General features: G+C 41.8%; 4 protein-coding genes and 2 pseudogenes across 4 annotated transcripts; 3 read left to right on the top strand and 3 right to left on the bottom strand.

The window, feature by feature from the left end:
* Positions 1-12,348: 12,348 nt before the first annotated feature.
* On the top strand, positions 12,349-81,183 carry DEFB128 (defensin beta 128). Its single transcript, XM_053200124.1, has 3 exons — positions 12,349-12,971; positions 42,310-42,484; positions 80,809-81,183. The coding sequence occupies exons 1-3, from the start codon at positions 12,804-12,806 to the stop codon at positions 81,042-81,044; spliced, it is 579 nt and encodes a 192-aa protein (XP_053056099.1). The 5' UTR covers positions 12,349-12,803; the 3' UTR covers positions 81,045-81,183.
* Positions 29,699-31,826, bottom strand: LOC106985997 (60 kDa heat shock protein, mitochondrial-like; annotated as a pseudogene).
* On the top strand, positions 32,697-33,733 carry LOC113602413 (cytochrome c oxidase subunit 7C, mitochondrial-like). Its single transcript, XM_053200125.1, has one exon. It carries the CDS (start codon positions 33,275-33,277, stop codon positions 33,479-33,481), a length of 207 nt encoding a protein of 68 aa, XP_053056100.1. The 5' UTR covers positions 32,697-33,274; the 3' UTR covers positions 33,482-33,733.
* Positions 48,054-50,896, bottom strand: DEFB129 (defensin beta 129). Its single transcript, XM_015084181.3, is given in 2 exon segments — positions 48,054-48,517; positions 50,661-50,896. Coding segments are annotated over 2 exon segments (522 nt in total). The 5' UTR covers positions 50,719-50,896.
* Positions 81,184-82,658: 1,475 nt separating the features above from the next.
* LOC106985973 (lupus La protein homolog) lies at positions 82,659-97,088 on the top strand (annotated as a pseudogene).
* A 1,487-nt stretch (positions 97,089-98,575) lies between these two features.
* Positions 98,576-100,565, bottom strand: DEFB127 (defensin beta 127). The gene is made up of 2 exons (XM_015084184.3): positions 100,403-100,565; positions 98,576-98,890 (listed from the first exon to the last, which is right to left on the bottom strand). Exons 1-2 carry the CDS (start codon positions 100,563-100,565, stop codon positions 98,637-98,639), a joined length of 417 nt encoding a protein of 138 aa, XP_014939670.2. The 3' UTR covers positions 98,576-98,636.
* Between the last annotated feature and the right edge of the window lie 10,633 nt (positions 100,566-111,198).

Raw genomic sequence — 111,198 nt, 5'->3', positions numbered from 1 at the left:
GTGTGACTGAGTACTTTGAACTTCTGATCTTCCTGAGGAATTTATTAGCAAAAGTTTGTACAACCATTGTACAGCCCCAAACCGTCTTTTTTTTTTTTTAAGTTTATTTATTTTGAAAGAAAGAGAGACTGCATGAGTGGGGGAGAAGCAGAGAGAGGGGGAGACAAAGAATCCCAAGCAGGCTCTGCATTGTCAGCACAGGGACCCGAGGCGGGGCTAGAACTCACGAACCTCAAGATCATGACCTGAGCCGAAATCGAGTCGGACGCTTAACTGAGCCACCCAGGCGCCCCTACAGACAAAAACGCTTAGCGTTTTCCCTAGAACATGTTTTCCTTACGGTGAATCTCTTAATGTATCCTTCGTCATTGCCCGGTGTATTTCCCAAACCAAGCAAGTCCTGTTGCTTTTGGGTTGACAGCTTTTTCCCTCGATTTATCTCTCTTCTCTCCCTTTTACTATCAACAGCAAGAAGAAACCAGGCTTCACCTTCAACAGGTTCTAGTTTAGGTGACCGGCAGGAATTAGGAGGGATTTGGTAAGGCCCTGAAGGGTAGGGACCTACCCCGAGGACCGCTTGTTCCCAGTAAGCCGGTGAGGATCGACCGTGGCGTGGGCATACCGGATATCGCCAGCAGATGGCGGTAAAAGGCCAATAAAAATTAACCTTCAGGGCCGGCTCCCTCGGAGTGGACGGCCGGTTTGTAACTCGCCAGTGGCGCGTTTTAGCGTAGAGTTCGCAATTGCAGACGATCATTTGGACCGTGAGAGTGGCGAGGGGGAGACCTCGGTTATGTGCCTGTTGCCATTGCCTGCTCCATGCATCCAGCCTCACCCCTTCCTATTCTTCTCCGGTCCCGATTTCTAGTCCCACTTTCCTTGCCTCCGTCAAACAGGCTGATTGCCCGCTCAGCCTTTGCGCTGGCAGGGCCCCTGGTCTGAATGCTCTTCTCTCCGTCTTACGCGGTGGTAGTTCAAATTTCCTTTCTCAGAGAGGTCTTGCCTGACCGCAATTTCTAAGGTGGTTCTCCTTGCCCATCACATCGTTCTATTTTATTCTAATTAATTTATCTATCATTTTATTTTATTTATAGCACCGACTACTGCCGGACATTAACACATTCATTTACTTTTTGTATCTGTGGTCTGAGTCCCCCAGCTATAAGGTAAGCAGCCAGAGGATAAGCAATTTGTCATTCTGGTTTATGGCTACCCCTGGCGTGGGGCGCAGCGCCTGGCACAGAGTTGATGCTCAACAAATACTTATCAAATTACTGAACGAGTGAACTGGCCCTGCTATTCGTAAAGCTAGGTTTCAGCAGTGACACTTGCATCGTCATGGAAACAGAGCCCCAACCCAGGGAAAAGGCTCCAATGAAGAGGCAAAAAGGAGTATAGGGCAAACTGCATTATAAGACTATCGCTGCTCTGTGAGCTTCCGATGGCAGGACCTGGGTGCTTGGCCACACCCTCCCATTGCGCTGAGGCGACAAACAGGACGTCTGTAACCTCCACGTCAGCTTTTATCTTCACGCAGGCGTGTACCTGGGTTAAACATTGCACAATCTTTTTGTGCAGCTTTTTTTTTACTGGTTGGCTTGAACCTGCAAATCGTCTCTTAAGAATGCAGCCGCGTTGGGGCGCCTGCGTGGTTTAGACGGTTGAGCGGCCGACTTCAGCTCGGTCATGATCTCACGGTTGTCGAGTTCGAGCCCGGCTTCGGGCTCTGTGCTGACAGCTGGGAACCTGGAGCCTGCTTCGGATTCTGTGTCTCCCTCTCTCTCTGCCCCTAATCCACTCGCATTCTGTCTCTCTCTCAAAAATAAATAAACATTAAAAAAAAAAAAAAAGAATGCAGCCGCATAGGGGCACCTGGGTGGCAGTCGGGTAAGCTCACAACTCTTGGTTTCGGCTCAGGTCATGATCTTGTGGTTTCATAAGTTAGAGCCCTGCGACGGGCTCTGCACTGACAGTGCTGTGGAGCCTGCTTGGGCTTCTCTCTCTGACCCTCCCCCACTCGCGCTGTCTCTGTTTCTCTCAAAATAAATAAGTAAACTTAAAAAAATTAACAAACAAAAGAATTCAGTAGCATTCACAAAAAAAAAAAAAAAAAAAGAAAAGAAAAGAAAAGAAAGAAAAATGCAGCAGCAACTAGGGACACCTGGCTGGCTCAGTGGTTGGTGCATGCAACTCTTGATCTCGGGGTCATGAGTTCAAACCCCGTGTTGGGTGTAGAGAGGACTTAAAAGTAAAATCTTAAAAAAAAATGCAACGGCAACTCGTGCCCACCCCACCTGAGCAGGGTTCAATTACCTCCATTTCCCATGAAAGTGCATCATTGTGACTAGCTCTGAATGGGCCCTTGTACTCATGGAATTTCCGCAAAGTTCTGTCTTAGGCAAATTAGAATTTGCGTAGAGGGTTAAGTAGGGGAGATGATGCAAGATGCAAAGGCAACAAGTACAAGCTCTCACGGCTTAAGACAGTGGTTTGGTTATTACTAGGTGATATCTTAGGGCTGCGTAGATTCTTTTTAGTAGAAGCACATGAAAAATATAGATTCAGTGTCTAAGTAGCTATTTACATCAGTTTAATGTAGATGTGCATAGTTATGGGCAGGGTCCTTTCGAACAACTGAGAGAATACTGGTATAACATTGACTGAACAATCTTCTCTTTTTAAATGTTGACAATAGGGGCGCCTGGGTGACTCAGTCGGTTAAGCATCAGCTCAGAGCCTGGAGCCTGCTTCAGATTCTGTGTCTCCCTCGCTCTCTGCCCTTCCCCTGTTTGCACTCTGTCTCTCTCTCTCAAAAATAAATAAACATTAAAAAAAACCTTTAAAAAATGTTTAAAACAGTAAAAACAATTCTAAATTAAAAAAAAAAATCTGAATACACTCACTGTCCTGAGCCAGTTTTGAGAACTGCAAGGGTGTATTTCATCATGGAGCATCTCAGTTTGACTCTAGGTACATGTACCTAATGCTGGCTCTCAGCTTTAATTTCAGTTGTTTAATGGAGAAAAAAAAAAAGATGCTTTCAGAGACTCAAATGGACCTGTGGCCCAGAACACTGAAACACAGCCAGTGGGGCGCCTGGGTGGCTCGGTCAGTTAAAAGTCTGACTCTTTATTTTGGCTCAGATCATGATCTTGTGATTCATGAGATCGAGACCCACACATGGGGCTCCATGCTGACAGTGCAGAGCATTCTTGGGATTTCTCTCCTTCTCTCTCTGCCCCTCCCCTGCTTACACTCTCTCTTTTTCTTTCCCCCTCTTTCAAAATAAATAAATAAACTTAAAAAAAAAAACCCCACAGGGGTGCCTGGGTGGCTCAGTCGGTTGAGCGTCCGACTTCGGCTCAGGTCATGATCTCATGGTTTGTGGGTTCGAGCCCCATATTGGGCTCTGTGCTGACAGCTCGGAGCCTGGAGCCCGCTTCAGATTCTGTGTCCTCCTCTCTCTCTGCCCCTCCCCTGCTTGCGCTCTGTCTCTCCCAAAATAAATACATATTTAAAAAAAACCCACAGCCAGAAATTTCAGGATGTTTCGTGACTTCATATCTCTTCTCTAAGTTTCCGGGGACACAGTATCTTCGTGGTCGGGATAGCTTGCTTTCTGCTTGTGATGGACAAGCAGGAAGCTACTCTACTTTCTGTAATAACAACTCCAAAACTTCCTTTTGGGGAATCCACCCCAATCCCTGCAGAGGCTGGCTCTATTTCTGGATTTGGGGGTGAGATTTGTGACCAAGACAATCAGAGGGTCCCATCCCCCAGCCACTGATTGATTTAGAGATGGGCACAAGATCTAAGTAGGGTCAATCGGGTCTACTGAGGCTCGGGTCTTGGACTTCTATTTGTGCTGCTGGGGTAGTGAAATCTCTTTCCTCCTGGATTTCTTATTGGAGTTGATGTGTAATTGCAGTTGCTTGAGAGCAGTATGCATATACAGCTATCAATGAATCCACGGCAGCAGGAGGTAGCATATTACCACTGGAGGTGAAAGAAGACAGGTTCTAATGACATCATGTGACCCCTCACAAACAGCTTTGATGATTGTCCCTGGTCTTTCGGTTGGGTGAGCCAATAAATTGCCTGAAGAGTGTTGACTGATATGTAACTAAATGGCTCCTTTTTGTATGGAAGCCTGGAATTGACTTTGACATACATCAAGAAAGGAAGATGTCTCATTAACAGCACTTTGTAATGTTCGCCCTCTTAGGAAAAGGAAGATGCAGAAGCTTAAAATAGAATTCTTACTTATCAAAATACATGCATGAATTCTGGAAATGTGGCTTCAGGGCTGTTAAAATCTGTGATTAAGTCAATCAGTATTGCACACCTCGGGACCCCTGGCTGGCTCAGTCTCAATGGAGTGTGGGACTCTTGATCCGGGGTCTGGAGTTTGAGCGTGGAGCCTACTTAAAGAAATATTGTATGCCTACTCTGTCTGTGCCAGGTGCCCACTCCAGCAAGGTTGGGGCAGCTCGGTACTGGGAAATAATGCAGACCCTAAATGTTTTTATTTGCTCAGTTGGCACGCCTCACTCAATGGGAATATCAGCACTGCCTTGAAGAAATGAACAATTCTCATCCTCCATCAGCTTCGAGTTCAAATTATTCTGATGTTCTGTTGCATCAGTAAAAATAATCACCTGATTTACCATGGGAGGCAGGGGTGGCTTGATGGGTGTGTGATTTGTGCAGTCACACAGGTCCCTATACTCAGAAGGACTCTCTGCTTGGTTTAATATTCTATGGTAGCTGTCTTGAAATTCTTAATAATTTTGGAACAAGTGACCTCATATTTTTATTTTGCACTGGGCCCCGCGAAGTATGTATCTTGTACTGACTGCGGTCCATTAAGTTGAATCTCAGATTCCTTAAATCCCACCACCAACCCCCCCACCCCGCCATTTTTTGATTTGCAGAAGCAGCTGAATGCATTCTTCATCAGATTTATGCCACCAGCCTGCATTTCTGCCATCTGATTCCATGAAAACGAATGCATTTCTGTACTATGTTTCATAGCCTCAGGACACACAGCGTGATGATTAAAGGCACGAACATGGAGAAATGTCACATCTTCTACTTCTTTCATCCTGTTATCTGACTGAGAAATGATGCTGTGGGAGAGGCGCATGAATAACTACTGGAACATTCTCTTCTGGTCTGCATTGCTCTAGTGAACCCAGCTTTTTCACATTCATGACAAATTTAAAAAATGATTTACTAGCGAAAGAGCCCAAATACAGGTGCTAAAATTAGGCCCAACGTTTTCTGCTAAAAATATCAAGACGGATGCACTTTGTTCACAGTTCATGAGTTGGATCCTTCTTAGAGGGGCCCTTTGTCTAAGTAAAAATGGCTCCAAGGATGGGACCAGGGAGAGGTTGAATGCCAGGAGGGGGAAATTTCTTACTATCTGTAAGATACATGGGAGGGACTTAGCAGACATCTTTTCCTCCTTCCCGGCAGCCATGACATCTTCAAATTAAAGAAGGTTTGGCGGGGCAGGGGGCGCCTGGGTGGCTCAGTTGGTCCGACTGGCGTCCCACTTCACCTCAGGTCATGATCTCGCGGTTTGTGAGTTCGAGCCCTGAGTTGGGCTCTGTGCCGACAGCTCAGAGCCTGGAGCCTGCTTCGGATTCTGTGTCTCCCTCTCTCTCTGCCCCTCCCATGCTCCTGCTCTGTCTCTCCCTGTCTCTCAATAATAAATAAACATTAAAAAAATTTTTTTTAAAGAAGGTTTAGGGGATAGTGATCAAAGGCAGCTACCCAGGAGGCAGAGGGAAAGCATGCTAAGTGCCTCGGGAGAGCTTCAAACTCCCTCTGACTTGAAAGGAAGAGATACTCTTGGACGAGAAAAAACGTAAGTGGTTAGTCCATTCCCAGTCTCCATTTCATAGCAGACTCATTTGCCCAAAGTTTTCTTATGAAACATTTCAAACCCATAGCAAAGTGGAAAGAATACCCTTTCCCCACCACCTAGATTCTACTTTTAACAATGTGCCATACTTGCCTCATCACATGTCTGTCCATCTGTCCATCTTCCCATCCAGCCATCCACCCATCCACCCATCTTATTTTCATGATATATTTCTCTCTTTTTTTTTTATTAGGAATTTGGTGTTTTTAAATTGTGGTAAAAAAAAAACCCATAAAATTTACCATCTTAACCATTTCTTTCTTTTAAATGCTTATTTATTTATTAATTTAATTTTGAGAGAGAGAGAGAGAGAGAGAGAGAGAGAGAGAGAGAGAGAGAACTATTGGGGGAGGGGCAGAGAGAGAGGGAGACACAGAATCCAAAGCAGGCTCCAGGATCTGAGCTGTCAGCACAGAACCTGATGCGGGGCTTGAACCCATGAATGGTGAGATCATGACCTGAGCCCAAGCCGGATGCTCAACCGACTGAGCCACCTAGGCAGCAACCCCCCTCCACTGCCCCCGGTCTTAACCATTTCCAAATGTAGAATTTAGTGGTTTTAAGAATGCATACATTGTGGTGCAACTAATCTTCAGAACCTTTTCAATTTATACAACTAAAATTATACCCATTAAATCTCAGCTCTCCATTTTCCTGTTCCCCCAGTCCCTGGCAAATGCCACTCTTATTGTTTTCCTGAATTGGGGTATTCTTGGTAGTTCAGTTCAGTGGAATCACACAGTATTTGTCTTTTCTGCAACTGACTTTTTTTTCACTTAGCACAGCATCCTCCAGGTTCATCCATGTTGTAGCATCATTCAGAATTTCCTTCCTTTTTAGGGCTGAGTAATATTCCATCGGACAATTATGCCACATTTTGTCTTCCCATTCGTCCGTTAGTGGACGTATGGGTTGGTTCCACCTTTTGGCTATCGTGAATAGTGCTGCTGTGAAAATTGGTGTGCAATGTCTCTTCAAGATCTTGCTTTCAATTTTTTCCAATTTTATTGAGGAATAATTGGCAAATATAACTGTATATATTTAAAGTGTATTAAGGTACTATTTCTATTTCACCTATCCACATTCTTTCTAGAAGTTTCTTTTTTACTAACAGAACCCCAAATTTTAAAGACTCATTGCCTCTGGGAATAAAGATAACATTTTCTAGCTTCCCTTAAAGATGGTGTGGCCATGAGACTAAGTTCTGGCCACTGGTATGTAAGCAGAAGTGTTGTGTGGGACTTTTGGGAAAGTTGCCTAAGGACGAGGATCCTTTTGTCCTCACCCATTCCTTCTGTTCTCTGAAACAAAAGCATGTTGGCTGGAGGCTCAGCACCCACTTTGTGCCATGAGGTGACCTTGAGTATGGAGGCTATTCACTAGGGATGGTGAAGCAGCAAATTAGCAATCTGGGTTGATGATGACATAGTGGGCCTGTCAAACCAACTCCTGAACTACTTCAAAAAAAATTTTTTTTTTATTTTTTAATGTTTATTTATTTTTGAGAGAGAGATAGACAGGCAGACCGTGAGTGCGGGAGGGGCAGAGACAGAAGTAGACACAGAATCCGAAGCAGGCTCCGGGCCCCTAGCTGTCAGCACAGAGCCCGACGCGGGGCTTGAACTCACAAACCCTGAGATCATGACCTGAGCCGAAGTCGGCCGCTTAACCGACTGAGCCACCCAGGCACCCCACCATGGGACTAATTCTGACCAATGAACTGTAAGAAGTGGCTGCTGTCACTTGAGAACTGGAGCATATAACTGCCAGTGTGAGGGCCTGCAGGGTTCCTTTTCCTTCCGGAACGGTGGCTGGGAATATTAGCAGCCAGCCTGGGTCCTGGGGACAACGAGGAGCAGAGCACCCCATTGACATGTGATGGTCAGGTAGCATGATCAAGAAAGAAGCTTTTTTTCTTTAAGACCATTGAGATTTCCTGCTTGCTCTTACCGCAGCAGTAAGCACCCTAGCCCAGCTGTCCTCAGATGTGGTCAGTGGACTCCCAGGGGCCTCCAGAACCGCTTAAGGTGGTCCTCAGGGGGTGGTCAAACTATTTTCCTATCGACACAAAGGCAATTGGTTTTTTAATTTTTTATTCTATTATTTTTATTTTTATTTTATTTTATTTTATTTTTATTTTTATTTTATTTTTATTTTTATTTTATTTTTATTTATTTTTATTTTTATTTTATTTATTTGCGGTGTTGGCATTTGTACGCCTGGTTCACAAGCAGTCGTGGGTAAAACTGTTGGCCCCGTAGCATGAACCAAGGTGGTGGCCCCCGAGCTGTTCTTCCTCACCTTTGATTCACCGTAAAATAAAAGGAGCAAGCAATACACCCAAAGGAACAGCAACCACCACCACCACAAAAACCTAGCTGTACTTAAGAATGTCCTTAATGACAATCAGAATTTTGATCAAATTTCATCCCATGAGGCCTAGAGGCACCAAGGGCAGGCTGCTCCCACACGTGCCATTTTGGCACCCTGATTGTTTGAAATTAAAGTTACATGATAATGGGGCCCCTGGGTGGCTCAGTCGGTTGAGCGTCCGACTTCGGCTCAGGTCATGATCTCGCCGCTTGTGAGTTCGAGCCCCGCGTAGGGCTCTGTGCTGACGGCTCAGAGCCTGGAGCCTCTTCAGATTCTGGGTCTTTCTCTTTCTCTCTGCCCCTCCCCCGCTCACATTCTGTCTCTCAAAAATAAATAAACATTTAAATAAAAAAAAGTTACGTGATAATAAAAGTTACGTAGCCAGGGACGCTCAGGCTGTTCTCTGTCCCCTTGAAAGCAGGAAACCAGTCTTTCCCTGTGAAAGATACCATCCCTGTACTAGAAAGTTAAAAGACATTTTCATCCTCAGAGGCAGGGACTTCAAAGGAGAGAAAGCTTAGAAGCACATTTTATTTTTTCAAATTTACTACCCCAGCCTACACTCTGCTTAGAATTCTCTACGAATTAAAGCTCCCAAACACCTGTTTTCTATATCCTGTCAATTCATCACAGATTTATTGCCCAAAATGTATAAAAAGTGCCTGCCTTGGTCATTTCTTTAGGGCTCACTCTTGGGCTTCTGTGCACATCTGACAGAATCTCGGTTTTTTTTCCCTCCTGTTCACTTGTCTTCTGTAAACTTAATTCTGGGTTGGCTGGAAGACCTTGGAGGATAGAGGAAGAATTTTTTTCTTCCGTACAGAACACATTCTTTTTCATCTTCTGTATGATGAAGCGGGAAGTACATCTAAAGCAGTTTGGAAGTATACTGGCGTCTCAAGGAAAAAAAACACTTGTGCCGCTGAATTGTGAGCCACTCTTCGTGAAACACCATTTTAATTTGGATGAATGACTTATAGACAAATTATGGTTATCCAGACTTTGGTATGGTATTAACAAGAATGTGCGTCATTGTGATTTATAAGAACTACAGGGGCGCCTGGGTGGCTCAGTCGGTTAAACGTCCGACTTCAGCTCAGGTCGCGATCTCGCGGTCCGTGAGTTCGAGCCCCGCGTCGGGCTCTAGGCTGATGGCTCAGAGCCTGGTGCGTGCTTCCGATTCTGTCTCCCTCTCTCTCTGCCCCTCCCCTGTTCATGTTCTGTCTCTCTCTGTCTCAAAAATAAATAAAACGTTGGGGTGCCTGGGTGGCTCAGTCGGTTGAGCGTCCGACTTCGGCTCAGGTCATGATCTCAGGGTCCGTGGGTTCGAGCCCCGCGTCGGGCTCTGGGCTGATGGCTCAGAGCCTGGAGCCTATTTCAGATTCTGTGTCTCCCTCTCTCTCTGACCCTCCCTCATTCATGCTCTGTCTCTCTCTGTCTCAAAAATAAACATTAAAAAAAAAAGAAAAAAAAATAAAACGTTAAAAAAAATTAAAAAAAAAAAAACAACAAAAACTACATATTTGGTCTTTGCCTGTAGATCCTGGCTCACAGCTTCCCAAACCCTTGGAATTTCCTAAGGGTGGAGAGTGATAAAGGTGTCTTTTCTTATGTTAATGAGGCGACTTTTGGATTCTACCTAAGGGTTGCCAAGGGAACCCACCCAGCAATTAAAGGGTTGGGATTTCCAAATCCCCCCACCTCCCATCCTGGGGTTAGGGGGAGGGGCTGGAGGTTAAATCAGCCATTGGTCAATGACTTAGTCAATCAGGACTATGTAATAAAGCCTCCATAAGATCCAAGGGGACAGCTTTTTGGTCTTTTTTGGGGAAAGCTTCCACATGCCATTGAGTTGGACCCCATACCCCAGGAGGACAGAAGCTCCCTTGTTTGGAACCTCGGCCTATGTATCCCTTCATGTGGCAGTTTCCACATTAAGTGAGTGTTCCCCTGAGTTCTGTGAGAGACTCTTGCAAACTAATCAGACCTAAGGAGGAGGTTGTTGGAACCTCCAACCTGTACCTTGTCAGTCAGAAGCAAGGGCAATAGCCTGGGGTTGGCGCCAGGCATTGAGGCGGGGGTAGGGGACAGGCTTGTAGGACGGAACCCTTAGCCTGTGGAATCTGCTATCTCCGGAGAGACAGTGTCAGAATGAAGTTGAATTTTTCGATTCTAGGCTGGTGTCTGAGAGTTGTTTGACATTGTGTGTATGGGAAACACCCCTACCCCCCATATTGGAATTGGGTCCAGGAACCCTAAGAGAAAATGATGTTTTGCTATTGTATAATGAAATATGTAAAAATGTGAAAGATTTGGTAACTCAGTGAACCAGTATTTTCCAAATGACCGATGCATGAAGTGACCAAATCATGCATGGGTAACAGATCCATTTGAAGAAAACAATAGACCCGGGCGCCTGGGTGGCTCAGTCGGTTGAGCGTCCGACTTCAACTCAGGTCACGATCTCGCAGTCCGTGAGTTCGAGCCCCGCGTCGGGCTCTGTGCTGACAGCTTGGAGCCTGGAGCCTGTTTCCGATTCTGTGTCTCCCTCTCTCTCTGCCCCTCCCCTGTTCATGCTCTGTCTCTCTCTGTCTCAAAAATAAATAAACATTAAAAAAAAAAAGTTAAAAATAGAACTACCCTATGATCCAGTAATTACACTACTGGGTATTTATCCAAAAAATACAAAAACGCGAATTCAATAGACAAATTATGGAAACAGCTTAAGTGTGTCTCAATAGATGAATAAACAAGATGTGATATATATGCACACACATATATGTATATCGGTATCCTCTTCAGAATGTGACCTATAATGTCTATCTCCTGCTGTCTAATTATTATTCATATTTATATACATACACACAATGGAATGCTATTCAGCTGCAAAAAAGAATGAAATCTTGCCATTTTCAATGACATGGATGGAACTAGAGAGTATAATTCTAAGTGAAAGAAGTCAGAGAGAGACAAATACCATATGATCTCACTCATATATGGAACTTTAGAAATAAAGCAAAACAAACGAACAAAGAAAAAAAAAAAGAGAGGGAGAAAGACAAACCAAGAAACAGACTCTAACTATAGAGAACGATGGGATGGTTACCAGAGGGGAGAGGCGGGTGGGGAGGGATGGGTAAAATAGTTGATGGGGATTAGGGGGGCACTTGTGATGAGCGCTGGGTGATGATATATGGAATTGATGACTCATTATATTGTACACCTGAAACTATTATTACACTGTATGTTGGTGTATCTACTCAATTTTAGTAAATTTTAGTCCACATAATTTTATAGTATAACCTGGGTGTACAGATATAGATATAGACATAGATATAACATAGATATACAGATATAGATATATAGATATAGATATAAATATAGATAAGACTTTTATTATATCTGCACAATCCCTTCATAGCTGGACTTTGATCGGTGTTTGATTGAATTAGCAGGGGACAGGAATCTGGGGGTGGGAGTAACGTTAGAATTTTGCCTATCACGAAACCCCGGTTTAATATGACATTGTAGGTAATGGAAAGAGAGCTGATGCTTTATAGAAAGGCAAAGGAAATTAAAATGTTATCGGCGGTTTTGCTTTCGTGTGAAAAGCAAATTAAAAAAAAACAAAACAAAACAACAGAATAAAACGTGCCATCCCTATTTTCAAAAGCTTTGACATTCTCTAACCAGTGCATCGTTATAAAAGAATCGAAGCACGTCTATATTCATTTTCTCAAAACAATGGTAACTGTTTGTCAATTGTGCTTTTTGCTAATTGGTAAAATTAAGTACTGAAATTCCAGGGGCACCTGGGTAGCTGAGTCGTTGAACCTCGACTTGGGCTCAGGTCACGATCTGGCGGCTGGTCAGTGCCAGCCCCACGTTGGGCTCAATGCTGTCAGCCTGTCGGCGCAGAGGCTGCTTCAGATCCTCTGTTCTCCTCTCTCTGCCTCTCCCCCACTTGCGCTCGCCCCCAAATAAATATTAAACAAAAAAATCCAAAACTGAGTGCTACAGACTGAATATTTGTGTCCCCCCAAGATTCACAGGTGTTAGTTCCCAAACTGGGGAATTTGAGGGGGGGGGGGCGCAGATCTGGAACCACCCGGAACCCAGAGGGCAGGGAGAGACCCAAGAAGGGGGCAGATCCGCCCCCAGATGGGTGGCTGGTTCAATGAGCGAGGGAACTTACCTACGAGAGGCTTGTCTCGAGAGCCTTAATGGGTTCCGCAAAGGCTCCATTTCTGACGGTCTCATCAACACAGCGCTCTCTCAAGGCTGTGTGCTTGAAAATAGCTCCGGCTGTGGAGGTGGTGGGCGGAACCAACATGCTAAGGACGGGGCAGGGGGTGAGGGACCTCCCAGCTCCCGGGTCGACCTGCTATCGCGTCCTCTGGATGACCTCCTCCAACCACAGGTCGCAGCCCCAGCCCCCCCTCCGTGACTGTACTTGAATGTGGGGCCTCTAAGGAAGTGCTTACGGATAAATGAGGCCATGAGGGTGGGGCTCGTATCCTTTCGGATTAGGTTCCTTGTAAGAAGAGACCCCAGAACCAAGCCCCCTGTCCGCCCTGTGAGGACACAGCCGGAAGATGGCCAGGAGGGCTCTTTCCAGAAACCCACCCTGCCAGCCCTGGATCGGTGTCTTCCAGCCTCCAAAACTGTGAGCAAATAGACCTCTGTCGTTTAAGCCACTCAGTCTATGGGATTTTGTTAGGGGAGCCTGAGCAGACTAATGCACTGAGAAATATCAACATTTCATACATTTTATTATTTGCCTTTACGTTTGGAAATAAGATAATAATTATTAAAATTTAAAAATCGGGGTGCCTGGCTGGCTCATTCAGTAAAGCTTGTGACTCTTGATCCCTGGATTGGAAGTTAAGAGCCCTACGTTGGGTGTAGAGATTACTTAAAAGTCTTTTTTATTTTTATTTTTAAAAATTTGAAATATTTATTTTTGAGAGAGAGAGAGAGAGAGACAGAATGTGAGCGGGGAAGGGGCAGAGAGAGACAGAGGCACAGAATCTGCAGCAGGCTCCAGGCTCTGAGCTGTCAGCACAGAGCCTGACATGGGGCTGGAACCCACGGACTGTGAGATCATGACCTGAGCCAGAGTCGGTCGCTTAACCCACTGAGCCACCCAGGCGCCCCTAACGTCTTGAAATAAATTTAAAAATCAACCCATATTAGAAGACTGGTGGCTTATTTTTTTTTCTCTGCAGCTTATAAACCAGGGCCATGGGATGTAGTTTTTTTTTTGTTTTTTTTTTTTTAAGGAAAATAAACATTTTATTTTCAAAAACCTCAGGACTTCAGCTTCAGAACGGAATGTCTTGAAAGTAGTTATTGTGCCATTTTTTTTCCTGGGTATAATGCCATGGTATGTACATTATTTTTATCGGTTTCATGACTTTCTCCCAATTTGTAGTTTGATAACTCACAAGTTCAATTTCTTCTATGAATACGACTGTTCTGAAAGATAGAATATTAAGGACTATTCAATTTCATAGCAGCATTTTGGTTTTGTTGGTTAACATTCATCTTGACGTGGGTTACTAGGACAACCTCTTAACGAAGTTTCCCTCCTCCTACTCTCCTCCCTCCCTCTGTCCTTTCCTTCGTGGCCAAGCATACAATTATCCTTGAAACAAGATTCAGAGTTATTTGTCTTCTTTTGCAAGGAAAAAAAAACTGGCAGAAATAGAGGAGCAAGCTAAATACACACCTATTAAAATAGTGATTGCGATCGAGCATATTTAGAGCTCTGTTCGTCTTTCAGAGCATACCTGTTCCCCATAATTCCGGTTTCAGTTCCCTGTAGCAAAATGACACAGGGGAAAAGGGAGGGAAAGAATCCTCATCTTCTCACAGGAGAATTGTTTACTTAAGGGGTCTGTAGACGTTTGAGTTATAGCTCTTGAGTTGTTACACTTTAATATTTTGTATTGATACTTTATTTGATAAGAGGGACGTGTTGACCTAAATGAAAAGTTCGCTGTCGTCTCAGTATATTGAAGACGTTTCTCCCCCCCCCATGACACTTTTGTGATTGTGTTTTTTACTCTTTGATTTCAAAAATTATCCTAGAGTAAAATGGACTCTTTTGGGTATACAGTTGTATGAGTGTTGACTACCACTAAAGTCAGGATGCAGAACAGTCCCCCGCCATCTCCCCAGATTCCCTTGGTATCCTTGACTACTGCAGAAGGCAATTCTTTCATCTTCTGCCCAGGAAGTCAAAGCCTGGCTGGCAGGCCAATTGAAGCAGAGAGGGGGAAGGAATCAGGTGTCTTACAGATCAATAGGTGATCTTTGAATTCTTTCTTTTTAGAGTGGTTTTCAGCTCCTCCGGTGCCCTTGAATCTAGCATTTCTTTGTTCATACTCTGCAGAGCAGACGCTTGCCTCTCTCTTTATTGCAACTTCTGATCATCTTTTGCTCTGAGTGAAGACTGTGAAGTGTATATATTCCTGCTTTTAATTTTATTTATTTATTATTTAATTTAATTTTAATTTTATTTATTTATTGCAATCTACAAAGACTTTGCTAATTTTTGTGAATCTTCCACAGGTTTTTGCGAGGAAATGTTGATTTTTTCTAGTCATGCAGAATGTTCTTTTTTTTTCAGTTATGCAGAATATTTTGTATTTTAATTATTCAAGTTTGTTAATTGTTTAGTACAAATTCTCCATGTCCTTATTTTTTTTCTTTTTGTACTTGATTTATTGATTTCTGTGAAAAAATTAAAAAAAAATTTTTTTAACGTTTATTTTTGAGAGAAAGAGAGAGAGACAGAGCGCGCGCAGGGGAGGGGTAGAGAGAGAGGGAGACACGGAATCCGAAGCAGGCTCCAGGCTCCGAGCTGGCAGCACAGAGCCTGATTAGGGCCTCGAACCCACAAATGGTGAGATCATGACCTGAGCTGAAGTCAGACGCTTAACTGACTGAGCCACCCAGGCATCCCATTGATTTATTGATTTCTAATAGAATTGGAGGTCATTTACCTGGAAGAAATTTTAGGAGAGACATTTTGGGTGGGAAAAACTTTATAAGTAGAAATGTGGTGCATCATTTTCTCTAGTATCCCCTCAATTCTGTCTCCTCCATGCACTGTGGGTGAAGGGGATAGAAATAAGGCATAGTATCCCATCTTTTTCAGAGGTTGTGTCTCGTCCTTTGATGGTTCATCATTGGTGGCACCACAAATAATTTTGGAATCCTGCCTCGGAATTGTTCCTTTTTATAAGTCTGTGTACATTTTTAAAGATTGGGGTATAAATGACATATGTTAATTTTAAGCATACTTTAAAGCAACTTTCAAATATATAATACAGTATTATTAATTATAGTCACCATGTTATACATATCATCCCAGGACTTTATTTATTTTATAATTGGAAGTTTGTACTTTTGATGTCCTTCTGGCCATTTCTAGCCATTGTGCCCCATGGATCCCTGTGAATCTTTTTATTTTTATTTTTTTTAACATTTATTTATTTTTGAGACAGAGAGAGACAGAGCATGAATGGGGGAGGGTCAGAGAGAGGGAGACACAGAATCCGAAACAGGCTCCAGGCTCTGAGCTGTCTGCACAGAGCCTGACGCGGGGCTCGAACTCACGGACTGCGAGATCATGACCTGGGCCGAAGTAGGCAGCTTAACCGACTGAGCCACCCAGGCGCCCCATCCCTGTGAATCTTTGATGGGGAGTGAGGAAATGAGTAGGAAACTAGAAAATGTTTTGCCAGAATCAAAACCACACTGAGATACCACCTCACGCCAGTCAGAGTGGCCAAAATGAACAAATCAGGAGACTACAGATGCTGGAGAGGATGTGGAGAAACGGGAACCCTCTTGCACTGTTGGTGGGAATGCAAATTGGTGCAGCCACTCTGGAAAACAGTGTGGAGGTTCCTCAAAAAATTAAAAATAGACCTACCCTATGACCCAGCAATAGCACTGCTAGGAATTTACCTAAGGGATACAGGAGTACTGATGCATAGGGGCACTTGTACCCCGATGTTTATAGCAGCACTCTCAACAATAGCCAAACTATGGAAAGAGCCTAAATGTCCATCAACTGATGAATGGATAAAGAAATTGTGGTTTTTATACACAATGGAGTACTATGTGGCAATGAGAAAGAACGAAATCTGGCCCTTTGTAGCAACGTGGATGGAACTGGAGAGTGTGATGCTAAGTGAAATAAGCCATACAGAGAAAGACAGATACCATATGGTTTCACTCTTATGTGGTTCCTGAGAAACTTAACAGAAACCCATGGGGGAGGGGAAGGAAAAAAAAAAAAGAGGTTAGAGTGGGAGAGAGCCAAAGCATAAGAGACTCTAAAAAACTGAGAACAAACTGAGGGTTGATGGGGGGTGGGAGGGAGGGGAGGGTGGGTGATGGGTATTGAGGAGGGCACCTTTTGGGATGAGCACTGGGTGTTGTATGGAAACCAATTTGACAATAAACTTCATATAATAATAAAAAAAAAGAAAATGTTTTGCCAGTTTGAGTTGTGATGTGCTTTATAATTATCGTGCTTTGGTTAGAGTATTACTTTTTCTCGGTAATGTGTTTACTATAGAAAAAATAGAAAGTAGATAAATAACAGAAAACATTATCCATAATCCCGTATCTTTGTCCATTTAGGGCCTCTGGTTATCAGAAATGTTTTTATGGGGGCGCCTGGGTGGCGCAGTCGGTTAAGCGTCTGACTTCAGCCAGGTCACGATCTCACGGTCCATGAGTTCAAGCCCCGCGTCGGGCTCTGGGCTGATGGCTCGGAGCCTGGAGCCTGTTTCCGATTCTGTGTCTCCCTCTCTCTCTGCCCCTCCCCCGTTCATGCTCTGTCTCTCTCTGTTCCAAAAATAAATAAATGTTGAAAAAAAAAATTAAAAAAAAAAGAAATGTTTTTATGATGATAAAGAAATAATTTACTTGCTATCCCATGCTATTTTCTGAAGAGATTAAGTGCTAAGGAAGGTTATTATCTGCTGACCTGGTTACGGAGGGAAGGGGGTGGATGGGAGAGAAGCAGCAAGAGGGCAAGAGGTATGTTGTAGAGAATGCGGGGGAATTATAGGGAGTGGGTTGGGAATTGGAGGCCTGGGAAAGAGCCTTGATGAATGGAGGAGTGCAGTGACTGCCAAGACCCAGGACCTGTGGGCTGAGGTGTCAGTGGCTGAAAAGGAACTTGGAGGAAACCAAGGATTTTGAAAGGGAATGGTTGTGAAGTTTTGCCGGATAGGGTGATGGAAAATGTCTTCCCTATTTCCCCATGACATCTTCAGGAAAGCATTTATTTCTCATGACTGCATTGTGGAGTTGAAGCTACTGTGGGATGCATTGCATTGTTTTCTTTGAGAAGGTCACGGAGAAAAAATAAAAGCTGTTGCTAGAACACCCCCCCCCCCCCAGCATTTTGGGTGCCTGTTTGTGCGTGTGCATGTATCTTTGGTATACAATGGGATCGATATGGATGTGATTTTTATAGTGCTCTTTGAGTTAATAAAACAGTTGGATTCTTTCTGTATGACTGAAGAAAGCTCTAAATTTATCCTTTTGAAAGGATGTATAGCATTATAGATCATGAATATATCTACTTAACACTTCTCTCATTCCTGGACATTTAGGTAGTTTGGAGTTTTTTGCTATTTTAATCTATGCTGTTATCTGTGTTTGTACAATACATTAAAAAAACACTTGGATTCTTAAAAACAACAACAACAACAACAACGAAAAACCACGGATTCTTGTTATCTCCTCAGAATGTGTTCATTCCTAACATCCGAGTCTCTGAGCCAAAAAGCATGAACATTTTTAGGGTTTTTGAGAAGGATAGCTAAATGTCTTCCAGATTTACCCGTTTAGTCCTAAATAGTCTGATGACAAGGCTTGTTTCTATCTATACCTTGACAAACGTGGGCTTGCAAATCTTTCGAATATCTGACAATCTGATAGATAAAAATGAGAGGTCACTGCAGCTTTAATTTGCATTTATTGGTTTTATAAATTTAAAAATTTTATTTTTATCTGAAGTATACTTGACGTATATTAGTTTCAGGTGTACCACACGGTGGCGCAACAATTATGTACGTTACTCAATGCTCATCATGAGCAGTGGAGTCACTATCTGTGACCCGTTACGAAAGTATTGTGATACTATTACAGTATTATTGACTGTATTCCCTATGCTATACTTTTCACCCTGGGTGTTTATATTATAACTGGAAGTTTGTGACTTTTAATCCCCTCCACCTGTTTCCCCGCCCTGCCCTCCCCACGACTCCGACTCCGTGTTCATTCTCTGTATTGATGGGTGTGTTTCTCTTTGTGGCTGTTCTTTGTTTCTGCATTTGTTTTATTTTGTAGATTTCACCTGTAAGTGAAATCACATGGTCCTTCTCTGTCTGACTTACTTCACTTAGCATCCTACTTTCTAGGTCCATCCATGTTGTTGCAAGTGGCAAAATTTCATTCTTTTTATGGCTGAGTGATGTTCCATTGCATATATACAATATTGGTTCAATTTGCATTTATTTGAGACCGAGTAAGACGTTTTCTCCCCCATGTTCTTTGGCCATTTTCACAGTTACGTTGCTAGTTCATGTCACACAGCCCTTTTTCTACTAGAGGTTTGAGGTTTTCCTCCTTTATGTTAACTTACTATATTTTTAGGGTATCAGCACTTTGTCATATATGTCTCAATTTGTCATTTGCCTTTTAACTATTTATGATACTTTAGTTTTTCTGTTTCACTTTGAGGTTTATTTTAATATATATATATTTTTGAGGTATCATTGACATACAACAAACTACCCACATTTAAAGGGTCCGAGTTGGGAAGTTTTTGCCTTATGTATACCCCTGCCAGGCCATCACCACAACTAAGATAATGAACACATTCACTGCCTCAAAGTGTCCTCATGCCTCATTGTAACTCCTCCTTCCACCCGCCCCTCATATTCCTAGGCAACCACTGGTCTGCTTTCTGTCATTAGGGATTACTTGGAGTTTTCTAGAATTTCATATAAATGGAATCAGACAGAATAAACTTTTTTGGGTAACTAGTTATTAAAGAGTTGTACATTTAAAAGCACAATGAGATACCACTACATGCTTACTAGAGTGGCTAAAATTTAAAAGACCGACCATATACCCAGTGCTGGTGGCAAGTAGAATGTGTACTTTCCCTTGATGGTGGGAATGTATAATGACGCAACCATCTTGGGAAACAATTTGGTATTTCTTCTGTTTTTTTTTTTTAATTTTTTTATTGTTTATTTATTTTTGAGAGAGAGACAGGGCATGAACAGGGGAGGGACAGGCAGAGAGGGAGACACAGAATCTGAAGCAGGCTCCAGGCTCTGAGCTGCCAGTGCAGAGCCCAATGCGGGGCTTGAACTCACGAACCGTGAGATCATGACCTGAGCCAAAGTCAGACACTCAACCTCCTTAGCCACTTAGGCACCCCTGTTTCTTCTGTTTTTTAATGTTTGTTTATTTATTTATTTATTTTTGGGGGGAGGGGCAGAGAGAGAGGGTGACAGAGAATCCCAAGCAGACTCCAGGCTGTCAGTGCAGAGCCCGACATGGGGCTCGATCCCACGAACCGTGAGATCATGACCTGAGCCAAAATCAAGAGTCAGGCACTTAACCAACTGAGCCACCCAGGTGCCCCCAGTTTGGTATTTCTTTTAAAAGTTAAACATTCACCTACCATGTGATCCAGCCATTCCACTCCTACGTATTTACAAAGGGAAATGAAAACATAGGTCCATACAGAGACTTGTACATGAATGTTCACAGAAGCTTTATTTGTAATAGCCCTAAACTGGGAATAACCCAAATGTCCATCAACAAATCTGGATAAATAAATTGTGGTATATTCATACTATGGAATAGTACTCATAAATCAAGATAAATGAACTATTGATATATGCAACAGTATGGATATATTTCAAAATGATATTTTTTGACGTGGAAGTTTAATATTTTATGCTATATAATTAGCTTAATTGTATATGAATTTTTCCTTTATTGCTGTACTTAGAACTTTCTTGCTCTCAAATATTTAACTATATAATCTTTTTTTTTAAGTTTTTAAAGATATTTTATTTATTTTTGAGAGAAAGTGAGAGAGACAGAACACAAGTGGGGGAGGGGCAGAGACAGAGAGGGAGACACAGAATCTGAAGCGGGCTCCAGGCTCGGAGCTGTCAGCCCAGAGCCCTACTCGGGGCTTGAACTCGCGCACCGTGAGATCGTGACCTGAGCCGAAGTCGGCCGCTTAACCAGGTGCCCCGCTATGTAATCTTTTAATACTTTGTTTTTCACACTGTCATTTTTAAACCATCTGGAATTCATTTTGGTTTGAGATGTGAGGTAGGGAATTGGCAGTTCCGTGTTTTTGTGTGGTTAGCTGGTTTCCAGGATTTCTTGGAATTATTTAGGCCTGAGTGTTCTGGTTTGTTTCTCTCCGGTGGAATTTGGCATCTGTCATGTAAATGTTATAGAAAATTCATGGGCATCAGGATGTGAGAGGAAACTTATCCTGCTTTCCAACCCCCTCCCCCCCGCAAAAAAAGTCATAATTTTCATGAGTTTCATTGTATCCTTTGAAGAGATAGTTTGATATAATGGCAACCATTGTATAAATGCTATTTTGGATCATGTTACTCGTATGTACCCTATTCTCTAAGTATTTCCATTGTTCGTAACTATATGTGTTATTAGTATATAGTGTTTCGCCGTTTAGAATTTTCCCGTTTTCTTGCCATTTTAAATAATGTTGCATTGAACAGCTCCGTGCCTTTTTCCTTCCTTTGAATAACGACAAATGGATAGATTCCTAGAAGTAACGTTAACTGGATTAAACACGCAGAAGTTCTGTTTCTTTGTTCTTATTTCCACTTGACTTTCCAACAGGGCTGTGCCAGTTCCTATATTGTGAGGGGGCACATTTGCGTCCCAAGCACCATTGCGGCCTTGCTTTCTGAGACCGTTACCCATGTTGGATGTCTGCATTTTGTCCGTTGTATTACACAAACGAGTAAATGAATACCTCATCAGTCAGTCAACATGGCTGGCCAAACCGTGCACCTTCAGCCCTCTTCTCTCTCACCTCCTGCTTTGTGGCAGCCGTGGAGGTGCACTGCTCAGACCTCCCTTCAAGAGAAGCGGCTGTGAGGATGTAGCTGGTGGACAGCCTCCGGTTGCCATACTTCCAGATCTGCAGTAGCATTTACCCAAGGCCATGTTCTCCAGGGGCTGCTCCCAGCCCTGGACTATACCCCATGGGATACTCGAGCCTGGAGCTCCTTGCCCTGGGTGGGGCTCCTCTGAGGGGCTCCGTGCCTTTCCATCAGCCCTAGACCTGTAATCTCAGGCTCCTCCTCTCCAGTCCTCCTGTCCCTCTCCTTTCACAGGTATCAGACCCGCATTGCAGTCTGAAGGCTCCCCTGCCTCCTGCTCCTCCCCTCCTCCTGCCACAGGTGTTTCCCCCTCAGTGAAATCGTTTCGTGCCTACCTCTGTCTTGGTATTAGGTCTTAGAGCCCCCAGACTGACAACATACCCCGTGGAGGAGTCCAACTGGGAGGCCTTCGTGTGGGCTAGATACAGACTCCAGGGTTTATTAAGTGGATGGCAGAGCGTTGTAGAAGACAGGAGCTTTGAGATGGGCCATAAACCGGAGCCGCGGAAGGAGGGAGCCTCCACCATTCGTGGGGGTGGGGCTAACAGTACTGGGACGACTTGGAGATGGTGTCGCGTTGTGCACCGCGGCTGTGGTATCGTGGATCGTGGTCGTGGCGTCATAGCCGTCGGTTGCTTCTCGGTTTGGCTTTTCGTAGCTGTTCTGCAGAGCTGCTTCGATCTGTGGACAGGCGGTGGCACGATGGGCCTCCCGTGGTCTTTGGTGCAGCGCTGTTTGCTCCTGTCGCACATGAAGGTGGATCTCTCCAGGGAGCTGCAGTGCAGCCTGCAGGGTCCTGGGAACTTGTGCCCACAGCTCGACCCACCCCCGCTGGCTGCAGAGGAGAGGACCAGAGAAGTTCAGGGTGGAGGCAGCCTCGGGGCCTGCCCAGGGATCGGGGCCGTAGGGGATTGTTTGGCTTTTTATTCTGAGATGGCCACTTGAGACAGCAGGCAAATGAGAGGGGGGAAGTCCGGCGAGAGGAGACAGGACTTGCCTGGACTGACGGCCTCTGGGAAACCCCGAGGAGCTCTTTCTCCGCCAGTCTCCGCGGCTTTGCCGCTAGTCAAGGCCTGTGACATCACTGTAGTTGGTGCCACAGGATGTGTGGGTGAAATCGGGGTGTGGGGAGCCGGGTCTTCATGGCAGGGAGGAACCTGAACCCTTGAAAGGGGGAGTTGGGGCTATTCTTACCCCCCGGCCTCCACTTTTCTGCCTCATTTGTTCTCAGGGAATAGGAAACCAAGTATCAGTCGACCCAGGGCAAGGAAAAAAAAGGTCAAATCGTTCCCCAATGCCTTAAAGGGAAATTAATGATTGCTACTTATGGGGTTTTTATGCATTCATACACTGCCGGATACCAGGGGCCACCTTCTGGTTAAATCTGATGGCTGTGTCTTAGCTCCGTCTGCCATCACCTCAGCACTGGCATCTTCTGAGCACCGTTCCCTTCTGGGTTTCTACGCACCCATTGCCTGGCTGTCTGATTTCTTTCTCTCTGGCTCTGCTTGCTCTCCTCACCCCAGGGTTCAGGTGGAGCACCTTGTTTGCCATCCTGTGTGAACTTGCCCTCTGGGAGGTGTCTTCGCCCTGCCTGCCAGCACTCTGTTAGGCATGGGGATGGGACCCTTGCTCCTAGGCCCAGCCTCTCCTCTGAGCACTAACTCTGGGGCTGATGAAAGTGGCAGAGAGAGTGGCCTTCTCAGCATCTTAGGAGCTTAGATATAGGGAGCTCACATAAAGTGAGAGAAAGGTATTTTGGACCAGGTTGAGGCTGACTTTTGTCTTAAAACAGGAAAAAAGTTTGAGGACTGGTTTTTGTAGAAGATCGTACACAGGGTAGTGGCTGGGTACGGGGTATTGAGGCCGGTGGTGAATATTGAGCGATCCCTACCTTAGGCCGGAACTCAGGGGGGTAAGTCTTGCCTCCAAGCCTCCACCTGGCTTGCCTGTCACCCGAGCAACCAGGTCTGCTAGCATTCGGGCCCTCCTCCTCCATCCAGTTTACCTGGAGTCACCAGGAATCCAAGGGATGCAAAGACCAGGAACAGGAGCTTCATGGTCGAAGGGATGGCTTGGGAAGCAAGGTGGTGGTTTAATGGAGTCTGGCCCCTCTGTGTGATGTGCTTGGAGCTACTGCCTTTATAGGAGCCACATGATGCCAGGATACTGGGCAGTGAACCAGAGGAAGAGTTCATTGCCACCCAGAACAGTCAGATTAGATCATAATGGCTACCAGCCTGTAGCTGTGATTGATTTATTGAGCTCTTGTATTCTAGGCTGTTGGGAGGGGAAGAGGCAGAACACAGCACCATCTTTCAAAATATGCTTCCTAGCCAGTGTCGGCAAGGGTGTGGGAGAAACGACTGCTCTTTTGCACTGCTGCTGGGCGTGTTGATTGGTACTGTTTTGCTTTCAGAGAGCAATTTGGCAATATGCACCAGGAGTCTTGAAAAATGCCTGCATTTTGCCTCGGTAACTCTATTCCTGGACTTCGGTCTAACGGAAATAATTGAACAAATACACAAAGAGGTCTATCTCAACATTGTTTACAATAGCAGAAAACCAAAAGCATTCTAAATGTTGGTGAAACATGGATGCAACTGACACCATGCAGTGATTAGACCTATTGCAGAGACTCATTTACTAGGCGGGCGGCTCACTAAAGACACGCCAACACTCTTCCTGTTTCAATTAGAAATATGTGGCGTCTCAAGAGATGGCCAATTCAACTAACAGCGGCTTAACTCATAGAAGTATCTATTATTTAATCAACAACAAGAAGGGGGTGATTTGGTGGTGGGATGAAGTTAGTCTTGGATCCTTCTGTTCTGCTATCCTCCGCGTGTAGATGCGCTGATTACCAGTTTATTCTCTTAGCCCCAAATCCACCCTTCTTTGTCCTGCTTCGCGATACTGGATTTGAACCCTGGAAAGATGCCTCTTTTGCCAGCTGGTCCTGTGTTAGGCTTTGACAGTGGAGGGTGTTGGAAGTGAAAGAGCGGACCTAGGCCGGCCGATGGAAGAACACCACAAACCGCTCATTTCATTCTGGGTTCCAGTTCTCCATTTTTAAATTCAGCCAAGGAGCCCCATGGCTCTCAGCCCAGCTCCAGCCCTGCTCAGGCCATGCTCCTTCCCCCTGGTGGCCACTCCAGTAGCACCACTGGCTGTGTCCTCAGGCAACTAACTGCCTCTCTGCCCCATGGCCACCTCTGCAGATCAGCTCTGGCCAGCTCCCTCTAGGGAATTTCTTCATCACTGCTCTGTGGCAGCCACATCCGCTTTGAAGAGAATGTGTGAGGTTAGTTCCTCCACTGGAACCCGGAAGTAGCGAAATGTGCTCTTTCCCTAACATTAATATGGCTGCTACTTCAGGTCCATAATCATTTACCTTTTATTTTGTTGATTAGGTCACTTAACAGTTTTTATTTATTTATCTTTTTTTTTTTTTTTTTTGGGCGGGGGTTGGGGGGGAGTAATGCAGTAGGCCCATGTTTATGCCCACCAATAGAAATAACAGCCATTAACTGATTGACCCTTATGACTGAATGGGACATTTCCTAGACTGGTCACCATATCCCTTCTGGGATGTTCTTCCAATTTGCAAAAATGACTTTCCTTGTTTGACCTATGGATACATGACCTGTACCCTAGAGGAGTGAGCAACCATTCCAAAATTTCTGGGACTCACCATGATGCTTCCACAGCTACCCTCTGGAGTGATGAGGGAGTGACTGTCTTGGGCAGAGTAAGAGATCCAGCCCTCTAAACCCTTAGATGTTGCCTTATTCATGGAGGGTTTACAATTAAGCTGAAAACAACAGTATGAAACCTGTTAGTCACGCTAGACAGAGATCACCAAGGAGATTACCTTAGATGTACGATTGACCAGCCTGGGTTCCTTGGCCGACGTATCTTAGAGCCAATAGTATTCTCTTGACTCAGTTGGCCAGCTAGGGGTGGCATTTTTATATTGGCTAATACGTCATGTTTTGTATTAGTTAATGCCAGCTGACTGACTGGGTTAGAATAATAAGTTTCTTGCAGTCAGGAATCGGTAGAATAGTTGACCTCGGCATGCCGTTTAGTACTGTAGAACCACTTCTCTCGGCTTGGTCTGGGGACCCTCAGTACCCGGTTTAGGAAAGAATTCTAATGCTGCTTATTATTCTGGTTATCTGTTGCTATATAACAAACTGGTTTAGTGGCGAGAACCACAGTAGTCGTTCACTTAGCTCGTGACTCTGCAGTTTGGGCAGGATTCAGTAGGAGAGGCTCATCTCTGTTCCGCATGGCGTCACCTGGGGCACGTTAGCTGGGGCTGGAGGATCTACTTCCAAGATGGCTCGTTCATATGGCTGCCAGGGTGGTGCTATCAGTTATAAACTCAGTGGGCGTGAGGGACCTCTTCATTTAGGCCTCCCCATGTGGCCTTCCTTACAGAAGGATGGCTGGATTTCATAGGTGAGCATCCCAAGAGATAGGGACTAACTTGCTGATTGCCTCATCTTTAATAGGTGTAACTCAAAGAACATCAATCAAGGCTGAAGAATCAAGTGATAAAGGTGTAGACATATTTGGCAATGTAGAGATAACATTGAGAACATTGAGATAACATTGTATTGACTCATACTGGATGTTTTGGAAAGGGAGGAGAGATAAAAAATATGCTAATTCTATCATTGTTCTAGAAGGAAACCAGTAGATGCTGTAAAAAGAAAAGGACATCTAAGGATACTGTATAACGTTATTGTTATAAAGATGACCACTCAAAAGTCTAAATTTAATTAAATATCTGAAACCTAAATATCAGAAGACCACACACACACACTACCTAGTGAATGACTTTTTGAAACATAAAAAATACATAAAGTATTTCAGAATTCAGACTGAATATTATCTGCCCTATCCATAAATATAGATGCTTAATTCATTCACCCTGAAAATTTCATATTAGATCATAAAGCATACCCAGCGCTGCACTGTATATAAGATACCTAAATTTCTGATTCAGAAAGAAGGGGGGTTCTGTCTCAAAGTGTTACAGACATACCAGTACACCTGTCTTGTCTGCCCCCTTGAGACCTGGAGCAAACTGGCTTCTCCTGGAGTGACACCACTGCCCTATAAGCTGGAGCATGTGTTGGGGTCACGGTAACCTCTGTCTTCTTGGCTTGCCCTTCTTGGAACCTCCGCCTATGAGGAGGGAGGGTGATCACAGTCCAAGTATTCTTGACTTGGTGCTCCTAGGGGAGAGCCTGCACCCTAGGAGTGGGAGTTAGGTGGGGGAAGGAGGTCTAGTCTTTTGGACTGTGCTTGCCTTGACTAGAGTTGGGGTGAAGGCAGGAATGAGAGATACTTCTCCTCTGGTGAAACTGGAACCCTATCTTTGGAGTCTGGAGGGAAATAGTCACTGTCTTCTGAGCTGCCCTTGCCAAGAGTTCATGGACATTGTGTGTGTGTGTGTGTGTGTGTGTGTGTGTGTGTGTATTGGGAGCAAATGCTGGCCCCAGTGTTGCTAAATTAAATTACTAAATTTAATTTTTATTTTATTATAAAATTATTTTATTTATTTATTTTTAAGTAGGCTCCACACCCAAGGTGGGGCTTGAACTCATGACCCTGAGATCACAGTCACATGCTCTATCAACTGAGCCAGCCAGGCATCCCTATAAGGGTTTTTTAAATTTGGTGTTTCAGAGACTCTTGAGTGACTAGTTCAGTGCAGAAATTCCCTGTCCACCCACCTCCACATATTCCCACGTGTAGGAACCCTCCAGATTTGACAGGTGGTTCTCAGACCTATTTGCCTGGTCCTGTGGTTTTCAAACTATAGCACGTATCTGAGTCATGCAGAAGATTGGTGAAAATACATGTTGTTGAGCCTCTACCCCCAGAGTTGCTGATTCAGTGGGTCTCAGGTAGGTCTAAGATTGGCATTTCCCATGGTGTTGCTGCTGCTGGTTCAGAGACCACACTTTTTTTTTTTTTAATTGAGGTATAATTGAATATGTTATATTAGTTTCAGGTATAGAATATAATGATTCTATATGTGTATAGAATTCCTATAGATTTAATTCTAATGCTAATTAGATTTAATGCTAATTCCATTGGCACACATAATTACAGAGTTTCTGTTCTCTTACAATGAGAACCTCAGATTTGCTCTTTTAGCAACTTTCAAATATGGAATACAGTATTATTTTTATTTTTATGAAAAAAAATTTTTAATGTTTATTTTTGACAGAGAGAGAGCCAGAGCATGAGCGGGGAGGGGCAGAGAGAGACACACACACACAGAATCCGAAGCAGGCACCAGGCTCTGAGCTGTCAGCACAGAGCCCGACACGGGGCTTGAACTCACGGACCGCGAGATCATGACCTGAGCTGAAGTCGGACGCTCAACCGACTGAGCCACTCAGGTGCCCCTGCAATACAGTATTATTAAATATAGTTTCCATGTTGTACAGTACATCTCCATGACTTATTTATTTTAGAGCTGGAAGTTTGTACCATTTGGTCCCCTTCATCCGTTTTGCCCACCTCTGGCAAACTGCCCACCTTTTCCCACTCCCACCTCTGGCAACCATCAGTCTGTTCTTTGTCTGTGAGCTTGGTTTTTGTTTGGTTTATTCCACATATAAGTAAGATCACACAACATTTGTCTTTCTCTTTCTGACTTAGCATAATGCCCTCAACCCATGCTGTTGCAAGTGGCAAGATTTCATTCTTTTTATGGCTGAATAAGATTCCATTGTATATGTAAACCACATCTATCCATCCATCAATGGACACTTAGGTTGGTTCCCCTATCTTGGCTATTGTAAATAACCCTGCAGTGAACTGGGAGGTGCAGATACCTTTTCCAGTTGGTGTTTTTGTTTCCTTCAAATAAATACCCAGAAGTGGGATTGCTGAATCAATGGTAGTTCTATCTGTAATTTTTTGAAACACCTCCATGTGGTTTTCCATAGTGGCTGCACCAGTTTACGTTCCCACCAACAATGCACAAGGGCTCCCTTTTCAGAGACCACATTTGAGAACAACTGGGTGAATCTTACATCCAAGGCGGGATTTTCTCCGTGTCGGGGCACATGTTAGTGCTTTTATTGTTGTGCGTGTAGCCCACTTTCATTTTTTTGTTTGTTTCTTCACTTCCATTTCTTTCTACTCTTTTTTTTTCACTTAGTTTTGCTGACGATGTCATCTCTGTGTGTGCGTGCGTGTGTGTGTGCATGCACATGTATGTATGTATTTGCTATTGTTGGGGGGAATGTAATTAAAAATAAAATCTCTTCTCAACCCATAAAACCTCCCCACAGACGTAGAAGAGAAAGAAAACCGTTTTGTCACTAAATAAGCGTTAAACTGGGACGTGATGCATACCGTAGACAATCTGCTAAGAGATTGCAAAGACCAAAATCTTACCCATTTCTATAGCCAAGAAGATACAACTCATTACAGACATGTTCTCAAGACAAACACTCCCTAGCCCTGAAGAGGACCAGAAAGTACCATTTGTCACACATTGCTGATCCTAGATTCACTTGATACGTAGAGTGGCTTCTCTGTGTTTGCTGATTGGTTTCACCCAAAGGAAAAACAAAATTCTCATAACCTTGTGGCAGGTGGTAGTTTTGAAACTTAGGAGCGAGGAGCCTGAGGAACCTGCTGAAGTTAGGCTCCTACCTACCCACAAAAACTGTGACTACATTTCAGAGAGGTGGCTCCCAAGTCTTTGAGAAAGACATTCCTGGGTTGTAAAGTGGTCAAGAAGTCTATTTACATTAAAAAAAAATAATAAATGTTTTAAAGAAAGAGAAGGAACTTACAAGTTTTCTAAAGTAAATGCTCTAAGAAAAGGGAGGGGAGGGGTAATAAGTCTCTAACAGGGAGAATTAAGGCTCTTTCTTTTTTTAACTTTAAACAAATTTTCATTACACAAAAGTTGCCACATAGTTGGCTGTTTCTCTACTTTGTACACAATTATTCTTGCTCTCCACAGAAAGACTGCTTCTTAACTTTTCATCTGGTGATGGCAAGTATGAAAATCCCGATTTTAACATCATAGTAGTAAAAATGCCTCTTTTTATTCAAAAGTACAAAATACATTCTTTGTGAGCATGGACAATGACAGCAGTAAATCAGAATTTGTTGTCAACCGAAACCAGTAACTGATGGTTATCATGATTTTCTTAAACACCAGCCAGACTTTTCTTCAGTCATTTCCTCCAGTGGAATTCTCTGAAGTTATTGTTGAAGGGCCCTGCCTTGAGTTTCCTCTCACAGTTCATTAATAATGGTAAGGCACTGTTCTAGGAATTAGAACATTCTACCTTCCATACCCCCTCCCAGTCTACCCATTCCACCCATTCCTGGGTCCTTTTCTTCTTTAGGAATTCCGGTGACGACGACTTCTGCTATAGTTAACAGAAAGGCAATTCTAGCAGTATCTAGTAAAGTAGTTCTTACACCCTTAGTTGGATCAGTGACTCCTTTTCCCACCATCATTCAAAAAATCTCCAAAGCATAGCGTCATAACCAACTTCTAAGGGACTTTGCATACGTTTCTCAACTATCAAGGATCCTTCAACACCTGCATTCTTAGCAATGGTCATCGCAGGAATTTTGAAGATCTTCGTTAGCTGGAGTTATTGGATCCAAGGCTGGAATGCACCAAAGCAGGGCACAGCCCCTTCCCAGAGAATCTTTAGTAGCAGCTCGTGGAGCATTGAGGGCATCTGTAACTCTGTCTTTCTTTTCACTCACTTCAACATCATTTGTCCCAGCCTTCGGCACAGCTACTCTGAGAGTTTTGCCAGATGTTCATTCAGCTTTTCTTTTTCATATTCACTAGTTGTGATATCTAACTGTTGATTTCAAGTGATTTTTTTGGATACGTTTTTCAATTTGAGCCTTGTCACCTTTTCCTTTTAAGAGCATGGAATCATCTTTGGTCATATTGACCTCTCCAACTTTTCCTAAGTCATGAAGCTGAACATCTTCAAGATTTAGAGTCAATCTTTCTTCCCCAAACACTGCACCACCAGTAGCAATAGCCATGTCTTTAAGCAATTTTTTTTCTGTTGTCACCAAAACCTAGAGCTTTGGCTGCTTACCACCTGAAGACCAACTTTTAACCTATTCAAAACAAGTGTACTCAAAGCTTCTCCGTGAACATCTTCAGCAGTTATGAACAGGGACTTGCAGTGAGCATTGGCATTTTAAGAGCAGGTACAACGGACTGGACACTAGAAATTTTCTTTTTTTTCTGTTTTAGACATTTTCTTTTCACTCAGTAGAACATAGTCATCTTGGAATTCACATTTCTTTTTTTTATATATATTTTTAATGTTCATTTTTATTTTTGAGACAGAGAGAGACAGAGCATGAGTGGGGGTGGAGCAGAGAGAGAGGGAGACACAGAATCCGAAGCAGGCTCTAGGCTCCGAGCTGTCAGCACAGAGCCTGACGCGGGGCTTGAACCCACAGACCGTGAGATCATGACCTGAGCCGAAGCCGGACGCCCAACCGACTGAGCCACCCAGGCGCCCCTCACATTTCTGATCTTTTGCTGTGTTAATGAAGTACAGAGAAATATAACCTCGATCAACCTTTATGCCTTCAATAATTTCTAATTCATCGTTTCGTGTTTTTCCAACCTTTACTGTGATGACGCCCTCTCTTCCAGCCTTTTTCATTGCATCGGAAATGATGTTGCCAACTTCTTGGTCTCCACTTGCAGAAATCTAGCCATGTGAGCAATTTCTTCTGGGGCTGTCACAGGTTTAGACTGCTTCTTAAGTTCAGCGCTTACAGCATCAACAGCTAGTATCACACTGCTCCTGACGTCCACTGGCTTAGCACCTTTGCTAACCTTCTCGAAGCCTTCCTTGGCAATAGAGTGTGCCAGGACACAGCAGTAGTGGTGCCATCGCCAGCCTCTTCGTCTGTGTTATTGGCAACATCTTGAACAAGTTTAGGGCCAATATTTTGATACTTATCTTTTAAGTGCATGGACTTTGCAATGGTCCTGCCATCTTTTGTTACTTTAGGACTTCCCCAACTCTGTTCAATAATCACTGTTCTTTCCTTTGGCCCCATAGTAACGGCTACAACATCCGCTAAAAGGTCTATACCTTGGAGCATTAAGGCTCACGTATCTGCACCAAATTTTGTATCTTTGGAGGCCCGAGTGAGACGAGGAGCCAGTGCCCTGGACCCTGGCCTACTTTGGCAAAAGACTGCAGGTAACTGAAACATTTTTGCAGGGCAGTGGCAGGGCGTGTGGGCAGCAAGGCAGGCCATCGGAGGCGAGTGAGGCAAGGCTCATCTTTTTCATTTGTGTTTACCCTTACACTATCCTGCTTGCTGTTGGCTTTAAGGGAGGATTTGGGTGTGTAGCAAACTATTTTCAGTATGTATATGCCTTTCTTTCAGTTCCAAAAAGTTAATTTTGATGTTTTTCTTATAGGTTCTTGTATTGGATGCTTATTTTTATCTTCCCTTTATGTATTTGTGTTTTGTGTCAATTACATAAATAATATATAATATCTTTTCTTTTAATCCTATGATTTTTTTATTTTGAAAGAGAGAGAGAGAGAGAAAGAGAGATCATGAGAGGCGGAGGGGCAGAGAATAATGAAGAGAGAGAGAAGCTGACAGTGTGGAGTCTGATGTGGGGCTTGAACGCATGAATGTGAGATCATGACTTGAGCTGAAGTTGGATGCTTAACTGACTGAGACATCCAGGCATCCCAAATCCTATGAATTAAAAAAAAAATTTTTCCGATGTTTATTTTTGAGAGAGAGAGTGAGACAGAGTGTGAGCAGTGATGGGGCAGGGAGAGAGAGAGACAGAAACACCGAATTTGAAGCAGGCTTCAGGCTCTGAGCTGTCAGCACAGAGCCCGACGTGGGGCTTGAACTCACAGATGGCGAGATCCTGACCTGAGCTGAAGTTGGATAGTTAACCGACTGAGCCATCCAGGCGCCCCAGCTGTGGATTTTTAAAACATTCCAAACATTTAAAACATTTTAAAACAACGTTAATAAGAATTGCTAAAATAAAAATCCCAACAACACCAATTGCTGGCGAGGATGTGGAAAAAATTGTATCTCTTGAATTGCTGGTGGGAATGCAAAATGGCCCAGTTACTCTGGGAAATAGTTTGTCAGTTTCTTTTAAAGTTACATCAACTTCCCATTGGACCTAGCAGTCCTACATGTGGGTATTTGCCCTAGTGAAATGAAAACCTAGGACCACCCAAAAACCTATAAATGAATGTTTATAGCAACTTTGTGACAGCCCTAAACTGGAAAAACCCAAATGATCTCAATGAGTGAAAGGAGGAAAAAAAAAATCTGCACTAGATCTCTAGAATATAATACTATTCGGCAGGAAAGAGGAATGAGTCATTGATGCACATGGAAAATTGGATAGACCTGAAAGACAAGCTGAGTGAGAGAAGCCAGTCACAGAACATTTCATTCAGCGGGTGTCCTAGGAAACAGCAAAACCACAGTGATGGAAAATAGATCAATGGTTGCTGGGGGTTGTGGTGGGATAAGAGTTTGAATAGAAAGAGGTATTTTTTAGGTGATGAAGCTATTACTGTATGTTCTGTTTGTGGCGGTGGTTACACGAATCTAAACGTGTCAAAATTCAACACCGGGGAATAAGGCGGGGACTTGGTGTGGCGCTACGGTATCTTTCGTCTTGGGTGTCTGTCGTGCCTTTTGCCCAGCTTCCAACTGCACTATGTTGGGACAGAGCATCTGGAGGTTCACAGCCTCTGTGGTCTGTAGGAGCCACTCTGAGGAGGGTCCAGGGGAGAATTTGCCACTTTCAGTGGAAAACAAGTGGTGGTTACTAAATATGATGACTGTGTACTTTGGATCTGGATTCACTGCACCTTTGTTTATAGTAAGACACCGACTGCTCGAGAAATTAGAATGTTTTAAGTAATCCATTAAGCAGATGTGAAAAGGAACGTTTTAAGAGGTGCGATCTCTTTTCAAACGCTTGAATTCAACATACCCGGTATGTTTGTTAATGAACTTGAGGCATGAAAAACAACCAGGTCAAAATTCAAAGAACTGTATGCCAAAAGAACAAAAAGCCAAATTTACTCAATGAAATTGAGGAAATTATACAAAATAATTGTATCATCCTATGCTTATGGGTCCTTAGCTTCCTTGCGACAATTTAATATGTCCAAGAGCTCTTTTCACATCTAAAAATGTGGATCCTCAGGATTCTTTCTAACTTTACATCACTCTACACGTATGGATATACAGTGGTTTAGCTCAAAACAGTACCCTTTTGATGAACTTGTATCTTATTTTTCCCATTTCTCCTTTTACAAACAAAACGGGAATGATTATTTCCCATCACATTTTTTTAAAAGATTTTATTTTAAAGTAACCTTTACCCCCCCAACATGGGACTCGAACTCACAACCCCGAGACCAAGAGTCGCATGCTCTACTGACTGAGCAGCCAGGCGCCCCTCCCAGCACTTTATTTTTTTATTTTATTAAAAAAATTTTTTTTTAAACGTTTATTTATTTTTGAGACAGGGAGAGACAGAACATGAACAGGGGAGGGTCAGAGAGAGTGAGACACAGAATCTGAAGCAGGCTCCAGGCTCTGAGCCATCAGCCCAGAGCCCGGCGCAGGGCTCGAACTCACGGACCGCGAGATCATGACCTGAGCTGAAGTCGGACGCTCAACCGACTGAGCCACCCAGGCGCCCCTCCCAGCACTTTAAATAGTTCTTCTATTTGTGGTCATGCTGCCAGTTCTACGCACGGTTTAATTTGATTTCTTTTGCTTTTAATTTTTAGGGATTGCTTTAAAAATTTTGATATTCTTATATTAGGTTAAATATTTAAATGATTCCAAAGTCAGATCTTCCAAATAGGGTATATTCAGAGAAGTCTAGCTTTTTTTTTTTTTTTTAAATCTGTCTTCTCTGATTCATTTCTTCCTGCTCCTCTAAATAGATGTGCACTTAAATTTTTTCTTTCCTTTTAAAAATAAATGTATCTAATGCTTTTGTTTTCATCTCCCTTCCCTTCCATCACTCTCTCCTCAATATGGAGAATTCCAGGTTACTTACGGTCATTGAAGCCAGGAACAAGGGAGCAGCAAAAGCCAGAGGCAAGAACTTCATGCCTGAAGGATAGGGACATGTTTGGGGACAGTGCAGTGGGGTGGATGGACAGAACTACCTATGTCACTTGCCTGGAGCTCTAATCTTTATACGACTTCAAATGAGATCAAAAGTTGAGCAATGAGCAAGTAATAAAGTAAAATAAAGCAGAAATCTCCGCCATTAGGGCCAAAGTATTTGGTCAGACTGTCTCATTGGCTACTGCATACATTTGCGGAGTTCTCACAGAATATCTGGAAGACTAGCATCCAGTCTTTGAAAATACACTTTCTAGCTACTGTTGGTAAGGGTGAGGCAACACAGGGACAACTGAGTACTGTTCCTGTGAGTTTAAATCAATGCAGTAAAGTTTGGAGAGCAATTTGCAATATATATTCAATGTCTAAAACAAAGTTAAACAGAACGAAACTATGCTACTCTTTGACCCAGAATTAACACGCATAGAATAAATGGATAAGTTCACAAAGATGTCTAAGTACTATATTTCCTTCTTAGCATTGCTCGTAATGAGGATGTGAAAATGTAAATGTCCATCAATAGAGAATTTGCTGATTTATGGTACATAACACATTAGAATTCCATGCAGCTTTAAACAGTGTTAATCGAGGGCCTACAAGATTAAAAGCTGGTGTGATCTCTTTGAAAAATGAGTGAAAATTAAGTGAGAAAGGAAAGTTATGGGATAGTATGAGCTAGTCTTTGTTATATGTATTTATACATATGCATATATATGCATAAAATATAATCTGGAAGGATATGTACCCCCAATTTTAAGGGTCTTTACCTTTGGGAAGGATTATTTGTGGTTTTATTTTTCATAATTTTATGTTTCTCTATATTTATGACTGTTTCTACTATTGTTGTTTGTTTCTCTTGCTTTTTACACTCCACATGTAAGTGAAATCATATGGTATTTGTCTTTCTCTGTCTGACTTATTTCACTTAGTATTATACCCTCTAAGTCCATCCACGTTGTTGCAAATGGCAAGATTCATTCTTTTTTTTATGGCTGAGTAATATTCCATTGTGTTTGTGTGTGTGTGTGTGTGTGTGTGTGTGTGTGTGTGTGTGTGTATCTCTATCTCTATCTATCTCTATCTCTAATCTATCACATCTCCTTTATCCATTCATCTGTTGATGAACACAGGTTGCTTCCATATTTTGGCTATTGTAAATATTGCTATAGTAAACATAGGGGTACATATGACTTTTTGAACTAGTGCTTATGTTTTCTCTGGGTAAATACCCAGAGGTGGAATTGCTGGAATGTATGTATTTCTATTTTTAGTTTTTTTTGAGGAACCTCCATACTGTTTTCCAGAGTGGGTTTTTTGAAAAATTTTGAGATGAATATACTTATACAGCAATATTTGCTTTCTTTCCTGATTAACACAAAAGATTCATTGGATTCAAATCAGGTTCACTGGAATCCAAGATCTTTCCTGTGTTAAGCTTTAGTAGCACTTTCAAGGATACAGGTAATTATGAAGCACAGGGAAAACATGCAAAAGTCTCAGGTGTTCATGTCACTTCCCAGCTCCCATGTGCCTCATTAGAATGAGCTGTGGATTGGGTTTAATGCAGGAGATTTCTGAGTGATGTCTAAGTGATGCATGTGAGCGTATCACACAAAGGGGGATGTTTCCTTAAGAAACATTTCCATTTTAGTCTCTGAAAATTACATAACGTTATACATGCATGACATCTTTTAAGGAGCCATGTCTTTATAAATTATAGATTCCAGGTTTGTTCACTAGAAACAATTCTAGATGTATTCAGAGCAGATTATTCTGTTAGCTAAAGACTGCTGCTAGTGAATGCTATTGGTGAGTTCTCTGGGTCTGCTTGCATGTTTAGAAGGGGATCTGATAGAGTCAACATTATTATTTTTCTTTCTTTCTTTCCAGGAGCATCCCCGATAAAGGGAGAAGATTGATTGTAGGACTGTTGTTAACCCCTTTCTTCCCATCTCTCTCTTCTTTTTAAAGTTTATTTATTTATTTTGAGAGAAAGGGAGACAGAGAGAGAGCACAAGGGAGGGGCAGAGAGAGGGAGAGAGAGAATCCCATTGCTAGTGTGGAGCCTGATGTGGGGCTTGAACTCACAAACTGTGAGATCATGACCAGAGCTGAAACTAAGAGTCAGATGCCTAACCAACCGAGCGACCTGGATACCCTATTGTTGTTTCTTCTTCTTCTTCTTCTTCTTCTTCTTCTTCTTCTTCTTCTTCTTCTTCTTCTTCAAATTTTTAATGTGTTTTTAATTTTTGAGAGAGACAGAGACGGAGTGTGAGTGGGGGAGGGGCAGAGAGAGACACACACACAGAATCCGAAGGAGGCTCCCGGCTCTGAGCTGTCAGCACAGAGCCTGACTTGGGGCTCGAACCTGCGAACCGCGAGATCATGATGTGAGTCGAAGTCGGATGCTCAACCGACTGAGCCACCCAGACGCCCCTTGTGTTTCTTTTTTTTTTTTTTTTTTAAAGTTTATTTATTTTTGAGACAGAGAGAGACAGAGCATGAACGGGGGAGGAGCAGAGAGAGAGGGAGACACAGAATCGGAAGCAGGCTCCAGGCTCTGAGCCATCAGCCCAGAGCCCGACGCGGGGCTCGAACTCACGAACCGTGAGATCGTGACCTGAGCTGAAGTCGGACATTCAACCGACTGAGCCACCCAGGCGCCCCATGTTTCTTAATAACAATTTTAAGTACTTTCATTGTCATGGTTCCTATTCTGTGCTCTAATGCCATTTCTCCTAAATTCCTTTTACAGTGTGTTAGCCAGAAAGAAAGGCAATAATCCAAGTGTGAACTCACCAGGTCTTAAATTTGGCAAATGTAGGAGTTGTCCAAGTTCTTTGGGTTTATTAAATCCTTTAGGATAGGCATATTTGCTCCTCTTCCTCTTTATAATGGGTGACTAGCAGATGTCACGATCAAGTCCTTTATAGCTTTTTCTAAGCTGTTGCTAAAAGTTCAAGGTGAGGTGGTCCATGTAGGTACTTTAGTATATAACAGGCACTGGGCTCATGCTCCAAAACTGTTGTCGCTGGGAGTTGGGGTTGTGTGGCAACTAAGTGCAGGGGCTCTGTTGTTAGACAGGCATGGATTCAAGTCCTGGTTCTACTACTTATCTGTGACCTTCAGCAGTTTTACTAAAACCTCAGTTGCATTATTTACAAAAATGTGTGTAAGATTCTCAAAGTTCTCAGTACTGTACTTGGCACTTTAAAAACGTCCGATAACTCTTAAATACTCTCATTATTAGTATTGCTTTTCTATAGATCTTCTTCCTGGTTGCTATCCTTCCCTTAGTTCCCTGCGGTATTATAATAGAGCACTTATTAATTCACTGGGTTGCCTTTGAATTGAGCTTCCATTTATTGATCTTGTTCACCAGATCCCTTTTTAATTCTCAGATTCTGCAAGAGTTAGAATGCATCAGCGATAAACCCTGGATATGTGGAATCCGGTGTTATAAGGGCTTCTTTGTCATATATGTGTAGAATCTGTAGACATTAGCATTCAGTGGTACTTTCACCATGGTCATGCCTTTGTTTCCGGGATTGTGCTCAAAGCTGAAATTCAAGATGGAGGACAGACGGTAGGAAACACGGTGAGTTCTGTTTTCTTTCTTGGCCCAGACTCACTCAAGAGGGGAAGCAACTGACAGTGTTAATGGTGATTTGTCATGTAATTCTTAAGCCAGCTTGTTTTCACCCAGCGGAGACCGTATAGTATGCTCTCTGCATCTTGTCTTACCTTTTTTTCCTTAGATCCTGAGGAAGCCTGGTAATTTTATCAGAATATCAGCGCAGGTCTGCAGTGTCCTCATCAGACCTGGCGAAGACAAAGTAGTTGGTAGCTTAGTTGCCTGCTACATACGGCCAGGAAGTGTAGGAAACCCTCCCTGAAAATAACGGGCCTCTGAATTTTCGCAGCATATTGAGAACGTTCTCTGGCTTGTGCCTTCCGGATTTTCCCCGGGGCCAGGAGTGGGCAAAATCTTCCCAGCTGGTCTAGGTTTCAGTGCGAGCTGCTCTATCACTTGTTGTCTACTCCTTTCATCCCCACCATTGTTTTCGATCTCAGCTATTGAATTCAACACCCCTCCGTGACACAGACTCATTGGTCTGGGCAAGGCTCATCTCTTACTTTACCCATTCATTTCTTGTTAACTGTATACCCTATTATCTTTCCCCTCCCTCCCCTTGGCTCTAATGAATTTAATGAATATGTTTTACATGTTCTTTTTCTTTCAGTTTTATTGAGGTACAATTGGCAAGTAAAAATTGTACATATCTAAGGTGGACAACACGAGGGTTTGATATACACGTATGTTGTGAAGTTACCACGATCAAGCCAATTAAAACATCCGTCACTTCCTATAGATACTGTTTTTTTGTTTGTGGTAAGAACACTTAAGATCTCCTCTCTGCACATTTCAAGTACACGGTACAGTATTACTAACTAAAATCACCATGCTATACATTAGCTTTCCCAAATTTATTTTTTATTTTTATTAAAAAAACTTTTTTTTAACATTTATTCATCTTTTGATAGAGACAGAGCGTGAGTGGGGGAGGGGCAGAGAGAGAGGGAGACACAGAATCTGAAACAGGCTCCAGGCTCTGAGCTGTCAGCACAGAGCCCGACGCGGGGCTCAAACTCACGGACCGCGAGATCATGACCTGAGCCGAAGTCGGATACCCCACCGACGGAGCCACCTAGGCGCCCCAGCTTTCCCAAATTTATTAATTGTACAAGGGAAAGTTTGACCATCCTCTCCCCATTTCCCCCATGCAGCAACTGGCAACCTCCATTGTACTTAGTGCTTCTCTGAGTTTGACTTTTTTAGATTCCATATATAAGTGAGATCATACAGTTATTAATCTTTTTTTTATTTTTTAAATTTAAATTCAAGTTAGTAACATATATCATAATATTGATTTCAGGAGTAGAATTTAGTGATTTATCACTTGCATATAACACCCAGTGCTCATCACAACAAGTGCCCTCCTTAGTGCCCGTCACCCATTTAGCCCTTCCCCTCACCTCCTCTCCAGCAACCGTCGGTTTGTTCTCTATATTTAAGAGTCTCTTTTGGTTTGCCTCCTCTGTTTTTATTTTATTTTCTTTTTCCTTCCCTTCCCCTATGTTCATCTGTTTTGTTTCTTAAATTTCACATATGAGTGAAATCGTATGGTATTTGTCTTTCTCTGATTGACTTATTTCACTTAGCATAATGTACTCTAGCTCCATCCACATTGTTGCAAATGGCAAGATTTCATTCTTTTTGATGGCTGAGTAATATTCCATTTGTGTGTGTGTGTGTGTGTGTGTGTGTGTGTGTGTGTGTGTTATGTGTATGTGTGCATGTATATGTGTTTGTACCATATCCATTCATGTGTTCTTTATCCATTCATCAGTTGATGGACATTTGGGCTCTTTCCATAATTTGGCTATTGTTGATAGTGCTGCTATAAACATCAGGGTGCATGTGCCCCTTTGAATCCGCCTTTTTGTATCCTTTGGATAAATACCTAGTAGTGCAATTGCTGGGTCGTAAAGTAGTTCTATTTTTAATTTTTTGAGAAATCTCCAGTCTGTTTTCCAGAGTGGCTGCACCAGTTTGTATTTCCCACCACAGTGCAAAAATGTACCCTTTCTCTGCATTCTCACCAACATTTGTTGTTTCCTGAGTTGTTCCTTTCAGCCATTCTGACAGGTGTACGTGTTCTTTTAATTGTGTTGTTTTCTGCATATATTTTAAGTTTACGTAAATGGTATTATATGTCTGTTCCTTTTTTTTTTCCCCCACTCAGGGCTATAATAGTTAATGTCTACGTACATAGCTATGTGTATACTGAATCTGCTGCTCCCATCTTACATGTTATATTCTGAAGTATGTATTCATATAATTTTATTGATCCATGACTCCAGAATTGCCTTAGATTGGTATTGGTATTGCTAATACCAATAATGCTGCAAGTAACTAATTACATAGTACATGACCTCTTAGGACTTGGGCAAGAATATTTTGGGGATATAATGAGGAGTAGAATTCTTGAGTCATAAGATAAGTGTATAACAAACTTAATGAAGTACTAGATTGTTCTCAGAAAGATGAACTGTCCATACTTCTTCAAGTAGTATTTGAGGGTTCCTATGTTTCTACATCTTCTCTAACATGTGCCATTATCCAGTTTTCTAATTTTACCAATGCCATTATTGGTTTGATTTGCTTTTCTCCAATTACCAGTGAATCTGAGCATTTCCTTATATGCTTTGGTGACTATAGAGTCAACATAATCCCTATCAAAACTTGAGCAGGATTTCTCTTTCTTCAGAAACAGACAAGCTGATCTTATCACTTACGTAACAAGACCAAAAAAAAAAAAAATTAACAATTTTGAAAAAAGAACAAAGTGGCAAGGCTTTCATTTGGTGAATTCAAAACATATAAAATGCAGTCATCAAGACACTCTTAGCACCGTAGGAATAGAATGCGACCCCCTTAATCTAATAAAGATCCCTTGGTCAACAAGCTAAAACCACACAGTGTACATGTCCCCCTTCCCTTCCCCTACAAAATCATTCCTAATGTAATTCTTCCCCTAAGATGTGTCTTGCCCTGTCCTTTCTTCTTCGGCCTTTCTCTGATCATTAAAAATCACCCATATGGGCATATATAAAGTTATCTAGAGAGGGAAAAGCTGATGGGTTATCACTCCAGGTTGAGAAATCCCAAAGTTGATGATGACACGGACCACTGATCTGTACAACAAACCTGTCTCTGCCACAGGCAGCCCTTTCGGAACTCAGAGGAGGTCCTTGAAGAACCACTCAACAGATTACTCTCCCTCTTCCCAAATTAAAACAAAATGAAGCTGAACAGAGTCAAAGCTGCTCCCCTTCCCAGAACAGGAGTTTACTGGGGCACCTGGGTGGCTTAGTCAGGTTAAGTGTCCGACTCTGTTTCTGTGCAGGTCATGATCTCACGTTTCTTGGGATAGGGCCCCGTGTTGGGCTCTGTGCTGTCAGTGCAGAACCTGCTTGGGATGCTTTCTCTCTGCCCCTCCTCTGCTGTCTCTGTCTCAAAATAAATAAATAACACATTAGAAAAAAAAAACCAGGAGTTTACTTAGAGGGCTCATCTGAAAAGAAGAAAACTACCATTTACTGCAAAAAGCTGTTATGTGTGAAATCAAGTGGAGCCTGGCTAGACTCGTGGGGACAGTGCAGGGTGCTACAGGTGGCTGCTAATTTTGGAGGACCATTGACACCTTTGGTGCCTTTCATCAGAGAAACAGTTTTGGCTTTAGGCCCATGGAGCTGCCCCAAAAAGAAGCATTTCTGATTATAACAAATTACTCTTGGGCCCTGTTCTTCTTTTCATGGATAGTTAGATCCTAAGGGACTCCATGGTTTGGGTCATCCTCTCTCTGCCATGCTTTGCCTTTTCTTACTCAGATGTTTTTCTTACCTTAACTGAGCTCTCTGGGGTCATGTCCAGATGGGCAACCTAGATTAGGAGAGGAAGTTTTGTGATGGAGCAGCGCTCGGAGAGGCTGGACTTATTTTTTAGATTCTCACTTCAGCATGCATTTTTCTTCACAGCTCAGGAGATTCATGGTTGATGGAGGTACTGATTTCTTTTGGAATCTGGAGGATGGCCAGTGGATGACCATTGCTGGAAGGTCAGACACTCCACTGGAGGACCAATCAACAAACCAGGAATTGAGAGTGGATAGAAGAGAACAGCTCTCCCAATGCAAAAGAAATTCATGCCCAAGTGAGCAAGGGTTCAGAGACCCAGGGATGGAAGGAAATGTTAAGCACTACCCTATGTGGTGTCATACATTATCTTGTAACAGCCATGTGAACTTGGGTCTTCACTAACCAAAGACATGGGACTAATGCAAAGACTTGCTTGTTTTACATCATAATATATTAATTTTTTTGAAGATTTTATTTCTCAGTAAATCTCTACACCTAATGTGGGGCTTGAAGTCACCACCCCAAGATCAAGGGTCACATGCTTACCAACTGAGCCAGCCAGGAACTCCCTATTTATTTTTATGTCTATTCTATTCCATTAGACTGTAATTCCCATCAGAACAAGACCCTATTTATCTTGTTCACTTTGGAGCCCCAAGGATTTAGTACTCAACCTGATACATAGTAGGTCCTCGTTAGGTAGTTCTCAGATGAGTGAAGGAAGGACTGGAAATGAAGATGAACACAGGGCTGCCTCGATTTATGACATGGAAGGAAAATAACCCATTTCTATTGAGTATAACTGAGCTACAGAGTGTTCCAGGGGTGGTATATAAGTGATATCCTTTAGTACTTAAAAATTTTTTTTAAGTTTATTTATTTTTGAGAGAGAGACAGAGTATAGGCAAGGGAGAGGTAGAGAGAGAAAGAGACACAGGATCTGAAGTAGGCTTCAGGCTCTAAGCTGTTGGCACAGAGCCCGATGTGGGGCTTGAACTCACGAACCGTGAGATCATGTCCCAAGCCAAAGTCGGACGCTTAACTGACTGAGCTACCCAGGTGCCCCTGGGTTCAACCTTTTTGACAGTAATATTTCACAGTATTGCTGTGTGTTTCGTATCGCACCCCATCAGGTGGCACACATTTTCAGAATGTGCCAGTATTAGTCATGGTGAGTCTGGACACTGGATTAAGGGGGTGCTGCCAGACCTCTGCCTTCTAACGTCACAGCTCCCCCTCTGTCACTGGCTAATAATCTGTGGCTCTCTGTAAAACTCTGACACCAAGCGAGTACCTAGTTCTCCATCAACATTTCACCTAATTTTTTAAGTATCCAGTTACGACTCTTCTAAAATTTTTTTTTCAACCTTTTTTATTTATTTTTGGGACAGAGAGAGACAGAGCATGAACGGGGGAGGGGCAGAGAGAGAGGGAGACACAGAATCGGAAACAGGCTCCAGGCTCCGAGCCATCAGCCCAGAGCCTGACGCGGGGCTCGAACTCCCGGACCGCGAGATCGTGACCTGGCTGAAGTCGGACGCTTAACCGACTGCGCCACCCAGGCGCCCCATAGTTACGACTCTTAATCTGAATCAATTGTTTCATTTGGGACTGCATATTGGTGCATATTGGTGACTTTCTCATTCTGTCATGTGAGGAATACATCTTTTTGAGGTCCACTACCATATGTGTGATGAAAGGGTGCAGGCATGCTATGTCTCGGGTGATAACGTCTCAGGCCTGGCTGAATTGAAGTAGCCATCCTTGTGCCTAGGTCACTTTCTCTAGGCACCCCACCAGCCGTCTGTCCACTCAGTTCTTTACTCTCTACTTGCCAATCGTGGGATCACTGAGCAGGTGTCTTACTGTGTTTGGGGCACTATCATAGAGTAACGTAGAACAGGAAGTTTATAAACAACAGACATTTATTTCTCATTTCTGGAGGCTGGGAAAGCCAAAATCAAGGCTCTGGCAAATTCACGGTCTCATGAGGGCCTGCTTTCTGGTTCATGGACAGCTGTCTTCTCACTGCATCTTCACATGTTAGAAGGGGTGACCGAGCTCTCTGGGGTCTCTTTTGTAAGGTTACTAATCCCATTCCCAAAGGCCCACCTCCAAATACAATCACATTGGGGGGTATGATTTCAACATACAAATTTTTTTTTTAAGATTTCATTTTTAAGCAATCTCTACACCCAACGTGGGGCTCAAACCCACAACCCTGAGATCAAGAGTTGCATGCTCCACTGACTGAGCCAGCCAGGCACCCCTCAACATGTGAATTTTTAAAAAAATGTTTATTTATTGTTGGGAGAGAGAGAGAGAGAGGCAGGGGGAAGGGAATAGAGAGAGGAAAACAGAGGATCTGAAGCAGGCTCCGCACTGACAGCAGAGAGCCTGATGTGGGGCTTGAACCCACAAACCGCAAGATTGTGACTTGAGCCAAAGTTGGCCACTTAACCAACTGAGTCACCCAGGCTCTCCTGACATGTGAATTTTGAGGGGACATAGACATCCAGACTCTTAGTCTTCTAGATTTGACCCTAGGTTGTTGGTTAGCCCAATTTGAACTCTATGTGCCATCACCAAGGCATTTCAGCCAATCACTGGCGGAAATGTCTGTCTCATGGAGTTTCTTAGTGATTGAATTGAAGGTTCCAACTTTATATTCCAAATCCTTGGGTTCATCATATGAAACAGGCATAGCCTTGTGGAATGTATTAGTTTGTGTGTTAAGCAGTGAACACCACAGATTAACCTCTCTGACTAAATATGGAGACAGGGATAATTTGTAATAGAAAACCAACTCAAACCAATTTAGGCACAAAAAGACATTTATCCACCCAAATTTCTGAGGTGTCTAGAAATGTGGCTGCTTCAAGCAAGCCTGATCCAGTGATTCCAATGTCATCAAGCTTCTCTATCCATATGCTTCTCTCTGGGTGTTCATCTTGTTCTATGGACAGAATTCTCTGTGTGATAGAGAATGTGGCCGAAAGCAGCCCCAGATTCATTCCTTTGCAGGATGAGGTCCTGCGACAAGATCCTTGTTCCGAATGGAAATATTCCGGGAGAGAATTCTGACTGGTCCAGCTGGAGCCACGTGCTACACCATTCACTTTGGCCAGGCCAATTTCAATAAAAAAAATAAGTGAGGCGTGAGTTTGTGTACCCAGCTGGTGGTCAGGGGGAGGAGGTTGTTTGATTGAAGGAGTCAGAAGATGATTTGGTCTGGGAGACAGAGGGAGAGCTAGACTCAGAAAACAGTGACTATTCAGTTCCTAATGGAACCAGCAGCCGATTTTCTTTACATATTCCTTTGCTGATTAGTCTACATTTAACAAGGATTGGTTAATAGTTAACTGGTTGTAGGCTTGCAGACTCCTAGATCGCCTGGATGAGAGAGCAGGGCAATGAGCAAGAGGAGATAATCTGCCCCGATAGGGGTGGGGGATGGGAGCTGAGATAGGGGATGTGGGTAGGGGTGAGGGGGATGGGGGCTGAGATAGCGGATGTGGGGGGGGTGATGGGGATGAGGAGGGGTGCTCTGGTAGCAAAGATTTCCTCTGACACTCATCGTCTATACACTCTGTCTCTGTCTCTCTCTCAAAAATAAATAAACATAAAAAAAATAAAAAAGTAATTAATGTAGCTTAATCATACCCAATTTACATTCTAGGTTAACTAATTAATATGAAAGGGTGATTATTTTTCTTTAAAACTCACAGATGTAATCTACATATACACGATTTTGAGAATAATTTATTTTTTATTTATTAAAACTTTTTTAAAGTTTATTTTGAGAGAGAGAGAGAGAGCAGGGGAAGGGCAGAGAGAGGGAAGAGAGAATCCCAAGCAGGCTTTGCGCTGTCAGCGTGGAGCCCGATGTGGGGCTTGAACCCACAGACCGTGAGATCATGACCTGAGCTGAAACCAAGAGTCGGACACAACGAGGTACCCCGATTTTGAGAACAATTTAATACGTGAACTTCAACAATACAACTCTATTCTAATGTCATTATTTGAAATATAAAGAAACAGATCCTTATAAGACCAAAATAACCCATAAGCCATGAGGTTGGGTTTTATATTTTTCCTTATCTTTAAAAAAATTTTTTTTAATGTTTTTTATTTGTTTTTGAGACAGAGAGACAGAGTACCAGCGGGAGAGGGGCAGATAGAGAGAGAGAGGGATACACAGAATCGGAAGCAGGATCCAGGCTCGGAGCTTTCAGCTTTCAATGTTTATTTATTTTCGAGAAAGAGAGAGCACAAGCTGGGGAGGGGCAGAGAGAAGGGGACAGAGGATCTGAAGCAGGCTCTGTGCTGACAGCCCCGATGCAGAGCTTGAACTCATAAACTGAGATCATGACCTGAACTAAAGCCAGATGCTTAACTGACTGAGCCGCGCAGGCACCCCAGGAAAAGTGGCCTTTAAATTGAAGGAGGTGCTAGGTAGCAGAGAGGAACATGCTGCAGACCTGGAGCAGGGGTCTGTGCCATTGTAATTGGGGCAATAAGAGGAAGGGAGTGTGACTGGGATCGAAGGAAGTAGATTCTGGGATGTAATGTGACGTTTACATCTGTATTTTGTGAATGGTTGAATAGATGCTTGTATAGGGATAAGTGATCTGTTCAAAGCCAAACAGCTAAAAAGTGCTGGAACTAGAATGCTAGCTCAAGAGCATCAGATCTGAATTTCTTACATGCTCTACCACAGCCCTCAGAAACATCACTGTCTTCTGAGTAGGACCATCCCCTTTCGCTTAACAGTTCTGTAGCTACTAGTCTGTGCCCTCGAAACTCTCTAACCTGATGCTGTCCAGTATGGTTGCCATGGGACTCTTGAGCACTTGGAATGTGGCCAGTATGGATTGAAATGTGCTGTAATGGTAATGTACATATGAGATGTCAAGGACTTAGTAAAAAAAAGAATACAAAATGTCTCAGATCATTTTTATATTGATTTTTATGTTGAAATGATAATGTTTTAGATTTACTGTGGTCGATAAAATGTATTATTAATATTATTTCATCTATTTCTTTTAACTTTTTCAAATGGAGCTATTAGAAAATTCTCGATTACCTACATGGTTTGCATCTGTGGTCTGCCATCTGTTGGAGGCACCACTCTGCTTATCGCCTGTTGTCCGTCCCATTGGGAATCTTGTTGAAATGTCTTGGCCCAGAGGTAGAAATCCTACACCTTCTCCCTTAGCCGTCCTCCCTTCCCCTGTTCCCCCAGATTTTTATCTTAAATGGCACCATGAGCTCTGTGCTGACAGCTCAGAGCCTGGAGACTGCTTCAGATTCTGTGTGTCCCTCTCTCTGACCTTCCCCCGTTCATGCTCTTTCTCTGTCTCAGAAATAAAAAAATAAAAAAAAACATTAAAAAAAATTTTAATGGCTCCATGAATTAGTTATGTTCTTCTGCGGGGAAGGTAGACTTAGTCTGCCCACACTCTGTCTTGCATATGGGCCTTTTCTAAAAAACCTATGAAAAAAGAAAATAATGATGATATTTTTTTTTTTTTGTCCTGTTACCTCAAGAAAGGCGCATTAGATGAGAACCATAAATCCTTGTTACAGAGGCCTAATCTGGGCTATCCGTGAGCCAAGTTCAGTGCTCACTTTCTCCCGGGCGTGCAAACTAAAATTCCATTCCTCTCTAGCTCTGTTTCCTCTGTGAGGTTTCCGTGAGAATGATAACATTATGTAAACTGTAGGTGATTGAACGGTATTTATTGAATGACTAATGACTGAGGAAACAGTCCTGTGTTTCATTTTACAGCCAGCAAAGATGGAGAGGAACCTGGTGTTTTAAGGGAAAGACTCCTCTGCTCATCTGCTTCCTCCGGCTCCAGTCATGGTGTTGAGAGTGTCTATGGCGGTGGTGCTGGTGGTGAGGAGTCAGTGGCCAAATCTCTGCTTTCTGTGGTGTCGTTCTTGGCAGAAATTGTAGTGTATGTGATCTTGCATGAGGTCGTAGGGTTGGTGATGGCTGAGTTTACAGTGGTGGCATTTGGGATGAGGAGGGGGTGGACGTTGGCAAAAGGGCTGATGCTTTTGGTTCTGGGGAGAAGAGATAAAATTTGGTATTTTGTTTGGATCGAAGCATCAGAATTCTTGGTAACTTGTAGGTGTTCTTGGGAGTTCCCTTCAAGTGTGTGGGACATTTCATTTTGCATGTAGTTTTTTATCATTTGAACCACTTTCTGTCCAATGCAACATTTCCTCTTCTTGCATTTCTGTATCTCCGTTTCACCCACGGCACAGTAGTCTTTGCATCTCCCAAAACCCATTAAACATCTTCTCAAGCCAAAGTACTCTGCACAAAGAAAAGAAGAAACCATTGAGCTAAGGTTAATAGCTAGATATGATATTAAGACTGATGGAGGGAGAGGAATAGAGTAAGAGGTTGTTTATTAATGCTAAGTTTTTTAAAAAAATGTTTTATTTTATTATTTTTGGGAGAGAGAGACAGACTGTGAGCAAGGGAGGGACAGAGGGAGAGGGAGACACAGAATCCAAAGCAGGCTTCAGACTCCGAGCTATCAGCACAGAACCCCAACGCAGGGCTTGGACTCATGCACCATAAGATCATGACCTGAGCCGAGGTCGGCCACTTAACCGACTGAGCCACCCCGGTGCCCCTATTAATGCTAAGTTTTAAATGCAGTCTTAGGGATGTTGATGAAAGTACCTGGCAAGCTAAGAAAGTCTCTGTACACCCCTGAAATCCAAAAATCTAGGGCACATAGAGGAAGGGAAAAAAGGGAAACACAACTTTTTGCTTTAGCATACTATTTTATTTATTTATTTATTTATTTATTTATTTATTTATTTATTTATAATTTATTTTTTAAAGTTTATGTATTTCAGAGAGAGAGCATGAGCAGGGGAGGGACAGAGAGGGAGGGAGAGAGAATCCCAAGCAGGCTCCTTGCTGTCAGCACAGAGTCCCCTATGGGGCTTGAACCCACCAACCATGAGATCATGACCTGAGCTGAAACCAAGAGTCAGACGTTTAACCGACTGAACCACCCAGGCACTGCCAGGATATGATGTTAGACCCCCCCACTTAGTATCTTAGACACTTACAGGGCGTCACTGTCTCTCCTCCTGATCCTAGGAAATACCTACAAGAGCAAAATCTGTCATAAAGCTAATCCAAGAAAGAATTTCAAAAGACAGCAATAGGACTTTCAGGAGAGCTGACCTCTTGCCAAACCCAGTGGTCCATGACTTCACTCTCCTTGACTCTTGCTTGACCTGTGGTTCCTCGGGCGTAGTGTTCATCATTTTCAGCCTCTCTGGACATTCTGTCCCTCAGATAATGTCCCTTATTCATAATCATAGCCATAGTCTCATCTCTACCAAGGTAACTCCCACATGGTTATCTATAGCCCTACCTTCTCTGCTTTGTTTAGAATCTCATCTTCACCTGATTTTTTTTTTTCTTCCCAATGTCTTCAACTTTTTTTCTGACTCAGGAAAGTTCTCCCTTGCTCTATAATCTTACCAATTCAACTGATTTTCCATAAATAGTAAGAGGCTTATGTAGTACCTAATGTTCACATACATTTCAACACCCTTTCTCTCCAGAGACAAAACAGTAAACTTCGTATATTTCAAGCAGCTGCATGGGTTAACCTGCTATACTCATGTGGAATCTGAGGCTCAAAGTGGCTAAATGACTTTACCCAAGACAACACGGCCATACCTGCTTATGTTACTTCTCTTAAGGTCCCAAGGTAAAAACATTAGAAATATCTTGACTCTTTCACTTTCCCTTCCCTGACCCATTGCCAGTTGTTCTAAATATCTGGGTGATTCTTGTATTCTGAAACAAGTCTTAACGCTTCTCTTTTCTTTCGAAAAAACAACACTCAGTCCTCTGGTTTAGCATTTTGCCACAATGCTTTCCTAGATGCCCTGATGAGTGATTTGGCAGTTTCTGAGAAGACAAAGCCTGAGAAAAGGGATGAAACTTTACAAATCTGAAAAAGTTGAGATGGAGAACAGAGACCTTTTTACTGGATCCTTAGAGGAGATGTTTTGAGCACAAGGGAAGGGACTTCGTATTACACCAGAGTATAAACTGATATGAACATTTGCTTCAAAAGATGGTTTAAATTAGAAATAGAGCAAAAATGAGGTGACTTGGCTGAGTCCCAGATGATAGCCATGTAGAGGGCAGGAAGGCAGCCTTTATATGTTGGATAGTTTCTGAGCACACACAGAAAACAGCCTGCTTTCCTGTAGCTCTGCGTATATCCCTATCAGCAGAGTCTAGGATTGGGGCCTATGGGGATGTATGGGGGGCCGTGCATGACTGAGGCAATAGGCAAACTCTTCAGCCATCTGTTTGGGCATCTCATCTGTCAGCATCACTTGGGTTCCCATTGTCATGGACAGCCAAATCCCTGCTTCCTCACACCGACCCTTTTAATCCCATGATTCCACATTACCTGTGTTCACCTGGTACTGTAGCATGAGGCTGGCAAAGATAGGAAAAAGGAGCTTCATGGCTGGGTGCCAGAGAGGAAGCCTTCGATCTGGGTTGGAGTTCTTGGGCTCCAGCCTTTATTGGCCTCTTCATGGCCTGAGGCTGTGAGCAGTGAAGTGCAGCCACGGCTCACAGCAGTTGTATTTTCACTGATTCTGTCTGAGAACAGCTTTCCTGAACGCTTCTGTGCAACATACTTCTGCTCTTGATCCTGCGGGAAACATAAGACATATAAGATATGAGTACTGGCATCTCCACCGGTTAGCATGAGCACTGGATTACCATGATAATTCAGTGTATGTATGTTGAATGAGTTTGTTGGAGGCAGCTCTTGGCATAACTTAAAAAGAAATTGTTTATTTATTTATCTATTTTGGGAGAGAATGAGAACGAGCTAGCAGGGGAGGGGCAGAGACAGAGAGGGAGAGAATCCCAAGCAGGCTTTGTGCTGTCAGCACAGATCCTGATGTGGGGCTCAATCTCACCAACCATGAGGCCATGACCTGAGCTGAGATCAAAGTCAGTTGCTTAACCAGCTGAGCCACCCAGGCGCCCCTTGGCATAACTTGAACTTTTTTATTGAGATATAATTGACATATAACATATTTATTTCAAGTGTTCAACGTAATGATTTGATATTTGTATATCTTGTGAAATGATTATGACAGTAAGTCTAGTTAACATCCATCACTGCACTTTTAAGATTTACTGTCTTGCAACTTTCAAATATACAATATAATATTATTAACTGTAGTCACCATGTGGTACATTATATCCCTGGGACTTACTCATTTTCTAACTGGACATTTGTATCATTTGATGATCTTTACCCATTTTGCCCCCCTTCACTCCCCCCACCCTAGGCAACCACCAATCTGTTCTTTGTATCTATGGGTTCATTTATTTTTAGATGCTGCGTATAAGTGAGATCATATGGTATTTGTCTTTCTCTGTCTTGACCTAATTCACTTAGCATAATGTCCTCAAGGTCCATCCGTGTTGTTGCAAATGGCAGTATTTTCTTTCTTATGGCCCATTTTATATATACTACATTTTCTTTATCCATTCATTCATCAGTGGGCACGAAAGGTTGCTTTGATGTTTTGCTATTGTAAATAATGGTATAATGAACATAGGGGCAGTGTAGATGTACGTCTTTGAGTTAATGTTGTTGTTTCTTTCAGAAAAATACCCAGAAATGGAATTGCTGGATCATAATGATAGATCTGTTTGTAATGTTTTGAGGACTCTCCATACTGTTTTCCATAGTGGTTGCATCTATTAACCACTAGTGCATTCCTACCAAAAGTGCATTAGGGGTCTTGTTTTCCCCACATTTTTGCCAACACTTGTTATTTCTTGTCTTTTTGATAATAGCCATTCTAACAAGCATGAAGTGATATTTCATTGTGATTTTGATTTGCATCTCCCTGGTGATTAGTGATACTGAGCACCTTTTAATGAACCGCTTGGCCCTCTGTATGTCTTCTTTGGAAAAATGGATTGATTCTCTATCCATACATAATTAGATATGTTGTTGTTGAGTTGTATGAGTTCTTTATATATTTTGGATATTAACCCCTTATCAGATACATGGTTTGCAAATATTTTCTCCCATTTGGTAGGCTGCCTTTTTCTTCTGTTGATGGTTTCCTCTGCTGTGCAGAAGCTTTTTGGTTTAGCGTAGTCCCATTTGTTTTTGCTTTTGTTTCCTTTGATTTGGTGTCAAATCCAAAAAATCACTGCCCAGACTGATGTCAGGGAGCTTACTGCCTATGTTTTCTTTTGGAGTTTATGTTGTCAGATCTTATGTTCAAGTCTTTAACTTTGAGTGAATTTTTGTGTGCAGTGTGAGGTACTGGTATAGTTTCATTCTTTTGCGAATTCTTTTGTGACTGTTCAATTTTCCCAACACCATTTATTGAAGAGACTGTCCTTCCCCTATTGTATATTCTTGGCTTCTTTGTCATTAATGAATTGACTATATATCTGTGAGTGTTATTTCTGGGCTCTGTCTTCTATTGTTCTGTGGGTCTGGATTTAGGCTCAGACCATACTGTTTTGATTACTATAGCTTTGTAATGTAATTTGAGAGAAGGAAGCACCAGGCCTATAGCTTTGTTCTTTCTCAAAGTTCCTTTGGCTATTTGGGATCTTTTGTGGTTCTATTGAACTTTTAGGGCTGGTTGTTCTATTTCTATGAAAAATTCCATTGGAATTTTGATAGGGACTGCACTGAATCTATAGACTGCTTTGGGTAATATGTCCGTTTTAACAATACTAATTCTTCTGATGCGTGAGCATGAAATATCTTTCCGTTATTTGTGTCACCTTCAATTTCTAGCATCAATATCTTATACTTTCAGTATGGGTCATGAAAGTATAGGTCACCTCCTTGGTTAAATTTATTCCTAGCTATTTTATTCTTTTAGGTGAAGTTGTAAATGGGATTGTTTTCTTCATTTCTCTATAGTTCATTATTCATGTTTAGAAACACAACCGAGTTTTGTGTATTGACTTTGTGCCCTGCAACTTCACTGAATCACTTACTAGTTGTACCAGTTTTTTGGTAGAGTCTTTAGGGTCTTTTGTGTAACAATATATCCTGTGCCAATAGTGACAGTTTTTCTCCTTTTCTCACATGGATGCCTTTAATTTCTTTTTCTTGCCTAATTGCTCTGGCTAGGATTTCTCATACTTTGTTGAAATAAAGGTGGTGGGAGTGGGCATCTTTGTCCTTTTCCTGATCTTAGAGGAAAAGAGTTCAGCTCTTCTCCATTGAGCATGATGCTAACTGTGGACTTGTCATATGTGGTCTTTATTGTGTTGAGGTATGTTCCCTCTATAGCCATTTTGTTGAGAGTTTATATTATAAATGGATGTTGAATTTTGTCAAATGCTTTTTCTGCATCTATTGAGATGACCGTATGGTTTTTATCTTTTATTGAGTCACATGACGTCTGATTTGCAGACGTTCAACCATCCTGCATCCCTGGAATAAATCCCTCTTGATCATGGTGTATGAAAGTTTTAATGTGTTGCTGAAATTTGGCTTGCTAATAATTTATTGAGGGGTTTTGCATCTATGTTCATTAAGGATATTGGCCTGTAATTTTCTTTTCTTATGATATGCTTGTCTGATTTTGGTATCAAGGTAAAGCTGGCCTCATAATATAGTCATAAGTTATTTTGCTACTTTTGTTTTTTAACCTTCATACTAGCTTTACAAGTAATTAACCTATCACTTTTACAACATTAAATTATTCTGAATTTTACTGTATACTTTTACCAGTGAAATTTATACCTTCATGTTTTCCTGTTACTAATTAGTTCCCTTTCATTTCATCTTAAAGAAGTCCCTTTAACATTTCTTGTAAGGCTGGTCTACTTGTGTTGAATTCCTTTAGCTTTTGCTTATCTAGAAAACTCTTTATGTTTCCATCAAGTCTGAAGAACAGTTTTGCCAGGTAGAGTAGTCTTGATTGGCAGTTTTTCTTTCAGTGCTTTACATATATTGTGCCACTTTGTTCTGGCTTGTAAAGTTTCTGTTGAAAAAATCTGCTCATTTTGTCATATGGTGAGTCCTTGTATGTAACAAGTTGTTTTTCTTTTGCTTCTTTTAAGATTCTCATCTTGTCTTTAAAATTTGAAACTTTAATTATAATGTGCCTGGGTGGGTCTTTTTGGGTTCATGTTTTTTGGAACTCCCTGGGCTTCCTGGATCTGGTTGTCTGTTTCCTTCCCAAGGTTAGGGGAATATTCAGTCATGATTTCTTCAAATAAGTTTTCTGCCCCCTTTTCTGTCTCTTCTCCTTCTGAGACCCCTATAATGTGAATGTTGGTTCACTTGATATTATCCTAGAAGTCCCTTAAGTTTTCTGCTCTTTTTATCATTCTTTTTTTGTTTGTTTGTTTGTTTTTTGTTTTTTGCTGCTCTGATTGGGTGAGTTCCACTGCCCTTTGTGGTCACCGATGCTTTCTTCCGCTGCATCTAGTCTGCTGTCAACCCCCCCACCCATTGTACTTTTCAATTCAGTTATTGTATTATTTTTTTTAACAAATATTTATTTATTTTTTGGGAAAGCACAAGTGGGGGAGGGGCAGAGAGAGGGAACAGAGGATCTGAAGTGGGTTCTGCGCTGGCAGGCTGACAGCAGCAAGCCCAATGTGGGGCTTGAACTCACGAACCTCGAGATCATGACTTGAGCCAAAGTCGGATGCTCAACCGACTGAGTCACACAGATGCCCCCAGTTATTGTATTCTTAAGCTCTGTGACTTTTACTCTGTAATTGTTTATATTTTCTATTTCTCTGTTGAAATTTCCACTCTGTTCATCCATTCATCTTCTGAGCTTGGTGATCATCTTTATGGCCGTTATTATTATTATTATTATTATTATTATTATTATTTTAATGTTTATTTATTTTTTAAGAGAGAGAGAGGCAGAGAGAGAGGGAGACACAGAATCCGAATCAGGTTCCAGACTCTGAGCCATCAGCACAGAGCCTGATGTGGGTCTTGAACCCCACAAACCGCGAGATCATGTCCTGAGTTGAAGTCAGTTGCTTAACCTACTGAGCCACCCAGGCTCCCTGACCATTATTTTGAACTCATTATCTGACACATCACTTATCTCTCTCTCACTCAGGTCTTTTTCTGAAGTTTTATTCTATTCCTTTGTTTGGAACATATTCCTTGGTTTCTTCATTTTCCTTGACTCCGTGTGTTGGTTTCTGTGCATTAGATGAAACAGCCACCTCTCCCAATCTTGAATGATTTGTATCCCAATCTTGAATGATTTACCTCATGAGGGAGATGAATCTTACTGTTCAACCTCACTCTGGCTTTGGTTGTCTCTCAATCATTGTGACTGTCCAAGCTCCTACTTTATTTTTAGGGGCTACCAGTAGTTGAGGTGCGACAAGGCCTGTCAGTGTTCCAAAGGGCAGGGTCTTAGTCAACACTTAGGTTCCAGCTGATTGGAAGCCTTACTTTCAGGCAGCAGCTTTTAAAGTATGTGAATATACTTTTTCCGGGAGAAGATTGGGAGTTGGCATTTCTGTCTGCTCCCTCTGCCCTCAGCTCTGGGATAATAGCCCTTTGAGAACTGTTTCTTTTTTCTTTTTTTGCTACCGTCCCACTGAACCCATGAGCACAAGCCTCACTGGTCACCAGAGCCATACCACCAGGGGATGTGTCCTCTGGGTGGCAGACATAAAAGCTGGGGCACAGATGCATACACCAGGTCCTTTCTTGGAGACACTGATGGCCTGGGGCAGGACAGAGGGAGGGCATGAGGATGGCACCTGCTGGTCTCCCAAGTCTCTGGAGAGGGCTGTAGTTGTCCCCTAGATGTGTGTTTAATTAGAAGCTCGTCCCTCAGGTTACAGCTGTGAAGAGAAGCTAATAGGCCTCTTTCACAGAAAGACTGGGGATGCATTTCAGTCTGCTGTCACTGCGCTGCTCCCTGCAGGAGAGGGGGTGTCACTGGCTACAAATTCTTTCTTCCTTTGTAACAGTCTTGCAGGCCCTGTGAGCACAAGCCCCACTGACTACCAGAGCCAGATGATTGAGAGATGTCCCCTGTGTGGCAGATGCAAAAATTTAGGGGCCCTGTGAGCACACAGGCTCCTCCCTTGGAGATACCTGTGACCCGGAGGGAGGGAGGGAAGTGCAAAGATTGAGTCCACCAGCCTCTGTCCCCAGAGAGCACCTCAATAGGCCTCTAGGTGTTTGCCCAACCAGAAGCTCCAAGGTAAGAAATCAGCTTCTTTCACAGAAAGACTGGGTATGTGTTTCAGTCTGTTGTCTCTGCATCGTGCCCTACGGGATTGGTAGCCAGCCAAGAACTGTCTCTCCACGTATTACAGTCCCATGGGGCCCATGAATGCAAGCCCTGCTGGTCATCAGAGTCAGGCAATCAAGAATTGTCCCCTGGGTGGCAGGCATGAAAACTGGGGCACCAGATGCAAAAACCAGGGCACAATACGTGTGCATAAATTCCGCTCTGGGCATCGTATTCTATAGTAGCAGAGGGAGCGAGCAGAGATAAGTGCCTTTCTCTTGAGGTCTCTGGAGAGGGTTACAGTTGGCCCTTAGATGTGTGTTTCATTAGCAGCCTGTTCCTCTCGGAGCTACAGCTCTGAAGATAAGCTAATAGACCCCTTTCACAGAGTGGCCGGTCACCTCAGTCCGCTCTGCCCTGGTGTTGGTAGTGGGTTAAGAAATCTTTCTCTGTTTTTGTCCTGTGAGACCTGTAAGTGTAAGCCCTGCTGGCAAATAGAGGCAGGCAGTTTAGAGGTGTCCCCTTGGTGGCAGCGGTAAAAACCTGGGGAGTCAGAAGCTGTATAAGCTCCTTTCTGGGAGATATTGGTGAGCTGAGTGAGGCAGAGGAACAGCACAAATATGGCGCCCACCGGCCCCGGTTTTTGGAGAGTATTTGCATAATCCCCTAGATGTGTGTTAAATTAGATGCCTGCCATGCTGGAGGTGGGATTTCTGGTGAGATTGTGTCTCAGCCTCTCCTACCTACTTCAGTGTGTTTTTTTCCCCCAATCATCCAATGTATAGGAGTTGTTCAGCTAGACACTGTCCTCGCCCCACCTCACCCGCCCAAGGAAATTGTTCTGTATGTAGCCGTAGATTCAGTGTGCCTGTGGAAGGAGGTGAGTTCAGAATCCTCCTACATTGCCATCTTGAATTGGAATCTCCTTGCTTTTCTTTTGATTGACTAAATATTTTTCACTTTAAATTTATTCCCATCCCTTGTTTGGAAGGCACACACTATATTTACTTAATCAGTAACTTAGCATTTTTTTTTTTTTAACGTTCATTTATTTTTGAGAGAAAGAGAGCGCATTGGGGCAGGGGCAGAGAGAAGGGGACAGAGGATCCAAGGTGGGCTCTATGCTGACAGCAGCGAGCCCAGTGTGAGGCTCAAAGTCGCAAACTGTGAGGTCATGACCTGAGCTGCAGTTGGATGCTCGACTGCATGTGCCACCCAGGTGCCCCATAGAAATTTTATCATACATACTCACCTATCAAAATCTAATTAGTGTCTTTCTCCTCCTTATAAAGATTTAGAGCATTATAATTCCACCTCTCCTGACTTATGCACAATAGATTCTGTGTATTTTAGTTATATAATTTTTGACCCAAGACAATATGATTATTGTTTTATAAATCAAGCCTTTTCTCCTTGGTATTATTCCATGATCTGAAGTTAACTTTGTTGGATTTTGATATAGTGACTCCAGCTTTCTTTTTACAGGTGTTTGCATGGTATATCTTTTCCCATCCTTTCATTTTGAGACTACGTATATTTCCATATAAAATGTATATATTTGTAAATAGCATATAGTGTAAAAAACTCATTTATCGGGGTGCCTGGGTGGCTCAGTTGGTTGAGCATCCAACTCTTGATTTCGGCTCAAGTCATGATTCCAGGTTCGTGGATTGAGGCCCTTAAGCCTGCTTAAGATTCTCTCTCTCCCTTTGCCCCTCACCTCTACTCTCTCTCTCTCAAAACAAACAAACAAACCCAGAAACACCCCCCTCCCTCCAAATCCAAACCCATTTATGCTCAACACATGATTCACCATTAAGGAAATGCAAATCAAAACCACATTGAGATACCACTCCACATCTCTTGGGCATCTACTATCAAAAACCCCCCAAAATAGCAAGAGTTGGTGAGGATGTGGAGAAATTGGAATCTTTGTGCACTATTGATGAGAATGTAGAAAGGTGCAGTTGCTAAGGGTAATTGCATGGCAATTCCTCAAAAAACTAAAATAGAACTACCCTGTGATCCAGCAACTTCACTTCAGGTATGTACCCCAAATAACTGAAAGAAGGGTTTAGAAGATATATTTATACACTCATATTTATAGCACCATTATTCCTGGTGGAAGGAACACAAGTGTCACAGACAGACGAATGGATAAACAAAATGTGGTATATGTACATACTATGGATAATAATGCAGATTTTAAAAGGAGGGATATTCTGAAATGTGCTGTAACATGAATGAACCTTGAATATAACGTTATGTTATATGAAATAAGCCAGTTACAAGGAAGATAAATACTGTATGATTCCACTTATGTGAGGTACCTAGAGAAGTCAAATTCATAGATACAGAAAGCAGAAGTGTGGTTTCCAGGAAGTGAGCGGAGGGGAAAATGAGGAATTATTGTTTAATGGGCAAAGAGTTTCAGATTGGCAAGATTAAAAGAATTCTGGAAATTGGTTGCACAACAATGTGAATGTACATAACACTACTGAATTGTATACTTAGAAATGGTTGAGATGGTAAATGTTATGTCTATGTTACTACAATTAAAAAATATTAAAATAAGCCATGGCTCTTTCATGGGTCTCTAATTTTCTAGTGAAAAAAATCCATTCAAATTTTAATTTCTGTATTTAAACTATTTCCATGTACTATGATCATAAATATATTTGGGTTTTGGTTTTTTTTTTTTTTTTTCTGCTTGTTCTTTCTTTTTTATCTCCCTGTTTCACCTCTTCTGCCTTCTTTTAGATTATTTGAATATGTTTCTAGTATCTCTTTAAAATTTTTTCATTGATTTTTTTTGACTATATAGTTTTTTTGTGATTTCTCTAGGGATTACAATATATGATCTTATCTTTTCATAATCTACATAGAATTGATATTTGAATGGAAGGTAGTATTCTCACCACTACATAAGTCCCTTTATACTGTCCTCTGTATGTTGTCATATGTATTACATTTACATATAGTAAAAACCCCATGAGACCTGTTATAGTCATTGCTTTTAGTTGGTTTACACATATTTTTTTTTTAAGTTTATTTACTTTTTGAGAGAGAGAGAGAGGCAAAGTGAGAGAGAGAGAGAGAGAGAGAGAGAGAGAATGCTCTGTGCTGTCAGAGTCCCAAGGCGGGGCTCAATCCCATGAACTGTGAGACTGTGACCCGAGCCAAAATTCAAGAATGGGACACTTAACCGACCAAGCCACCCAGGTGCCCCGTTATATGTATTTTAAAGCACTTAAGAGGAAAGACTAGTCTATTATATTTACCAAAATATTTACCATTTCTGTTGCTCTCCCTTCATTGTTGAACTTCTATTTTCCTCTGTTGTATCTCCTCTCCTCCCCCCACCACCAACCTTTTTTGGAAGAAATTTCTTCAGCCTTTTTTTTAGAGCAGGGTTGCTAGTTTTCTTTTAATCTAAAAATGGCTTTCTTTTCTTTTCTTTTTTTTATAAAATTTTTTTTTAATGTTTATTTTTGAGACAGAGAGAGACAGAGCATGAACGGGGGAGGGTCAGAGAGAGAGGGAGACACAGAATCTGAAACAGGCTCCAGGCTCTGAGCTGTCAGCACAGAGCCCGACGCGGGGCTCGAACTCAGGGACTGTGAGATCATGACCTGAGCCGAAGTTGGACGCTTAACTGACTGAGCCACCCAGGCGCCCTTCTTTTCTTTTTTTTTTAAACAAACACTTTATTGAGGTACCATTGACATACAAAAAGGTGTACATATTTAGTGCACGCAATTTGATGGGTTTGGAGATAGGTACATAAATATAAAACCATCACCACAATCAGCACCACATGCTTATAAACATATATGACCTCCAAAAGTTTCTTCCTACGTTTAAAGCCTAGTTTTCATTATTTAAAAAATTATTTTTATTATTTGTTTATTTACTTATTTTTATTTATTTAAATAATCTCTACATCCCACATGGGGCTTGAACTCGTGACTCGATATCAATAGTTGCATGCTTTCCCAACTGAGCCAGCCAGGTGCCCCTAAAAATATATTTTTAAATTTAGTTAGTGATAAGAACACTAAACATAAGATACATTGTTTTAGCAAACTTTTTTTAAACTTTTTTTTTTTTAATGTTTATTTTTGAGAGAGAGTGCGTGTGGGAGAGGGGCAGAGAGAGAGGAAGACACAGAATCTGAAGCAGGCTCCGGGCTCTGAGCTGTCAGCACAGAGCCCGACGTGGGGCTTGAACAACGAACTGCGAGACCCATGAGATCATGACCTGAGCTGAATTCGGACACCTAACTGATTGAGCCACTCAGGTTCCCGTGTTGTAGCAAATTTTTAAGTATACAATACAGTGTTGTTAACTGTAGGCACTGTGTCGTACAGTTCTTACATTTGTATAACTGAAACTTTGTATTCTTTGACCAACATCTTTCCATTTCATCTCTCTCCCTGCCCCCAACGCCAGTCCCTGGGAACCACTACTCTACTCTCTGCTTCTATGAGTTTTATTAATTTAGATTATTTAAGTAGGACTATGTAGCATCTGTTCTTAAGTGTCTGGCTTATTTCACTTAGCATGATATCCTCCAGAGTCACCCGTGTTGTCACAAACGGCAGGATTTCCTTTTTTATTAAGGGGGAATAATATTCTATTATATGTAAATACCACATTTTCTTTATCCATTCATTCATCAGTGGACATTTAGAGTACTCCATGCTTTGGCTGTGGTGAATAATACTGCAGTGAATATGAATGCGGATATTTCTTTGAGATCGTGATCTCACTTCCCTTGGATATATACCCAGGAATAGGTCGGTGGATTGTTAGGGGAGTTCTATTTAAAAAAAAAAAAAAATTTTTTAATGTTTATTTATTTTTGAGACAGAGAGAGACAGAGCATGAACGGGGGAGGGGCAGAGAGAGGGAGACACAGAATCTGAAACAGGCTCCAGGCTCTGAGCTGTCAGCACAGAGCCCGACGTGGGGCTCGAACTCACGGACCGCGAGATCATGACCTGAGCCGAAGTCGGCTGCTTAACTGACTGAGCCACCCAGGCGCCCCAGGGGAGTTCTATTTTTACTTTTTGAGGAACCTCCATACGGTTTTCCATAGTGGCTGAACCAGTTTACATTCCCACCAACAGTGTACAAGGGTTCAAAAATTTCCCATATTGTTGCCAACACTTGTTAGCTTTGTTTGTTTGTTTTTTGATCATAGACATCCTAATAGGTGTGAAGTGATAATCTCATTGTGGTTTTGATTTGTGCATTTCCCTGATGGTAAGTGTTGTTGAGCACCTCATATACTTGTTGGCCATTTGTGTTTTTGGAGAAATTTCTATTGAGGTCCTTTATCCATTTTTAAAAATCAAGTTAGTTGTTCTTTTGCTACTGAGTTGTAGGAGTTCCGTATATATTTTGGATCTTAACTTCTTATCAGCTACACGATTTACCAATATTCTCTCCTAGTCCATCGATTGCCTTTTCACGCTATTGGTTGTTTCCTTTGTTGAGTAAGCTTTTTAGTTTGATATTTTGGTAATTGTTGGCTTTTCCTCTTCTTCTTTCTCCTCCTTCCTTTAGTAACTTTTAACATTTCTTCCTCTTTTGCCGTCTTCCTTTGTGATCTGATGACTTTTTGTAGTGGTATTATTCTTTGATTCTTTTCCCTTTACGTTTCGTGCATACACTGCAGCTCTTTGTGATTTCCACAAAACATCTTATAGTTACAACATCCTGTTTTAAGATGATGACAACTTAAGTTTGCTACAAAAACTTTATACTTTTACTTCTTCCCTCTTCAGAACATAGGTTATTGATGTTATAATTCACATGTTTTTGTATTGTGTCTCCATTAACGAGTTATCATAGTTACAGTGATTTGCACTTGTTAAAAGGGATTTTAACATCATTGCAATATATAGGGATTCTGAATTTGACTATATGTTTACCTTTACCAGTAATTTTTTTAAAGTGTTTATTTTTGAGAAAGAGAGAGAAAGAGAGAGACTGCAAGTGGGGAAGGGGCAAAGAGAGAGAAGGAGACGCAGGATCCAAAGCAGGCTCCAGGCTTTGAGCGGTCAGCACAGAGCCGGACGAGGGGCTCGAACTCACCAAGTGCAACATCCTGACCTGAGCCGAAGTGGGACGCTCAACCAACGGAGCCACCCAGGCGCCCCCAGTTTGTGTCTTTCTGAGATGAGCTTCTTTCCCTTAGTAATACGCATTTAAATTTCCTCCATGTCTTCTCATGGCTTGCTAGCTAGCTCACTTCTTTTTGGCATGGAATAATTTTCCATTGTCTGGACGCACCGCCGTCGTTATCCGTTTCCCTTCTGAAGTACATCTTGGTCGTCTCCACGTTTTGGCAAAATTATGAAAAAAGCCGCTTTAAACTTCTGTCTGCAGGTCTTTGTGTGGGCTTAAGTTTTCAACTCCTTTAGGTAAGTACAGGTTTCCCGCAGTATCCAAAAGTGGAGCGTTCCTGTGAAATCTTTTGTGAGATGGCATGGTGTAAAATGAAGAGACAGTTACCATTAATTTATATGGGAAAATTTGAGGGTGTTCCCAGACCCCAAAAGTAACCTCTCTTAGGCTTTTCCGATACCTTAGGACACACCTTTGCCAATAAATGCACAGAATAAATCGAGACAAGGCACAGATGCTCAGAGACCCACTTTCTGGCTCTGGTGGCCTGACGCTGAGATGCCGAGTGTAGGTCCGGGGGCAGGCGTTTGGCGGGGGCCACTGTTGTTACTCAGGGGCACACCGCCTCCATACCAGCTGGCCGCAAAACAAACGCTGAATGCTGGCTTCGCTTTCTGCCTTTTTTTTTGTGGAAGGAAGAATCCTCCTCGGGTTTCTTTTGGCTAGTGAAAACAGCGCTCGTGGGGGGCTTTCGTACAAGCAAAGTGGTGTACCATGAACTTTTGGGAAGTGGGGGATACCTGTGCCCAGGAACCACAATTGTGGAATCGGACAGTAAGAGTGTCTTTAGTTTTGTGAGAAGCCACCGGATTGGCTTTGGTCTTTGAAGTTGGTTGTGCCATTTTGCATTCTCACCGGCAACACTTGGAGAGTTCCTGCTGCATAGCCTCCCCAGGATTTGGCGTTTTGGTGTCTGGATCCTGGCCGTTCTGATAGGTATGTTGTGATATCTCACGATTGCTTTAACTTGGACTTCCCTGACGACAAATGATGTGAAGCAGCTTTTCGCACGCTTATTTGCCATCGGTGTATCTTCTTTGTTGAAGTGTCTGTGAAGGCTTTTGGCCCATTTTTTACTTGGGTTGTTTATTTATTTATTTATTTTTTATTACTGAGTTCTAAGAATTCTTTGTATATGTTGGATAGCAATCCTTTATCACATGGGTCTTTTGCAAATATTCTCCCCCAGTCTGTGACTTGCCTTCTCATGTTCCTGACATTGTCTTCTGCAGAGCAGAAGTCTTTAATTTTAGTGAAGTTTACCTTATCAACTATTTCTTAATGGATTGTGCCTTTGGTCAGTTATGAAATTCTTCAGCTCTAGGAATTTTTTAAAAGTGATTTCCTTTTTTTTTTTTTTTTTTGAACTTACTTTGTTTAAGTATTGTTTTCCCAGTTTTGCTTATTGCCTGTCTATGTTTTCTTGCAGTTCACTGAACTTCTTTTTAAATGTTTATTTATTTTTGAGAGAGAGAGAGAGACAGAGAGAGAGGGAGATACAGAATCTGAAGCAGGCTCTAGGCTCTGAGCTGTCAGCACAGAGTCCGACGCAGGGCTTGAACTCACAGACCTTGAGATCACAACCTGAGCTGAAGTTGGACGCTTAACTGACTGAGCCACCCAGGCACACTTCACTCAACTTCTTTAAGAGGATTATTCTGAATTCTTTGGGAGTTTACATATCTTTATTTTTAAGGGTTGGTTATTGGAGTCCTATTACTTTTTTTTTATGTTTATTTTTGAGAGAGAGAGAGAGACAGAGTTGAGTGGGGGAGGGGCAGAGAGAGAGGGAGAGAGAGAATCTGAAACCGGCTCCAGGCTCCGAGCTGTCAGCACAGAGCCTGACATGGGGCCCGACCCCACGAACCGTGAGATCATGACCTGAGCTGAAGTCAGATGCTCAACCAACTGAGCCACCCAGGCACCCTTGGAATCTTATTACTTTTTTTGGGTGGTGCCATGTTTCCCTGATTCTTCATGATCCTTGTATCTTTGTAGTGGTGTCTGTGCCTTTGAGGACGCAGTCACCTCTTCCAGTCGATACAGGTTCAATTTGGCACGGAAGGACCTTCACAAGTCGGTTCAGCCTGGGGTTCTGGACTTTTCATTGGCAGGTGGGGCTTGCTGTGGGGTCTCTGGTCGGATGGAGCTCCTGCCTGTCCTGTGAGCTTTGGTAACGCTGGTGGCTGGCCTCCCACCTGCTGGCTGGGTTCCGTGGTGGGGAAGTGTTGCCTGTTGGGATCCACGGTCAGGCAGTGCCAGTCGCTGGGCTCACCGGGCTCCTTGGTGGAGTGCTGCCGCTGGCTGGGCTCCATAACCGGGCAGGGCCACTGGCTAGTTTCTGCAGCCACCCCTGATTGGATGGGGTTGCAGTTTGTACTCCCTGATGAAATGGTGCTTCTAGCTGGATTTTATGTGCAAGTGAAGCCGCAGGCTGTGCTTCATCGTTGGGTGGGGCTACTGGCTGTGGTCTGACACTGGGCAGGGTTGCGGGTTGTGCCGTGTGACCGGTTGGGGTGCTGGCTTTGCTCCCTGGCCCCGTGGAGTCACTGGCTGTTCTCTGTGGTTGGGCAGGGTCCCTGACTGTGTACCACGGCCAAGCAGGGCCATGGACTGTGCTCTGCATCTGGGTCAGACCATGGGCTGAGGACCCTCCCAGGCAGAAATGCTGACTGTGTTCCCCGGCCAGAGGGATTGTTGACTTGGCTTCACAGGTGGGAGGAGCCACTGCCCGGGCTCTCTGTTTGGGCAAGGTCATGGCTGCAATGTGGTTGCAATGCAGTGCTGGTCACTGTGAGCCCCCCACCCCTTCTTTGTTCCACCTGCCTTGCTGTGGTCTAGGTCTGTCAGTTGTCCCAGTGTTCTCCAAGATAGAAGTGGGCTCCCAAGGAGGGACCCAGAAATGCTGGGGAGGCTAAACGTCTGGGGAGAAATTGTGGGCCCAGGAGATCGCGCTTGGTGTGGCACCGTGTTTGCCCGGGGGAGGGCTGATCTGGTCAAAGTGAACCTGCTCCTCTTACCTTTCTAAAGTAGGTTTCCTTGGTTTCGGTGCTTCAGCCTCACTCTGGGATTTTCAGAAAGGCATCTTGTCTGTGGATATTTGCTAATTTGTATTTCTGTGGGGAGGACTTGATCCAGGGGCCTCTTCTTCCACTATCTTGCTACCTTCAACAGCAGAAGTACATTTGGTTGCAACACAGAGACTGAATCTGCGTGTATTCATGGGAGTGACCGTGGGACGGGAGAGAATGGGAGAGCTCTGAGTAGAGAGCATATTCAGAACAGCGTATAAAGTATGAAGGAGGGATCTTAGGAATGCCATTCAGTTTTTCTCTGATAGTGTCCTTTCCCGCTCCTCTCATAAGCAACCTCCTACTGATTTCTCAAATCTCTGCTTCATTGGAACTTCCAAAGCAAGTCTCTTTAAATCCTGGACTACTGTTGACCATTTTAAGCTCTTCTTCATTTAATGTCCTCATTAGTTATTTATTGAGCATGTATCACATTCTAGAAACCGTCTCAGGGGCCAGTAGTATGTACCACAAGCAGTTCCTACCGTCATGGGGTTTACATTAAAGTGGTTTAAAATGGTGAGCAAAACCAGGTACGGCTCTCACTTTCATTGAGCCTTCTGTTGAGTGAGGCAAACAGGCAGTTCAATGGCTGCTGCTGAGGGCTCTGTAAAGATTGAAAATGACAAATTCAGATGCCATTAATCTGTACAGTTTTGTGATTTTATCCAGCGTTCTTATCAGTTGTTCTTTTTTTTTTCTTTTTGAGAAGGCAAGCACTTAAAAGGATCTGGGGATCCAGTCCAGTTAAGTGTCCAAGTTCAGCTGGGGTCATGGCCTCATGGTTCGTGAGTTCGAGCTCCGCATTGGGCTCTCTGCTGTCAGTGCTGAGCCCGCTTTTGATCCTCTCTCCCACGCTCTCTGCCCCTCCACTGCTCTCTCTGTCTCTCTTAAAGATAAATATTAAAAAAAAAAAGAAAGGAGCTAAGGTTGAACTTTTTCCTTACAGATAGGTGCAGAAAATGATAGTGTTTGGATTCTTAAGATGTTGGCAAGAAAGCAGTTGACGCGATCAGTCATGGAGTGGCCGCTGATAAAGAAAAGCGAGGCAGGAAGAGTCTGATTGACACATGGAATGTACTGGAGTCAAGGGAGTATATATCTTGATGAATTCAAGGAGAAGGCTTCCATAATAACAAAATCAGGGAGCTGAAGATGTGACTGGGTGTAATCCCAGGAGGCGGAGTTAGGCAGAACAGATTCCATTCAGCTTATACTGCTCACACATTAATGAGACCCTGGAGAAGTCCTGTCAAGCCTCTGAGCCTCAGTTTCCAAATTTAAAAAACGCTGGCAATGACACCAAACTCGAAAGTGTTACGAGTTTTTTTTTTTTTTTTAACGTTTATTTATTTTTGAGACAGAGACAGAGCATGAACAGGGGAGGGGCAGAGAGAGAGGGAGACACAGAATCGGAAGCAGGCTCCAGGCTCTGAGCCGTCAGCCCAGAGCCCGACGCGGGGCTCAAACTCACGGACCACGAGATCGTGACCTGAGCTGAAGTCGGACGCCCAACCGACTGAGCCACCCAGGCGCCCCGAAAGTGTTACGAGTTTTAAGTGTGGTAACTTAAGTGGCATTCAGTGCATGGTTGGTGCCCATAGAATATTTGCTTCCTACTGTGTGATGCCCCCCAGCCTTCTTTTATTCCTTCCCTTTCTCCTGTTCCTATTGTTAGAGTCCTAGAGAAGTTATTGTCCCAGCGAAGTTATTGTCCCATGAAATGAGATGAGGAATAAAGAAATTGTGCAGGAAATCCAGGTCAAGGGACTAGAAGATAAAAGACCTTAAGAAGGAGAGCTTGCACAAGGTCAATTCCTTCATCTAGGTCACATGACTAGGGCGATTTCAGGGATCAAGGTTGTCCAGTGTGGGAAGTACAGTGAACTTTTCGGGGAGCCTCTGATAACCCCTCTGTCTGGGCAGACAGATCCCAATCTCTTTGTACCTGTGACTTATCTCTCCTAGTCCTACGAACGGGCCCTCACCCCAGGGCACCCCAGGGCACAGCATGATCTGCAGCCACTTACGCACATACCCTTCTGCCATCGTCCAGAGAGCAAAGACCTACAAGAGATTTCCCATCTCCCAGTGAAGACAGCCTGGCATGCAGGGGACTGAAAATTTGCATGGGTGATCATGGGGTGGGTGCAGAGTGTGTGCGCCTGTAGTTCTCCGGAGGTGAAATTTGTGTGTCAGAAACAAGATAGGTTCATTTATAAAGCTGTATAATAGCAGATAAGCAAGTTGAATACAGTTCTATTTGTTTTGGGACAATGAACCACGATTCTTTGCGTTACAATAGCAACTACAAAGAAAACGTACCATTTTAGTACAATACAATATACATTGGCACTTTATGTAATCCCAAACTGGTTGGAGTCCTCATTACCTAGCCACATGATTACTTGGGTATTTAGACTCTGGAAGCACGTTGACGCAAAAATGTCTTTTCTTGTTGAATGCTTGAATATATAACAAATTGTGCTTTCTTTTTTGGTGATTGTTATTTGTAAAATAAGAAAAGAGTGTTCACTTGTTTCTTTTGGTGTCTGTGCCCTCCTGTCATAGACATGTGGCACTATCTTTTAGCTACCCAGCATCTTTCAACTCCTCTGTACCTCTCTGTGTCTTTCAACCCTCCTCTATACCTGTGGCCACTCTGTCCAGCTTTCCCCTGAAACGCGCCCTCCCCTTCCATAGTATATAACTGTCACTTGGAAAAGGTTGCCAATGTCGCATTCCCCCTGCATCTAAGTGTGCTCACGTAATTTGTTCTTACCAATAACGTGTGAGGTGAAATGATTGGTGTCACTTCTGGGAAGAGGCTTTTAAGAATCAGTTATGATTTCCTTGTGTTTCCATCCACTGGCACCAATAGTCTGGACCTCAATGGTCTGTTAATGAGAAACATAAAGAAAGCGTATGAACTTGTGGGGCACCCGGGCGGCCTAGTTGGTTAAGTGTCCGACTCTTGATCCCAGCTCAGGTCTTGATCTCAGGATCCAAGGTTCCAGCCCTGTGTTGGGGCTCTGTGTTGGGTGTGAAGCCTATTTAAAAACAAACAAACAAAAAAAAAAAAACAAGGAAAAAAAAGTGTATGAAGTTGTTAAATGATCAGGGTTAAGGTCTCCTTACAGCAGGAGATGTGGATCCTGGTAGGAAAGCTTACTGATGCATATGATGGTGGCCTCTACAAGTGACATCGTGGCAGTGCCTTTCTGCAATGGAGCTAATGTGAACCCAGTCCCTGTGCTACTGCACATCATAATGCCCCTTGTTAGGATAGATCAGCATTATACTTGCTAATAGAATGGCATAATGCATTTTCCCGGACCATAAGGCTTTACAACAATCTGCTACCATATCAAGGAGCACACGAATGTCCTAGAGCTCCCTCTAGAGGAGTAAACAGGATGTTTTACAGGTGTTTCTTGTGGGCTGAGTCCCAGTCTTCACTGTAGATCTTCTTTTCTTAAGTGCTATGGGCAGTGTGTCGCCTTCACTTTCTCTATTATATACTTCTAGATTAGTTTAATTTTTGTATAAAGTCATATACAACCTTGCCATTTTAGAAACAAAATAGATTAGAAAAGAATCACTCTGATTGTTGGAGTACACGGTGGGGGGCAAAGAAACTAGGGAAGAGAGTTCTGTAAGAACAGGTGGGAGGTGATGGGGAATGAAGCCGGGAGGAGGAGATAGAGCTAGGGAGTGGGGCATAGGTGTGGAGGGGTGGGGGGTGGCCAGTAGAGGAAGTAGAGGATGAAGCATCTAGGCGTCTGCTTCAGTTACCAGTGCATGTGGTGAGGACACAACCTCCACTGCCAATGATCTCATGTACTCCCCAAATTACAGAGTGGGTCTTTCCTAAAAGGACAAAGGGGCATTTTTATCCCAGGGGATAAGCTGAACGAATAGCTTAGAATACAAGAACTGGGGTGGACATCTAGTCCAACGTTTATGTCACAGACAGGAAAGTGAAGCTGAAGAAAGAAAAGGGAGTTATCAAAGGATCACTTAGCAAGGCTGTGAATTTGAGTCCTCATTGATTCACAGACCAGGGATCTGTTTCCTTTATCCCTGAAACCCTTCTCATCTCCCTCTCCAGAAGAAACTAAGATGAAAAGTTGGTTGTATAGACTTGTATATATCTTAAAAATGTTTTTCTAATGTTTATTTATTTTTGAGAGAGAGAGAGAGAGAGAGAGAGAGAGAGAGAGAGAGAGAGAGCGCAAGCGCGAGCACAAGCAGGGAAAGGGCAGAGAGAGAGGGAGACACAGAATCTGAAGCAGGCTGCAGGCTCTGAGCTGTCAGTCAGCTGACGTGGGGCTCAAACCCACGAAGCATGAAATCATGACCTGAGCTAAAACCAAGAGTCAGGTGCTTAACCAACTGAGCCACCCAGGTACCCCAGTAATGCCACAGATTTCTAAAAAGTTTGTTTGTTTGTTTACTTACTTATTGAGAGAGAGAGAGAGAGAGAGACAGAGAGAGACAGAGAGAGAGGACATGTGTATAAGTGCTGACAGCACAGAACCCAATGTGGAACTCGATCCCACAAACTGTAAGATCATGACCTGAGCCAAAATCAAGAGTTAGACACTTAACTGACTGAGCCACAAAGGTGCCCCTCTGAATTTGTTTATTTGTTATAACAAGGTTTTTTTTTTTGTGGAATCTTTAAGGTTTTCTGTGTATAATATCTTGTCATCCCCGAACAATGGCAGTTTTACTTCTTCCTTCCCCATTTGGATGTCCTTTTTTTCTTTTTCTTGCCTTATTGCTCTGGTTAGGACTTCTGATGCTGTATTGGATAAGTGGTGAGAGTGGGCACGCCTGTCTTTTTCCTGATCTTAGAGGAAAAGCTTTTAGTTTTTCATGGTTGAGTATGAGGTCTCTGTTCCGTGGATACAAGATAGTTTCTTCCGTTGTCATAGACTGTGGTTTTAACTTCCAACAGAATATGTCATCTGTTAGAAACATAGCCAAGAAACCTGACCCCATATCCGAGAAAGCATTATTAAAGGTCATGACATGTTTGTGAATCAGAGTATCTAGCTTTAACTAAAGATATATATCTTGTATAATAAAACTGATTTAAAAAAAAATTCACTCCAGGACCATTCAATTTAGAGTTTTACCTTCCCTTCCCCTTCCCCTTCTTCTTCCCTTTCTCTTTCTCCTTCTCCTTATTTTTTTTTTTTCATTTTAAAGAGAGACAGAGCACCCGAGCAGTAGAGGAAGAAAGAATCTTAGGCAGGCTTCATGCCCAGTGTGCGGAGCCCAATCCCATGACCACGAGCTCATGACCTGAGCTGAAATCAAGAGTCAGATGCTTAACATACTTGAGCCACCCAGGCGCCTCTAGAGCTTTTTTCTAACGTAGCATTTGCTTGATGTAAAATGGCTAGTGGTGTGGTTGGGACAACTTGCTTCTCCTTATACCTGATTTTTAATTTCAGAAGATATTGTGCACACAAATTTGTTTAGAGTTGCCTACACAGGGTAAAAACTATAATGGTTGCTTTTGAATTTTTAAAGGTTTTCCCTGATATTAGAAAATTCTTTTGTTAATGTTTTGAAGTCTCTAGATGTCCACGGACCATGAAGAACAATCATAGAAACATGTTCATCATGGGCTGGGGCTCTGCCTTGAAGTTCTGGAGTTTGGAATGCTTGGACGGCTAATGAGAGGATTTGCTTTGGCCACTAGGTGGTGCTCGAAGTCCAAACTACCTGAATGTTTTCATTTTCATTTTGTTTGTTTGTTTATGTTTTTGATTTTGGTTCCATTATAATTAGCGTACATTGTTACATTAGTTTCAAGTGTGCAGTTTAGCGATTCAACAATTCTATATATTCCTCAGTGCTCGTCATGATAAATGCAAACTCCCTGAATTCGACAGTGAAAAGGATGGAAGAAAGGGGGAGGAAGCATGACTGCAGTGGGATTTACCAGGGCTGCAGGAATACTGGATGGAGTATTTCAACTGGGAAAAATATGCCTAACATCTTCTGTTGCCTCTTGGGCTGATATGAAGGGAATGGATTAAGAACCCAGTTTTGACTAACCTTGAAAGTTTATACATGCTCTCTGAGGTATATCAATTTTGTTGCTTCAAAAAGTTTACAATTATCTGTAACTATTGTTTTCAACATAAAACAATATGGAAAAACTCCAGATGAAGTAGGTATTGTGTTGAGCCATTACCTACATACCTAGTTTGCTCTCTCAATAAATGAGTTTTCAAAATAACATTTTTACCCTAAAATTATTTTGATTGAAAAAAATCTTTTTTTTTTTTTTTCATTTTTCTGAACATCTGAAGGTGTATGTGAACTCCTTCTGGGAACATAGGCTTTCCTCCATAACCTGGCCTAGAGGTACCTCAGAGGTATTGGATTGTTCTCTCAAAGGATGAATGTATCTCTAGTTTGTTTCTTTATTTTTAAAATATTTTATTATTTTTTAAAGGGTAATCTCTATATCCAGTGTGAGGCTTGAACCCACAACCCCAAGATCAAGGGTTGTGTGCTCCACCAACTGAACCAGGCAGGTGCCCCTGTGTCTCTAATTTAGGTTTTAAAACTCTCAGAGAAAAACCCCTGCAAATGAGTTATTTCAGGCTTTACTTTCTGGGCTAGAAGATACCAATTGTCCTGTGTGAATAAAGTGTCGGTTCAGGTTTGGAAGCTTGCTGGCAAAGTATGCCCTTTCTGACAGTACGTGCTTTGTTATAATCACTCGGCTGAGTAATGGAATTGTTCTAGATCACTGGAAGGAGCCTGACCTCTGGACACGAGATTGAATATTGTCTTCGTTTCCTATTGGTGCAATTACAAATTACAACAAATTTAGTGGCTTAAGCCCACACAACTTTACCATCTTATAGTTCTGCAGTTAGTCCGGAATGGGTCTCACTTGGCTAAAAGCAAGGTGTCAGCAGGGCTGTGTTCCTTTTGGAGTCTTTAAGGGAAAATCTTTCCTCGTCTTTTCCAGCTTCTAGAGGATTGGATTCTTTGGTCATGGCCCCTTCCTCCTTGTTCTTCAAAGCTAGCTACGTAGCATTGTCAGATCTTTCTTTGACACTGACTCGTCTACCTCCCTCTTCCACGTTTAAGTGATCCTTGTAATCACATGAGACCCATCCAGTTAATCCAAAATAGTCTCCTTATTTTAAGGTCAGCTGATTAGCAAGCTTAATTCTGTCTACAACCGTGACTCTCCCTTGCCATGTAACATACATGCACAGCTTCTGAGAATTAGAATGTGGACATCTTTAGGGGACCATTACTCTTCCTACCATAAATATTATTAATGCAATTTTTCCCACCTTTAGAACTCAAAATTTCACATATAGATGGTCCCTGACTTACAATGTTTTGTCTTAGGCTTTTTGATTTTACAATGTTTGCGAAAGTGATACATGTTCAGTAAAAACCATACGTGATCTTTATTTATTTATTTAATTTTTTTTGCATTTACTTATTTTTGATAGAGCAACTCACAAGTGGGGGAGGGGCAGAGAGAAGGAGACACAGAATCCCAAGCAGGCTCCAGGCTCCGAGCTGTCAGCACAGAGCCCGATGCGGGGCTCAAACTCACAAACCGCGAGATCATGACCTGAGCCAAAGTCAGACGCTCAACCGACTGAGCCACCCAGGCGCCCCTGAATTGTGATCTTTACCCAGGCTAGTGATGTGTGGTAAGATATTCTCTCTTGATGCTGGGTATCGGCAGTATCCAGTCAGCCTTGCGACCAACCGTCAGGGTAAACAACCGATACACTTAACAGCCATGCTGTAACCATCAACCATTCTGTTGTTCACTTTCAGTACAGTAGTCAAGAAACTACACGCGATATCCAGTGCTCTATTTTAAAATAGGCTTTGCGTTAGATGATTTGCCCAACTGCAGGTTGATGTAAGTGCTCTGAGCGCATTTAAGGTCAGCTAGGCTAAGTTATGGTGTTCAGTGGGCTAAGTATATTAAATGTATTTTTGATTTATGATATTTTCAGCTTAGAATGGGCTTATCAGGATGCAACTTCATCATAAATTGAGAAAAATCTCTATAACATGTTTGTTTTTACTATCATTTTTTTTTTTTATTATTGAGGGAGAAGAGAAATATTTAGCTGAGATCAACTTGGGTTTAGATACACAGAAGATGAAACATGAAGGCATCTGGCATGTCGTTGGTTGATTGTCAGATCTGGTTTCTTCTGCTTATGTTTTTTTTTTTTTTTCTTTTTTAATGCTTATTTATTTTTGAGAGACAGAGAGAGACAGAGTGTGAGTGGGGGAAGGGCAGAGAGAGAGGGAGACACAGACTTAGAAGCAGACTCCAGGCTCCAGACTGTCAGCACAGAGCCCGATGTGGGGCTTGAACCCACGAACTGTGAGATCATGACCTGAGCCAAAGTTGGAGGCTTAACCGACTGAGCCACCCAGGTGCCTGCCCCTCTTCTGTTTATCTTTAACTAGAGTTCACAATAACAGGATATTTGAACCATCCAGTCCTGGACACAGCTGAACCATCATGGACATGCATGTGATTTTCGTTTCAAGTCATATCAGAAGCAGAGTCCATCTGGGCCATCTAACACTCTTTGTTTTTATTTTTATCTCTTATTTTTATTAAAAAATTTTTTTTAATCTGTAATTTTTGAGAGAGAGAGAGAGACAGACAGACCCTGAGTGAGGGAGAGAGAGAGAGAGAGAGAGAGAGAGGGAGGGAGACACAGAATCCAAAGCAGGCTCCAGGCTCCGTGCTGTCAGCACAGAGCCTGATGCAGGGCTCGAACTCACGAACTGTGAGATCATGACCTGAGCCAAAGTCGGACGCTTAACTGACTGAGCCACCCAGGTGCCCCTATCTAACACTCTTTGAACTTAAAAAAAAAAAGTCACTTTAAGTTTTTCAATCATTAATTATTACTAGAGACTTACTCTGACCATCTATCTCTAAGGCCAATCTGCTGAAACCAGATTCACTAATTATCAGTTAACCATTTATTTCTCATAACTAACATATGATCTTTTTCTTTTGTGTTCCTCTGACCTGATAGTTCTTATCAACAAAAGCCTCGAAGAATCAGGCAGACATGGGTAGCCATACATCTCACCTGGAGAAAAGTCTCTCTTTGGCATGCTATGGAATGCCGCATCAAAGCCACTGGTGATACCTCTCTATCCACATATCATGGTATTATTTAACTATCAAAAAAATAACAAAAACAAATAAAACTTCAGATTCATTTTTGATTTTATAATATGATCTGAAACACACTGCAGCAAGGAGACCAAATCATGACATTGTTTATTTCATATACTTTCATCTGTTAATAGTTCTGGGGGGGAGAAAAAGGAGAGCAATGGTTAAATGGCATATTTAAAGCTACTTAAAGTACTTATATCTTTGAAACGATTTTTTTTAATGTTTATTTTTGAGAGAGAAAGAGACAGAGCGAGAGCAGGGGACAGACAGAGAGAAGAGACACAGAATCTGAAACAGGCTTCAGGCTCTGAACTGTCAGCACAGAGCCTGACACGGGGCTCGAACTCACAAACTGCAAGATCATGACCTGAGCCAAAGTTGGACGCTTAACTGACTGAGGCACCCAGGCCCCCCCAGCACCTATATCTTTAGTATTTAAGCAAATATCGTTTGTGAACTATTATTATCACGAGACATTTGTATGCTTTTTGTGTAATGTTTCACACTTATTGTCCAAACACACACACAAAAGTTCCAAATGTGCATTTCATAAAATATGACACATTCCTGGTATACTTGGGTCTCAGGAGTGCAGTGGAATGAGAATGAACAGTAATATATAGCAAATTGCAATCCTAATTGGGTCCCTCAATCTTAACCTAATAAATCTATCTTGTGAGACAACTTATGGATTAAAAGCAGATTCTCTTAAAACGAACATTGTATTTCTAAATTTATATCAACCTTCTGCAAGAAGCACATACATACTTTGTTTCTATGATATTGCTTGCCTGTTTTCTACTGGGTCATTTGTCATTTTGTTATTGATTTGTAAACACTCTTTATATATTATGGATTTTAATCCTTTTATGGTATAGAATGCATTTATAAATTTTATTCTACTCTGATTATCTTTTTTTTAAGTTTATGTATTTTGAGAGAGGGAAAGAGAGAGAGAGAGAGAGAGAGAGTGGGGGAGGGACAGAGAGAGAGGGAGAGAGAGAATCCCAAGCAGGCTCCATGATGAGCATGGAGCCTGACACAGGGCTGAATCCCATGACTGTGAGACCATGACCTGACCCAGGTCTTACACTGGCTTGAACCCTCTCCTGCATGCATTTTGTTATAAACATGTTACGCACTTTATGTAGTCAAATCTGTCACTCTTGTCATTTTTAATAATTCTCTTTTGTCCTCATTATTAGCTTTATTTCCTTTGAAGTTATTTATCCTTATTGTTCATTTAAGTTCTTCTTTTATATTTTTTATTTTTCTGAAACTATCTGGTGGCATATATTTAGGCATAATGGTGGATAGCAAACATAGCTGAATGTGGTTCTTCTGTATTGGGTCATGTCTGCTTTGCCAATAGGCCTGTTTCTTGAATCAGAGAAATGAATGTAGACTTTGTATGCTTATAAATATGTGTGTGCCCAGGGAGTGTTGACTAGCAGACCCTCTTTTAAACTGAGTGGCTGAAAAGCAAGCAAGCTCACTTTATTTCATCTTACTTCTTACACAGTTGTCAAAATAAATGACTTTTGGAGTGTAATATCTAGAAGGCTAAACATCAGTATGTTAACAACAGAGGCAAGAGTATGGGTGGTCTATTTTCACCTTTTTTGTTTGTCTGTGTGTCTGATTTTTTCTAGCATGAAGTGTTAGTTCAACTTCCTCACATCTCTAAAGAAAGAATAACAAAAGAATCTTGCTTGAGTCCTCCAGTCTTTGTAAGAGGGAATTAGGAATCCTATTTCTTGTCTGGATTTAGCCTATTCAACATTTGGGGAAGATAACATCTTGAGTAGAATTCAGAGGATATTTCTAAGAAATATAACACATTTAAAGTTCATTTATAAGTAAGGTATTAAAAGCAATTTGTATGACTATGGGTCACAGTGGGAGGTGCAGTTACAAACGTTGATGGGTGATTTTTCTTTTTAATGACCACAACTAAAATGCAACATTTAATTATGCATCCCAGTCTACTCAAGGGGAAATCTCTTGCTTAGCCACAAAGAGCTTTGAAAATGAGACTGTGTGCTTTTTGTGCCCCATAAGGATTGCAAAAGGTCTCTCTGATATTAAAGAGTTGACACAGGTGACAAGGAGTTGACCAACAAAGACTTAGGAATCTATTCAAGCAGGCAAGAGATATTACTTCCAGGATGTAACAATGTCACCTGTGAAAATCAGAAATACGAATTCTCTCAATATAGGTTGTTCTCTGAGTGGTGAGTGGGATATAAGGAGGTGGGTGGAAGGATGTCCAGTCAAGTGCATGACCAATAAATTTTGTGAACAAAGCAACATCTTGTATTTGAATATTTTGTCTTGGCCTCCCAAAGACTGACCCAAAGGAGGCAACTGCCCAAAAGAGGCAAGTTAGCTAATAGCTAAGGCCTTTACTTTTAGGTTCATGGAGAACCTGGGTTGATCCTAGTTCATTCCCTACTAGCTGTGTGACATTGGACACATTAGCAATTCCCTAAATCGTAGTTTTCCAACTGGAAAGAGAGAGGTATTAATTTTGTACTTCATAAATGCAAAGGCTTAAAGTAAGTGATGTATACAAAATGCATTTGTCATATAGTAGGCACATGTAAGAGGTCATTGAGCTGAAACCAATGAGGTACAGGTGGGACTAGTACAGATCTGGTGGGGCCACTGGTCAATTCTTGTTCCTCATCTTGAAATATCAGTAGCATTTGGCACTTCCTCCTCCTTGACAAATTTAATTCACTCTGGTTACTGGCAAACATAATATGCTATACACAGTATTCATTCCTAACCCTAGCTGTAGCCTGAACCCTGTGTTGTGATACAAGTTTCATTATCATCAACAAATATTTATTCAGCCTTCACATATTCCCAGATTCTTTGTGGTGATGGAAAGCTGTTTGGGTGGGCTGTAATTCAAAATTACTGTAATTATTAATTACTGTAAATTCAAAGTTCTGGTGTCCAGAAATTGGAAAACATGGTAAACAGAATTCTTTAGGAAACGTCTTAATTAACTTCATTACTGTCTTGGGTATTTTATAGAGCAATAATTTGTTTGGTTCTTTGCAATCATTCATTCCGTAATTACACACTGAGAATATAGCATGGGTTTTGTGTTGTGCATTAAGATCTCCAAATTGAACAAGGCCAGTGGCCTGCCCTTGAGGGGCTCATAGATTATTACAGATGAACAAATAATTGGAACGTGACGTATTGTGACCGCCACCAAAAATATGGACAAGATACAGTGTTGACAAAAGAAGGGAGTTTGCAGCATATTTAGTTGGGTCAAGGGAAACTTTCACAGATGTGGAGATGACTGAACTCGGTTTGGAAGGAAAATTAGGAGCTCAATAGGGCCAGCTTGATGGACAGGATGGGAGAGCATGATATAAATTTGTGAAGAGAGATTATTTATTTATTTATTTTTAATGTTTATTTCTTTTTGAGACAGAGAGAGACAGAGCATGAACGGGGGAGAGTCAGAGAGAGGGAGGGAGACACAGAATCGGAAACAGGCTCGAGGCTCCGAGCGGTCAGCACAGAGCCCGACGCGGGGCTCGAACTCACGGACCACGAGATCATGACCTGAGCCGAAGTCGGCCGCTTAACTGACTGAGTCACCCAGGCGTCCCAAGAGAGATTTAAATGTGCAAAGAAACAGGTTGTGGAAGTAACAAGTTGGGTTGAGGCACCCACACCAATTTGGCAGAAACATAAGTGGTTCTCTAAAATGCCTAGAGAGGTGAGCAGAGACTAGCGGCGGCTAGTTCACAATGAGTTGAACACTGTGCTAATGAGATCTGATCTTTTTTTTTGTTTGTTTGTTTTTTAATTTGCTCTTTTGAAAGACTTCATTTGTAGAATTGCTCTGTACTGGAGAAGACTTCACTGGAGACTCCAAAGTAATACCAATTTATCTGGGCAAACCTTAAGGCAGTCTTAAGATGCATTAAGACTAGATGACTTTCTGGAAGTTTCATACGTAAAAATACTATTTTTCCTACAATAGTTTCATACAGTAAAAAAATTACTATCGGATGTGTGTATGTGTCTGCCTTTATCAGCTAATGATTTACTTAATCTTCCAAATGCGTTACTTTTGCGAGTAAAAGTTGGCACCAGCTGGATGGGACATTGGAACAAGAGGAATAAACTAGGACCGACTCACACAAATAAGGACATATGACCAACCAATTGGGCTGATGGCCCAGGTGGAGAAATCAATGTTCCTGCTCTCTGGGAGCTCACATCCTGAGTAAAGAAGAGTGGGTGTGATGCGATGGAACATTCTGTAACTGTGAACTCCAAATATGGGAATGAAGGTAGGGTAGGCTTGGATTTCCTGTCCGTCCATATGGGTTAAAACGAGAGCTCAGAATGCTGATAGCACCCAAAACTCTAGTTTCGTTCTTGAAAGACCGTGTGTGACAGAGATCGCTGGGCAACGAAATTGTGCTGCCTGTTTCTCTTGGGAAGTCTGTAAACATGAAGCTGTTTCTGGTTCTCATTATGCTGCCCTTTGAGGTCCTACCAGCAGGTAACTTGTCCAAATGTACCATGAAACCCTAGGAGATACTACTCTGTCTGTAGGAGCGGGGCCAGGGCCTTCAGATTGTTGCTGTCTTGCCAATGTCATCAAAAGTACCCACTCTCCCTGAGTCTGTGTCTTAGAAGAAAGCATTCAGGGTGGTAAGAAGACATCAGGGCTGTACTCTTGGAAGTCCTTTCCAAAGGGAGGCATGAACCCATCCTCTAGAATGATCTTTGTAATTGAACATAGTTTTCACACAGGAACCTCACCATGCCTTTTTCCATCCAAACTCATTTTCAGCCTATGCTACAACAGTAATGAGAACAGTACAAGCTTTGGAATCATGTAGATGTGAGGTTAAAATATATCTTGATCACTGGTTAGTTGTATGAATCGGGCTAATTATTCCCTTTGAATTTCAGTTTTCTCATCTGTCGATTGAGTATGGATGACCCAGTTTCATAATGATTGAATTTCATGTGAGGAAATGTCTCTTTTCTCCCTCTTTGTTCTGTGAGCTTGTCCAAATATGGGTACAGGGGCAAATAAAGAATTAAAAACAGGCAATTTAGGACCTCAGTACAATACTCCGAATAGTTTGGATCTCTAGGGAGATGGGTACACATGGAATTGAGTTTGATTCCCTGGGCAACACATTTATTTGAGACAAAAAGGAGGAGAGAGAGAGAGAGAGAGAGAGAGTGAGAGAGAGAGCAGAGCCAGGAGGAGCATGGTTATGAAGACACAGAGGCTGGATAAAGGAAGTTCTCTGCAGCATTTATTGCGGAGACCCACGAGGTGTTGGCAAAGGGAGATTTCTGCTGCCCGTGTCAATGAGTGTGAAACCCACTGTCTCTCTTAACTTAAAAAGCCCTGTCTGTGATACTCTTTTAAAGGTTAACTTGGCTTTGAGTCATGCCACGGTGGCAAGTTGGCACTCTTTGGGGACACTGGACCGGGGTAAGGCTGAGCGAGTACTGACTTTGGAGCATGGGAGACAGAGTCAGATTTGCCAGAGTCCAGGGGTGGGACATAACAACAGTTGATAACCATGCGTTGGTCTCTCTTTTCTGGTCATATAGTTCTGATGTTCTCAGAGATAACTGGGTATTGGCTAGGAGCCTGGGGTTTTGATGTCCTTAATTTGGGATGATTTTCCAGGAGGAGGCGCTTCGTTTTCTCTCACCAGCATAAGGTTGACTTTGGAACCACAGGAGGCCAAAACTTACGGGAACCACACACGCCTTCTACTCTGCCTCCGGAACTAATCTGCGTCCAATGTTGTTTTCTGTGCACAGATACGGCACGACCCAGGAAATGCTTTAGTAATATAACAGGCTACTGCCGGAAGAAATGCGAGATGGGGGAAATCTATGAAGTGGCATGTCGAAATGGGAAATTATGTTGTGTTAATGAAGGCGAAAACAAAAAACACAAGAAAGCCCCAAAGTCGCCTTCCTTTTTGGTACAGTCTGATGGGAAGATGGACTATGTTATTTTACCCACTACCACACTTCTTACAATCCAGATATGAATCAGGGGCTGGCTCCACTGGTCTCCACTCTTCTTAAACCAAAAATGCCACCTCTTCCGACATCCTGGGGCAAGAGATGTATCTACTTCTTCTGTGACCTTGATTCTCCACATAATAAAGGGTTTTTTTTTTTTTTTTTTTTGCTTTGCTCTGGATTTATTTATTAATGTATTCACTTATTTTTTTGAACACTTTAAACATAAAGGAATAGTTATCATGTTCCAGGCATTCATCACCCTGGTAACATGGGTGACGTAGAGATGAAAAGAACGTATTGGTAGAGGTGGAAGTTAGCCACCTAACTTTTCCGCATTGTCTGTGCAATTTCATAGCATTTCAAATATTGCTCCTTTTATTTATGTATTTTTGTTTTTGAGAGAGAAAAAGAGAGAGCATGTACTTGCGCACGTAAGAGGGGGAGGGGCAGAGAGAGACAGAATCTTAAGCAAGCTTTGTGCCCAGTTGGGAGCCCACTATGGGGCTCCACCTCACAACCCTGAGATCATGACCTGAGCCGAAATCAGGAATTGGACACCTAACCGACTGAGCCACCCAGATGCCCTACTCTTAGTCTAAGCAGATCTAAATGTCCCAGCTTTGTGGGGGGGGGGGAGGGGGGTGGTGGTGAATACAGGGGGTTTGGCTAACAAGAATTCGTTAGAAGAAGGCATGATATTGGAATATTTTCATAGCATTTATTGGCCAGGTCTAATGGACAGTAATAACAGCTAGTGATAGTTCCAATACAGTTACCCCTCCTATCCAAAAGTAGAGTTGATCCTAGGAGACCTTTCATAGGCCAAAATGGTGTGAAGTGAAGAAGCAATTACCACGAACTTATATGGGAAAGTATTTGAGTGTGCTGGACCCAAAAAATAACCACTCTTAGGCTTTTCAGATACCTTTGGACACATCTTGCTAATGGATGCACAGAATAAATCAAGATAAAGCACTGATGCGCCCAGACACAGTTCAAAGCTATGATGGTTTCATGCTGAGATGCTGAATGTAGGTCCTTGGAAAGGAGCTTGGCGGGGGGGGGGGGGGGGGGTGTTGCGGGGGGGTCCACTCTCGCTGCTCACGGTGCCCACAGCCTCTGTAATGGTTTGCTGCAAAACCAACATCGGGTGCTATTTTTGCTTTTGCCTTTTAAATGCAGCAGGCAATATCTTCTTCAGATCTCTTGCAGTTAGTGAAAACAGGTACTAATGCAGGTGTTTTGTAGAAGTGAAGTCACGTAACTGGGAACTTTCAAAAAGTGGGGGACACCTGTACGCCATTTGAAGCTCATTTAATGTGTATGGTCCATTTCCTTTTTTAGTAGCAATTTGAACATTCAGTTGACGCAATTTTAAGGCTCTTTTACTCTTAGAATCTTTAAAACCGTTACATATTCAATAGTTTGTGAACAGTGAAATTTACAAGCTCTCAGTTTCAAGGTGAATGAGGTCTGCAGGTCTGATGTGAAATTCAGTGACCATAGTTGAGCACACTATGTCCTATAATTGAAATGGGCTAGGACGGTAGGACTTAAGTGTTCTCTCTCTTTTTCTCACATACACTCACAACAAAACGAAAAACCAAAACCCAAACCCCCAAAACCACTAGGTCAAGATGAAGAGGTAATGGGTGTGTTAATTAAGTAGATGGGGAGAGAGTCCTTTCATGCCATACACATATATCAAAGCACCAGGATGCACACTTTAAATATCTTAACAATTTAAAAAAAATTTTTTAACGTTTATTTATCTTTGAGACAGAGAGAGACAGAGCATGAACGGGGGAGGGTCAGAGAGAGAGGGAGACACAGGATCTGAAACAGGCTCCAGGCTCTGAGGTGTCAGCACAGAGCCTGACGCGGGGCTCGAACTCACGGACTGCGAGATCATGACCCGAGCCGAAGTCGGCCGCTTAACTGACTGAGCCACCCAGGCGCCCCAAATATCTTACAATTTGTAAGTCAATTCCACCTCAATAAAAACTGCAAATAAATAAATAAATAACTGTGTGGAATTTAAAGCCTCATACACGAGAGAGACATATTTAAGAAGCTTCTCATGAGCGAGGCAGACTTTCAGTAAGTGATGATGCCCTCCAGATGAACAGAACAGAATATTTTGTGGTGACATCCATTAATGTTCCTTGGTTAAAGTATTGGCCAGAAATAACTTTTGTGGAGCTGACATTTGCTCATCTGAGATAAAGAAATCAATGGGCCTTATCCCTCCATGCGCAGCACCCAGCTTGTCTCACTGGGACAACAGAGAGACACATGTTTAGGTGGATATGTTAACATTTTAAGGATCTACGAAGATCTTACTTTTAGTCGTTGTGGATTTTGAGAATTCTGGAGACATGTACAGGAAACCAGGACCAGACTAAATTGTAGAAATTTAGAAATTATTTTGTTGATGATTTCGCCATAGGAACTAATGTATGACTGTTTCAGTCTAACTCTCAGAGGGGTTTTTCAAGGGGCCCAGATAAGAAAGCCCGTTCTTTATCTCAATACTTCATAAGTCCCTCTTTTTCAGTATTCCGTCACTGTGGATCACCAGAGGCATTTTTAGGGAGGGTCCATTTTGTCACCATGGTATGAAGAGGGATCTTGTCCATTGTCTTTAATCTATGTGTGTCCTCTATTCTGTATGAGTCCATTGATAAATTAGATACACGAATCTGTTTTGGCTTAGTTTCAGATCAACCAGTGAAGTGTTGCCTGGTCAGGAGCGAGGCGTAATGAACTGAACAGATAAATCAAGCCTCAAACTCCGCTTTGAGTGGTGGACCTAATCTTTGCTTGGACTTTCCCCCTATGATACTTTTTGTATCCCCTTTACACTCATAGAAGAATGGTTGTGGTCAGTATTGTTAGATACATGTTTTTTGGTCCTTATTTTTATATACAAAGTTAAGTTGAAATCCGATACTTTTATTATGTATCCTGTGGCACAGGCAATATTATTAGTGCCTTATTTCTTTTGTATCTTAGAACACTCTCCGAAGTCTTATTTATAGAATATTGTGAAATTTCCAGAATGTTCCAGATACATTTTTCTAAGAAGTCTCAGCATTTGGACCACTAATCTCTTTGGGGGGGGGGGGGTCTTGGACAATGATCATGAAAGGTGCCAGAGATAGTAATCATTTCCCATCCACATTCATACCTTCTTAGAAAGTTTGCTCATAGCCTTTCTCAGGGAATCTATTTCAATATGCCCTGGCAAGAGAGTAGAGGGCCAGAGAACCTTATTATGTTGACTACGAGTAATTGGACCAGGGTGGATGACAGATGTATATGTAGAGACTGAACTCTTTTGGATATCCAAATTGGGTCCTGGTGCACTGATGAATAGGAAAAGATAGAAAGAGAAAGTGAGGGAGGGAAGGCGGGAGGGAGGGAGAGAGAGAAAGAGGGAGAGAGATTTCTAGTTACTGGTTCTAGACCTTTAGGCCTCATGTAATTACTAACATTTCTTATGATAGGTGGGCTTGAGTGGGCGTATGTTCCTATGACCTCATATCTAAGACATGAAAATTGTGTATAGGGCAAGTTTTCAGGCACAGAGGTACAAATAGAAGGTTTGCTCATTAGTAATACTTAATTAGTAAAGACTAGGGTGGGGCGCCTGGGTGGCTCAGTTGGTAAGCATCCAACTTCAGCTCAGGTCATGATCTTGTGGTCCGTGAGTTCGAGCCCCGTGTCGGGCTCTGTGCCCAACAACTAGTTTTAGAGATAACCAAGTACTTAAGAGACGCCATGTTCAAAGCAACTTTATGATGATATTTTGTGTTTGTAGTTCTAATTTAGCTTCGATTACTCAGTGGCCTTGGGAATATGTAGATATTCATTGACCCAGTGTGATACTTTTCAAGCTTTCTAAAAATAGCCAATAAATATTAGAAAACATGATCAGAGCACCTGGGTGGCTCAGTTGGTGAAGTGTTTGACTCTTGATTTTGGCTCAGATCATGATCTCATGGTGGTGGGATTGAACCCCAGGTCAGGCTCTGCACTGACAGCATGGAGCCTGCTTGGGATTCTCTCTTTCCCTCTCTCTCTGCCCTTGCCCCACTCATTCTCTCTCTCCCTCTCTCAAACTAAATAAACATAAACAAGAAAAAAAAAAGAAAACACGATCAAACGAGTGGAAAATGATTGTATGGAATAATAATTCGGACATTATTAAATAATCCCTCCCAAATAGTGCAGGTTAGATAAATGTGAAAAGCCCAGATGCCATTAAGTAATATTTCCTGAGTCCAAGAATCAGGTCATGTAAGAGTTACGTACATCTGAAATTGCTACCTTATGTCAAAATGGAAGCACAGAAATGATAGTACAGCTGTCTTGTAGCACTATTTTTTTTTGTTTTTTGTTTTTTGTTGTTGCTATCTTTCAACCTGGTAAGGGTTGGAAGGCAATTACCTGTAACTTCTACAAATAAAAATGAATTACGATGTATAGTTAAAGTATAGTTAACCAGTTTGAAGTAGTAAAATGTAAATTTAGTAATGTATCTGTATTCTTTAGTTAAGGTTAGTGGTATAAGCATTGCCATGCTGGGAAAGCTCCCTCCCTCCTAGAAAAACCACATTTTATTTATTTTTTTTATTAAAAACATTTTTTAATGTTTAGTTTTGAGAGAGAGACAGAGACAGAGACACAGACAGAGACAGAGAGCATGAGTGGGGGAGGAGCAGAGAGAGAGGGAGACACAGAGTCCAAAGCAGACTCCAGGCTGAGCTGTCAGCACAGAGCCGGACGCAGGGCTCGAACCCACGAACCGTGAGATTGTGACCTGAGCCAAAGTCGGACACTTGACCGACTGAGCCACCCAGTCGCCCCTATTTATTTTTTTTAAGTTTATTTCTTTATTTTGAGAGAGAGAGAGAGAGAGAGAGAGAGAGAGAGAGAGAGAGAAAATGCACATGCAAGTGGGGGAAGGGGCAGAGAGGAGAGAGAGAATTCCAAGCAGGCTTCGAATGCTATCAGTGCAAAGCCTGATGTGGGGCTCAAACCCATGAACTGTGAGATCATGACCCGAGCTAAACTGAGTCAGACGCTTAACTGGCTGAGCCATCCAGGTGCCCCCCAAAAGCATAAGTAATATGCAATTAATGACTTACACAGACACACAGAATATCCCCCAAAGTTCGCACAAAGCCAATCTTTATTTTAAAAAGCTAATGTACAGTGAATATTGGGCATTACCCAAATTAGAAACCTTGGGGCTTCAAAGGATGTCATGGTGAAAATGTAAAGGTAATCCACAGAATGGGAGAAAATTTTTGCAAATCATGTATCTGATAAGGGACTTGTATCTAGAATATATAACGACCTATTGCATCTCAATAAAAAAAAGACAACCCGATTAAAAAGCATACAGAAAATGGCCCCCATCTTTATGTGCATTAGGGCAACTGGTAGTGCTGGGAAGTGGATACATAGCCGTCTGTTGTCACTGTTAGTGACCTCAGGTCTGTGGAACGGGACCTTAAAGACAGCCAGAATGGGTGAAATGGTGATAATGGGGGGTGAGGGGGAAGGCTGCTCTGGAGGCCAAAATCTGTCATCAAATTGAGTAAGATTTTGGTGACTTCAGTTTGCCACGTGATAAAATCTTAAAGGCATGGATCAAACTGAATAAGGGTTGGTTACCTTTAAAGATAATGATAAAATTCATCTAACCATCTAACCACTATAGAAGCATTGAGCAAACCAAGGGCAGGACTCATGGAAATAAGTGAAGCTAAAACTAAAATCAGAAGATCTCCAAGCAAACCTCATCTTGAAGTGACTGATGAGCATAAAAACGATACCAAAAAAGATCTGTTTATATTAAAAACTTCCCAACTGATGCAACTCTTGATGATATACAAGGGTGATCAGAGATAGAGGCCAAATACTAAATATTCAGATGAAAAGAACATTGCATCAAGTATTTAAGAGATCAATATATGCTGTGTTTGATACTATTGAATCTAAGAAGTTTGTTGAGACTCCTGGACAGAAGAACAAAGACAGGGACCTAATAATGCTTTTCAAGGAAGACTACTTTGGAAGGAGAAGCAGAAGCAGAAGAAGAAGAGAAGAAGAAGAGAAGAAAGAGAAGAAGGCAGAGGGAGTGAAGGAGGAGGGTAGGGAGAAAGAGAAGGATGTTGAGGAGGAGGAGGAGAAAGAAAAGGAAAAAGAAGAAGAAAGAAGGCAAAATGAAGAGGCTAAATTATATCCCAAACGAGAAAGAAGAAAAAGTTAGCAGAAAGTGCTGAAATGAAATCTCTTGCAGAAAAGATTGGATGCTTGATGAAATTTTGGGGCAGCTTAGATGAACAGACCATAGAGAAGATTTGCATATTTAAAAAAAATTTTTTTAATGTTTTATTTATTTTTGAAGGAGAGAGAGAGACAGAGCATGAGTGGGGGAGAGGTAGAGAGAGAGAGGGAGACACAGAATCCAAAGCAGGCTCCAGGCTCTGAGCTGTCAGCACAGAGCCTGACGTGGGGCTTGAACCCATGGACCGTGAGATCATGACCTGAGCTGAAGTCGGATGTTCAACCGACTGAGCCACCCAGGCGCCCCTTGCATATCTTTTTCTTAAATCATGGTGAAATAAAATGGATAGACTTTGTCAGAGAAGCAAAAGAAGGAATAATTCTATTTAATGAAGGAGCTAAGGAGACATTGGATAAAGCCAACGATGCAAATGATGGTAACTTATAATAAAGGAACAGAGAAGTGACCTGGGAAGTACTAAAAGAATGACATGGAACCAGAAGCGTTGAAAAAAGTCATAAATCTGGGATGCCTGGGTGGCTCAGTCAATTGAGCATCTGACTTCGGCTCAGGTCATGATCTCACGGTTTGTGAGTTCGAGCCCCGTGTCGGGCTCTGTGCTGACAGCTCGGAGCCTGGAGCCTGCTTCGGATTCTGTGTCTCCCTCTCTCCCTGCCCCTCCCGCACTCATGCTCTGTCTCTCTCAAGAATAAATAAACACTAAAAAAAAGAGAGAGAGAAAAGTCATGAATCAATAAGAATCCCTAAATGAGTGGAAGTCTAAAGGTCTCAGCTTTAAAGGACAAAGAAAGGGAAATAAAGCTGTCTGGAATGGGCAAAGAAAAGTTCAGTTTTGGGGCGAGAAAACGACACGTGATAGTGATTATGAACGTGATAAAAATGGCACAGCTGGCCGAGGAAAAAGAGCAAGAGCAGAAACAAGAACCTGCATGGAAACAACAGAAAACAAAACAATGGTCGCTGGCGACCAGCAAGTACAGGAAACAAGTTTTTAAGTCATTTTAATTAGAGATTTTAAGCTGCTTTTGTCTTTGGAGGCTTTTAGAAAGAAAACTGAGGGGCACTGGCGTGGCTCAGTTGGTTAAGCCTCTGACTTTGGCTCAGGTCATGATCTCACTGTTTGTGGGTACAAGCCCCACCTCAGGCTGTCAGCGCAGAACCTACTTCGGATCCTCTGTCCCCTTCTCTCTCTGCCCCCTCCCCTGCTCATTCTCTCTCTCCCTCTCAAAAAGATAAATAAACATTAAAAAAAAGAAGAAGAAAACTGAATTACGTCCCCTTCAATGTCACCTGTCAGAAAGGAAAACTTTTTTGTTGTTTAATGTGTCTTTTTTGTTATCCAAATGACGATTTAAAAAAAAAAATCTATCATTCTGTTTGTGTTATTTAAAACATTTTTTTAAATGTTTATTTATTTTTGAGAGAGACAGAGACAGAATGCGAGTGGGTTGGGGCAGAGAGAGGAAGACACAGTATCCGAAGCAGGCTCCGGGCTCTGAGCTGTCAGCACAGAGCCCGACGCGGGGCTAAAACCCACGAGCTGTGAGATCATGACCTGAGCTGAAGTTGGACGCTCAACCGACTGAGCCACCCAGGCGCCCCTCTGTTTGTGTTATTTTAGATGATTTAAGTATCAAAAGAAAGATTCTTCCACTAAATTGCTTTTATAAGCAATGAGAATGTGTTAGTACAAACTAATAAAATATATATACAATATAAAAAGAAAAAAATGGACAAAAGATCTGATAGACATTTCTCCAAAGAAGATACACAAATGACCAGTAAATGCATGAAAAAAAATACGCAACATCACTAGCCATCAGGTAAATGCAAGTCAAAATCATAATGACATGCCATTTCACTCTCACTGGGATTGCCATAATCAGAAAGGCAGATAATAACAAGTTTTTTTTTAATGTTTTTAAAGTTCGTTTACTTTTGAGAGATAGACAGAGTGTGAGTGGGGGAGGGGCAGAGAGGGAAGGAGACACAGAATCGGAAGCAGGCTCCAGCCTCTGAGCTGTCAGCACAGAGCCTGATGTGGGGCTCGAACTCATGAACCGTGAGATCATGACCTGAGCCAAAGTTGGATGCTTAACCAACTGAACCACCCAGGTGCCCCTACAAGTCTCAGTGTGGATGTAGAGGACTTGGAACCCTCATACCCTGCTGGTGGGGATATAAAATGGTGCAGCCATATTGGAAAAACAATCTGGTGGTTCTTCAAATGTTAAACATAGATTTAAACGATCTGACAATTGCCCTTCTAGTTATATATGCAGAGAAATGAAAACATACTTCCACATAAAGACTTGTGTTCATAGCACCATTATTGATAATAGTCTAGGTCACATGTCTGCACCCTAGGAGCAACTTTGGTTTTTTTGTTTGTTTGTTTTTAACAACTTTGGGTTGTACAGACTCATTCCTACAACCAAAATAAGAATTGTGTTGAAGAAGTGTTTAGAAGCCAATACCCTGACAGTTGTCCATGACACTAGTTTTGAAATAAGAATTCAGGAGCAAGAATAAAGAATTCTTCCTTTAATGTGACTGGAGCTAGAGTAGATTTTCAGGGACAGAATCAGAGTAATTGGCCTAGCCTTAGAGATCCCACTAGAAAGGGAACAGGCGTGTTGTGAGGAGACACTGCACTACAACCTACAGTGCTTCATTTTTGAGGAAACGAGAGACATCACTCTTGGGTTACAGTTCAAGGAAAAAATTCGATATTTCTCAGGGCAATGTCTCAGCTTCAGAGCCACCTCAATGTGATCACACCACATTCCCAGGCACAGAAGACACAGTCACCTTTCCCTCTAAGAGTGGGCTAGGTGAGGCAGAGAGTGAATTGGGGCATGAAATTGTAGCAAGGTCAGTGGACGGTAGGTGACTTGGGCGACTGTATGGAAGGAAGCAGAATCAGCACCCTCTATAGTAGCTAAAACTAAAGATTTATTTATTATTTCAACAGACTTACTACGCACATCCAATGTCAGATGCTGCTGTCAGTTTGGTGTATTGTCAGGATCTCACTGAGCTTCATTTGTCAACTCTGCCATAACTGTTAAAACTGTACTACTGGCTCAATCCATGGCTTCCAGAGTTCATTTAAGGGACTTACATCAGCAGCTGATGTTGCGATAATGACACAACACAAGGACATATACTATCCTTCAGGGAATGACATCACCACCACCCAGTTTCTCATGTCACTGTGGGCTGAAACCAGGGAGTCATCCTCACTCCCACCACCTCCAATGAATAATCAACTACTATAAATCATAGCTACTAAATACCTCTCAAATCTACCCACTCTGTTCCATCTTCACTATCTTGACTTTGGTCCAAGCCAGCTGTCTCCTAGCCCATTGTGGTACGTTGTATCTGTTCTCTCCCTATTTTCTCCCAGTTTCAATGCATTTTATTCACTCAATACAGAGCAATTTAGAAAGTGCAGACTTGATCACATCATACCCTGCTTAAAAAAAATTTTTTTTTATCTTTCCATTGGTAACTTTATTATTTTCTTTTCCTGCTTAAAATTCTTAGTGGCTTCGCTTCCTATTCCTCTTCAGTTAAAGATGAAAATGGTCTACTAGCCCCTGCCCTATTAGTCCGTTGGTCTCCTTCGCCCACATCTCCAACATCATCCTTTGTCCTGCAGTCTGCCCACGAGCCGTTTTTTCACTTTTCTTTCTTTGCATGTGGATGTCTAGTTGTTTAAGCACCATGTGTTGAAGAAACTATCTTTTCTCCATTGAATTGCTTTCCCTCCTTTGGCAAAGATCAGTTGACTATAAGTATGTCGGTCTATTTCTGGGCTCTCTATTCTGTTCTAGTGATCTGCTTGTCTTTTTCAACAATGCCACACCATCTTGATTACTGTAGCTCTATAGTAAATCTTGATGTCTGGTAATGTCCATCTTCAAGACTGTTCTCTAAATAATGTATATGTTTTCGCAGTGATATGTAAGCACCAAATTGGCACATTTTAAAATTATTTAAAAAAATTTTTTTTTTAATGTTTATTTATTTTTGAGACAGAGAGAGACAGAGCATGAACGGGGGAGGGTCAGAGAGAGGGAGACACAGAATCTGAAGCAGGCTCCAGGCTCTGAGCTGTCAGCACAGAGCCCGACGCGGGGCTCGCATTCACGGACCGCGAGATCGTGACCTGAGCCGAAGTTGGCCGCTCAACCGACTGAGCCACCCAGGCACCCCGAAAATTATTTATGATTTAATAAACATATTCTACAGGGAGAATTCTAGAGCTTGGAGAACTCCAGGTTTTACAGTCTGCATTGGTATACGCGGATTCTGATACACGCATTTGTTTTAGGAATCAGTTCATAATGATTCCGCTTGCTTCAGGTCCCGTTGATGTTTCCAAACGCTCAAGTACTATCTATTTCCGTGTGTAAATAGTGGATTTGAACTTAACAGTGATCCTGGAGTGATTGTAAAGATACAAAGAAAGAGCACTAGTGTTAGTTACTTCAGTTCTGTCATTCTGTGTGATCACTTTTGTGTTTATCCAAACAGTGAAAGAGAATGCAAGTTGTAATATTTTTGTATGGTTAGTACCAATTTTAATTCATATATGAAATATTTTTATGGATTTGAATTGTATATTTAAGATTGAAATTTATTCTTCTTTTAGGTTTTATTTTAGTTATTTATTTAAAAAATGTTTTTAATGTTTTTATTTTTGAAAGGGGGGGAAGGGCAGAGAGAGAGAGGGAGACACAGAATCTGAAGCAGGCTCCAGGCTCTGAGCTGTCAGCACAGAGCCTGACATGGGGCTCGAACCCATGAACCATGAGATCATGACCTGAGCTGAAGTCAGATGCTTAACCTACTGAGCCACCCACGTGCCCCAAGGTCTTATTTTAAAATAAAAAAAATAGAGATGCCTGGGTGGCTTAGTCGGTTAAGTGTCCAACTCTTGACTTTGGCTCAGTCATGATCTCACAGTCATGAGATTGAGCCTGGCATCATGCTCTGTGCTGGGCTCGAAGTCTGCTTAAGATTCTCTCTCCCTCCCCCTCTGCCCCTCTCCCACTTGTGCACTCATGCGCTTGCTCACTCTCCCTCAACATAAAAGAAAATAAATTAATGAAAATTATTGCTGATTTTGACATGATTATTACAGGCAGATTTTGTTGTGTGTTGTATTTTATTGCATGGCAATAAAAAGTGATCCACTCTCGGTGTCAGCTATGCCAAGGACTCCCCCCTACCCTTTTCTACTCCATCTTCCATGGGTTACTGTCTCTGGGGAGGAGAGAGGGAAAGAGTAAATCCCTCTTTATGCGACTGGGCCAACACTGCAACATGCTTGTGCTCTGTGAGGTAACTGATGTGTTTTGTGTGGCAGGTGTTCAAATCCTAGCTTGTTCATGGGGTACCTGACGGATTCTTTGAGATGCTCTTCAGACCTCCTACTGCCCAATTTCCCCTCCCTCCCCCCCCCCCCCCCCCCACCGCCCGGCATTACTGAGATAGAATTGACAGGTGACATTGTATAAGTTTGAGGTGTACAATGTGGTGATCTGAAACATGTATATATATTACAAAGTGACTACCACAATAAGGTTAGTTATCACCTCACATAATAATTATTCTGTTTTTGTGTGGTGAGAACATTCATGATCTACTGGCTTAGCAATGTTCAAGTATGCAACATAGTATTATTAACTGTAGTCACCATGCTGTACATTACATCTCCAGAGCTTAGTCATCTTATCACTGAAACTTTGTACCCTTTGACCAACGTCTTCCCATTTCTTCCACCCCAGCTCTTGCAACTACAATTCTACTCTCTGTTCCTGTGAGTTTGACTTTTTCAGGTTTTACGTATAAATGAGATCACTTGGTATTTGTCTTTTTCTGTCTGAATTATTTCACTTGGCATAAAGCCCTTGAGGCCTATCTGTGTTGCAAATGGCAGGATTTCCTTATTTTTTAAAGCTGAATAGTATTCCTGTGTGTGTGTGTGTGTGTGTGTGTGTGTGTGTGTGTATCTATGTCGCATTTTCTTTATTCATTTATCCATTGACAAATATTTAGGTTGTTTCCACGTCTTGGCCACTGTAAATAATATTGCAATGAACATGGGAGTGCAGACATCTCTTTAAAATAGTTTTAGAGGCACTTGGGTGGCTCAGTCGGTTAAATGATGATTTCAGCTCAGGTCTTAATCTCAGGGTCATGAGTTCAAGCCCCACATTGGGCTCTGCACTGGGAGTGGAGCCTACTTAAAAAAAAATAGTTTTAAAATTTCCGTTGGATATATAACCAGAAGTAAGATTGCTAGATCACATGGTAGTTCTTTTTCTTTTCAATTTCAACTTTATATTATTATTTTTTTAGGTAGGTTTATTCAACTAGGTTTTTTTGTTTTTTTGGTTTTTTGTTTTTGAGTATAGTTGACACACGATGTTACATTACTTTCAGGTGTACCACTGAATGATTTGACAAGTTTATACATTATACCATGTTCACCACAAGTGTAGCTACCATCTGTCCCTATTTTTAGTTTTTTGAGGAACCTTCCAGAAGGTTTTGAGGAACCTTCCAGAAACCCTTCCACACTGTTTTCCGCAGTGGCTATGCCAATTTGCCTCTCCACCAGCTGTCACACTAGGGTTTCCTTTTCTCCATATCCTTACCAGCCCTTGATATCTCTTATCTTTCTGATGATGGCTGTTCTAAAAGGTGTGAAATGATACTTCATTATGGTTTTGTTTTGTATTTCCCTGATGACTCGTGATGTTTAGCACTTTTTCTTGTGCATGTTGGCCATTTGTATGTCTTCTTTGGAAAAAACGTGCATCCAGGTATTTTGCACACTTTGAAATTGGGTTGTTTGAGTTTCTGCTTTTGAGTTGTATGATTTCCTTATGTATTTTGGATATCAAATAATTAGGGGAGTATTGACATCATAGCAATATGAATATGAATAGAAATTTCCAAAAGTGTTGAGTATATGTTGACATTATGGTCTTTAAATGGGGCATTGGGGATCACTATTTATCAGAGGTCAAGAAAAGACCATGAGTCCACGTGTCACAAGTAGATAAAAAACAACAAAACCACTAACCATTAGGAATGCAAAACACATTCTTTATTAAGATAGAGGAGACACTAAGCAGATACCTTCTACAACTAACTATGGACCAAAAAATAACTGAAAAGACATTTAGATTCAGAGATTGATTGTAGAAGATAAAACATGATAGAATGGATACATCCCAGAAGACTACTGCCCCCCGAGTATCAGTAATTATATAAATTTTAATTCTAAGAATTTAAGAACTAAATAATTGAATTATTTTTGTTTGGCTGTTTGTTTATTAATTTTTGAGAGCGAGCACATGAATGGGGGAAGGGCAGAGAGAAAAGGGAACAGAGGATCCGAAGCGGGCTCTGAGTTGTCAGCACAGAGCCTGATGTGACTCAGACTCACGAGTCATGAGATCATGAGCTGAGCTAAGTCAGACACCCAACTGACTGAGCCACCCAGGCGCTCCTAGCGAATTGAATTCTTAGGTGGATTGATTGGTCCCAATGTAGTTCGTAATATAGTTTGAGCCAGTCTGTAATAAAATGAGAAAAATTGGAATGATGCAATGAGATTTTAAGTAATTTGAATGAATTCAGTTAAAAAAATTCATCCTATTTTTCCCTGCTATGTCATATGTACATATTTCTTGAAGGTGAAATTTCACTTCTGGAATCAAAAGTGACATAATGTCACTTTTGGTGACATTTAAAGATAAATTAGTAAATGATGGTGATAACTAAAATTAAAAAAAAATTTTTTTTAATGTTTTATTTATTTTTGACAGAGAGAGAGAGCATGAGTGGGGAAGGGGCAGAGAGAGAGAGAGAGGGAGACACAGAATCTAAAGCAGGCTCCAGGCTCTGAGCCATCAGCCCAGAGCCCCACGCGGGGCTCGAGCTCACAGACTGCGAGATCATGACCTGAGCCGAAGTCGGACGCTCAACCGACTGAGCCACCCAGCCGCCCCTAAAATATTTTTTAAACAATTTACTCATCTAGGAAAGCCAGGACTAGAAGAGTCATAAAAAAGGTGGATATAAATGAGAAGCAAATGTGAGTTTTTAAGCCATACAAAATCTCCTGGCAAGACAGAGGATCATATTGAGAACAAACTGTAGGAGGGACAAGTGTGTAAACATTTCTGTGTATGATTTCTTTGTTTGTTTTCAAGTTGTGTTGTTTGACTTTGGTTTATATATCATCAAAGTAATGTTACTATACACGTAATAATAATTAATGGAGAAAATTGCATGGTCGCCATGTGTCCTCATTGTCTTCATATAATCAAGGTTCTATTTGTGCACTCATCTAAGAAAAGTGAGAAGGTTCATAACGTTAAGAATGAATGTACTATATGCCAAAAATTTGTGGGACACTTCTAAAGCTGTGTATAGAAGGAAATTTGTAGCTTTAAAATGCTCATATCTGAAACAAAGAAAGGCTGTAAATAAGAGAGATAAACATCACCTAACAGAGTTAGAAAAAGAAAAGCATATTAAAACCAAGAAAGTAGAAATACACCGAAAACAGTGAATTTTATGGCACTGGAAGTTGGTTGAAAAACAAGTGGAAATAAAAACATTAATAAAAGTACTAAAGAAATGGAAGCTGGATCAAAAATTAACAAATAAAATTTAGTTTTTGTAAAGACCAATCAAATTGATAAGCAAATAGTGAGACTTACCAAGAAAAAACAATAAACAGTGTCAGAAATTAAAAAGGAGACATCACTACATATCTTAATAAGCATTAAAAAGAAAAGGAAGATATTACAAATTATTTTAGGCTGATACACTTAAAAATCATAGCAAAATGGGAGAAACAATAAAAACAAAAATATGAGTCGACTAAAAACATTACAATTGTCCTTTTAGCTTTTTTTTTTTTTAATTTTTTTTTCAACGTTTTTTATTTATTTTTGGGACAGAGAGAGACAGAGCATGAACGGGGGAGGGGCAGAGAGAGAGGGAGACACAGAATCGGAAACAGGCCCCAGGCTCCGAGCCATCAGCCCAGAGCCTGACGCGGGGCTCGAACTCCCGGACCTTGAGATCGTGACCTGGCTGAAGTCGGACGCTTAACCGACTGCGCCACCCAGGTGCCCCTCCTTTTAGCTTTTAAAGAAACAGCCTATAATTAAAAAAAATTCCTATAAGAAGTTGAATCTCAGTTGATTCTATCAAACATTCAAGGAAGAAATAACATGAGAGGCTCTTAGATAAAAGGAAAAAAGAGAATATGACCAAATTGGTTTTGTGTTTAGCTTTTAAAATCTAAGTAAACTTTTTTTTTAAAGAACAGTTTTAGATTTATAGAAAAATTACAAAGATAGTACAGAGAGCTTGTGTATACTCCTTAGCCAGTTTCCCCTTGCTGCTAACATCTTATATGTCACGTTGCATTTGTCACAGCTAAGTGCATTAGCATTAACTAAGCCCTACACTTATTCGAACTTCAGTAGTTTTTCCTTAATGTCCTCTTCCTGTTCCAGGAGCCCATCGGGATATCACATTACCTTTAGTTGTCATGCCTCCTCAGCCTCCTCTGGTTGTGACAATTTCTCAGAAGTTTCTTGTTTTTGACAAATTCGACATGTTTGAGGAGTATTGGTCAGATATTTTGCAGAATGCCACTCAGTTTGGTTTTTTTCTGGTGATTTCCTCATTGTTAGCCTGAGGCTGTGGCTTTTAGGGAGGATGGTCACACAGGTGAAGTGCTGTTCTCATGACGTCATTTCACATGCTCATACTATCAACAGATTTCCCCATAGAATCTGAAGCATGGTTTTATCAGGCTTCTCCACTGTAAAATTACCTTTTTGCTCCTTTCCATACTCTACTTGCAGGAGGTAAGTGACTAAGCACAGCCCATATTGAAGGGAGAGGTGAAGCTCCCCCTCCTTGAGGAGGGAGTGTCTACATAAAGTTACTTGGAATTCTTCTGCACAGAAAATCTGTCTTTTCTTGCCAATGTATTTATTTAATTTTTCAGATCAGTATGGACTCCTAGATTTTATTTCTACATTGTATTACAATCCAATGCTATGTTATTTATTTTATTAGTCAAATCATCCCAACTTTGGTCATTCAGAATTCTTTCAACCTAACTCCTGTGTCCCATTAACATGCCCCAGCCTTCTCAGTTTTAAAACACTTCCTGGCTTTCTGGCATTGCAAGGTGCTCTGGGCTCGTGTGTATTCCCTGCCCCAGCCCTAGAACGGGAGATAAGAGGGTGATTAAGAGAGCATATGCCACAAATTTGTGTGGTGGACGTTACCTTGGTGCAATGACGTAAGGAACAAAACTGGAAAATGAATGTGAAATGTAGTGGGAAAGGACATTTTTCATGTGAATCACATCCAGAAGGTATATCTTTAAGAATTAGGTGGACTATATACATGAATTATCATTATGTCATCTTGTATTTCAAGACAGCAATAAAGTCTCATGCAATACTGCAATTGAAACCAATTCCTAAGTCCTTTACGTTTCCTCCAAACTTCAAAGGACTCCAATCTCCAAAAGGATCCATTACTAGTGGTAACACATAAAATAACAACAAAGGAATAACTAAAAACTTATGTCTTGGAGTTGTGTATTTATTTCTGCCTCTACCTTATATAGTGAGTAGTGGAATTTTATTCATCTCTGTCTTCACAGCTCACTGCTTTTGCATAGGAACTAAATAAATTAGATTACCCCATAGTTTGTCTTTGGGAACCTATTCATCAACCAAACAAAGTGCATGTATATTCTTCTGAAATGTCCTGTTCCTTCCATTTGTTGATTTTGTTCTGTTCATGCAAATTGCCTTCTCACTAACACTTACCGGTTGAAATCATACACATTTTATAAGGCACCAGTTTAATCTTAAATTCACTTGCGATTTTCCCTGAATACTTGGCTTCACCTTTCCCTCTCCTGAATTCCATGACAACTTCCTTGAGTTTCTTGCTATAGTTTTTTTATGTGCTGGTTATATCCCCTTTCAAGGGAGAGGTTCTGAGTTGTCCTTATCAGTTCATCACTTGGTGTATTGAGTGTTCGATCTCTGATTAAAGAACAAACAAGTCAGAAAACTGGCAATGAGCTTTATTAGAATCTACTGTAAGGTCATTCTGGGGGGGGAGGTGTCAAGGAATCAGAAGGAAGAAGATGTGGACCTCTTCAGCTTACTTTATTAGAATAGGTTGAGAAGTAAAGGAACAGAAAATTGTGCTTGATTCATGTAGAGTTTGCCTTGGGTCTTGAATAATTTTCTATGTTTATATCATAATCTTGAGGGAAAGCCACTGCATATGTCCTTGGCTTTGGACGAGGTGGCTTTGTAATTTTTTTACGTGCTTCCAATTCCACGATATTGAGGCAACAGTATCTCCCATTCTCACATAGTACTTCACGTATTTCACTTATTTTGCATATTTTCCTGCAATATCCTCGTATATATTCACCCCAGCATCTCTTAAGTTGTTCAGTTACTGTGCATATAAAGAACAATAGGCCAAGATCAGTGTTTGAGACTAAAAGGCAACTTTGGTCATGGGGAAGACAGAGGATGTTTGTAGGGATTAGGTGTATGGAAAACCTGCAGGCATATACTCATAATATCCTATGGAGGATGCTCCAAGAAGGTAAACCTCAGTGTTTATGTCTAACTGATCACTCATATTTATTTCCTCCTGGGTTTTGGGCTTCCATCCAACATCCAATGGACCCCCCCCCAAAGCATCAGCTCTTGTTGGGAAAATAAAGGAACGGAAGCTTTGATTGCAGGGTATGGAACTATTACTCCATCTGGGAACCTCAGCACATCTGCCACTGTTTGGGTGCCGCAGGGCACCACTTCTCTACCACTGCCCCACCTGTAATGCCCAGAGAATAGTATTTGTTACTCTGTATTGATGTCTGAGTCAGACTGTGTTCTTGGGTTCATACTCCCTACCATGATCAAGAAAGACTGTCATGTTGTTCAGTCAGGTGTTTTTTTCCCCTCAGTAATACTCCTCCCCGATTCTCAGCATTGCACATTTTTGCCAGTGCAGGTCTTCCTTTGACTTCTATGTCATCATACTAATCTTGAACTTGTTTTACTCCTCTCTGAGTCCTCATTCCTCTTCTACCTCTAGAGCGAGAGTTTCTCCAATGTTCAGTCCCAGACTTTGCTCACCTTGATATAGAGCCTTTTCTTTAGTGAACCTAAATACTTTTAGTGATCTACAGAGTTAAGATGTTCAGATTTTGGCTTCTGGACTTATATAATCCCCTGAGATAGACGCCAGAAGATGAAGACTGAAAACAAAGATGCTGCCTCCAACCCCAGATTCCAGAATTCCTTTGATTCTTAGGAGTTTGAGGGGCTGGGGACGGACCACTTCTAATCCTATAGTAAGAGCCAAATATAAAAGATCTGGTTTTGAAAGAGGAAAGAAAATGAATTTTTACGTTCTTAGTATGGGCCAAGCCTTACGCTGGATGTTTTACAAATGTTATTTAATAAAGCCCCTATGATCCAGGTGTCATTATCTCCACAATGAGGGAACTGAAGCTCAGAGAGCCTTTACCATTTATCCAAAGTTGACCAGCCAGTAGATATTGAAGGCATATTTCTCACACCTGACTCCAAAGTTTGTGCTTCTTCCACTATCCACACACTGTAGACTAAAATATATATTGGAGCTAGGTGGCAGAGTAAAAACTGTATCCTAATAAATAGGGGCATTCCTAGATATGGGCTCACTCCTTTCTATAATGACACCTTCCCAGAGGAAATTATGGCTTCTTTTCAGTTCTGTCAATACTTTTTTTTTTTTTTTTAAAGAACAGTACCATGGTAGAAGGCATCAGGGAGAGGGAATTTCTGGTGAGGAATTTCTGGTGAGTTCCCAAGGGGGCCTATCTTCTCCTGCCATGACTTATGAAATTCCCTTGGTTCTTAGAAATACTCCATCCCATTGTTGATTTGGGTGAGTCCCTGGAAAGCTCTGGATTACCTGAGGACTTCTGGAACAGCAGAATTGCAATGATCAGGAGGAGCTTCATGGCCAGGCTTGCCACAGGAGGTGGCAGCCAAAGCTCTTTGTCCAGTGGATTGCACACCGTGTCACCTTCCTCAGAGACTTGGATTCTTATGCACCAGACTAGAACGGATGGCATGATACGAAGTGTGTTCCCAAACTTCTGAACTGTGGACTTCATACCATGTGGGCGGGCACAGGAAATTTGAGGTTACGCACTTTTCCCCCACGTGGAATTCAGAGACACGGCATGTTCTACCCCATCTTATCTGATGCTTTCTGTCGGCTGTAGACTACTGGTGGGAATAATCTGTGCTTTCTGTACTTTGGCTGTCTGCCCTGTTAGACCAAGGTAGACATGTGCTCACATCTAGTTATGAATAAAAGAATACAAACAATGAAGCATTCTCCATTTGCAGCATTCAGCTAAGTGTAGCATCTCTGGGCGTTGTGTCTATCACTTCAGTCTGTCCAAATGGCAGCCCACTTTCATCCTCACATCCTGGATATATTTAATGACTCACAGACAAGCAATATACAATGATAGAGGAATAATAGGATGACTACAATAAAATTTCATCTAGAAACAGCAGAAAGGGGGAGAAAAGACAGAGATAACACAGCAATATAGCATTGTCCTGATGGACAATAGCAAGGGTTTCTCTCCTGCCAACATAGAGAATTCTTCGATTTGTATTTTTTCCGTTCTGTTCTCTGGGAAGATTCCCTTTCTCCATGGATCTCAGTGGCTGTCTCTTGGAGGAGGTTGGGGGAGACTTCTTCTGGGGGATGTGCTACTTTAGCAACACATTTCCTATTAGTGCAGGTATAGGAAATTACACGAATGATTTTGTTACCCAGGCTTTGATTTCTCTTGCATTATAACTCGTTTGAAAGATAAGACTTTCCTTTGAATTGCTTTTAGTCATGTTCGTCTGTAAGATCAATCAATAAATAGTTTTGAATCATGGAAACTCATTTTAGATCCCAACCAGGGCACTGATATTGACAGAATAAGCTTCTGGAGATTATGCCATCTCTAAACCATCTCTAAGCTCATCCCTTAACTTAACAGTCTCTCACTCAGGCTCTGGCTGTAAGCATTTGATATGATAGCATCTGGACAGTGTAGATGAACTAATTGAGAGTGATCTCCATGAATTTATGGTAGTATCAACGTATGTGTTTGTGTAATGCCACCGGCAACACTTGTCTATCTAAATTCAGAAATGTACACAACATTAATTGCGTTAATGTAGGATTGTGGTGTCCAAGGAATTAAAGGACTAAAAGAAGAAGAACATAGGAGCCCTAGTTATTGGCGAGAGAGCTATTGAAGTAGATCACGGACTCTCTTCTGGTTAGAGACAGAAATATAAACAAAGTGGGGCTGATAAGTTGATTTGACAATTCCGTGATTAGAAAATTCACATTCTTTTGTCCCACAGGTAACATTAAGACTGCATCTTAGAAAAAGTGGTGTCTCCATACTCCTACTTCAATACTGTGTGTGTGCTTGCATGTGTGCACGCGTGTGTGTGGCCACGTGTGCGTGCACGCGTGTGTGTCTTTTCTGTCCCCTGCTGCCAGAGAGTCTATGAACATGATCTTCTAGATTGATTCCATAGAGAGTCTTCCTTTCCCCAGACTCCCTTAGGGCTAAAAAAGTACGTGTTCCCATGTGCAAGATGGGATGAATCAAGAACATGATGTTTCTTAGGAAAAGTACAACATTTTTAATGTACTTCTTATAAAAAGACATGAGTGTAATATATTTCTGGATAACTCACCTATCATGCTCTGTCGAGTCGAAGAGTTAGGAGAGTAAATTATTTGATTATTTAAATGGGTCAGCCAGGGAGGTGTGTTTGTTTGCAAGAGTTAAAAAGTTTTTCTTTTTATGTCAATTAAAAATAGATTTGAAAAATAGTTTTCTTGGGGCGCCTGGGTGGCTCAGTCGGTTAAGCGTCCGACTTCGGCTCAGGTCATGCTCTCACAGTCTGTGAGTTCGAGCCCCGCGTCGGGCTCTGTGCTGCCAGCTCAGAGCCTGGAGCCTGCTTCGGATTCTGTGTCTCCCTCTCTCTCTGCCCCTCCCCTGTTCATGCTCTGTCTCTCTCTGTCTCAAAAATAAATGAACGTTGAAAAATAGTTTTCTTGTATAGCGTGTGCATTATTTACAAGAATCAGGAAATAAAAACCAAACACAAGAAAGGAAATAACCAGTGGCATTACTACTGTCTAAAGAAAACATCTGAAAACATGTATACCATTTATAATTTTTTCCTTAATAGAACAAAAATACCTTTATTGTTTAATTCAGATATCATCTTACGGGGTTTTCCTGATTAACAGGAAAGATGTGATAAAACTGTCCCAGACTTACATCAATTGCATGGCTTTTGAAAGTCTAGGATTCTTCAAATCTCTGCGGGTTCCAGATGTTTACATTCTTAGGATACACCGGCTTTCAGAATTCTCTGTCTTCATTTGCTAATTCTTACTTGCACCATATCCATCCTCCCCGATGCAAAACTCTTCGTTAATTCCCAACAAAAGTAAAACCACACGTACTAAGCACTTTGGAATTTATCAGAAGGTATGTAAGAGTTTGGGAGGGAGGGTTACTGAGAAGGTGATTACTTGGCAGTAACACAAGCAACTTTCAAAAGGACTGGAAGACATCATTGATCTTTTTTTTTTTAATTTTTAAAAAATTGAAATCCAAGTTAGTTAACATATAGTGCAATAATAAGTTCAGGAATAGAATTTAGTGATTCATCACTTACGTATAACACCCAGTGCTCATCCTAACAAGTGCCCTCCTTAATTAATACCCCTCACTTGTTTAGCCCTTCCCCCCACCAGACACCCTGCCAGCAACTCTCAGTTTGTGTGCTGTATTTAAGAGTCTCTTATGGTTTGTCTCCCTCTCTGTTTTTATATTATTTTTGCTCCCCTTTCCTTATGTTCATCCGTTTTGTGTCTTAAATCCACATATGAGTGAAGTCCTACGATACTTGTCTTTCTCTGAATGACTTACTTTGCTTAGCATAATACACACTCTAGTTCCATCCACATTGTTGCAAGTGGCAAGATTTCATTCTTTTTTGATTGCTGAGTAATATTCCATAGTGTGTGTGTGTGTGTGTGTGTGTGTGTATCACATCTTTTTTTATGAATATAATTTATTGTCAAATTATTTACCACATCTTCTTTATCCATTCATCCATCGATGGACATTTGGGCTCTTTCCATCCTTTGGCTATTGTTGATAGTGCTGCTATAAACATGGGGGTGCATGTGTCCCTTCGAAACAGGACACCTGTATCCCGTGGATAAATGCCTAGTAGTGCAATTGCTGGGTCGTAGGGTCGTTCTATTTTTAGTTTTTTGAGGAACCTCCGTACTCTTTTCCAGAGTGGCTGCACCAGTTTGCATTCCCACCAGCAGTGCAAAAGAGATCCTCTTTCTCCGCATCCTTGCCAACATCTGTTGTTGCCTGAGTTGTTAATGTCAACATTTGTTATTTCTTGTCTTCCTGATGACAGCCATTCCAACAAGTGTGAGGTTATATCTCACTGTGGTTTTGATTTGTAGTTCCCTGATGATTAATAATCTTGAGCATCTTCATGGGTCTGTTGGCCATTTGGATGTCTTCTTTGGAAAAATGTCTATTTAATTCCCCTCTCTATTTTAAAATTAGATTGTTTGTTTTTCTGTCATTTGAGTCGTATGCATTATTTATATATTTTGGATCTTAACCCCTTTTCTGATATATGGTTTGCAAATATTTTCTTCCATTCTGTAGGTTGCCTTTTTCATTTTGTTGATAGTTTCTTTTGCCATGCAGAACCTTTTAAGTTTGATATAATCCCACTTGTTAATTTTTGTTTTTGTTCCTTGTTCTTTTGGTGTCCTATTTAAAAAATCACTGCTAAGATCAATGTCATTTATATGATAGTCTACAAATTGCAAACCAATCTGTAGAGAATTTGTAGAAATCCAGCCTACCTGAAGGTGTGTTGCATTGTGTGCCAGTCTCAGCCTATCAGTTGCTGGTGTTGTGGTTGGACGAGCCCTTGTGGTTATGATTGCAAGGTGCCCTTCAGCAATAACCATCAGGAAACTTTGAAAAAATAAAGTTTCATTACTTATAGAGCATGGAAATTACATAGCACACCTGAGGCTGCATAGCAAAGTCTTTGATAGAGAGAGTGCACACAGGGTTCTGGGGTTCTGCTTTTATTGGGGCCTAGGGTATTATGGTCTAACTAGGTGAATTTAAAACATAAGAGCAGGAATTTAAAGCACGGGAAGAGAAAAAACTAGTGTCCCAACTGGTTAGTTTTCAAATTCAACCAAAATCTCTGAAACAAAGGAAACTCATTGAAGAGGGGGGGGAGGGGCTCTTTTTCTAGCTCCGTGGCTGGCAATGTGTTTATTAGAGATAGCCTTTGTTGAATTGGCTGCCTCTTTGAAGTGGATGCCTCAGCAATCAAAGCTTAACTCAAGCACTTGCATTACAAAACAAACAAACAAAAAACCACAAAACAACTGCCTGGGCTTAGCACAGCAGCAGAGTGGGAAGGATATCAGTTTGGACACAGTGGAGGGGAATTTTACCAGAATCACCTAGGGTGATACTGCACAGGGCTAAGTTGTCCAGCGTTGGGGGCATTGGGTGGAAAGCAGTGAGTTAGTGCCCAGTTACCCTAGTTGTATGGGTTGTGGCTGGAGAAACTTGTTTCTCTTCAGAAGAACCCAGAGTACTGAGAAAAGAACCCCATGCCGGAGGTGGGGTTGGGGGGAGAGACGTGGAAGAAAGCAGATAAGAATATTAAAACGCTATAGAGAAAGCAGCTTCTGCTAGGAAGTCTGCCTACAAACCTCTGGGAGTATCCCACTGGAGACTCTCCTGGTCCGCCCGCACCCATGTGCACCCAGTGCTAAGCCCACAACCCCCCTTCCCACCCCCCACAGCCAGATCTTTGTGTGGCTCACGGGAGCCACAGCAGTTCCTACCCAGGTCTTTGGGCAAGGAGAAGCCACAAACTGGAGCAGCAGTGCCACCTTCTGGAATTTAAAGGGAGGTTTCCAGCAGCTACACTGGTGAGTTCTAACAAGAGAAAACAATAAAAGCTTAAAAATCCTGTCACAAGACGGAACAAGAAGAGTGGTGCTGGTCTACCCGTACACAACCTAGGAAACACCAGGTAAACTGACACCAAGGAGGAATACCACATGGGAAGACCACCAGTAGAGATTTAAGGAGGTTTCTGCTGCTTCACATGTGAAAGCAACGGTGCAAAAATGTAGGAACGTGAAGAATCAAATAAATAGGCCATCACCATAAGATATCCATAATTCTCCAACAGCTGAGCTCCAAGTTAGAGAATACTGCAATTGAGTTGATAAAGAATTCAAAATAGCTGTTTTGAAGACACTTAATGAGCTAAAGAAAACTTAGTAAGACAGTTCAATGATCTCAGGGAAAAAAAATACAGGAACAAAATGAACTCTTTGTCAAAGAGGTAGACCCTAAAAAAGACCCAAATAGAAATTCTGGAGCTAAAGAATTCAATGAATTAAGTGAAGAATATAACAGAGAACATCTTTTTGAGAAGAGAGCAGATGGAAGATATTATAAGTGACTTAGGGGATAGGAATTTTGAACACAGAAGAGAACAAAGAATAAAGAATAAAGTGAAGAAGGCTTACACATTCTATGGGACTGAATCAAAGGGGAAATGTTGGAATAATCGGGAATCTAGAGAGAGAAGAGAGGGAGAAGGGGACAGAAATCTTATTTAAAGAAATAATAGTTGAAAACTGCCCAACCTGGGGAAAGACTTAGACATCCAAATTCACAAAGCTAATAAATAGATTGCCCTATTGTCTCAAGGCCAAAAGACCTCCAAAACATAATATAATAAAACTATTCAAAATCAAAGATACAAAGAAAATCCCAAAAGGCATCCAGTAAGTGAGGAGTGTAACCTACAAAGGAAACCCCATTAGGCTGTCAGCAGATTTCTCAGCAGAATCCCTAAGGGGACAGTAGAGTGACATAAGCAAAGTGATGAAAGGTTTAAAATCGCCTGCCAAGAATATCTGGCAAAATTGTCCTTCAGATATTGTGGGGGGCCAGGCCCCGGTGCCAGACTGAGACCGGGTCCAGCAATGTTCCCTGTTGACTCAGCCAACCCGGTGGTTCCCCCTCCCATTCATGTGGGAGGCCGGGCCCCCGGCGCCAGGCTGAGACCCGGTCGAGCAAAAGTTCCCTGTTGACTTAGCCAACCCGGTGGTTCCCCCTCCTATTCCCCCACTTTCAAGGGCATACGAAAGCCTTGTCAAGGCTGAGAAAGTTAATTCCTGAAGCCTGTGGTCTGCAGGTGTTGGCAGTAATACTACCTCCCTTTTTCTATCCCAAGTCAGATAGAAACAAACATGGGAATTGTGTTTTGCTAGCAATCTTATCAACAAGGTCTTGTTGTGACCCGTCTAGAAAATTCACAAGAAACACAGAACTAAATGTTTTGGTTGGCAGTGATTATGTGAAACCTGATTATTCTTAGAATGACCTGATCCGTAAGAGTCTTATGTTGTAAAAGATTGTGTACAGCAACAATAAAGCCGTCACTTGGGCCATCAGCCCAGGGGACCCTCCTGTTCCCAAACTTTCTCTTCTCTCTTTTTTTCTTGCATTCCCCTACCCTCGGGACCCTGACCTCGGTGTTTGTCGCACCGGCCGCGACAAAATATGAGGTGGAAATAAAGACTTCCCCAGACAAACAAAAGGTGAGGAAGTTCTTCACCACTAGACCTGCCTTGCAAGAAGTGCTTCTGATAGGAGTTCTCCAAACTGAAATGAAAAGATGCTAATCCAGCAACATGACAACATATGACAGTACTCAGCCCACTGCTAAAGTTGGAAAATGTTAGTCAGATATAGAAAACTCTTAATTTTATAATAGGGTGGTATATGAACCACTTAACTAAAGTATACAGGTTAAAGAAAAAGAGTGTTAAAAATAACTATAGTTACTATAATTTGCTAATGAATTCACAGCATAAAAGGTACATTGTGACATCAAAAATACAAAAGGGGAGGAGAAAAAGGGAGGAGACTTTATAGGTGAATGCAGATTAAGTTCCTATCATCATAAAATGGACTGTTTTATCTATGAGAGGTTTTATGTAAGCCTCAAGAAAACCACAAAGCAAACATCTAAAGTAGGTTCATAAAGGATAAAAAAAGGAGGGAGAAGGGGGAGAACAGACCACACCACCAGGGCAAATCAGCAACTTACAAAAGTAGTTAGAAACAGAGGGGAAAAAAGGAGCAATGGAAATACAAAACAACCAGAAAGCAATCAATAAGATGGCAGTAGTAAGTTTTTGCATATCAATGATCACTCTAAAGATAAATGGTTTTAATTACCCAATCAAAAGGCACGAAATAGCTAGAGGTTTATAAAAAACCAGACCCAACTGTATGCTGCCTCCCAGAGACCCACTTCAGCTTTAAGAACACATATATGCTCAAAGTGAAGGGATGGAAGAAGACATTTCATGCAAGTGGAAACCAAAAGAAAGTGGGGGCATAGGCTGTTGGCCAAAACTGGTAGTAAGAGACATAGAAGGTCGTTATATAATGGTAAAGGTGTCAGTACATCAAGAAGATATAATAATTATAAATATATATACAACCAACGTTGGAGGACCTAAATGTATTAAGCAAATATTAACATGTCAGAAGGGAGAAATAGACAAGATTATGACAACAGGGCACTTCAGTACCCCCATTTTCAGCAATGGATAGGTCATTGAGAGAGCAAATCAGTTAAAAAAATTTGGAATTGAACCATGCTTTAGGCTGAATGGACCTAATAGACATCCTACAAAAAAGTAAATTAAAATGGATCAATTAGGTAAATGTAGGAGCTAAAACCATAAAACCTTTAGAAGAAAACACAGGTGTAAATCCTCATGACCTTAGGTTAGGCAATAATTTCTTAGACATGACACCAAAAGCAAAAAAGATAAATGGAACTTCATCAAAATTAAAAACTGTTATATTGTAAAAGACACGATCAATAAAATGAAAAAGAAACCCAGGGAATGGAGGAAATATATGCCTAACATATCAAATCATATGTGTAACATGGGCAGTATAGCTCAAGAGATGGGGAATTTCATTAAAAAAATTTTTTTTAATGTTTATTTATTTTTGACACAGAGAGAGAGATGGAGTGTGAGCAGGGGTGGGGCAGAGAGAGAGGGAGACACAGAATCCAAAGCAGGCACCAGGCTCTGAGCTGTCAGCACAGAGCCTGATGCAGGGCTCGAACCCATGAATGGTAAGATCATGACCTGAGCCCAAGTTGGGCACTTAACCGACTGAGCCACCCAGGCGCCCCAAGAGATGGGGAATTTCAGACTGGAGCTAGGAACTACAAAAAGAAACCAAATGCAAATACTATGTTTATATATGAAGGTAGCAGCAATTTGGTGGTCAGTTCCCATGTAGTGAAGTGATGGGTTATTGAGCTACGGGGGATCCTTAAGGACAAAGATAAAAAGAATACGAAGATTATCATGCTGAATGATGGAGAAAGCATATATTCATGAAAATGTAATATCTAGGAATTGTGGAAAAACGGAACGATTGGTGTGGTCTGTGTCAGGTAATGTTTGAAGCCTTATATCACGTTTTAGGAGTGATCTTCAAACTTTTTTGAATTTTGAGGGTGTGGTTTTCCTAACACTATTTAAAACGGAAAAATAAAATATTTCATCATAAATGTACATAATAAAAAGATATGATTACTGGTGTATTATAAAAATTGACATGTAAAAATTACAATTTAGTTTTTCAATTCAATCTGAATAGATAATAATGGCAATTATTCATTTAATAAATATGAAAAGCTTTTTAAAAAAGCAATTAGAAACATTACATCGTTTTTTTCTCTTTAAATTTTTATTCCACCAGTTTAAGTTTTTATTCCACCCTCCCCACAAAATTAAATCTTAATGTAATATATTTTTATGTTTAAAAGTCTATTATTGATCGTTCTATCATATTTGCCTGTAACAAAAGATGGATATATATTGTGATTTATTGTAAAATCTCCATGAACATAAAGCTCTAAATGTTTAACAACATATTCAAGATGGAGCCATCATTGCAATATTTGGAACAAAATTGATTAAAGATGCATAAAAGTATTGTCAAACATGACAAATAATTATCAACCAAAAATAACTTTGTTTTACTGTAAATGCATCTTGTTAGTAAATAGATTGTGCTTCCTTTCTACTAGTTTATTTTATTTTTTAATTTTTTTAATGTTTATTTATTATTAAGAGACAGAGAGACACAGAGCATGAGCAGGGGAGTAGAGAGAGAGGGAGACACAGAATCTGAAGTAGGCTCCAGGCTCTGAGCTGTCAGCACAGAGCTGACATGGGGCTCGAACTCACAAACTGCGAGATCATGACTTGAGCCCAAGTCGGCCGCCCAACCAACTGAGCCACCCAGGCGCCCCTCTTTCTTTAAAAAAAAATTTTTTTAATGTTTTTGTTTTGTTTTTTTTTTTTTTACTTATTTTTGAGACAGAGAGAGACAGAGTATTAGCAGGGGAGGGGCAGAGGGAGACACAGAATCCAAAGCAGGCTCCAGGCTCTGAGCTGTCAGCACAGAGCCCAATGTGGGGCTCAGACTCATGGACTATGAGATCATGACCTGAGCTGAAGTCGCCGCTTAACCGACTGAGCCACCCAGGAATCCCATCCCTTCTTTCTACTAGTTTAGATAAATACTACTTTTTACTGGAACGAGGTGAAAGTCAGCATCAACTTTTTTCCCCAGTTTTTATTTTGAAAAATGTAAACACTGAAAGATCTTATTTGTATCAATAGGTAGATGTAAAAGTTGGAAGATTAGGCATCAGGTAGATGATAGACAGATGATAGATAGATAGATAGATAGATAGATAGATAGATAGATAGATAGATAATACACAGATAGTAGATCACACAGCTTTTTTTAGCTCCTTACAAGTTATATGCCAAAAATTCTTTAGTAAGCTATTATTAAGCTTCAAAAAAGCTTAATTTCAAAGCTCTATCCACCATTAGCTTGATTCTTCCTGCTATCATTGCTTTGATAAACAAAATTTAAGTCACTTGGATTTCCAAAAGATCTGTTACCCAAAGTCTATGATTACTCATCTTGTGAACACTAGCACAAACATTTCAGTTATCCACTGGTTTGACACTTGGAGATTTGTCCACTCTGGGCAATCCATGATTGTCAGATAAAGGATGGGTGAGAGGTTAAGTTTCCTTTTCAGAGTGGGAGAAGAGAAACTGAGAAAGTGGAGGTAGAAAAGAAAAGCCTGTTAAGAATTCTCTGATCATGATAAGACATTCAGAAATCAAGGGTCTAAAAATCTATTTCCTTAAATTCTCAATGTGCACACCTTGGAAATTCTTTTTGTAGCTGGTATCCCACTTTGAAGACTACTGATTTATTTTGTGTGACCTTCTCATATTTATTGAGATGACTGCATGAACCACGTGTTCTCAAGGTTTTATTGAGCATCCACCATGTATAAGGCACTGGTCTAGTAGGTCAGGACATAGCCATGAACAAGATCAAGGTGTTAGGACTATATGGACACTATGGTGTTGATGACGGGCCATAAATTAGTAAATAACTCAATAATTCAGTAGGAGACTGAAGAAATATACAAAATAGGGGTGCC

The sequence above is a fragment of the Acinonyx jubatus genome, chromosome A3 (genome assembly GCF_027475565.1).
Source record: "Acinonyx jubatus isolate Ajub_Pintada_27869175 chromosome A3, VMU_Ajub_asm_v1.0, whole genome shotgun sequence".
Taxonomy (NCBI): domain Eukaryota; kingdom Metazoa; phylum Chordata; class Mammalia; order Carnivora; family Felidae; genus Acinonyx; species Acinonyx jubatus.
This window is presented reverse-complemented; position numbering and strand designations above follow the sequence as displayed.

What these genes read in the sequence shown, in the direction of transcription:
- DEFB128 (XM_053200124.1), top strand. Translation starts at nt 12,804, where the DNA reads ATGAGGGTGGGGCTCGTATCCTTTCGGATTAGGTTCCTTGTAAGAAGA. An exon ending in GTCTTCCAGCCTCCAAAACT is followed by an intron (nt 12,972 to 42,309) that starts GTGAGCAAATAG and finishes TTTTCTTCACAG; the next exon opens with CTCAGGAGATTCATGGTTGA. An exon ending in CAAAAGAAATTCATGCCCAA is followed by an intron (nt 42,485 to 80,808) that starts GTGAGCAAGGGT and finishes TTCTGTGCACAG; the next exon opens with ATACGGCACGACCCAGGAAA.
- LOC113602413 (XM_053200125.1), top strand. Translation starts at nt 33,275, where the DNA reads ATGTTGGGACAGAGCATCTGGAGGTTCACAGCCTCTGTGGTCTGTAGG.
- DEFB127 (XM_015084184.3), bottom strand. Translation starts at nt 100,565, where the DNA reads ATGCCATCCGTTCTAGTCTGGTGCATAAGAATCCAAGTCTCTGAGGAA. An exon ending in GCTGTTCCAGAAGTCCTCAG is followed by an intron (nt 98,891 to 100,402) that starts GTAATCCAGAGC and finishes TTATATGCACAG; the next exon opens with TAACTGAACAACTTAAGAGA.